Consider the following 143,827-nt stretch of genomic DNA (forward strand, 5'->3'; position numbering starts at 1 on the left):
AAGATAATAACCAAGCGTCCGATGCATGGAAACTTAAACAAATGGCTTCTATTTCTCAGAGGTAGCTCAGAGATCTAGAGCTAAAGTATTCAGTGTTGAGTTGTAAAGCTGGAGTTGTATTAAAAGATTTTCCTAAACTAAAAGTACTTGCACGAAGAATGAGATAGTGTCTAGAGTAAAGAATGAAAAGAAGTTTAAACTGGAGATCTTTGACTGTATTTCTAGATCCTATATATATAATATATTGTTTTTGCATGTTGCTTGGTTCATACCAAGCCCGAAATGCACTATGGGTAACCTGCGAAAGGTCAACGGTAACGATATGGAATGCATTTCCCAAAACTTTGTCTGCACAATCGACCCTTCAGAATGATTGAAAAAGAATCGAAAGCATTTCCAAGTGGTCCATATAAAAGAATAATTGTCTTTGGTAAGAAAGTTTGACACCGTCCAACAAACGTAACTTGGTTTTATTTTGTAATAAATTTCTATCAAGACTTCTAGCAATGAAATGCTATTTCTCTCATACTAAATTCGTTGCTGACCGGTTTAAATTGGTACGGAGTGAGGTAAACATAACAGGACCATGACTGCATTACCACGGCATTAAACGACTCGATCAACCTATAACGACAAATTCAAAAGAAATACAAACTGAACAAGCCCTAACAGCAACAACCACCCTCCTCCCCTCCCACCCCCCCCCCCAAGACATTTTTGAGAGAAATATAACCACAAATCTGAACAATCAAATAGGATTTAGCATTTAAGCATTTCCACAGTGCATGTGGCCCTTTATCCACTCAAATCTAAATGGAATTGTCAGAACTGTTAGACTGTTGGAAATTGCAGAGGAAGGAAAATCGGAGACGTGAATCGAACACGGAGAAAACCCCTCTAAACACAGGCAAGAAATAAGAAGCCAATCTACTCATGCATACTGACCACACCAAGTTTGAAATGCTATTTCTCTTGTCATAGCCTAGTGGAGCTAACTGCATACACTTACTTAATTCAAAAAACGTTGTCATCCGGCTCCAAAGGCGATAGGCGATAGGTCATTTCGAGACGGAAATGGTTTCGACTAATAATTATAAACATTGATTAGAATCAGTCTCAACACTAAGGTCCATGTTCTTGATGAGAATAAGGAGCAGAAACACAAGTCTTTCAAGCTATTCTTGGATCTTGTTGGAATGACCTACCTTCTATCACGTTTTGCCTATATCCTATTGCCTATATCGCCTGACGATGACAACGTTTATTGAAATAGAACATATATATACAACCATTTGGATGGAGAAGATTTGAAAGTTGTTTTCTTTTTCTCGAAGTAAAACCCTCAGAGAAAGTCAAACCGAGTTCCCTACAGGTACCAGTATTTACGCTCAAGATTACATCACAAATAAATACAAATTGACTAGACCAAATAAAAAGCTACACTCGCTTGGTTTGACGAGCCAATCAGACACGAGGTATCCCGGGAAACCTTGCTTGTATATTTGATGCTTGGATAAACATGTTGAGTTTCCCAGTGTGAGTGTCGACATAACATTGAAATCCAGAAAACTATGGAACGAAAACGACTTTGGAAGCATAAGGGACACTTTTTTATTTAATGTTTTGATTTTTCTTTAGGTTTAAAGGCGTGTGCACGACCATTTAAGTTCATGCTTGTAGCGGGTATCAATGTATTGAAGATACTCTGAGGGCACCGCGGATTTCAGTGAGCACCATCAACCAGTCAGTACAGTGTATACTCGTAGCAATATAGATAATTTATTCCTGTAGACGAAAACTTTCAGCTTGTTTTGATTTGGAATACTGATGAGAACGTTTAACCATTTAACTCCGATGCTGGTCAGGGGAAGAAGATTTCATGATGTCTATAGCTAATGTGCTTTACCTTGCTCAACTTGACTCAAACGAGAGAATTTTGATCAGATTCCTATTCATCTTCATTATTGAATCCTCGTCTTTCGGATTGGCATCAAGGATATCTTGTATTTTCTTGCTCGAGTTATTTTATTTGAACATGTCGAGTTCTAGTGCATCGAAGGACGCCGCCAAGAAGAAGGATGACGATGCTGAAGAAAGCGACAACGACGATGACATCGAGAATCAAACAGTCTTTCAAATGTGGCAAGATTTTCTACGCAGTTTAACTTTACATGGCTTTCGTTTTATTTTTGAATCAGATGGGCCAATATTTCGTCGCATTATATGGATCATTATTCTGTTATGTGCTATTGGCATGGTAACGTATCAAAGTAAGAAGAGCATCCAGAAGTACTTAGACCATCCCATCACCACAAGTGTCCAGGTAGAGTTCCTGGACGAGATTACGTTCCCTGCTGTCACTATCTGTAATTTTAACCTGTTTCCTTACTACTTGATAAATGGGACAATTGGAGAAAAGGCAAGTGACTTTGTAATAAAGTACCTTTTTTGATTCCTCTGTAATTTCTTGCACAAGTTATTCCTGCACAAGCCTGTGATAATTTTTTGGAAAAACGCTCTAACACCTGTTAGGTCACTGGAGAATGCTTTGTTTTAGAATTGACAAAAAAAAAAAAAAAAAAAAAAAGAAACAGAGTTTTAAAAAACATGTTTTGTTGTAGTATTGAAAAAAAAATCTCAATATAAGGCCACCAAATAGAAAAACGTTGCTAATAAGTGCTTGATAACAGCGACACAATATGTAATGATTTTGATATTTTGCAATGGCGGGCGTTTTTATTTCTTGCTGCTCAATATTTTTGCAGGCTTCAAGACACCACAGTTTCGCAGTAACGTCATTTATACTTCACTATCTCAGATTACCTGAATCTAACGAAACTATTTTCGATCTTACAGGTCATGTCAATTCTGGCACCACAAAAATACATTGACTACAAAGAAGAGGTTCTCTTTGCACGGTCACCGATCCCGAACTTTATGAACTACATTCGAAAACGACGAGAAAGCAAAAAGCCTGGTACTGTAGTGACTGACGACATGCTCGACAATCAAGCGGACTTTGATTTCGATGAGACGTTTGATTTTGCAGAGTTTGTTCGCACTCATGGTCATCGGATTGACCATATGATCAAGAGGGTGTCGGTGGAAATCCCAGCCATGTGGTCCAGAGAACTTTACTGCTGTTATCACTGAGTTTGGGCTGTGTTATACTTTTAATTCAGGTATTTTAGAGGTAGAAAGACGCTATGAAAATCGAGCCTTTAGTGACAAGGATCCAGAACAAGGCGGCTGTTAACGGAATGCATACCATATTTCCTTGAGAAATTTAACTAATGTACAAATTATAATGCAAAGTTTTGTAGGTCTACGGTCTACTGAACTAAGTTTTCCACGGATATTTAGTATGCACTCTACCTAGAACAGCACCACATAGTATCCTTTTTGGTTTCACCATTTCTTTTATTCTTATCATTTTCGACTCCAAACGGGGGTAACTATCCAACCACATCTCCCCCTAGATTCGGCCTTGTATTACACGAAGGTTAAACTTCTAGCGCATAAATTTTCGCACCAATGGGCGTTTTTCACGCGGCAGCCATGTTGGTTTGAACAATAGACGCCTTGCAGCACGTCGGAATGCAGCTCAATTTGCAATAGGTTTCGAATTTTCAGGAGATTGAAGTTTGTTTTTTTTCCGTCCTCCAAATTGAGCTGCTTTGACTTCAAATGCAAGGGGACTATAGATTCGAACCACGCGTGGCCTCGCATTAAAGACCTTGAAAATAAATTTATGCGGATTAAAGAAAGGTTTATATTCTCATGAGAATAACCATGCATGGCCGCCGTGTGATAAATGTCCATAGCAATAGCACCTATGCCATATATGCTAGTACTGACATATAGAGATACAGTAGCAACAAATATAGGTAACAGTGTCTTACAATAGTTAGTATGAAAAGTAGTGCCAGTTAGCTGGAAGTCCCATTTCAGACCACGTGTCATTCCCTAGAGAATACGAATCGTTTGAGCTGTATCAACATTCATGTGTCTTCTCATGCGCATTAAACAAAGAAATCATACTCTTGGGAATGAGACGTGGTCTTTAGTGGGATAACATTGCAGCACGAAGACGAACAAGGTATATTCCATACATCATTTTTTTACTATTCATGCACTTTCAGGAAGACATGGCCATCCTCTACTTCACGTTCGTCGTGCCGGAGTTGATTACGCTCTACGCCTACAACTGAGTGTGCAACAAGATCAATACTACGGGTCTCTTAGAGATTCGTCTGGTTTTAAAGTGATGGTACATGAACAGGAGGAACCACCTTTGATTAATGAACTTGGAATTGCCATTCAACCAGGGACGCATACGTTTTGTGGTCTTCGAAAAGAAGTGGTAAGAAAGATAGCCAAATGTTTGGCACACACTTGTTTCGAAAAAGGTTGTCAGAGAGAACGGCGATCGCCGAACGTAGATTGCACGTTCAAAAGGTCTTTTATATTCTTTTTAAATACTAATGTATTCAGATTGCGTCTGCTGATTTATCAAACAGATGCGCAACCTGCCTCGCCCGTTCAAAACAGCTTGCGAAGACAGGCACCTGGAAGGGTTTACAAAGTACACCAAATCTGCCTGTCTATTGAAGTGTCGAGCAGACTACGTTATAAACCAGTGCAAATGCCGCTCTTACGATCTAAAAGGTGGGTTACGAGGCAGAGAAAACGAAAGATGCGACAAAAATAGATCCATGTAAAGTAATGTAATGATTTGGGATTTATATAGCGTCACAGGGTGTTCCTGGGTAGAAAATGAGTTGTGCGGCATCCAGGGAGATGATTCAGTCCAGAGAAGATCAAATGCCAATAAGTTAACTTTGATTAGATCAGCCCGTTTTTCAAAATACCATCATAATTATATCTCCCTCTGCAGGAACAGCTCCACCTTGCCAGCCAAGACAAGTTAAGGACTGTGTTTGGCCAGCAATGGGTGAGTTGAAGAAAGATATATTACTCAAGAGAACAAAAAGTAAAATAAAATGTAAAAACATGCATATTACATCAGAAGTAAAATAATACATCTCTGCTCAATCATGCGGTGTCTCATCTGCCCGGTATTTGCAGGGGAGGATGTGTTTCTAAAATCGGTCACTCAAGAAATTTGCCATTCATTTGTTCTCCCATCCACTTTTCTTTTCCCAGAGGCGTTTCATAATGAGAGTAATAACTGTGAATGTCCTGTACCCTGTGAGATCACCAAGTACCAGCTTCAACTATCCTACGCACAGACACCTGCTAAACACTTTTCTGAAGTTTTGGCGCGACGGAAGCACGTGCGAAGAGATATTATGAGACACTACCTGAGGTAAAGATGTTTTAAGGCCACACTCTTGCACACTCACGGGTTCCTCAATGGCAAGACTTTGCTGAGCTGTAACTTTTTCAGTTCCTGCGTTTTTACTGTCGAATCTACAATTTTTTAACACTGGATACATGGTCAAGGAATCGGCCACTGAAAACGTTTTGCCATTCATTTGTTCTTAGATCCAATTTTCTTTTCCCAGAGGTGTTTCATTATAAGAGTAATAACTGTGAATGTTGTGTTTCATTTAACAATGGATAACTGGTCAAAAATCAGTCACTGGATAACTGGCTTCTCTGAGCGAAATTCCTATTTGAGATCTAAATTCAATGACATTTCTATTAAGAATAAAGCTCTTTGAGCAACATACACATTAATGAATCTTCCAAGCGTTCCCAGTCAGAAATAAAACTAAAGCGGATGGTCTGAAATGGGTATACATGTTGCAATATTAGCTGAATCATAGGAGTTAACCACTTTTAAAATGCAGGAAATAAACAGTCGACAATAGATACCTTTCGCACATCATAATTGTCCCTCTTTTACTCCAAAGGACGAGTAAGGTCCGAAACGTTAGTACAGTTATAACTTTTTTACACGGTGTTTAAGTTTCCTTCTTATTCACTCGTATTCAACACACCCGCGCAGTCCCAACTAGTAACCACTAGTTATTCTTATTCACTTGTATTCAACACACCCGCGCAGTCCCAACTAGTAACCACTTTTCATTATCAGAATTCTCCCTGTTAAGATATGCTCAATTCGTTGCTTTGCAGAGACAACTTTCTAGAGCTTGATGTTTACTTTGAAGAGATGCAGGTGACGCTTATCCAACAGAGACAAGCTTATGATCAGGAAAGTTTATTCGGTAAGTAAAGCTCAAATCAAGTTAAGCAAAGCAACTTGATTTATTACTACACGGGATGTGACACGTAACTGTGAGCACAACTGATAAACTTGTGGCCCTCTGTGAATGCGACTGGACCATTTTGTGTGGTCATCAGAGCCGAAGTTCTACCAAGAACAATGTGAAGAGGGTCAGTTTTAAAACAAAGGCAGCACATTCTACTCAGATACTTTAAGGCCACGGGCGAGGTAGCATTTATCATCCTTGCCGTTTATAACAATATACGCCATTACTACCGCCGCTGCCAATGCAATCATCGCTACTCCTGTTGATGTCAGTTATCATTCGCCCATCATTGTCATCTGATTTGTCTATGTACTTACAGTAAATCTACTGAATTATCCTTACAGGTGACATTGGTGGTCAAGTTGGACTGTTCCTCGGCGCGAGTATTCTGACAGTTCTAGAGTTTATCGATTTATTATGGAGAATCTTAGCTTTTAAGTTTAAAATGCGACGACGGAGAAGAACTCATACAGTTTGAATAATCAACTGCTTCAAAAATAATGCCAAAACATCATGGAAATTAACTTTCTAAGAAAGAGACAAACGTGTCGTTCGTACTTGAAAGGGAAATTATGAATGTTAGGTTTTAATGTAAACTGGACCTGCATGCACAGCTAGGTCTCGTCATCGTGCAAACTTCACAAGAAGGAAAACACTTTAACCCCTTTATCTTTCATATGAGCTAAATGAACCTAATACTGCTGTTATCTGGAAATACTGGATTATCTGGACACGTACTGGTTAGGTCTAACCACGCACTAAGGCCCCGTCCACACTATGCCGGATAATTTGAATCCGAATTTTTATTTATTCGGTTAGGCCTGCCGTCCACACAAGTCCGGGCGAATCCGGAACAATTCTTCAGCGAAAACGAATTTTCGAAATGGAACCGAATAAATAAAAATTCGGATTCAAATTTATCCGGCATATTGTGGACGGGGCCTAAGTATTGTATGGAGATCCGGAATTTGAGACCGAGAAGCACGCTGCAAATTGTAAAATATTCACAGCCTAACAACGTAGTTTCCTTTTAGTAGTTTGAGTTAAAAGTGTGATTTTTCGTATTTTAGCCAGAAAACATTACTGTGCAGTAAAGGACAAAAATTCTGTTTCGTCTCAGAGCCCATTTCAGATCTTAGACCGACTTTTTTGAAATAGGTGTACACCACTGTAAGGAAGCTTTCCTAGGTGCATGTGCATCCAAACTTGGCGGGCCCACCAAATCGAGTTTTAAAAATGACTTATCATTAGCAAATCATTTCATATTTTCAAAGAGGATATAAAAGTGTTTATGCATGTTTTTGATAGAAAATATCTAACAACTGTTTGAGGTTTCGTGGCCTCATATAAAGCTATTTCATAAAAGGTTGGTGAAAGTTTTGTTGCATCTTGCATACTAAGCATGAAGTGCATTATATTCATATGTAAATAAAATTATACCGGGAAAATGTGCAAACCAAGTTTGGAAAAATTCCATATTGCTGTGACCTATCGCTCATTTGATTAAATCGTTCATATAAGAACATGCGTAATAGGTAAATTACGAGCCTTGTATGAAACGACTGAAGAAGACGGCCAAGCTCACTAGATACATGCACCATGCTGACGAGGTCCAATACAGGCCGAAACAGCTATCCACGGTTTCTAGTTGCGCTGGCTCATTTTCTCCGCGACTTAAAGTTGTGAAAGGCCCATTGGCTCTCTTCTTCAGTCGTTTCATACATAACTTACCTATTACGCATGTTCTTATATGATTTCCGAGCCCATCCCACACGGCTTATCGCCTCATCTCTCATAAATCGTTCATAGTGCATTTCGGGATTGGTATGGAACATAAGCTTCACCAACCCATTTTAAATTGCTGTATAGTGCGCAGGCCCAGTAGACAGATTTATTCTACTGATTGCATTGTTATGAGAATAAAAAATTAGCAACCGAGTTGCGACACAAGAGTTTTAGTTTCGAGTAAAGATGTGCATTGATGCTCGTAGTCAACAGAATAAAGTACTCAGTGTTACACTTAGCAATTTTTCTTGAAACTTTCTAGTAATTTTGTTGTGCAATGAAATAAGAACAGTGAAACTTTATATTAGACAACATTTCCTGCAACTCGCCTCGCAACGATGACCGAACAAGACTGGTATGGCAACTATTTACGCGCACTTAGCAATTTTTCTTGAAACTTCATAGCAATTTTGTTGCGCAATGAAACAAGAACAGTGGAACGTTATATTAGGCAACGTTTCCTGCAACTCGCCTCGCAACGATGACCGAACATGACTGGCATGGCAATTTACGCGCTAAATATAAATTATTAAAAAAAGAAGTTATTATTACTTGTTAATCCGTTTTGAAATAGAAAAAAGAGCAGAAATTAGAATAACAAAACAAGCAGCTCCTGGTTTCGAGGCTAAGCCCGCACACTCAAGAAAATTTGGTATTTTTAAGAGTAGTGAATGATAAGTTGACGCTTTGACGCAACCAATTGTGTAACAAACTATAAGCGTATCTTCTTTCTTTATGAAACTTTTAATTATGATTTTATAGTATTTGATATAGTATAGTTAATTTTGTAGGAATAACCTTCGTTGTTACACATTCACGTGACTGTAATTATTTTATTTTATTTTTTAAGATTGTTAGGATCGATATTCGATACCCTCGATGGATGTTAATGGGTTGTCTATACTACGAAAACTAAAGCTCTGCTTGTTTGATTGGTGTGAAACAAGTCGTTCAATTCATTCGCGTCGTTTTTTTTAAAAGATAAATTTTTAAAACCTTATTAAGCGATAATTTAGTAATAAGTAATATATGCAATATGAGTGGCCGTGTTGTATCAGATATACAACCACGAGCCGAAGGCGAGTGACTGTATATCTGATACGACACGGACACGAATATTGTATATATTACTTATGAGACGTCTAGGTGTATACATTCATGTTCTACTATAATTTTAAGATAAAATAGAATTTGTCTAAGAAAATTGGAGTTAAAGTTTATGCAAATCAGGACGATTTTGTATCAGATATACAACCTCCTCCACAGACAATGATTTCTATTGTGTTTTCCTCATGAATTATTCATGAGTTTGATAATGTAAGTTATAGATTACTGTGGTTTTCGATATTCTGCGGCCTCGGTAGTTATGAGCTGCGCGCTGAAATATGTTTTTTTTCTCGCTACCGTCAATCAAAGATAAACAGCAGGTACCTTTTATATTTTATATTCTTGACTGGCGGCAGTAAAAAGCAATTTCACTACAGGCAGTCGAAACGTTTTGAGTTCGCAGATATCGAAACCCGCAGTAAAGAAGGCGCGCTTTTTACTGGGGGTCCTCTTGATATCACGTGAAAGGATCTCATTCTCCTACGGCCACGATTTTGGTCGAAAGGACTGGGCAAGACAAGGACGAATACATTCCCGGCGGTTCCGGGGGATGGATTGTCATGGTCATAGTACAGTGTTTAGTATAACCTTACAGGGACAACTGTCGTTACTACTGTATCTCTTCCTTGCTTTGTTTATTTTATTGGCAGCCTAGGAAAAAGAACAGTCTTTTGATTAAAACGTGCACGATAGATTGTCCTGGTGTTATGCATGGTCACTGATAAGTTTAACCTATTGGGCCACCCATTTGCCTGTTATTGAACAAGCACATGGATGATGTCATTAGCAAACAAGCCTGGTCTTGGTGTCTTTTGTCATGTCAACCAAAATGGCGGCAACGTCTTTTGTCCTTGTACATGTGACGTCATAGCCGCCATGTTGGTTGACTTTGACAAAAAAGTTGGTCTTGGTGTCTTTTGTCATGTCAACCAACATGGCGGTCACGTCTTTTGTCCATGGTTCTCATGGGAAAAGATGCACGCCACGAATAGAAGAGACGCATGGATGAATTGATCAGAAGAAACGTTCAACTTGTTGTGTGTGGGACGACTGGTCTAATTTGGACAGATCCATTGGTTGTTATAGAACAGACGCATGGATGACGTCATCAACAGACAAGTTAAACTCGTTTCGTAAGAGACGTCTGATTTGATTGCACCATCTTTGTGACGTTTTAGAACAGACACATAGACGACTTCATCAAAAGGACACGTTCACCTTATTACGTATGAGACGTCCAATCTAATTGGACCATGTTTGTGACGTTGTAGAACAGAAACATAGAGCTTATGAATAAAAAAAACAACAAAACGTTATTACCTTGGCTGCTAAGTGAAGAGAATCACATCGAACCAAAGGATTGTCTTTAGCATTAGGGGAGGGGAGGCACAGTCGCTGCATGCCATTAATTCGCATTATTAGTTCAAGGTAGTCCATGCCATCTGCGAAAAACCAAACAAATCACATTACAACAAAGGGGAAAAAGGATATACCGGCATCTATCCCCTATCCATAACACATTTCCTAATCACCCATACACGTCTAACACTACACTACACTATACTACACCACGCTACAACTACACCACACCGCATCACGCCACCTCCACCACATCCCACACTACACTACACTATAATATACTACATCACACTACACTGCAACTATACCACACTACAACTACACCACACCACACCACAACTACACCGCACCGCATCCACACCACACCACACCCCATCCACACCACACCACACCACACCGCACCACACCACACCACAACTACACCGCACCGATTCCACACCACACTACACAGCATCCACACCACACCACACCACACTACACCCCACCGCACCGCACCGCACCGCACTGCACCGCACCGCACCGCACCGCACCGCACCGCACCGCACCGCACCGCACCGCACCGCACCGCACCGCACCGCACCGCACCGCACCACACTACAACTGGTTCTTGTGGGTTCGATTCCCGCCAAGGGTATTTGATATTTTTCTCTTATTCTCTCTACCTTACATTACATTACTTTACCCGCCCTGCAGTACACTACACTTTTATCTATTGCTGCTAACATGTTACCAACACCTCTCCCTACCTCAATGCACACCAAATCTACGGCACCAACTACTATTTCATTACCTAATAGAACCCAACACTTTATCCCCATCCTACTATTGCACACGATATCACACCATATTACTCCGCATCTAATGTATAACACTCAAGCACACAAACTCACCACCCTACTACCTAAACCTTATAGCAATACACTATGAAAAGTTGATATCATTAACCTTACCATGATTCTTTTCCTGCGTCTTGTACAGTCTATTAAGATTCACCTCAAGGATGACATTGTCACGTGATGGTGATCCTACTTTCATGAAATACACTTTACAAGTTGTGAGTAATGCATTTAACTTGTCACTTGGATCCATATAGCGTAGCTTCAAGCAGCAGAGAAATCTGAAGGGAAAAATACATTAAAAAGTTGGCTCATCTTCTCACTTCAAACCTGAGCTAGGAGTCCAATTAAAAACATGTTGAGCGCTGGCAAAGTCAAGAGAATTAAAGCGCGTAAAGACAGACCAGCAAGCCATTTTTTTCTGGTAAACAAAACTACAACGAAAAAACTGGCATCATCTCAACCTTGGTTGCATTTTTTAGTCACAGAAGACACCTCTTTCAAAATTATCTTGAATGGGAAAACGAGAAAAAGATACAAATTCCATTGAGAATAATAGTCTCTCTTGTATTTTCATGTTAGCATTACATCAAATATAGAGGTCAACTTGTGAGTTTTCAAGGTAAATAAATGCGAACATGGTAGCTGCGAGCTGCACGTTAACTTATTTATTATTATTATTATTATTATTATTATTATTATTTGCTGCCGCCAGTCAATTATATGAAAAGTACCGACTGATTAGTTTTGATTGACGGCAGCAAAAAAAAAAAAAAAAAAAATCAGCGTGCAGCTTGCAGGTACCAAGTTCGCATTTTTATGAAAATAGCAGTAATGGTTAAAAAATGTATTACTTACTTCTCGTCTACATCTTCATCGTTGTTAATACCTCGTTTAAGTCTTCTCAAAAATTCTTGTCCTTTTAGCCTTTTCTGTATCTCCCGAGGCATCAACTCCCACCCTGTTGGAGTTGAAAAGCTAGACATGCTAGCCCATGTAGATTGGGTGTCATCTTCAACTACGCTACTGAAATCACGAGCAACATCGTGCACGTCTACGTAATTCGTTACGTCATGTTGTGATGTATCGTTTAATTGATTTACGTCACTTTGTGCGTTATGCTGTGGACTAATTAAAGGTTGCGTGACTGTTTGTTCGTCACGCTGACTTATATAGTCAACGTCATCCGATAGGTCACGCTTAGACTGAGCGTCATTCTGCTGGGTTGTAAAGGATACGTGTCTGTCAGTACGTTCGTCACGCTGGGATGTACTAATAGTAGAGTCGGCGTCACGTGGTACGTCACGCATTTGTGTACTGCGTGCGTCACGCTCAGGTGTACTACTTGATAAGGGTGACTGGATTTCCGCAGCAACAGATTCAGTTGAGGGTACTTCCTCCTGATCAACAGAAAATAAAATTTAAACCAAACGCAATACTTTCACTATCATTAACAACACACCAGATTATTGGCAGTGGTATTATTTTGACGTATCATTAGTTTTACGAGAAGCTTCGGGAAGCACGGTTGTCGTAGCGGTGAGAGCGCTCGCCAATAAACAAAAACAGGCTGGCACCTGTGCACCACCTGTGGCTAAAACACTAAAATGCTATTCAACTACGAAAAGTTATTTTAACTGCTCCAACTGAAGAATTGTTTTTAAATCAGATACATTTTTTTGTGTGGAGTATTTTTGGATGAGTGAGATGGTGAAGAAAAAGCATGAAAAAAAACACATGGCCTCTTGCATATGAGAAGTTGTCAAGATTATACCAACTATGTACTGGGCGGACACAACTATACACTCGTCTAAACTAAGCATTTTAAGACATATTTTCCTTTTTTTCTTTCTTTTTTTTTAAGAAATAATTTCCTTCTTTTAAAGAAATAATTTCCTTTTTTTTGAGAAAAGAAAAAAAAAAAAGAATAAAAGTAGAAAGATAATAAAAAAAAGAAAACAACAACGACAAAGTGGAGAGGAAAAACGCACAAGCCACATATTTGATATTATAAAAGACAAACACGTTTACATTTTTAGAAAGTACAAATAATTGGATATAGCATAATATAGCGGCTTTGAGCCACATAACTTCTCAGTAATCGTTACAGTTTCTCCCCGCTAATTTTCAAGAGAAAGTAGTCGGCTAGTTGTCATTCGGTTGTCATGGTTGGCTTGTCCTACCTGTAATAGGTCAATCGTTTCCTCTAATGGACAAAATATCCATCCTCCCAGACCACTAGTAATACCATAAAACAGACCAGCGTCAACATTGTCTTCTTGTGTTTGCTGTTCTATAGGCTTCTCTACAACAGGTTCGGGCAGGCTTTTCCTTGGTGATGGTCTCACATACGCAGACCATGAATCAGTGAGCTGTTTGAACAAGAACATACCCTTGTTTTAGCATCTCAGTTTCATTTTTTTTTAAAGTCCATTTGATAAAAAATCCTACTATCGGATGCCATATCTAAGGGTGTACGACAGGGTAAAATATTTCCTGTCATCTACTGCTATGAGCTGCTAATCCTTATTGAAAGCTGCAAACACAAGGATTGTACAACATAATCTTTCTCGTCAACTTATTTAGATGTGCCCACATAAAGATGACGTGCACGCTAAGACATGAGATGGAATAACAACAGACTAGAATTGAGAGAAAGATGTCCTCAGGTGAATTATATGGATCGCTTTAAACTCGATATTGATATCGAAAAGAAGTATATTGTCAGTTGTTAGATCGATAGTATTGGGGTAAGGTCAAGTGTGCGTGATTAACACGTGATAGATACAAAGTTTTGCCTAAAGTGACGTGTACATTGTAATTGTTTGCTGTGACTACTTTCTGTAACCGTAGTCTATTTATAACTAAATGTCGTACATGTCACTATGATATATATCGCATGGTATTTGTTTATTTGGTTGTACATTTCTGATATCAAGCGAATATCACGTGGTATTTGTATGTGCATTTCTCTTATACCACGTGATTATCACGTGGTATTCGTTTATATCCTTCTCTAAAATTACGCAAACATCACGTGGTATTTGTTTGTACCCTTCTCTGATATCACGTGAGCATCACGTGGTATTATTAAGTAAGCTTATTCATCAAGCAACTGTACCTTGTAGTACGAGTCAGTCAAACCACTTCTCACGTGCCTAGCGAATCCCATGTAGTCACCACTTTCTTTTAGTTCAGTCAGCCCTTCAGCGATATTATCTTTAAGACCCGTCACGTTTCCCAGAAGATGTAATGACCCAAGTATTTTTGCAGACTGACGTCCGATCTCCTGTTGAGTATAAACATTTACATTAGAGACCTTTAGCACGACGTTCTTGCTAGGTACGGCAAACCTTAAACGTCAGGCGTTTCCCGTTAAACTTTCAACATTTTAGCGAGGCGTCATAACGAAGTTGTTGATGGAAAAGACGCCATATAAAATTTCATTGATACTGAGTGTTTCGCGGTGTTGGTGGGCGTGTTTCTGGGGCTGAGTCCTAGCAGTTAGCGGTAAGTCTGATGCTTAAGGTCTTTATTAAACAGAAAGCTACCGCTGAGGTTTTTAGGGTACACGTCGATGGCATGCTCACCTTCAAATAGTGTCTCTTGATATCCCGAACCAGTCCATCAAATGATCTGTAGTAAATCCCAGTACGTAGAAATCGCTCTGAAAATGACAGGGAAAAAAAACGAAAAATGTTGGAGTACATTCTATTAGCCGGAAAAAACTTTATAAGAAATCGCACAAATTAGTAAGTTCAGTAGACCTCAGTAGACCGTAGACCTACAGAACTTTGCACTAAATTGTAAATTTTGTTAGTTAACTTTTTTCGCAGAAATATGGTATGCACTCTAATTGAAAACGAAATATCTCAGTTTTTCTATCGTCTCTCGACCCCTTACCCTTCGGGATTCAATGGCTCGGCCCTAACTCTACCTTGCTCAAAGAAAAAATATGAAGAAAATCTTTTAGAGACTGGCACGCAGTCTACTGGGAGAGAAAGGTGAAGCTTTAGTAAAAGTTAGTATAGAATACACTTATTTCAATAAAGTTAGTCACCAAAAACCTAGAAAGCTGAGATCACTGAGCATCATGGGAAACTTTTCATGTCAAAAAAGCATGTACATACAAATCTTTTTTAATACAAACTCCAGCTCGATGATGCTCAGAAGAGGTGAGACTGTAACCGGTAAAAGATTCGCAAGTCCATGAACAGTTATCAAGCGGTCAAACGTGTAAAATGAATCTACCCATAATCCTTGTCGGCCTCAGCTTTATAGCTTTTCAGGTGACTAACTTTATTGAAATAAGTGTATCTCTGTACATACCAAAGTCCAGCCTAGCATTCTCTACACAGGGCGGCAGACCATTCGGTACACCAAGCTGTTCTTTTAGTTTTAGAAGGTCTTCTGGAAGATCTTGATTTGGTGACACGGAGATGACAATGCCAACATCATTCGCTTCCAGTCTTTCAAAAAAGAATGACACTTCTTCCTCGTGAGGGGACTGGGATCCACTAGAAAGTGATTGCGTTGGAGTAGGTCTAGGGTAACGAAGATAATATAGATTTGTTTGATATAATAATGTTAAGTAGGAAAAGAAGGAGAAAAGCAAAGGGTTAGGGGTGTGAAAAGGAATGGGGGGGGGGGGCAGTTGAACTGAAGAGAAGAGAGTAGAAAGTAGAAAATTAAAAAAATTAGAAGAAAGAAAACGAAAGAGGGATGAGAGGGAGAGAACCATAAAAGTAACGAATACTGACTAAAGGGAGTAGCAGTGAGAAAAAACAAGAATTGGAAGACAGCGAAGGTAAATGAAAGGGAGAGAATTTTAAATAAGTCAACAACAAAGAAATAAAATATGTGGTTACAGGAAAAAGAGAGAGAAGAGGAACTAAGAATCATAAAGAGGTGTAAAGAAAATGATGAGGAAGAAGTAAATAAATATTCAGTACTGGAAGTCAGTATGGTATTGTAACTAAATTTAGTTTTCGGTATGTCTTCTTACTACACTTTAAGGGTCGATATCAAGGGCGTTTCCAGGGGGGGGGGGCTAATTGAGCTTCTTCTGTCAACACAACGGAAAAGATTAAAGAAAAGCATCTAATTCTTCAGTTTTGTCTTTTGTCTTTTTTTGCTGAAGGGGGGCTTCAGCTTCCCTTTGCCACCCCCCCTGGATATCAGTGGGATAAAGCCGTGAAAAAAAACCATATCAGTGAAGTGATACGATACCATTTCAAGGTGAACCGGAAATTGCAAAATTTGTCGTTTTATCGACCCTAAATGTGTAATAAACAAAGTGTTACATGTTAAGAGACTGATTTCATTCACTCGCTCGCAGACTCGCTCGCTTGCGATATGATATCAAACTCAAAAAGAAAAAAAAAAAAGAAAATATGAAAAAAAAAAGAAAAAAAAAAAAAGAAAAAAATGATATGGTAACTCGTGAATAAAATTGATATCAAGCACTTAACAAGTGATAGTCTCTATTTACTTTGTGCTTTCACTCTTTTCTTCACCCCATAACTGCTTCATTTCTGTGATCCCAAAAAACACTAAAAGCTTTAACAGGAATTCTTCCTCTAGGCTGATGTTCAGGTCAATGATCTCTCCATAGAGTTGCTAATGATTAAAGAGAAATAAAGACCATTTGAACAACAAATATTGTGTACACCTATTTCAATAAACGTTAACGAGAAAAATGACGTGATATTTTCGGCTAATTGCTGAATAGGACAATATATAGGCAGAATTAATAGGCAGATATTATGGATGCATATAAATGAAATGCAAATGAGACATCAAGCATTTTATCGACCCAATAGCCTCACTTGTACGATTCTTAAAATCAAAAGAATATCTCATTGTGGGCTCAATTGTTATAACAGCTATTACGCACACCATTAGTGGTCAGAAATCTGCAATTTGGGGCAGCTTTCCAGCATTAATAGGACGCTTGCATGGTAACGTCATTGCCCTCTACTACCCTCTACTCCCTTGCACACTTTCTTTTGTTTGGTTAATTAGCACCAATTGTCTTACTATTCTCATGAGAGAATACAAATTTTGAAAATAAGAAAGAAATTTCGCAAAGCATCTTGGTAGTGGGAGTCAAATGACGCCATCATGCAAACGTTCTATTCATAATGCTCTTTTAGGAAATGTTATTAGGTGTAACTGTCCTTTGTTGCTAGCAACGCTGGATACAACAACTGTACTGCGTATCCAAGACTTTTTACATACCTGGAATGACACACTTCGCCGCTCACTTGAAGCTTCTTGTATGATAGTAGCATGTAGTGACCGCTTGTGGATTCCATCTTTAGATAGTTTACTCACTGATAAAGTATTATTTATACGATCCTCCACCTGATATAACAAAAGAGAAGAAACAAAAGAGAAGTTGTAGAGGTTTTGTAAACAAAATGGCAATTTGGTAGGCAAATGACTGAAAAGAAGAAAACAAACAAAAATATGAAACAAGAAGGGGAGGAGCTTTCCAGCAAAAATATGAATGAATAAATGAATGAATGAATGGATGGATGGGTGGATGGATGGGTGTATGGATGGATGGATGGATGAATGGATGGATGGATGGATGGATGAATGGATAATAATAATAATAATAATAATAATCTTTATTTAAGCACGGTAACTCTATCAATATCAAGATAAAAAAACTTAATGTTGCTCTACCTAGAGGCCGTAAAAACTATATTAACAAATGATAATTATGTAAAATATACAAATGCTACACTGATACAATAAATATACAATTGAAATAAGATAATAGGTTAATTAGATATATTTCATAGAACTAAAACGATTAAATATTAGTTGTCATCAGTGCAAAACCTATAGCTTTTTATTTTCTTTTTAAATACTTTTAAGGATCGTTCTTCTTTTAATGACTGAGGCAGAGAATTCCAAAGCCAGGCTCCAGTAAAAGCAAAACTATTTCTGAAATAGTCAGTTCTGGCTTTTGGAATTTGTAAATTTTTAGAAGAACGCCTTAAGTTGTAAGATTGAGTACCAATCTGGCTGGAAAACATATCTTTTAAATAAGATGGGACGATATCATTGACGATTTTGAACATCATAATGGCCTTTTGTTGCAGTCTTTGTTCATTTAAAGGTATCCATTTGAGTTCATTAAAAATTTGACTCGTTCGTACGCTTAAATACGGTGCGCCAGTAATTATACGGGCTGCACGGTTTTGTAGTTTTTGTAACTTGCTAGTTAAAGTTTCGTCGATACTGTCCCAAACTAAACAGCAATAGTTAAAGTAAGGCTCAATTATGTTCTTATAGATTTTGATTAGATAGGGCCTACTTAAAATTGGCTTAATTTTCTTTAACGTGCTTAGGTTACATGCAATCTTCTTTTTAATGTGCTCAACATGAGAACGCCAAGTCAGATTTTCATCAATATAGACGCCGAGACATTTTGTTTCTTTAGATCGTTTTAACGCGGTACCGTCTATAGTCAGACATAAGTCTGTGTCATCTAAAGTAGAAATTCTTTGACGGGAGCCAATTAACATAAATTCTGACTTTACAGCATTCAAAGTGAGTTTGTTGGCACAGAGCCAAGAAGCTACATGTTCTAAGTCGATATCCATTTGATTATTCAGGTTATTAATTCCACAGTCAGAAAATGATAAAGTCGTATCATCAGCATAAAGCCTAGTTGTACTATAGTCGAGGCAACGCGGTAGATCATTAATGTAGATTAAAAAGAGAACTGGGCCCAAAATTGTCCCCTGAGGTATACCAAAAGAGATGGGACGGGCTTCGGAAAGTACTCCATTGATTGAACACTGTTGCGATCTGCCAGTCAAATATGACTGAAACCACTGTCGGACTGTGGCGTTAAACCCATAATATTCTAGTTTTGCTAACAATATACTATGATCAACGGTGTCAAATGCCTTCTTAAGGTCTAAAAATATCACACCATTGATCATTTTCCTGTCTATATTGAAGTACCATTCATTTGTTAGATCTAAAAGCGCAGTTAAAGTTGAGTGATAAGGTCTAAAGCCCGACTGATGGGTATCTAGTAAATTATGTTCGTCAAGATATGAAATCAGCTGCTCACAGATTAGTTTTTCAAAAAGGCGGGAGATAGCAGAAGTAACTGAAATAGGTCTATAGTTGCCTGGGTCATCTTGTTCACCAGATTTTAAAATGGGGGTGACTTTAGCCACTTTCCATTCCGACGGAAAAATATTTGTTTTAATCGAAAGGTTAAAAAGGGTAGTTAATGAATTACAGATATGAGGAGCTGCTGCTTTTAGAATAATATTTGGAATTTTATCAAGACCAGTTGCTTTAGCAGTATTAATACCTTGCAGAAGCTCAAGTACTCTAGAGGAATCGATCAAACGAAAAGTAAACACATGGTCTACTTTTTTAACATAATCAGCGAAATTTACATTACTGGCACGTTTAGAATTTATTTCTGAAGCTAATTTACCGGCAATTTCTGTGAAATAAGTGTTAAGGACATTTGCTACATCCTTTGGATTAGTAACAGTATTTTGCACAGTCTGCCTAATTTCGCTGATTTCAACATTTTGTGATCTCTTGCCCCTGAGATTATTTATTGTCTTCCAAGTTTTCTTGGTGTCACGAGAGTGTTTTTCAATTTGATCTTGATAAAATTTCCTTTTCGTCTTAGTAACTAATTGATTAACAAAATTCCTCATCTTTCTATACTTAGACCAGTCTTCTGGGTCATTAGACTTCGTGGCCTTTTTCTTTAGGAAGTCCCTGTTATGCATTTCCTGTTTAACATTAGCATTTATCCAGGGAGAGGGTTTGTTGCGCACTTTTATCAACCTAGTGGGAGCGTGCTTATCAATAGTTTTTAAGAAGATTTTTTTCCAGCTTGCCCATGCTTCGTCCACGTTTTTTAGTTGGTCGAAGAGTGGCCAAACAGTGTTTTTAAGGTCATTTTCAAAGTCTTCACAGTCAAAATTTTTAAAATTTCTCGTTTCAATAATTTTAGGTCTTCCTCTTGGGATACCAATTTTCCTGATGGCGAAAGCCAAATAATGGTCACTAATAGATAGTGCATAAACTCCAGACTGAATAATATTATTCTTACAATTTGATATTACATGGTCGATTAAGGACTCTGTCTTTTTCGTAACCCTAGTTGGCTCGTTGATTACAAGGATGGATGGATGGATGGATGGATGGATGGATGGATGGATGGATGGATGGATGAATGGATGGATGGATGGATGGATGGATGGATGGATGGATGGATGGATGGATGGATGGATGGATGGATGGATGGATGGATGCATGGATGGATGGGTGGATGGGTGGGTGGATAGATGGATGCATGGATGGATGGGTGGATGGATGGGTGGGTGGATGGATGCATGGATGCATGGATGCATGGATGAATAAATACATGAAATAATGAATGAATGAATGAGAGAAATTCAAGCAAGGCAACAAATAGGCAAACATGTTCACTCACTTCGATATCCTTCACAGTAAAATCACAACTGAAGTTTTCTGTATCTTGAGTACATTGAACCTAAAAGAAAAAACAAAGAAATCCAAATAACTATGATAAATCTATCTTAAAAACGATGGTTATTGGGCACATTTCGATGCAGTTCTATTTTCAAAGCCGAATCTGTAAACTTATTACTTTATTGAGGCAATGATTGTTTCATTTTGATTTCATTCTTTGTCAATAAGAGGTTATTATTGAGATATCTAGTGTTGTCGTGGTAGATGGAAAATTATTCATGTTTCAATGTATGCTAGGAACAGTTCCTTTCTGTCCTGCAATTACCTATCTACCAATCTCCACTCAATGTTTGCCCTTTAACTTGTTTTTGAAACAGCTGTTACAAATATCGTATTTCATTCATGCTCTATATTGGTATTTACCCTGATATCTTCAAGTGTGCAGGCAGCCAGCTGCTCAAACACATCCATCTCTAGACTCACATTCACTCCCTCCAGTGTTGATGATACCTGACAAGTAAAAAACACAGAGACATCTTATTCATCAATCCTGAGCACAGAAAGGATGGGCATGCTACAATGAAACCCAGGGCTTAAAATAATGGCCGATCAGTCACCAGTCATGATCACAGGCCACATTAGTTTTAGCTTAGTCATACGTACATGTACCTCATGGCTTAATGTTAATGGTCAAAATGACCAGCAAGGAAAAGATTTGCCTGGACAAGTGCCTGTTCTGGCTGGACATTATCCCATCAGATCAATGGCTGATCAGTCACCAGTCATGATCACAGGCCAAATTAACTTTAGCTTAGTCATACCTCATCTCTGGCTTAATGTAACTGGTCAAAAATAAGACCAGCAAGGCAAAGGTTTGACTGGACAAGTCCCAGTTCTGGCTGGACATTATCCGATGTCCGGTTGTTATTTTGAGCCCTGGAAACCCAATGAACGAAAGATAAAGGCCAGAACTAAAGGTTCATCCCTAAATTAATAACCCATGTGTTTGTACATAATAATTATATTATAAACAGGTATTTCCGTTTTTGGATTTGTAAACTGAACACGGCTGTTGTGTCAGTGTTGTTCTTTGTGTGCTAATAAAGACAATTATTATTACAACTTCAAGTTTCTAAAGGAACGGTGACCAATAAATAAATAAATAAATGGATAAACTACCGATAGTCTTTTTTTTTTACCTATTAACAAATGCAGCTAAAATAAATGAATACAGACAATATTAAAATTAGGTTGGAATCAAGAGAATATGAATGCTTAATATTCTCTTGGTTGAAATATATTCAGATTTGCATTCTTTTGGTTTCCAAAACCACTACTTTTTGCTATGGTCTATCACGAATAGACCAGTATTTGCTCAGCCAATCAGAGCACAGAAGTTTTAATAGACCATTCATACTATAGTACTGTAAATTTCTACTAATAACCAATAGTAATAGGGTGTTTAAGGGCCCTCAGTAATTGATGAAAGCTGTTGTGGTGTATGTCCCTGCTATCCAATTCTCTATTTTGCTGTTTTCATTTTTTCAATATTCAGTTACACTCCTACTAAAGTTATTTAAGATAAATAAAAATAAAAATATAATATGCTACATGCATATACATACCTGTGTTCGAGGGCAATGCTCTTTTATTATCAGTTTTACATTCTCACCAAATCTTGTGAGACTTGATGGCCCAGTGTTTTGGGTAAAGGATGAATAATCCTATATAGAACATTTAAGTGAAGAACATCATTGAACTGTAGGTACTGTAAGTTACATTTCAGAAATTGTAAGCTCAGGATTAGGACTGAACTATGTAATCCTGTAAAAAATGGGTAGCATGGGTGGTGTAATAATAGAGAGCGCTCCCCTCTGATCAATACGACCTGGGTTCAATACCCGTTGGCTTAGTGTCGTATGTGAGTATAGTTGTATGTTGGTTCTTTCTTGTGCTTTGAGGGTTTTTCTTCAGTTTCTCTGGTTTTCCTCCCTTCTCAGAAATCTTATATTAAATCCCAATAATTCGATCTTTGTGCTTTCACTTAGTATGTAGTTGTTGTGATTGTCCTACACAGTAATACAACAGCCAAAGCTTAATTGAGCAAAGACGACTACACAAGAGAATAAGTGTCTTTTGTGTAATGAATGTTCTGGTTGAGTGATAGATACTATTAGTCACTAAATAGTACTATTTGTTAGTTTTACTGAATGTGCTAGGCTATATTAAAGAAGTTAAACAGTTTGGTTGTCATTTGTATTAATACTACTGTACTCTTACCTGTTGAAGGTTGGCCAGAACACTTAAACAGTCTGGACGTAAAATCACTGACAAGATTTCATTTGACTCAGCATTCATAATCAGGCATCTCTTATATACATGGGTACTCTAAAAATGAATCATTGCTGTTATTTAAGTTGGGTCAAATTTTGATAGCCTGTGTTCAACTGTCTCTTGACTCGCCTCTCTAAGACTTAACCCACAGTTACGCTCTGCTTAACCTAGGCTACTCTCTCCTGCAGTGATAAGAAGATACTTATTAAGATACTCACTGTAAAGGAACATCTCCAAGATGCAGTTATGAGATCATTACCAAGGATGATGCAAGGATCAAGAGCATGGATATCACTGACAGACACACCCTGTATCCCTAGTGATCCACTACAATGAGACTAGAGTGACACAAACAAACCACATTAGAACAAGACCATGGATATCACTGACAGACACACCCTGTATCCCTAGTGATCCACTACAATGAGACTAGAGTGACACAAACAAACCACATTAGAACAAGACCATGGATATCACTGACAGACACACCCTGTATCCCTAGTGATCCACTACAATGAGACTACAGGGACACAAACAAACCACATTAGAACAACACCATGGATGGACAGTGCTCAAAAAAATGGCTCGTTATTTACAGCAACAATGCTTGGCCAAAATTGATACTTTTTTGACCAAATGCCTCTTACTGCCCTCTTCAAAGGTCACATTGACTGGTCACATGTTGATCAGTCTGATGGGCTGGTCATCATCATGCCATTAACCAGCCATTAATTTTAGCCCTGCTACTTGCTCTATAATGTATGGAGCTTGAAGGCCAGGCTTCAAAATGATGATAAAGACAATACCTTTCCAACCCAAGTGTCAGCTGTAATATCTAATGAAACTTTGATTGCAGCTATTTCAGGGATGCTGTGTGTTCCAATGGATATTACAAAGTCTTCTATGTTGACTTTGACCTATAAGAATTATAACTTAATTATTTTAGTTATCAAAAAATAAATAAATAAATAAATAAAAATAAAAAAAATAAAAGGGACTAGTCAGTGAAACTATAAAAATATGGTTACAGTACGTACTGTACATTACTGACAGTAGTTAACAGATACAATGATGGCTGGTCATCAGACAATTTTCTGCCAGAATTGGGACTTGTCCAGTTAAATCCTTCTTTTGCCGCTCACTTTGACCAGGAACATTGCCCAAGCCAGAAACAAGGTATGACAGAGCCAAAACTAATGTGGTCAGTCATTATGACTGGCAACCGACTGGACGTAATTTCAAGCCATACTAGGTTCATACTATTGCAATTGGTACATGTATACATCTATTTGAGATTTGTATCAGAATTACCTTGGATATTTGTTTATTATTATGAGATACCAAAGCTTTTGGTGATTCTGCTTGTTTTTCTCCACCTGAAAGCATAAGCATGCTTGAGCTTGAAAGTATAGAAGTGTATTTTAAAATACAGAGATGAGAGTATGTGGACTGCGTGGCACTAATGAAATAGTAGAAGATAATATAGGTAAGTTGTAGTGCTTGGGAACCTCGTTCCCAAGCACTACAACTTACCTATATTATCTTCTACTATTTTAAAATACAGTAGAGCTGTTCTAAACAAATCTTGATTCAGTATTATAAATAAACCAATAATTACACATAAGTAGCACTAAGGTAATAGAGCAGTTTTTGCATGACTGTGAAAAGCCCAGTGCAGTAAGCGTGCCGTGCGGTGACCATGATGTAATCTAGAATTTTGGCTGTTTTTTGTCTTGGCAATGTGATTGGTCTGACAGTGCCGTGACCTTGCCATGAACATGTCCACACCAGTTTAGTAGATAAGCAGAGTGGTAGAGCGGCTTGCATGTACTGTAGTTGGCAAACAGATGTTACTGTCAGTACTTAGGTGGCATAGGTGCATGTACCGCTATGGCACTTTTGTTCACCACTGTGTAGTTCAGACTAGTGTTACATGTTCAACTAAATAGCAGTATGTGAGTTGATTTTGTTTGATGTGTTGTTCTATCCCTTCCCACAAGAGTTTCTCTCAGGGTTCTCAAGTTTTCCTCTCTCCATAAAAATCAACATGTGAATTACAGCTGTAATAAGTAAGTGTTGCGTGTTGCATTGAATGTAGTGGAAGTGCATTTGGAGCGAAGCTCACGGATCCAAAAGAGCTTTTCTCCTACATGTGAAGTGATGGTTATATGCATGTGTTAAAAAAATTATATGAATTGTAATTAGTAAGTGTAATTATTAGTAAGTGTTGTGTGTTGCAGTGAATGTAATGGAAGTGCATTTGGAGCAAACCTCACCGATCAAGAAGAGCTCACCTCCTATGTGGAGTGATGGTTATATATATGCAATAAAAAATATTATATGAAGTTTTAGTTTATAAGTTTGACAGCATCAGCAGAGGCACTGTTTTTGATTAGAATGGAAAGAAAGCATAAGGTATTACAGGGGCCACAGAGCACCCTGGAAAGTGGGTGTTTGTGTGTGTGTGGGGGGGGGGGGGGGGGGGAGGAGGGGTTTGAGATTGGAAAATACTGACTATATGAGACTAGTATGGGAAAGAGTTGGGGGCTAAGATAGAAAAACATAAGAGACTAGTATGGCAGTGTTTACTTAAGTCACGTACCTTGCCCTATTTCTCTAATTGAATAATATTATTATGTTACTTTTTGTCACTAGCTTTTTTCATAAATTCTATTTTTAAGAACAGCCTCATATACATGTATGTAAGAATAGTATGGTAAAAGGGATAAAGTGTATGTGGGGGGGGGGGGGGGGGAGAGTGGAAGGGGGCTGCAGTAGCCCCCCTGCCCAACCCCTCTGCTTTGCCTATATTGTTTTTTAATGACAGTATTTTTCTTACCATCACTAGGGGTGGTGTCACTCAAAATGCTCTTAAATCCATCAGCCGACCAGAGTACATCCTTCAGGTTGCTTCTGGTAATTCGTATCCGCGTGCCGTGGAATCTGTGGGACAGCTGATAGGGAGAGTCTTTAGGAAAGACAAACTTTAGTCTTAGGCATGCCATATTGATCAACTGAAACAAGACAATAGAATGATAAAATGAATTACTGTCAGTATTGCAAGAAGATAATGATGAAAGTAAAAATGATCACTATGCTAGCTGTTGATGAAGATAAGGATGCAGATGATGATAATGATAATAAATACTCTTGCAGATGATCACTAGAATATTATTGTATGATGCAAATGATGGATATAAATATAATGATACATACATGGTCTTTTTTCTTGGAGCTATGATCATGAACCCTCCCTTTGAGAAAACAGGATAGCTTGTTAGCTCTTCCACTAATAACAAACACATTAACGCCTTTTATAAATACAGCTTCCGCAGCTTTCACCTGCAAGAATAATAAAACAAATCATAAAAAATGCTATGATTTCACAAGTACAGCATATGCATGACCAACAACACATTTCAAACATACATGTAGTGAAGTCAGGTTTTGTTACATGTAGGTGTAAATTAAGATGTGTAAGAAAATAACACCAATTTTGACTAATGTCCATGAAAATGTGACATCTTTCTAGTACATGTATGTTTGAACATTAAGTCTTGCTGTCACGTATATTATGTATTACAGTAATCGTGTACTTCATGACCAGCCGACACGAGTCAGTCGACTATCGCCCGACTGTTGGTCGACATGATTACCGTTAATTTTGGCTATTACACGATTACTGTGTATTACAGCCGAATAAGAGGCAAGAAAAAATACAGCTTCAAGAGTAAAAATTATCTGTTGTAAACAAGCAAACTTGAAAGTCATGAGCTCAAACCACTGACGTGAGTCGCACAAAGGAAAAGGAGAAGGTTTCCTTGTGCTGACATCAGCAAAATAAAAAACTTTCAAAACTGGTTCACTGACCGTGTATTACACAGGATTTTGAGTGTGTCATATAGTAAAATCTGTTAACAAGTACTGTATAAGAAGAAAAATCATCAAATATTATTGCACATAGTTATAAATCATAATATGCATTACCTTTAAAAGAATTTTTGGTGACGGTCTTGATGATACAGAATCTCTTGAAAGGCGCATGACAATTCTGCCATCAGTTGCATGAAGTCTTGTTAACTGTGGCTTTATCTAGTACATGCACAAACATACAATAAATAACATTATCTAAAGCCATGTACAAACAGTTCATCTCAGTTCATCTCAGTGCCAGCTAGGGACTGAGCCAATATAACCGCTGAACAGTAAAAGTCATGATGATGTCCAAAGGTGACACACACCACTCATACTACAGATAATACTGTATTGCTCTTTTTGATATTCTGCAAACTAACTTGGTACAGTAGTACCAAGCTGCATGCTGAAATTTGTTTTTTTGATGCCATCAAGCAAAAAATAATCAGTCAGTACCATATTTATTTTTAGCTGGCAAAAATAAAAATAAAAACAACTTTACAACAACCCGATTGAAATGTCTGTGTTTGCAGAATAAATATTGAGGTCAATATTTTTTATAAGTAAGAATACACAGGTGATTGTTGAAAATCTTGCATGCTGATTGGTCAAGAAACTCACACCATCACACGATAATCATCTCCAGCTCCAGCCATAATCCAAAATGGCGGCCAGCCGCTTTGTTGCTGTTACTGGAAAAAAATGCCTTTTATCTTCTTTTTTTTCTCTCTTTTTCTTTCTTTCTTTCTTTCTTTCTTTTTTTTTTTTTTTAAAGAATAGGCTGTGTTTTTATACTAAAGCAATTATTTGCCTCAGCCTCAGTAAATATCGAAGACTCGCGTCTCGAAGACTCGCGCCTCAGTAAATATTCCCTGATATTCACTTCGCCTTCAGCGAATAATATTGTTAAATGGTAAGTTCTGTCTTTTATTCTTGAGACAGAGGCTGCCAGTATACATTACAGAACTAACCTCGTCTTTTAATTCTTGGTTGTGTTCTAGACCAGTAGAGGTTGATGGTGATGGAAGAATTCTCCAGTACAAGTTGAATGTAAACATAAATTCAAGGCTATCTAATTTCTGAAAGGTTTAACAACAAATGACTACAGTATATGAATGAGACTTTAAAAAAATATCAATAATGAAATAGGGCCATTGTAATTGAAAGTAATGGCCGGGGCCCCAAGTAATTTCCCATGGGTGCCTATCAATATATTAGGATCCAGGTTTGATCTTTTTCCTGTTTTTAATAGTCATGCACTATCTTAATGATGTTAAACAATAGTAATTGTTGCTTCATTAAGACATCCTTTGTTTCCATTTATCTAAAGGAGGCTTTTTGGGAAAACTGTGTGATACATTACCTTAAACAGGTTTTTCACATGTAATCTGAAAGACACATTTCTAAAAAGAAAAACAAAAAATATTTTTTATATGAATTTGTATTCCAATCATTTGCAAAAGTCAAATGCTACAATCACTAGGTTGATCAGAACATCTTATTGATTATATGAAAGAAACTCTCACCAATGTTACTGAAGTTGCTCAAGTTCACTCTCGGTGTCAAAATGTGAGTAGAGTTTGTTTGATGTATTGTTTTCTCCAGGTTCTCTGGTTTTTCTCCCTCCATACGTAAAAATCAACATGTGAGTCAAGAGTGTCAAGAGTTGTATAGCTCAGGAGAGGTAGTGTGTGTGGGCCAAATTGGAAACCATTATATACATTCTGTACTAAATTGCTATTTCAAAAAGGTTGACTACTGAACACTGCATACTGAATACATAGTGCATTCCAAGACTGAAGTGCATTGTGGGTCATAGTGATATTGTCTAAAGTAGGTTTAATTAATAATGATGTATTCTATTTTTAGTGTATTCCATTTGAAACAATATACTAACTACATGTAGAGTTAATTGCTGTATATTTACTTTTTATTTCAAATTAATGAGACCCACAATGCCCTTTGGTCTTGGAATGCACTATTCAGTATGCAGTATTCAACCTATTGAAATAGCTGTAATTACTATAATAATTAAGTACCTCAAGTTTGTTAGCTTCCATTCCAAACTAACATGAAGTTCCTCAACACTCTAAAAATTAAGCAAGATCATGCTGTTACAGTACATCATTGATTTTTGGTCAATCAATTGGTCTATCACCAAAAGACCACTAGTAGCTCAGCCAATCAGAGGACAGGTTTTATGATAGACATTTGAAGGTTTATAGTATAATACTAAACATGTACAATAACTGTTCTATACACATTCTGATTGGTCAGGAACTGTGGTGTTCAGTACGTACTAATGGAGCACAGTTCTCTCACCTACAGCTTGTGCTTCTCTTCACATTTCTTTAAAGCACTCAGCACTTCCATGAATTCACCTTCATGCTCTATTACAAAATGGACCACAGAAAAAGCCCTTCTATTTTACATTAATTCCTTATGATCCATTTACGCATTTCATTTTGACTTTTTAAATATCTCTATTTTAATAATTCACAAAAGCATTGCAAAAATATAGATAAAGAGCTTTTTCATTCATGTGACAAGGCAGCAAAAAACAGAAACTTTCTGCACAGTTTTTCATAAAAAAAGAGCTCAATTCCCAGAGGGTAAAAAAATGTATTTTTCTGGTACACTGGCCAAAAGAGCCACTGTGATGTCATGTGAAAACATTCTATTGAGGTGCACTTCATGTACGTACTCTTCATGTACTGTAAATATAAACTCTTTATCGTTTCTAGATTAAATTATATTTCATTCATTTACAGCATTTAACTTACAAGAATGACTTCATCCTTCCATTTTACTTTCACATTATACACTCTAAATAAACCAATGTCATCCACAAATATTCTCAAATCAGGATTCAAATACATCCATCTTGTTATGATCAAAATTTGACAATTCAAAAACCTAAAAATAACAAACAAAAATACAATAAAATATTGTTAGTACATCTATAATGTATTCACTAGGGGTGGGGTTGGGGTGGCTTGGTGAAGGTATTCTTAATTCTAAAGCTTCGGAATATAGGTGGCATGGACTAGTTGCTACAGAGCTGTCTCTCACTGGGCCATGAGTTAGATTCTTGACTAAACCGCATATATATGAGTTGAGTTTGTTTGACGTGTAATGTTCTTCCCTAGTTATTCTGGTTATTTTTCAGTATTTCTAGTTTTTCTTTCCCCTTACAAATTAACATGTGATAAGAGTCAGTTGTGCCTCATAAAAAGTGAATAAAGTGGTCATGTGTGTGGGATTGGCCTGTGGATGGTTGTAAAATATATAATGTAAGGCATTTTGTGAGGAGATATCGAATAAAATTTCCATGGCAATTTGTCATCCCTTGGATTTTTTCCATGGATTACACTGGCGATTTTCAATCTTTGTCCTTGGACCTGCATGTCTGATGAAATCATTGGGTCTCAAGCATTTTCGTTGGTCTCGACATATCTGTAATAGCACTTGCCACATTGCAGGAAATGTGTCCAACGAAATGCACAATTTTATTCTGTAATCCTTGTATATACTTAAGGCCGGTTTAGACGGTACGATTTTCACCTACAACTATGGTATACAACATGCTCGCGTCTTTCGTAGGCGAATTGTAGGCTTGATTTACACATTGTTGCTGTTGTTGCTATTGTGGTGGGTGTTGCGTAGTGGTGGGTGTTGCGTAGTGGTGGGTGTTGCGTAGTGGGTGGTGTTGGTATTAGAGGGGGAAAGTACATAATGGTGTTTTATTCAAGGAATACAAATCTTGCACACATTTTTCTGTACTGTGATATAAACACGCTGGGAGCTGTTGAGCACAAGAGAAGCAAGTTTAGAACATAAGAAGTAGCTGAGTTTTTCTCTTTCAAGTTCTCTTCAGCTCCTAGAGTGTTTATATCACAGTAACGAGACATAAGCAGTCATTTTATATTGCTATTATAAAATATCTTTGAAGGACTTTGCATTAGCATGTCTCTCCTCTCCAATATAAACACACTTTATATATGTCAAATATTTTATGAAGAGATTTATTGATCATGTTACAGGCCTTATCATGTCTCAAGGACATGTATTTATTTAAACCATTTGGTTAAAACAGCAATAGATATCTGGTGGGGAGTGGTGTTAGCAACGAAATTTATGTTGCACAATTTTTTTGTTGTTGTTGTTTGTTTGCACAATTAGTTGAATCTTTTTGAAAGGAGAGGCTGAACAATACTTTTTTGGGGTGAAATGCTTGAGTGAAATGATTTTTTAGGGTATTTATACAGCCTCCTCGTCCCCTCCCCTCCCCCATCAATTATCTAATGGTCCGTCCTAGAGGTGACAAAGCAGGTTTTAAGTATCCATTGCTTGTCAAAGACACTACAACATTTATCACACCCAAATGAATTAAAATAAATCAATACACATTATTCACACGAGATATTTTGACATTAATGTCTCGAATTTCATACAGAATACAATGATTTTCTCGACAAAAATAAGCAAATGGGAGCAAATGTAATCTTATGAAATTTAGACTTTGATCAGCATGTGCACGCGACTGACTCATCATTATTTTCGACGAAATAAAGCTTCCCAATCCAACAAGAGCACATATTTGATATTTAATACTTACCATACTGATACTCTCTTCCACACTTCGTACAACCAAACACAAGCTTCTATCGTGATAAACAGCAACGAATACAAGACAGTTCTTCCATTAGTCGCTCCCAACTGCAAAGCCGTGCTGTAGGTCGACATTATTCTTGTTATTGCTCTTTTGTTCTCAAAAAATAAATTCTAAAACAATACTAAAAGCACCATGAAGTCCCTTAGTCGTTACTGAAACAACATTTCATAGCTCAAACTTCTGCACTACGTAAAGAAACGCGTAGAAGTCTTTTTAGACGAGAAATAATTTGTGTTTGTCGTACTGTAAGTAATTTTCCAAGTCTGAGCCAATCATAACAAACGTCAAGTCACGCCACTGTCTTTAGCTCAAAGGTCAGACAAAAAACATCACGTACGACCAAAGAATTGCCAGTAAACACTCAAATACTCTTCGTTAAAAGCCATTTATGAACTTTTACTTCGCAAGATGTCAAGATCAGAGAGAAAGAAACCATCTTCGTCTCATCCCACCGTGGGTTTCGATTTTCGAACTGCCACACCACAGGCAGCCCAAGTGTGTAGTTTTAAACAGAATATAAGACAATTTAGAAATTTAAAAAAATATATAAAGGTTTTTCTGTCTCATTACTTTAATAAAATTATGAAAATATTTTTCTGTCTCTTTACTTTAAAAACAATCGATGAAAACACTTTCATTGGAATCGATCGGAATATAATCGTAAATAGCCGTAAACCTATCGTGAGGCTTCGGAAATTTTCGGCAGATATCGGAAGAGTACAGTACTCGATGTTCGGAAATGTCAGCCCTAGAGATCGGTTTGTCAAATTATCCCCAATAGTTAGTAAGCGATGGTTTTACATTCACGTTCAATGAAATCAAGATCTTTTCATTTAGAAAGTGAAAACATCAGAGGTGAACTATTAATATTGAAATGCCGCTCCAGCAATAGTTTATCTTGTGAGATCGAGGTGTATCCTAGATCTACTCGGAAGAGTGTTTTTTTAGTTCCTTTGTCATTCTTGGTTGTGGTTGGAGCAACATTTGTCACTTGGTGGATTTCAGATGTGAGTTGGTACATTTACCTTAAATAATTTAAGTCATAGCATGGGTAGCTTGGGTACATCCAAGTGATAACTAAACTACTGCTTGCTCGCACTCCCTTCTGTAGCTACTGTACCCCCTCCCTTTGTGAGAGCAGTTGCTTATAAGATCACCCAGACTCCCCATGCACCAAACTGAAGTCTATGTGGGCATCCATGCATGCAGGGCTGCTGACTCTCAGTTTATGCCTCTAATTTCCCAGATAATGGTCATCTTTAATGTCGACATTTGTTCTTGGTTCGACTAACTTCAAACTTGAAAACCTTGAATCTTGCATGAATCTGCTCATGGTTATATTACACAGCACTAGCATATATAGGGGATAGGGGGCACGGGGCCAGTAACACATGCCCTCCCCCTTCCAAAAAAGTTTGCTTTTGTCACCAAAATCCAATTAAATTCATGTGGGATTCCTTTGGATTTGCCAGGAAATTGGTACATTGCCCCAGCCCCATGTGATTGGGGCCTTGCTATGCCCCTATTACAGAGCTAACCAGTGATGATGATAAAGTGCTTCCATATCCCTTCTCCAGAATACCAGAAATTAGAGTTACACTCTATTGCCTTCAAACAACTGTTTCAAGTCCAGGCATTTGGATCAATAATACGATAAAATGTATAGAAACATCCTGACCCAATTGCAACAATTATTCTTTGAAGACAATAGTACTTTGGGGGTTGGCAGTACTGTTCATGATCTCTTTCCTAATAATACTAAGGCATGGGTACTATAGGAGAGGATACAGGATTTTTAAATGTCAGTGACTGTTGTAAATATATAGCATATAAGGGACCTTGTGCAAATACCAAAACCCAATTACCACAGGAAACCCATAACAGGCAGAAAACTGTAAAAATGGCATCTTAAATTTACTTACTTATACTTACTTACTTATTAAGCTCATCATCCCCATAGGGGGCATAGGGCATTAATCACTCTTTCAAACAGCATAGTTTTGAACTGTTTGCAGCAATCAGTGGCCAAGTCATGTGACAACTGGCCATTTACTTCTACAAGCATTTGCAAATGTTTTCAGATATATAATTCTATTTTTAGATCAATCTCAAAACCGTTTTCATGATGAGTTAAACAACATTAACAGACAATCACTCTTTTGCCTAGGATTTTTCCTTCCTATTTTTTACGTTAGCCCCAGATACGTTGATGACAGTCTCCTATACTTGTACACTTGTGTGCTATCTTTCAGGTTCAATCCACAAGTAGTACTTGGCTGTTTGCTTCATGTTTACTTGGTCTAATAATCCTATGGATTAAATACAATTACTTTGATGTGATAAAAGGTAAAATGAGAAAAACAGATAAGTACATGCATACAGTTGGAAATCAAAGCTAGGTAGTGTATCTGCCTCTTACCTCTGAGGTTTCAGGTTCAATTGCTGGACTCAGCATCATCTGTTAGGTCTCCATTGATTCAAGGGTTTTGTGTCCTCCTGACCAGTTTTGATCTCTTTGCAAAACCTTATTTAACACTTCAAATTTTATTTCAACCTCAATATTCACTTTTGCCTTCAGCAAATAATTGTTAAATATGAGTCTTCTCAGACAAGGACTGCATGTCCCATCTGTCTTCTCAATATTACCCTGTATAAGGCAGATGTAAAAGTCCCACTGAAGACATGGCTTAAGGGACAACTATCTTCAGTGCCTGTGCTTACACTACAAGGCACCAGTAATTGGCAAAAGTTGTAAGTTCTGGTGTCCCTGCCTCTTGGGAAAAGCAATTGAAAATTAAATATAAAATAGAATAATAAATTCTTGTTTTCAATAATGGCTGTTTGGTTTGCATTGCAGAATCTGTGACAGTAGTAAAGAACATTGGTATTCAAATCAAAACAACATATAAATCAGGAAAACAGGCTCTAAAGTTTGTTGACCACAAGTCTGTTGCAGACATCATTATCAATGAGGCCATTACAATGGTAAGTCCAGCTGCAAACCCTTGTGATTTCCAAATCCCAACACCTCAAAAAACTTGTTTGCTGTGCTACATGGAGTTATAAAGCACTTGGGGATTGGGAGAACATTTGAGAAATGTCGAAAAGCTTCTCCTGACACTTCTCTCATGTTCTGCCAACCCCCACATGCTTTATAATTGCACACAGCATGCACACAAATTTTCTATTTCTTCATTGGATCCCTTGATTTGAAAATCAGTCAGTAAATCATTATTGTATTTTTATTGGTTTCAGCATAAGGTTATTTTCTATGTGGCTATCTTAACAAGAAATTCTGAAAACACAAAGAAAGATTTAAAACTTGTACCATTATTTACGGTAAGTAAAAAAAATCTAAATCCCACCATTCATTCATGCTTTCATTCATCCATGCACCCATCCATCTATCCTTCCGTCCATCCATCCATCCATCCATCCATCCATCCATCCATCCATCCATCCATCCATCCATCCATCCATCCATCCACCCACCCACACAGCACTCGTCCACTCATATTTCTTGACAATACACATCACACACACATATATTTTCTATTACAACATTAATGTATTTGAATATTAATTTATCTTTTAATTTTCAGTCATTTTATCCAAGGTTGGAAGGCCTAAAGCCTATCTATCATTCTATAAGAGATATCATCTTTAATGACCATGACCAAGAAGAATGGCCAGGTCATTCATTAATTGGACTAAAACATTCTGGCAAAGTTAGTTGACAAGACTAGGAGAAGTTTGGAAGAACAGGAGCCACATGAAAAATGTGATTTTCCCCATTTCTCTGGATTTTTTTCTACTATTGGTTGGGAGAGTCGTGTGCAAGAGAACAACCTTTTCTCTCACACCAAAATTGGCTTGTAGCGTCACTGGGATAACGAACATGGCATTGTAGTTATGTACAGTGCACCAGTTTCCTAAAGCTTCCTATATTTTAGACCATGTGTCATTCCCTAGAGCATAATGGTTGTGCATGAGAAGAAATGTGAATAGAGATGCATTTCAAACGAAGAATCCTATTCTTAAGAGAAATGACACGTTCTGAAATACCTGGCCCTGACAAACTGAGGTCTGTTAGCAAGTGATATCTTATCTACAGGGCTGGGGAAGTCCAGTAACCCATAATGATTTGGAGTCATTAAGTCAGCAACTGGAGCCTCCCCTTCCTACATTGTATATTTTGAACACCCAATCTGAAGAGGTCTCTTCAAACTGGTTTAAATTTATGTTGCAACATATTTGAATGTTGATGTAACCGTGTGCTTTGTGCCACTTTCTTTCATGCTCTTATGGGGAAGCTTTTTAGGATGCACAAATTGCAACAGGTTTGAGATCTTCTTTGGCACTATTACTTGCAATAAAATCTCGGTAGGCGCTCCTGTAACTTATATTTTATATTTTTTACAACCATCAATCCCTAGCTGTAAGAGACTATTTCATGAGGTTCACTCCACATGCATAAATACCATGACTATACATTCTATATTTCATTGGAAGCACAGGTGGGGTAGTGGTGAGAGTGCTCTCCTCTCACCAATGTGACCCAGGTTCAAGTCCTGCCATGCTCTAGCCTCCTCCGCAGGCTACTCCATATACATGTACAGTATTCTATATTCTCTGTTGGGATCCCTGTATTAAATTTTATGGCAGAGAAGAACTAGGAACAAGAGAGAGGAGGAGGAGTGGGAATGAGGGAGGGAGAGAAAAAGCGAGAGGAGTAGCATCTCTTCTTCTTTTTTCTCCCTCCCCTCCCCCTTCCCCCTTTGTCTTTTTGTCCTCGCCACAGGAAGCCTAAGGAGCAAAAGGAGATGTCTGCGGAGGAGGCTAGCCAGGCTCTATGTTGTATCTGTTGAGTATAATTGTTGCTTGGTTCTCTCCTGTGCTATGAATAATTTTTTTCTGGGTTCTCCTGTTTTCCTCACTCAGTAAGAGACAGGAAAACCATAGAACCTGGAGCTGGCATGGGAAAGTACAACACATCAAACAAACTCAAACTCGCATATACAGTTCAGTTGGGACTCAAACATGTGACCCCAGCCCTGAACTACTGTGGTGTTATTGGTAATGAGGTTACACCTTTTATGATTATAAACTTTCTAGTTACTGCGGTTTTCAATATTCTTTGAACTCAGATATTTCAATGGCTTGTTGTGAAATCGGTTTTTTACTCCTGCCAATTTAGAACATAAAAGGTACTGACTGATTATTTATGATCGATGGCAGTGAAGAAAAAAAATAATTTCAGCATGCAGCTTGCCAAGTTCTGAATTACCGAGTTCGCAGAACATCAAAACCCTAGTCAGTAATTTTCAGTATCCAAGACTAACACAGTCGACTGACTTTTCAAAATTTTTAATTTGATAACACAGCTAGTTCTATAATTATGTGCATTGCAATGATGAAATAATCAATTATTGAAGTAACCAGTGTGTGTCAAAATGATTTGAACATTATCAATACATTCATTCATTCCTAAGGTATAAGAAAGGGCACCCCATAATTTAAGAGTGGCTGTCCGTAACGGTCGAGAATGGCGGGACAGCGAAGGAATTTTCAAATTTCTCATATTTTGTCAGAAGACAACCTTTGGTAAGCTCTTTTAAGAAATCCAGTTTAAAACTTCGAGCGCTTTTTTATTTTGGCGAATTTTACGAAAATCTAAAACTCGACTTCCGGTTTGCTCTGGACCGGTGTGAACAGCCCAAAATATTACCCATATTTAAGAAGGCCTCACTCGTTCAAAAATACTCCTAACGATCTGATACTTTTTCAACATTTTAACTAACTATCAGACTCCAAAAGGGATAAATAATATTTTTGGGAAAATATTTTGTTCTCGCTTTTTGGGATTTTTTTTCGATGGCATTTCAAGCAGCTACGACGCGAAGCAAATTTTAGCCTAAGTTGAATGCCCTAAATCATCACCTGGTATATATTTTATTTTCACTAAAACTATATGATCTGAAAGCTTGTTTATTGTAATTCTTTTCCTGAAAGTATCAGCTTTGGAACGCAAATACGTCCTCGCGATTAATCGACTCTTCTATGTAGCATACGGCGGTCTAATTTCGGATTCAGAATCAAAGCGCCTGCTTTATAAATACTCAAAAACTTTCTTGGATCACCCAGAATGAACATTTTAATCGTAAACAACATTAGTTTGATGACTGTAAACTATACTCCAGCTATATATTATTGACTTATTCTTTTGTACTGGAATGTTTTAGAGAGTAAGGACTTAAGCGTACGAATTCTAAGTTAGAAAAAAAACCTTTAGACCCCATCAAACGCAGGGTTTTTTTATTTTTCTCTTTTCTTTGTTTTTGTTGAATATACTTGCTCAAAATCCTCCCAAATTTCAATTAGTTCCACGTTATTCGTAGAAAAAGCAAACTCATTTTCGTACTTTCTCAAAATTAATGGAATAAGTTAGAGGACATTATGATTGAATAAACAAACTGAATTAGTTGAGAAGCGTGGCACGTGAACGTCGATCACTTGTACCTTTCTTGAATTATATGAACTAAACAAACAACCTTTATGTTTTGTATTTTTTGTCTTTATCTCTTGTCAAAATTAATAATAACTAGTGACTAAAGTGCGTGCAGTTGCTTTCGTACTATTTCATTTAAGCCCCTTTTCCGATAACGTCACACATTTGATCCGCATCAACACTGCCTACTCTGCTTTTTTTCCCTTCTCTTTTGTTGCTGTTTTTGCTTGTTTTTATATGGGGTTTCAGAATTGATTGATTTAACTTGATTCTAAATGAAAAAGCCAAAAATCGTCCTTGTTTCATTAAGAGAAGTCAGTGGCTAACAAACCTGTTTCCTTTCCTATTCATTCGCCTAGAATAAACTGTTTGACAGGAACAACAAGTATCTTTTTACCAATAATAATAACATATTATATATATATATATATATATATACAGCCATTTGCAAAAACTATGGCCGCTTCCAATACATATACGAGTATATCGAAAGCATATCAAGTATTATGGGATATCTTCCACTATATATTTTTCAAGTTGTCTATCATTAGGGCTTTCTGGAAAAAAATATCAAGAATGATATCCCGCCCTGTCTGATATACTTTCGATATAGTTGTATTTATATTTGAAACGGCCATAATTTTTGCAAATGGCTGTATATATATATATATATATAACAAAGTATGTAATGTGGTCTATACTGGTGAAACAGTGCTCGATGCGTAGGGATGCAGAGCAACAGATATATAGTAAAGATTGGATTAAAGACGAGACATGTTCACTGTAACTCCGAGTTTCGTGCTTACGCACTCATCAGACAGACGTTTTTTTCAGAATGAGTGGCCGTGTTGTATCCGATATACAAACACGAGGCGTAGCCGAGTGATTGTATATCGAATACAACACGGCCACTCATACTGTAGATTGCTTATCAAACGTCTAGGTTAGTTCCTTTGTGTTTCACTAAAATTTTCAAAATTGAAGTGAATCTGGCCAAGAAAATCCAAGTTTAAGTTTATGCAAATGAAGACGAATCTATATCAGATATAAAACCTCCTTCATGGTCGTGATTTCTATTGTGTTTTCCTCATGAATTATTTATGAGTTTGATTAATATATATATATATATATATATATCAAATTATGCTTTACAACATTAATGTTTATAGCCAAGATTCAGGTAATAGCTGCTCAGTAGGCAAGCTAATCGTCGAGCTGAGCAGCCGGTTTTTTTTTTCTTTTTCTTATTCTTTTTTTTAACATTTTGACAGGAACAATTGTATGGTTTCTATCAATTACAGCCGCAATAGTAAACTACATTCTTAATTAAATGAAGGTATGGTGCTCTGGCGGCGGCTGCGTGCGAGTGCGAAGATTCTCTGTTCTTGAAAAGCATTTTTCTCTTGAGAGATGGTCGAAATCTCTTGAGAAACAATCGCTATTTGATCTTGCTAAGGCCGTCAAATACAAAGCTTGGAAGAGGGGGTTGGGGTTTCTACCGACCCTAAAATTCTCGTCTAGTAATATGAGGACCTCGGATTTATCTGCTGAAGAGGCTGGGCTCTCAAAGAAAATAAAAAGTCTGACCGCTTTATCAAAAAACAGAGAACCTACTTGGTCAACAAGCTCAACATTGAGTAAACCTTAGGAAGAAAGTTAAACCCAGAATTTGTAGAAAAGGTCATGAGACGTGCTCGAGGTCCCGACGGCTTGCGTCTTTTCAAGTACTCGGCCAGACCGTCCCTGAAGACCTTGCTATCTCCCCAAACGCAATAGAGGAAGATGATAATTTTCCCAGTACAATACTGTAGAAGCAGCTATCTCGACTTTCCAACCAGGGCCGTAACCAGAACTTTTACAGGGAGGGTGCACATCGAATAAAAAAATCGGCGGACCTTAAGCTTTTATGTGGGGGTGCACGTGCACCCTGTGCCCCCCCTGGTTACGGCCCTGCCAACTACAGCACCCTGTCACTTACGACCAATACGATATATGTTCCAATGGTGAAAAATGACAGACTTAAAAACTCTCTAGGTAACAATGCTGCAGATTTTCTGTGAGGCTCTAGAGTTACATGTTCCTGTTCCCCTAAAAGAGCAAAGCACCAAATACCTTGAATGTAGTTTACGATTGCGGCCGTAATTGATAGAAACCATACAATTGTTCCTGTCAAACAGTTCATTCTAGACGAATGAATAAGAAAGGAAACAGGTTTGTTAGCCACTGACTTCTCTTAAAACAAGGACGATTTATAAAAAACAGAGTAGGCAGTGTTGATGCGAATCAAATGTGTGACGTTATCGGGAAAGGGGCTTAAATGAAATAGTACGAAAGCAACTGCACGCACTTTAGTCACTAGTTATTATTAATTTTGACAAGAGATAAAGACAAAAAATACAAACCATAAAGGTTGTTTGTTTAGTTCATATAATTCAAGAAAGGTACAAGTGATCGACGTTCACGTGCCACGCTTCTCAACTAATTCAGTTTGTTTATTCAATCATAGTGTCCTCTAACTTATTCCATTAATTTTGAGAAAGTACAAAAATGAGTTTGTTTTTTCTACGAATAACGTGGAACTAATTGAAATTTGGGAGGATTTTGAGCAAGTATATTCAACAAAAACAAAGAAAAGAGAAAAATAAAAAAACCCTGCGTTTGATGGGGTCTAAAGGTTTTTTTTCTAACTTAGAATTCGTACGCTTAAGTCCTTACTCTCTAAAATATTCCAGTACAAAAGTATAAGTCAATAATATATAGCTGGAGTATAGTTTACAGTCATCAAACTAATGTTGTTTACGATTAAAATGTTCATTCTGGGTGATCCAAGAAAGTTTTTGAGTATTTATAAAGCAGGCGCTTTGATTCTGAATCCGAAATTAGACCGCCGTATGCTACATAGAAGAGTCGATTAATCGCGAGGAAGTATTTGCGTTCCAAGGCTAATACTTTCAGGAAAAGAAGTACAATAAACAAGCTTTCAGATCATATAGTATTAGTGAAAATAAAATATATACCAGGTGATAATTTAGGGCATTCAACTTAGGCTAAAATTTGCTTCGCGTCGTAGCTGCTTGAAATGCCATCGAAAAAAAATCCCAAAAAGCGAGAACAAAATATTTTCCCAAAAATATTATTTATCCCTTTTGGAGTCTGATAGTTAGTTAAAATGTTGAAAAAGTATCAGATCGTTAGGAGTATTTTTGAACGAGTGAGGCCTTCTTAAATATGGGTAATATTTTGGGCTGTTCACACCGGTCCAGAGCAAACCGGAAGTCGAGTTTTAGATTTTCGTAAAATTCGCCAACATAAAAAAGCGCTTGAAGTTTTAAACTGGATTTTTTAAAAGAGCTTACCAAAGGGTGTCTTCTGACAAAATATGAGAAATTTGAAAATTCCTTCGCTGTCCCGCCATTCTCGACCGTTACGGACAGCCACTCTTAAGTAGTACATGAATTTAAAACCCCTTAAAATCACTCCAAAGTCTGAGTGATATTTTTGCTTAGAAAAGCAAGATATGTATTCATCGGACTGTGCCAGCAAAAGAGAAATATGATTTGAAGTTTTTTTAAAAGGCCGTTTGCATGATGGCATCATTTTACAACCAGTTCCAAAATGCTTTGTGAATTTTTTTTCTTATTCAAATTTGTATTACCTCATGAAATTGGTTAGATAATTGGTGATAATTAACTGAACATAAGAGCGTTTGCAAGGGATTCTGGTAGGAGCAGTAAATGATGCTACAATGCAAGTAAATTATTTAAGGTTCTATCAAATCAGGGTGAAAATTAGGCAAGCTTTTATTTCTTTGTTTTAATATGATTCATGAAAATTCCCTCAGAAAATGGACTTGGAATTTCTAGATAAAATAATAATAGAGAGCACTATAATCAAGTTTGTTTTTTTTAAGTATGGGCAGTATTCCCGGGGGGGGGGGGGGTACTCTGCCAGGATTTGGGTAGGGGTGTTCCGCTGGGATTCTGAAAGGGGTACCTTGTTTATGACAAAAAACCTCAAAATTGTAGACCCTGTTGTTTCAATTATCATGTCAGCTCGCGTATTGTTTTTTTTGACGACCATAATAACCAGTTTTAGTCAATACGAAAGTAGAAACCCTGAATATGACAGGAAACTCAGGAAGAACTTGGAACTTGAGTGAAATTGCATACCCTGTTTATGACAAGAAGCTCGAAAAACCATACCCTGTTCAGCGGATCATCCCCATATAGTCCATATATGGAAGTACCCCCCCCCCCCCCCCCCGGGGCAGTATTTAATCCATTCCATGCAGTAGATTAGATATTTTCTGGATTGACTATCTTTTGACCCTCTTGGAAATGCTTGCAACCAATCAATGGGCCGAATTTATTTAGATCTAATGATTTTCCTATCCCAGATCATGGGTCATTCCTCTTGAGAATAAGATTTTTTGCTTCGGTTGTATCCATATTTTCTTTTCCCATGCATAGCCGTTAAACAAAGTAATGATACTCTAGGGAATGACGTGGTCTGAAATGGAAAAACGTTCGGACCTGGGAAAATATTATCTCTTGTTCAGTATCATATTTGGATAAAACATAAAAGACTCGAGAAGTCCATGCAACGCCAATCATATTACTTGCATTCTAGATGTGTAAGCTTCCATGCAATGCTACACTCTTTTAGAAGTGGTGAAGGTCGTGGGAGAAAAACCAAACAGGCCACTAGTGGAATTTACAGTAGCCAAACAAGCAATTGCCATTAAAGTATAAGTCAAACTAGTGAGATTGCTCTTTAAGCTCGGCACCAAACATTTCCATTCGTTAGATTGTAACCCAGCTTTTATTGAAATTCTCGAAAATCTTCACTTTCGTTTCCACAATCCTCACTACTGGGAACTGTAGTCCTCTTCTCAAATTGGAAAATAACTCAAAGCTACGAAAAATCTTGAACAACCTTGAACGATTTCAACCACCTTTCATCGCCATTATTATACTTGGAGACAATTTATACACATATTGTATAAATACACATATCTCAGTTGTACGATTTGAAGTCTTCTAATGGTCATCACACTTGGACACAATTTATAATACATATCTTGTAGGATTTCAAGTCTTCTAGTAGGGGGCCAGTTTTCAACGAATTGGTATAATCTGTACCCGGTTATTTCTAAAATCAGCCACGCAAATGTTTCCTTCAGGCGTAAGCGCAAGGCCATGTGGGTCATTCAGTTGACCCTCCCCATCTCCTTTGCTGCCAAATTTAGAAATGAAACGGCCGTCACTCGAGAAAATCTGTATGCGATGGTTGTCGCGATCTGCTACGATGATGTTGCCATTTTGAGTGACAGCCACACCCGTTGGTCGAAGAAGCTCGCCGTCTTGACTTCCTTTGCGACCGAAATTGAATAAAAACCGACCACGCGAGTCGAAAATCTGGGGGGGAAGTAGGAAGAAGAATTAGACGTATAGAGGTTTTGCACCACCTCGTGACGGCAGCCATGTTAGATGGCAGGAACAATACAATCGTTTTACATGAGAAAGAATTCAATCGCGCAGCGCACTGATTCTAAAAATAGCTTTAAGATTCGGACAAACATTGCATTCTGTTTAACCGCTACGAGAATTATACGAACCGATTTTAATATTTTTACTTAAAGTTACAATAATAACCCATGTAAACTAAGATCAACAGCGATCGGCTGTGAAAATTATCTGCTGAAAGTAAACTTGTAAGTTTGTTTGTCCGAATTTCGTCTTTGTCTTCGTTTTTATGACGTCACGGTTGCGCTGCGCTATTCCCGAGAGCAAAGGGAATTTCATCTAACCACAGGCAGTCCACGCTGAATTATGGCGCCGGCACGTGATGGTGCAAAACCTCTCATGTTGTTAATAACTTAGTAACATTGTTACTTGGGCAATGTTGCCATGCGCGTAGGCGCGCTTGGTTTGTTCTTGTCAGTGACGGCATGGCGCATTACAATAGTTCTTGTCATATGTTACTTTTTTGTTTCATCAGCTAATCGATCTCTGGTTGGCGTAGTAACGACAAGTAGGATAAAGAGTAGTAAGATAAAGATATTGTGCCAACAAGCACTTTATGGAGCAAATGTGTTTCATGTGATAGAAAAACTTGCGGTTTGAACACAGCTTGACCATGAGCGAGTGTTTATTTGTTTCGGTAAGCGCAATGAGATCTCGAGTATGGTGACTGGTTTAAAGAATATGTTCGCTTCCGTGCCGTGCATCAACTGTGCTGTGCCTCAACGTGCCATTTCACAGTAAACCCACTCTATGCTTGGGAACGAATACTTTAATTGCTCTTGGGTCTCTCCTGCGATCAACAAGCAGTTTGCGCTTTCTTTTCTTTCTTATTTCTCCTTCCTTTTTCTTTGTATCTGTTCCATAAGCGTCATGTTTGCTCTGTTTCCACTGCAGTTTTGCCATATAAACTGCACCGAAGACTGCTCTTGTACTTTTTGTTTTGGGCATTTGGAATAATTGTGAGGGGGGGGGGGGGGGGATCTTTCTAACCAACATGATAGCCGTGTAAGAAAGGACTATCACAAGGGAAGTAGAATATTGTACCTGAATACGATGGCTATGCATATCCGAGACGATAATGTGTCCTTGTGGATTAACAGCCACGTAACACGGGTAGCTTAGTTCTCCATTACTGTCACCAAACGAACCAAACTTGAACGACTGACCTGCAAGATATGATAATGATTTATGATTTTGGTAGCGTCTTTTAGACATATATTCAAAAAAACAGGGATTATAATTCTAAAAGGACTACTACATCAGAACTTTGGCTCTGTGTAGACTATATAGTCCCTGCTGATCAACTTATAGTTGGAAATAGCGGAATGACACTGATACTGATACTGAATGATGAAACGTTGTCAGGCACTGGGGATAGTTACTGCCAGGGTTTCGTTGCGTTTTTAGTGGTCAATTCTTTAGCGTCAGTCGCAAAGAAATTAGTATGTGTGGAGAGACGGGACAGCCATTTAAAGAAGTGGTGATCCAAGCCACATGAATGCCTAACCATTTGTAGCGTGATAGACACCAAGAACGTCTACGATCATCACAAAGGTAGCACCTTCTCCGTCAGTTAACTTCAAGTGGTCCTATATAGGTTTTGGGGTTCTCGCAACAACGCGACTTGAAGAATTTGTATTTTGATGACGTCGCGTGTATCTTTTTTCATTAATGACTCAAAAACTGTACGGTAAAAAGTTTTCATATTGTAAAGATATTTTATTGAATGGCAAAATATGTACATAATAAATTGTTTGGTAAATGTGTCATTTTGGAGCAAATAATTTAGATATATACCTGTATCAAGTGAGATAACGTGAATGCATCTATTTGCTGAATCGGCAACAACAATCCTCCTGTTCTCGTCCACTGCCAGAGTAGAAGCCTTCAGGTCAGGAACATGGAACTTGTGCTGGAACATTCCATCACGGTCGAATAACTAGAGAAAAACAACGTTTGTTTAAAGGTGGACAGCTTCATGTTCGCGCGGGGTCAGGTGGAGTTGTTATCAGAGACCTTTAGCACGACGTTCTTGGTTCTACCACAAACCTAAGAATGCAGTTCGATGCCATGCGTTTTCCGTTTCCAAATTTTCGACATTTAGCAAGACGTAATAGATGTTTCTGGAAGAGCCACGCCTCATTGAATTTCATTAATTGGTTAGGAAACTCTATTGTTCAGTATAGGTTATTGTTCACTTTTTTCAAGCGTGACCGTGCACAATCCTTTGTTTTACCATTGTTTTACCATTGTTGGCAATGGCTGAGTGAACAGACCAAAATCTTTCTTTTGGCTGCTAGTTCAAAATACTTAAAGATTTTAAAGACATATTTGAATAGTCCTTAAAACAATCCCATAGACAAAGTTTATGTTTACTTATTTTGCAATTTCGGATGAGCATAAATCAAACATATTGCACGGTCACCGGTTCAACATCAAAAGCGAACAAAGACCCATAACAATAGGATTCCTAACCATTCTATGTGCTGAGTGAGGGGAAGGGAATGAAACGGAGCTCTAAATGCGCTACGACGTACCTGTATTCTAGAACTCAATCGCTCGCAAACAACTATCCTTCCTTCTGGATCAATACCCACACCAGTTGGGCATTGAAACTGGCCATTCCCGTCTCCTTTACGACCGAACTGAAACATAAACCCGCCCTGGGCATTGAAGACCTGTACACGGTGATTATGGCAGTCGGTCACGATTATTCGACTCTCGTCGTCTACAGCCACACCAAATATGCCATTGAATTCGCCAATGTCGGAGCCTTTTCTGCCGAACTTCACGAACGTGTCTGGGCCACTGGTAACGTTGACTTTGAAGGGGCTTCCCTGGATGTGTTTGTCGCGCACGGTAACGGAGACCTGTGTTAGAAAAAAAAATGAAATAATTGTTAGAATCATATGGAGTACATACCATATATCCGTGAAAACCGTTATAAGAAATTGCACAAATTTGCACAAATTAGTAAGTTCAGTAGACCGTAGGTAGACCGTAGACCTACAGAACTTTGCACTAATTTGTACAATTTTGTTAGTTAATCTTTTCACGGATATATGGTATGCACTCTACTACGCAAACAGACATTTGTGTCTATTCCCTCAGTATCAACCCCGTAATGATGATGATGATGATGATGATGATAACGTGTAGCCATCATTAGAAAAGCGGGGGGATTCATCATTCACTGTACTTTCGCTGATTTTCCTCGGCTAGACATGTCTCCTTACAGGGTCAAGGAATAGCTATTAGATGCGCTTAAAAAGTATTTATTCTATAGTGTATCATGCACAATGCGACGCATCGTATTCTAAAGGCAATGGTGGCGTAGCAATGAAATCTTCGCCTTGTTAATGGTACATCGTATTCTCGTCCTGCTCGGTTTTCCCTTCCTCCGTAAAAATGAAAATGTAAGTTAAGAATCGAATTTAGAAATGCCGTAGTAGCATATCGATCTGCTCATGAAGGCTTCAGTCGCGAAGCCGAGACAACTCTTTTATTATTATCATTTGTTTAAGAATTGCATGCATAGAATATTGAATGTAGTGGAAGTGTGAGTAAAAGTGGGCCACATTGGACATGAGTACTAGGATGTTTTTACTTGGCTCATAAAATAAAGTTGTATAATTAGTGACTAACATTACCAGTCAAAGAAAAACAAAAGAAAACCATGTCTACTACTAAGTACAAGGCTTATAATTTTTTCACGAGCCAAGTAAAATCACTCTCATACCGAATTTGTTAACCCACTATAAAAAATAATTCTTATACAATACATCATTAACACACAAACACATATACAAATAAGATAATAGACAGGGCGTGGCGTGCAACACTCCCATATACCTCTCTATCCTTCACCTTGTGCATCCCACTGGACTGTGGCGTGTACGACACGCCGTACGAACCATTTCTGTGGTCATCAACCTGCATATATGGTGGCAGAAAATGGCAATTGCGTCAGTGAGAATTCATTCCCCGGCCTCTCATGGAAGCACATATTTTGTCACTCTACGACGTATGCAAAAGGTACGATAGGATAAAGGATAGCAGCGTGAATGATAATAATGATAGCAGCAGTGGTGGTGCGATAGTGATGGTGGTGATCGGTGATGATGATGATGATTTTGGTGTTCATGGTGGTGATGACTGATGATGGAGATGGTATAATGTTGATGTTGGTGATAATAGTCGTTATGACTGATTATGATGATGATGCTGATGGGGTTGGTGATGGTGATGATGATGATGATGATGAAGTTGGTGATGATGATGTTGGTGGTGATGATGGTAGTGGCTGTGTGATGATGATGCTGATGGTGATGATGAAGTTGGTGATGATGACGTTGGTGGTGATGATGGTAGTGGCTGTGTGATGATGATGATGATGATGATGATGATGATAATGAAGAGGGGTGTAATCATAACATAATGATGGTGGCGATAACCATGGCACAGATGGAAGGTAGATGTTTAACAAAAAATCAAGCAAGCATGAATCTTGCATCAAAATGAAAAATCAAAATCAAAATCAACTATAACTTAGAATAAGAACAGAAAATAAGAGCGTTGATCGAAGAAGACGCCCAGGGAAGGTACAGAATGCTAACATTTGTGGTTTGATGAATGAGACGCCTGGTGATGGAAGATTCATCTGAACCAATTGAACCAAGTCGTTTTTGAAGTCTTACTTCTGCGGGTACGGTCCTTCCGTCTGCCGCGTACACATCAACCATCACGTCTTCACCGCCGCCAGTGAGTGGGTTACCCATGTGATCACTGCAAGTAAAAACAAACAGTTCAGACCCCGGCCACACGTATACGTTTTCATTCGTAAACGCATACTTTTTGATGCATTTAGGGTGGAGGAGAAAATGAGGGGGGGGGGGGGGCTCAAATGTTTTCATTGGAACATGGGGGGCATTGAAAGGTCAAAAGGAGGATAAGCCACGAAGCAACACGTACCGTGTCTGTACAGTAAATTTCGAGTTTCTTCCTTTGATTGCGCGCGTCTGACCATCAGTAACAGAACACATGTTGGGAAAGGCTTGACTAGTTTTGATACTTCCTAGAGTCTCGATCGCTCTGATTACTTCATCCTGATTGGCTACGAAGTAAATCGTGTCGTTTTCTTCTGGGTCGCCTTGGAACTTTGTAGTGATGAGTTCGTTGAGTCTTTCGCATAACTGCTTTTTGACAACAAGAATTTCTACTGAGTTGCCGTGTCGGAGAACTTGCTCTGTTAAGAAAAAGTTTAAATGGGCTGCTATTCAAATAGACGAGAAAAGACAAAGAGAAAGGGATAGAGGAAGGGATAGATGGAAGAAGAAGGAAGGAGGAAGAAGGACGCTATGGAGGGAGGAATACCAGAGAACCCGGAGAAAAACTTTCAAATCAAGAGAGAACCAACAAACTCTACTCATGATCACGTTGTAATGTAGAGCCCAAAAGATTTGAATCAAAGAACATAGAGGCAAGAGGCGAGTAAGTGCACTACTGCTACGCCACCTTTGATTCCCTCAAAAAAGCTTTTGGCCGGTACGATTTTCTGGTTTTCTTATACAGTATGAATATAACTGCCTACTTCGACGATACGGCGGCCATCTTGGATCGCAAGGCATTATGGGGCCCCTGGCAAGATGGTCGTCGTATCTTCGGACTAGTCCAGTATTTCGTTACCAGTAAATGTACAGGTGATATTCAGTTTCTTCAGCTCGTTTTCTAGTCTCTCCTGCTGTAAGCTCAGTACGCTTGATTTCTTTCGTACGATAGTCTCCACTTCATTCATCATGCCTTTTTCTCGTTCTTGCAATATCTGAAACAACATTAGATCATTCTATTTCACCAACAGGCCCCTTGCATGTGACGTCAAAGCAGCTCAATATTTGTAGGAAAAAAACAAAAGGATTTCGAACTCCTGAAAATTGGGAACCTCTTGTTATGTCCCGCTACCCTACCCTTCATATGTACCTTGAGAATCCGTGGGAAGCATTTCTGGACCTCTGACTTAGCAACCTCAGCTCTAGCTTCTAGCCGACAAGTGACTTCCTCGACGTCTTTAGTAGACTGTTCAACCACAGGGATTTTTCTTCGTAGCTTGTCGACAAGCTGGGTGATGGATGAAGTCTGCTTGTCGATGGTATCTGTTAACTGGGTGTACTTGTGGTTGCCTGTGGAATGCGTTGTCATTGTACACTCTCTGCAGATGGCTTGCTCGCACGTCTCACAGTAATATCTAAGAAAAAATCCAAAAGATTTGATGATAAAAGACCAGACTTCCCAAAACCCCTCTTCGCCTCCTGCTCCAGGAGACTTTAAACCGAAAGTGTAAATAATGTCGAGGATCGAGGGGGTGCAGGGGGGGGGAGAGAGGCTGTAGTCTCCCCTTCAGGACATTGTTTATGTTCCTTGAAGTGGAAAAAAAAGCATATATTTTCCAAGTTCTGTAGTGTCATTCGCAAAATTTGGTCAAGCCCCCCTCCCTCCCCCCTATATTTTTGGCTGGATCCGTCCCTGGAAAACCCACAAATAACTATTCACATACGACAAACATGACACCCCAAGAATTAAGGTGATGGGTTACCTTAGTTTTTCTTGGCCGTGGTCTGAGCAACATATTGGACGATGAAGGAGGTCTTCAGGATGAGGATTAGAACGAAGTTCTTCTATGGAAATAACCTGAAAACATAACAAATATCAAGAAAATTTACGATGGTAGGTCGTGTCATGCTTTAGAACCACTACCAAGTGTCCAGACAAAACGATAGCAGGAGTTTTAGAAACGTTTTGACGGTTTTTCTTTCGATGTCGGCAAAGGAAAATCATGAAAAGTAAAGAGCACAAATGTCGAATGAACTAGAAAGAGAAAAGACAAGCGAGGGAACTCGCGATAGGCAAACGGAGTAACACTTAGGGCTACCTAGGAAGGAACGAAGAATGGCAGAAGGATACAAAGAAAGGTGAAAGGAAGAATAGAAATGCCACAAAAAATTAATAAAACGATGAAAGAAAGAACAAAAAGATAGGGACACTGAAATAGGAGTAATACTAGTACTTATGTAGGAATGAAGAATATCAGAAGGATAGAAAGGATAGAAAGAAGGAAAGAAATACAAGAGAAATAAAAAAGACTTGGATACTGAGATATAGAGACTTACCCTGTGGGATTTAGTAAGCCTTAGCCGCATGTGAGCATTCCGACAGTCGTAACACAAAAAATCCATGCATTCAATACACCTTGCTGCTGCTGGAAGCTTGTCCTCACAACTGCTACACAGGATTGGCTTTTGATCATGGTTACGTAAAGCGGCCACGTCAATCATGGTCGTAACGACGAAATTAGGTGGGAAACCGTTTGTCCCTCTTTCCTGTGTAAATATCGATAATTATAAAATAGAAACGTTATGAAATAAGGTGAATATGTAATAGATGGAAACGATAATTACTTCTATCGCGTGGCAATATTAATAGATGAACTAATTTATGAAACGGTGCGAAATTTAACAGACTGCTTTGAGGGTCAAGTGTGTGAGATTATTTGCGTCTTGTTTTCATCTACATGTTTGACCTACTATTTGGGTTTGGCTAAAACAATTAGTCCTCTCGCCCTCCTGGCCTATGAGTCAATATTCCATTGGGGCTCGAGGACTAGTGCTAAACAGATATGTACAGTGGTTGCACACAGTACCTACCCCAAGAGGGATGTCTGTCCGACACGAAGGACAAGTCAAGCTGTGAGATCGAGGTGGCACCATGTTGTCAAGACAACGTTTACAGAAGGTATGCAAACAAGGCAGCAGTCGCGGGTTCGCGTACATCTCGTGACACAGCGGGCAAAATAGATTAACATTACTGCCAGGCATCATGGGACTATCTGGGGTGGGACCAAGGTCAAGGTGGTCACGATCCTGTGATGACATCTTGTGCTCCTAATAAGATTAAACAAAACTCTTTAGATTATTATTCCCTTAATTTCAAATAGTGTAGAGTATTTCCTTCTTACTGTGGTTTTCGATATTCTGCGAACTCGCTAGGCTGCGAGCTGCACGCTGAAGTTTGGTTTTTCGCTGCTGTCAATCAAAAATAATCAGTCTGTACCTTTATGTTGTTGACTGGCGGAAGTGAAAAAAAGTTTGAACTGTCTGAGTTCGCAGAATATCGAAAACCGCAGTAACGTTATTGCCGCCATGTTGATGGTATGGAAGTGGCGGAATTCGGTCTCACTGGGTAACAGTGAACCTCATTTTTGCCCAGAACTGTTATAACTGTTATTGATCTTCGAGAAAGTAAATTTAGAGCGTCCTTCGTTTTCGGAGCGGGACCTTCCGACTCAAAATCCTAGGTTCAAATTCCTAGATTCCAACATGGTCGCAACTCTTTCAGTTTTCAGGTGTAGTGAATATAAAAAAGAATAAATTGAAACGAAAATAAAGCTGACTAAAGACAAAGCTACAAAGGATTGTCACTCCCGACACCAGATTCCTGCAATTCGTACTGCGCATGACTACGCATTCATGATGGTTTTGGGCGAGCATGCGCAGTAACAAGACAGCGCTTTGGTGTCAAGAGTCACCAATAAGAAGTGTTTTTATAAAATTCAGAGAACTGAAGCATAAGAAATTCAACCAAAAGTCAAGAACACTAAAGTAAATGTTAATCAATAATATTGTGTATTAAATTAAAAACTAATAAAGTTTAATATTAGATATCCTGATGTGCTACTACTAGTATAATTTAGGTGCGTTAATCCCAGTCCTGCCTTCTTGCCTTAAGTACACATATCTATCAATAAATCATGTGTACATATGATTGAGAGGGGGGAAAAAAAGAAAGAAAGAAAGAAAGAAAGAAAGAAAGAAGGAAGGAAGGAAAGGAAGGAAAGGAAAGGAAAGGAAAAGAAAAGAAAGGAAAGGAAAGAAGGTAGGAATGAAAGAAGTCCGAGGAATGTGGAACCCCGCAGAAAGCACAGGAAAGCAAAACCCTGGACAGCAGGAGGAATGATTCACTCCCTTCCCTAAACAGTGGAAGGAAGGCAAGGAAGAAAGGAAAGATAGCAAAGCAAAGCAAGTAAACAAGCCAAGCAAAGGAAAGCAAGCAAAAGCAAAGCAAAGCAAAGCAAAGAAAAGGAAAGGAAGGAAAGGAAAGGAAAGGAAGACAAGGAAAGGAAAGAAAAGGAAAGGAAAGAAATGGAAAGGAAAGGAAAGCAAAGGAAAGGAAAGCAAAGGAAAGGAAAGGAAAGACATTCAGTGGTAATTCAATTGGCAATTCAATTGGTAAGACAATTCAACCATTGAGACTGTATCAAATATCAAAAAGCATACGTGCACCTCTTAAACTAATCTGACCGATCTAAATAGAATAATTTTAAAATAAAAGCAATCTCAGACAGTTCAACTCGAGTTGTTTGCTATAGGAATCAAAAGTACTTATTATCGTATATGAATCAATGGGATACTAACATATCTCCATGAAGTAGAGTCCTGTCTCATGTCGGGCTGTTATCGAAAAGGAAAGAGAAAAACATATTTCAAAAAAGCATGAAACAATGGCGCCGAAAAATAATTAGTTAGTGACTATAGAATAAAGACAAGTGATAAACATACTTAGCATGGGCAAAGGATTTAAGGGGGGAGGGTTGGGGTCATAGCCCAATATCTTTTCAATTTTTCTTTTTAAATAAACCATTTCAAAAACAACAACAATTAGTGTGAATACAACTTGGGTGGTATTTTTGAGCCTGTCAGGGGAAAAAACGGTATACGTCAATTTTTTATTTATGTGAAATAAAATTGAGATCAAACACTCATTTCGGGTTGTCACGATCAACATGATTGATTTGAGTTCATATTTACTCAAATAACCGCTGATTATCAACTGCGGTCTCACAAGCAAGTACAAAAGAGTATCTGGTTGACTGTGTTTGTTTATCTATAATATGATATGGCGTCAACTTGTGGCTTAGTTCGACAATGATAATTGGACTTGAGGTTGTAAAATATTGCAGATACAAAATGGACAATTTCTATTTATCTTTTCGTAAGGCAAGAGAGAAGAGTAAAGAGAGAGGGAAGAAGGGAAAGAAAAGATAAAGGATATGAGAAGAAAGGAATAGATGAATGAATGGAGAATGAATGAGAGACGGATGGGTGGAAGAATGGATAGATAGAGATAACAAGCTAGGAGAAGAGAAGGGAGAACAAAAGAAATGAAAAGAAAAGAAAGAACAAATGAAAAGCAAGAACAAACGAACAAACGAACAAACGAACAAACGAACAAACGAACAAACGAACAAACGAACAAACGAACAAACGAACAAACGAACAAACGAACAAACGAACAAACGAACAAACGAACAAACGAACAAACGAACAAACGAACAAACGAACAAACGAACAAACGAACAAACGAACACACGAACAAATGAATAAAAGAATGAATGAATGAACGAATGAACATGGATGAACATGAATGGAAAGAGTACAATCCAGTAATCTAAACAATATTTTTTCTTAAAGAGATAAAAAATTTGTCATCATGTAACGTCTGTTAGTATGGAGTTTGAAATAAATAATTATCATAAACCAATCTACCACAAAAAACGTCAGTTAGGAATATCAAACACTTGATGCTGACACAATGAACAAGACAGGCTTTTACTAAAAACGAAAACTTAAAAAAAAAGAGAAATGATTAACATAAAATTCAGAATGCATCTTCCACTCGTTGAACAAAATTGAAGGATAAGTTATATGACATAAAAAGACTGAAATGAAACTACAGAGCGGGAAAAAAAAGAAGAAAAAAAAATTGAAATAACCTTAAATAATTCTCTAGTATATGATATGTGCCTCAATAAACTAAGTCTTTATTATTAAATTCGCTGACATTTCGTTTGACACTCAGGCACGATGAAGTGGCTAGCTTATATAGTTATTCTAATTCCCCGTAGATTTGTTCGCGATATAGGAATACTAAAGTACCAAAAACGACTTCAAAATCGATCAAAAATTGGCATAATTCAAAAAAATCTATATTTACATATTTACTGTATGAAGGTATTTAACAGCTTTCACAGACATATTCCTAAGGTATACTATTCCTTGTTTTTTAACTTGATATAGTCTTGAGAAATAATCATTCTTAGGCTTGAAACCTTTTTATAATATTTACCTCGCATTCTAATAATCGTTTTTCATAAAGTTACGAATTAAATGTCACAAGATAAATCTAAGGACTTCGATCTAATGAATGCTCAATAGAATTCGCTTTTAGAATTTTACATTCACATGCACAGCTGTCTAAATGCCTAAATCTAGTTTCGTATAGGCAAGACGCCATTAGTAAAAGCATTGTATTTTTTTCTCTATTTAAAGCCATATTTTAAAGATTACAATCCTTCTGTTTGAAACAAGCGTCATTCTCTTCCTACCTTCTAAGTTTCACCAGCCTAAACAAACCCAAGTGGCTTCCTTAGCAAAGTATTTCACTTCGAATACTACTACAGTCACTTAAATAAGGTTTCCTTTTCCTGTATCTATAATATGCACTCAGTACAATGTTTTTTAGCTTTACATTGTTACCCACGCCTTGCCAAACATAAACGTGTATCACCAATATTCTCACGCTAGCTCTTAATAACTCAGTCGATTTGAAGGCTTCCAAACTCGAACCTAAAAAATGACTATCTAGAGTACGAAGCAAAAATAGTTGGTGTAGTTCGTCGTGACCAATAATAATTTTAGTGTCGATGATTAAGTGCCGAAAAGACGGCTGTTCGAAGATAAAAATGCTATAAATATTAGCCTGCATTTCTACCAACTGATTGATCGATTTTCATATTTTAAATTTTAGAAAAGTCCAACCTTATCTTCCATGTTTAGTCCCTTAAGCTTCTGAGCCAACACTATGCCGAGGTCGGTTGAGGTAGCCATTGTATACATGAGACAGTGAACAGAATTTAAGCTCCTATTTGCATTTGTTGAGCAAAAATGACATGATTATCTTTGATCGCATTTTGTAAGTACTTGCAAAATTCATTAATGACAGGGCCTCACTTGCCTTGATTCGAATTATCGATGACATACTTAGGTCGTCGCAAACTTCTTCGCTCGGTCATTTGTGACGGATTTTTGCCTCATTATTGCCTCGTATCGGTAGTATGAATGTAAGGGAATCTTTTCAAGCATTCAAATAGAATCGAGGTATATCCCAGCTATATCACTTCGGCGGTGAATAACGAATAATTTTTGAAATGATTTTTGTTTTTTTATCAATACACCAGAAACCTTCCTAGAAGCTCTTAAATATTTTATAATGTGGCAAAGAATTGACCAATCAGAAGCCCTCGTTTATTTAAACTCAAAGCTGATGTTGTCTTACTAAAGAATTTATATACTTTATATACTGACGTGACAAAATCGAGAAAAAAAGCGTTATTAATATTCATATTTCAAAATAAAGATAGATTCCTACCGTGAATCTTGAATTAAAACATGAACGCACACCCGTGGTTAATGCATTAAAGCAGCTCGAACTCATAAACTTCCATTCAATATCTTATTTAAATCGATTTCTCGACTGATTTCATGTTCCACCCCCCCCCCCTCCCCCCCTTCAAATAAAAAGCCTTACTGACTCTTATTCTCTTAAAATATAGTGGCAATCTTGTGAACTTGAAATATGCGAGAAAATATTATCCTGAAGGGTCTGGGTACGAGAAAGGGATTTGAGGGCGGTTTGGACATTCTTGTAGCTATGATTGTCCTTGTCGAATAATACTTATACAGTCAATTCAAAAAATGTTGTCGTCGAGCAACTCAAGCCTACGCGACTGGACCGAAAGGAACTCTGGGTAGTAATCATTGAAGCCAAGTTGACTGCATAATTTTATCTGACTAGTTATGCCTGGTTTACAGCACGAACGTTCGTAGGCGAACGGGAAGTGTTGAAGGAGACGTTTTTTAAATGCCTTCATATATTCGAAATTGTGAACTGAATCATAAGTACTTTGGTTTTGTTTCCTTAAACCCAAAGACATGCATTTGATGGATTGTTTCTTGCCATTATTATCTTATTACTAGCGGGAACAATTTATTCAGAACGAATATTTAAACCGCTTCAGTGATTTTTACCCATATTTCTTTCGGTTCAGTCGCGTAGGCTTGAGCAGGACGACGACAACGTTTCTTGAATTGACTGTATATACTATCGTTACAAAGGAAGCGCGCTATTAGTGAAATAAAGAACCCTGTTTTGTATCAGAATTTGCGGGTCTTCTGTGGGTCTCTTGTGGCCGACTACTGAGATATTTTGTTATCATTCCCCATAGGTATTCATTTTCTATGGATATACAGTCAATTCAAAAAACGTTGTCGTCGACCGGCTCAAGCCTACGCGACTGGACCGAAAGGAATATGGGTAAAAATCACTGAAGCGGTTAAATATTCGTTCTGTATAAATTGTTCCTGCTAGTAATAAGATAATAATGGCGAGAAACAATCCATCAAATGCATGTCTTTGGGGTTAGGGAAAGAAAAACAAAGTAGTTATGATTCAGTTCACAATTCCGAAAATATGAAGACATTAAAAAAACGTCTCCTTCAACACTTTCCGCTCCTACGAAGGTTCGTGCTTTAAACCAGGCATAACTAGTCAGATAAAATTATGGAATCAACTCGACTTCAATGATTGCTACCCAGAGTTCCTTTCGGTCCAGTCGTGTAGACTTGAGTTGGTCGACGACAACATTTTTTGAATTGACTGTAAATTACTACACATGTCGAAATGGAGAAGCATGCTGATCACAAAGATTACTTTCCTCGATCTTTCCTCGATCCAGAGAAGCAGAAGTACCAATACTGAGTCCAATAAAACATCGTGTAGATAAAAGATTTACTACGCATGTCAAAATGGTGGCGCTCAACAATAAATATGGAAATTCCTAAAAAAGATCCAATAAACCTCGGTAGGTGAACTTAATAAGTTGACGCAAGAGAATATGAAGTACTTAATATTCTCTTGGTTGACGTGATTCCAGATTTACGATATGTATTATTCAAAATGATTTTTCTCTAATGAATAAACAAACAAGCTTGAGCCACGTTCAGTGCTCATCCTGGTCGGCGCTGACTGCCCAAGAGGAATACAGGCTCTCAGAAGCAGAATTGAGCTTCAATGTGTGAAGTCAATCGTAAGAAAAAACGAATTTCAGGTCCAAGATCAAACGGTGAGTTCAATTCAAAAGATTTTTCTTACTTTTTCTTGATGACAGAATCTATAAGTAATGCAATTGAAAAGGTAATTCTTAGTACGCATGACAAAAAGGCGGCCTAGAACCTGCGTTCCTTCTGCAGTCGTCTCTACCCGGAAACGAAATTTGATTGGCTGATACAACAGTTAAATATGGTATGTCAAAACAATTTGACCTTAGGCAACAAAAGCTTGTTCAAGGTTCCAAGATCATCTAGAGCCTTCGTTTCTCGGAAGAGGCAAGGAAAAACGCAGCCGCTATTAATGTCTTCACGCCACGCTTACTCCCCTAAGTGGCTAGTAAGGGAAGTGAGCGTGGCGTGAAAACACTAATAGCGGCTGCGTAAAGGTCTATTTACACGGCACGATTTGCCGCGCGCGACTTGACGTATACGGCAAAATCAGCTCAAAATCGGGTCGTGTAAATGGTCCTACGACAGACGTACGCGGCCTCAAGACTTGTCGTAGCATTTTAAACTTTGGCTTAAAACCCTACGACATGCCGTAGGAAAATGACGTAAAAATGACGTTTTTGACCGAGATTGGGACTGGAACTAGTTGATTCCAAAACAAAATGGCGGATTTCCATGAAAACGTCTTTACCGGTAATTAAACACGAAGTGCAAAAATTCTGAATGATCTAATCAAATAACAAGGTAGACATGATTATTTACTGCACTTCTCAACTGTGTATGGTGGCATTTTACAAGAAACATTTGCTGTAATGACGAGTAAATTGCTCGCGTTTTTTTCGTGCCGCGTGCGACAAGTTGTGCTTGTGTAAATGGTACCAAAATTTGCCGTATACGTCAAGTCGCGCGCGGGAAATCGTGCCGTGTAAATAGACTAAGAAAAACCGCGCTGTTAAAGATTACTTCATGCTATTTGAAAGCTATTTGATCTTCAAACATAAAAAATTAACTATTGTAGCTATTACATTTTGAACTGGTGTTTGATTGGTCGTGGAAAATCACTGACCAAAAACCAAGGCGGGCTCATGAAATATGCAAATGATTTGACTAATAGTATAAAGGGTTATCAAAGACTTGAAACACGAAATAAGAATTTTTTGCCCAAAACGTTATGACGTTATACATCCAAAATATAAAATCTCATACGGTTTTACCTTAAATACATGCAAACAAGTCACAACGAGTGGAGAATCCTTGATAAGATAGCAATCGAGTTCTTCACGATAGCGAAACATTGGATATCGGACAACTGATAAACAGAGTCTCCAACTCCTCACCCCCAAGGGGATCTCTCCGCTAATTTCTCGGCTATAAATTGAGCTCCAAGTTGTATTAAAAAATCCCTAACAATAAAAATACAGAAATTTTGAAGTCGTCTGGCAAGAAAAATGATTTCTTTTCCTCGTCGAAAAGCCGTTAAAGTGCTTGGTTGGAATAATTAAGATTAAAGGAGATGAAAACACGGAATTAATCAATACTTCTGCCAGTGGGTTCATTATGGTCTTTGTGGTTGAAGAGATCGGTCTAGGATGCACACAGACGTATTATTTGTTGGTTAATTGCTGGGTAAAACGTGTCACTGTCGATAATGGCTAACAAACAATACATAATCGATCCATAGTTAGTTTGCTTTCGATGCTGCGTAGTCTTTCAAGCTTCATTATAATTATTTCAGCTGCTTTGAGTTTTAATCAAATATTTCAATAAAAAATATAGATAATTATGTCAGATTACGCCCATTTAAAATAAGAGAACTCCTATTCTACCAAACTTCTTTATCGTTCTTTACATAAACCTATGATGTTTGACTTAGCACGTCCAAAAGAGTATCTCTCTTGGCAAAAATTATGGTTGAATATTATGAATCGTTATGGACTGGTTAACCACAGCGAGACAAGACTACAGAACTTTGTATTAGAATAATGCGCTGAGCTAAGTGGCAATTTATTGAAGGAATATAATTAGTAGGGCGCGCATGCGCAATACTAAGTACTTAATAAATAAATATAAATATGGGATTTAACAGAGGCATCTCTAAAGAGTAACTATTCATCCACTGAATTCCAGTTGGAATTTAGCAGTTGATTTTTGTGAAGAAAGGAAAACCAGCGAAGCAGGAGAAATGATACTTTCGAAGGACTGGAGCCGAACCAACTGACAACCCGACTCTATTCATATAAGTATACGCATTGAAGACTGAGTATGATACGACGACAAGTCCGGAAATCAAATTCAATTTTATCTTCAAAATTATAGTAGAACATGAATGTATACACCTAGACGTTTCATAAGTAATATACAATATTCGTGTCCGTGTTGTATCAGATATACAATCACTCGCCTTCGGCTCGTGGTTGTATATCTATACAACACGGCCACTCACATTGTATATATTACTTAATTCCGGAGGTGAGATCGGTGCCCATACAGCCACTTTTTTCGCTTGGAATTGTTGTTGTTCAGTGATGTTGTTGTTGTTTAGGCATGGATTAACAAGATTGTAAATTGCTTCAAAGTTGCATCTTCTAAATCTTGTGAGTCTCAGTAACAATCCTAGATTCCCTATAATGATAACATGATAACAGGGTTTCTAGATCTCATCGCTGGGAAAGACAATTTTTCAGGAACTTCTCTCTTTGCTGTTCAGCATGACGTTACGCATGTGCCTCTCAAACGTGTGCAATCTCGTAGCCAGCGCAAACGCAGGCTCTGGGTACGAGATTGAAACGTGTTGGCTCTGAAGCGTCCGCACACGGTCACGCTAAGGTCACGGTACTGCCAGACCAATAACATTGCAGGAGGGAAAAATCAGCCAATTAAAATTCACGGTCACCGCACGGCCACCAAAGTTTTCACAGTCAAGCGAAAACTGCTGTAGTTTCTTTACCGATGTAATAAGCACCACTGTAACTGCACCACCAAGCCAATAGATATATCCATCTGATATAAGTTATCATTTTCTTTAGCATATCCATCAAATGTTGAAAAACAGGACACTGGAATTTTCTTTCAAGCCAAAAATCTCAAGGAGCATCTTTTAGACATTCCTCATCATGAGAACACTATCTATATATTTTAAGATCGATGAAAATTCCCAAATCGTTAATTAAAACCGAGAGATTCAACAACTGGTTTATAAATAGACTCATTTTTAGTTCATTTTTGAACTGTCTGGCATCAAGAATAAGAAAATTAGATATGATGCTTAGATCATTTAAAAACCCTTCGTTATACTTATAGTCATGTCCCTAGGAAGATCAATAAGAACTTAGAACTGTAATGGCGGATAATGATCACGTGAATGACAGCACCTTTTATACATGCATCAAAGCGCATGCTCAAGGGGTCAAATAGTGGAATCATATCATGGGTTGTAAAAATTACTATATTTTCTTTTATATTTGATTTGGAATTAGCTTAAAGCTACTTGCTCTTGATTATTTAATGAAAATTGGGCTGGATAAGAAAAATACAATCAAAACATATTAATTTTTACAACCCATGTACTCGCTCTTTGATGGCCCCTTGAGCATGCGCTTAGAGCAGAAGTGCGGAACTCTTAATGCATGTATAGCAAGCCAGAGTGAAGTCGGTGTGGCAACGCGTCCCTTTGTCATTCCCTTCTTATGGAAGAAAACATCTCTTGGTAGTATTAACAAACAAAACGGCTAAAAAATTACAATTCATTCAAATATTTAGTGTCAGGAGTGCTTTGATCAGTTTGAGATCTAAGAAAAGACCTGTGGCGATCAAACTCGACTGCGCCATTTGCATACAAATGACACTGGATCTATACAACAGTTTATAACTGGATCAATACATTCATAGTAAAATATTTATTATTTTAATAGGATGAACACAAAGCGGATTTTTTAATGAATTAGCTTAGTTATAACATGTAACCAAGCCAGGAGAATATTCTATTGACCAAGCTTATGCAAAGAAAACTTAGTCGGAGCTCTCACGGGTTTTCCACTTTGCAGAAAAAAGAAATCGAAAATTATACATTTTGCCTCGTTGTACATTGTAGACGCTTCAAGTTATACACACCAAGAAGTGGAAGAAAAAACATATAAGAAAGAAACTTTAAATAAAGGAATATAGAGCAGCTGGAAAATACTTTGATATCAGACACTCGTATTAATATCTTCTAGAAAAACGCAAAAAAGTCATTGGAAAACTTAGCAGCATTAGACTGCTAATCGATATGCACAAAAGTGAAAGAGAATAACAACCATGCCAAATTGGAATATCTATACAATTCATTAAGTCAGTGAATCGACAGCCCTCTTCACTGATGCCAACCAAGTCAACAAATGATTAGATTTAACCTGTAGATATCAATTTATTCCCTCAGGATACGTCTATTTTAGTGAGTAAATGCATGCATGAGATGAAAAGTTCAAAATATCGAAGAATTCCTGAAACAGATTCTTTATAAAAATCTCCAAAAATAGTGTCTTCTGGATGCTATGTCTGAATATATGTGTGGAAAAAATCCTCTTGCCAAAGTTTAAATATTTTCATAGCTGAATATATCGTTATCATCTGTTCTGCACGAAGTATTTAGCATATAGACGCTCTGCTAATTACCACTGGAGTGTTGTCAACACCTTGCCCAAAATATTCTGCTTATGTTTCGCCAAAATTACTTGGACACCACGTATTATTGTATAGACTTTAGGCTGTCTTGAGATAAGACAAGACAGAAGGTCGATTAGCGACCATAAACAGAATGATCAAATAATGAATGAATGACTTACAAACTCAGCGAGTTTTCGACTTGTAGTGATTCGCCACATGTTCAGTCCGTCTTGTAAACTTGCTCTAACTTCTTGGCTTCTCGGTTCCACGCCGGTTTCAACGTAAGGTCGATTTATCAGGACATTAGAGCCCCATCTTTACCTTCAACCAGAAGCAACATTTCAGTTTGTAATCAGCTTTTTGCATTTATCATTAGCATTAGGCCACAATCAGAGTATTGTAAATTGGCTTTTAGAAGAAATAGTTGCAGGGCGGGGGGCCCCTTTTTTGACCCATCCCTACTGGTCAGTTTTAACTGAACCTAATAAAGCTGTTGATTGCGGTGGAGGCTGTAAATTATTGATAAAAATGGTGGCCAAAGTCAACGAGAATATTCTTTAACGAGAGCAGCGCTTGTTATTGAGTCTGGCTTGGCAAACGTAAAATAAACGAAAAAACATAAGTCTTCAGAGAAGCTAGTATATTTGTCCGAAGCTGTGTTGCACATGCAGTTCCCTGCTTTTTCGAAGTCTACATCCAAGATGTTCTGAGAATATTGTACAAAATTTAAGAAGGAAAAGCTACAAACAGAACCTCTAATTAAATTCCAGTACTGGATTCGTCTTGTAAACTTCGCTGAAGAGTCCAATGCAGGCTTTTTGATGCAGAAACGTTTCATAAAATATGTATTGAGCATGACAAAAGCTCAAATCAATTGAATCGCACTGACAGTTCGGAGTCTGGTTATATATGTTCAAGTTTTTTCCCCCAAGTTTGTTTATTGAATGTTGTTTTTTATATTTTTGTTTTTGCTATGATTTTTTTAGAATTTTGGTCATTCGTTTAAGATTTTTTAGGCAGCTTCATTAAATCACTCCATAATGTATTGACACGAGAACCGTCACTACACAGTATGCAGACACTAAAACAAAGTAAAGATGAATCCATTGTAATGTTTACTTTAAAAGAAACCCGAAGAGAATGCATAGAACTTAATAAAATAATAGAAGTAGGGAGGAATGAAAGTGTCTTAGATCGTTGGCAGTCATATTTAATTCATTCATTCATTCATAGCCGTGAATGTAAGTAGCCGAATGGAAGAAACGTTGAAGAGAGAGTTTGGTTCTTGATCACCTGGCGTTCATCCACTAATCGACGTCGCATATTAAGTTGTACGTAAGTTTGTAAGGATGCATGTTTTGGCGACACTTTAGTCCATTAACAAAAGACCAAACCAAGAAAACGAACTTACACTTTAAATATCAAGACTAAATCGACAGAACTATATTACAAAGTCGAGGAATACCGGACATAAGCTATGAGGAATTTCTATGACGATTTGTCTCAGGCTTCATGGTAATATTGGCAGCTGTTTCTTGAAGAGTAATAGTTTGAATTCATAACAGCCCAAAAATAATTATTGCCCAAATCTCCAACAAATATTATCATTTAAAAAAGCTTTAAGAAAATCTTGGTTGATATGAAAAAGCAAATGAATCGGAAAACTAGAAAAAAATCCCACTGTTTTGAGAATGCGAGACCTGCCTCAAGGACAGATGAGCCTCATTCGCCATCATTTTCAAAATATATACCTCACAAAAACATCCAAGCATCAATAATTGCCAGCCGAGACCAAAAATGATTTCCATAAAGCCGACAAACTCATATTAGCAATTTCACTGTGAAATAATGCTCGCATTGTTTTTATTCATATTTAGGAAAGTAGGGGAAAAAACGTTCAGATTTTTCAACAACGAATACATGAAAGAATACTCCGTCTCTATTTCGTTCCAACTTTTTGAATATCACATCAAAAAAACTAATACATAATAAGTTAAAACTTATCTTTTCATAAAAAATAATACCAATAGCGTTCGACGTATTTTAGAGAGCTGTTCGCGGTTTCTAAGAGACGCGATACGACCGTGACAGCGACAAAGCTCAAAAAGTTAACCATTTTTTATTTGATTTAGTTCGCACAGCAATTCCAAACGACGGTTCTTATAGACTCCGTGAATATAATATACCCTTCTATGATTGTATCCGCTCTAGTTCTAGGTTTTTCCACTCATCGTTTGGGCGGCGCAGAGGAATTATTATTAAAAACTAAATTTTAAATTCTGAGTTAAAGCGCCGATGAAAAAGATTCGTCAGAAAAGTGGCCTTCTAAATATGATTTAGGGCAAGAAAACATGATGTATATTGAGCTAAATAGAAAAAATTTAAGCATATATTGGATGATTTACCTTGGCTTGTGGTGTAGCGGGGGAGTTCTTGGCGATGGCTGTCAAATCCAAGAGAATTTTTTCGACTTGAATCGGAAAATAAAGCAGGATTGCCACCTCCAAGAAAATTCCCAAATCCGATATCTCCGAATTCACAGCATTTTGTAAAACAAGAAAGCTTACTTCATTTGATGATTAGTGTTTATAATATTCTTTAGTTTTACTGCCAGCGCACCAGTGGGGATGTTTTGTCGTTTAAACCACACAACAGCCTTGAAATATGCATAACAATAGGAGAGTTTCTCTTGACGCCTCAGTTCGAGACAAGATATGCATGTTAATTGATCGGGACTTCGGTACAGTTATGTACTCCCTTGTGTTGTGTCAAGACTGTCGAGCTTCGAGATGAATAACGTTCAGTTCAGTAGAACAAAGTGATTCAATTGCTTTAGAAATTATCGAGTTTGTCTTTTCTTCATGAAGCTATCATGTGGTTGGGGAAAATATTCATGATATTCCAGTGCTGGCAGAGAAGATATAGGAAAGACTGGGCCTCGAAGTGCTAGCTTCCAGGGGAGATCGCTCGACTTAAATCACGTTAATCTGGTTGAGCTTTGAAAGAACGTGGTTTAAATAAACTGCTTATAAAACAGGCACTGAGCAGTGAGACGTTTCACTATCAAGAAGACTGAATGAAATGAAGATGACGGCGTTGAATAGTTTTCGAGAGTTTTTTTTTTCTCGGAAATTTCTTAGTCAAAATAAACCTCACCCGAAAATATCCAAAATGCGAAGGAAAAATTACAATTGCATTTCAAACTTAAGAAACCCAATTGCTATTATATTTTGACAATAAAAAATAAATAAAATTCTGAATATGAAAATATTTTTTAGATGCCTGGAACGGCACCGAAGCTAAGCTAAGGTATTCGAATCTATCCTGATAAATACTGCGGTTTTTACAATCTCAGGATCCCAATCTTAATAAATTTGATGATAAAAGCTAGAAAAATCATATGAGGAGGTAAAAGTGGTCAAAATGGGTAATGTGGTTACATATTGTACACGATTAAAGCAGGAATCTTTCACAAGCAAATTCTCCGTACGACAAAACAAAATTCTCCAAACACTATTAAGCCAGTCTATAAGTGTATATATCCGTGTATCATATATTAGTACAATTGGTATCAGATTTATCGTAGTCATTCTAGTGCAGCTCCGGTTATTAATAAGTTTTGTTCTTTTAAATAAGAAACTTTTTATCTCAACATCATTAAGTATTATATTTTTGAAACTGGGATGTTTTGCGAAAACCATATCAATAATTGGAAGTAAAATTGGTTGTCAAAAATAATAACAATGAAAAAATGACGATGTCAAAATAACTGAGCCGTCACTGCGGCAACAAAGATGATGTGTGATACGATAACGACAACAACGAACCGAGCAACAACAACGAACCGAGCAACAACAACGAACCGAGCAACAACAACGAACCGAGCAACAACAACGAACCGAGCAACAACAACGAACCGAGCAACAACAACGAACCGAGCAACAACAACGAACCGAGCAACAACAACGAAGATGATAATGTAAAGGAAATGTTTTAGGAAAAACGAAAAGACATCAGAGGGACATTGAGCAGAAGCTGACATTAAAGCAGTACGTTCGAAAGTCAGAAGTCCGTTCAGCGAGAAAGTTACTTCAAGTCGTGGCCACTCGCAGGGCTGGTTACGGAATTCAAGCTAAGCGAGTGTCACTTTTGGTTAGTATACCTCATACAAACAAGCAAGTCTTGATAACTCACAGGGTTGTGTGATTAACGTAACAATAACATCATAAACAGCTATTGCAACAACGGCAATAACAGCAACCCGCACACGAACTTCAAACAATACAAGAAGAAACAGCCGCTGCAAGAGCGGCATCATCGATAATGCATCAGCAACAACAAACAGCAACAATATAACAAAAGCATTAACTGCAACACAATGGAGCAACAAATAAAGCAAAATAGCAAAAACGACACTAATAAATATTTATAGTATAAATACACAGGTGATTATTGAAAATCTCGCTTGCTGATTGGTCGAGTAACTCAGATTATCACACGATAATCACCTCCAGCGATAATCCAAAATGGCGGGCAGCCGCTTTGTTACTGTTACTGGAAAAAAAAAAGTCTTTCATCTTCTTTTTTTTCCTTTTTTTGAAAGAATCACCTGTGTATTTATACTAAAACAATTATTCACCTCAGGCTCAGTGAATATCGGGAATAATAACCTCAACTTCGTTTCGGTTATTATGCCCGATATTCACTTTGTCTTCGGCGAATAATTGTTAAATATTATGAAAATAATACAACAAAACATAAAAATGACAAAATAACTGCAGCGATAGTAACGTAAACATAAATAATAATATTCAATGATGAAATAACACTACAATCAAACAAAACTAAAAATGAACTGCAACAAAACAGATTAAACATTACAGCAATCAAAAATCTCTTGAAAACAAGTAGAAAACACTCAAATTCTTAAGTCTATCTGTCTATGGACATCGTATCGGTTACTAAATGCAAAATGGTGGTAATAAATACAAGTACGAATGCCGAAGCTAAATACATGTTTCATGTTTTCATTTGACTCTTTTAGTGACCATTATAAACCACTCTTATTTTGTTTCTATGAGTATCTTACATGGTGTATAATGCATTATGGCTCTGTCACTTAATAAAAACGACACTCGTATCTTTCTTAATGCAAGATGGTAATAAATACGAGTACGAATGCTAGAAGTTAAATACATGTTTTCTCATGTTTGTCATTCACGACTATTTTAGTGACCATTGTTTCTGAAGAGTATCTAACTAACACGATGCATAATGCATTATGACTTTGTCACTTCATAAAAACAGATAATTAAAAGAATCATTAAGATATTACCATGAAAAGATACGGATATTTAGCACCAGTGATAAGGACTTTTGTCCATGGCCATGGTAACGTTGATACGACTTTCTATTTACAAAGGAATACTCTTTAGTTACTTTGAACGTAAGGTTTTCCAACCTCTTGAGAATGAGTTCGTTTGAGTTATGTCAAAGTTATATATTCCCAAACTTTACTGGAAAATGAACGAATTATTGTCAAGGGAATGCTACGTGGCCTGAAAAATGAAAATATTAAGGAAGTATTTTTATTTTATTTGAACTCAGTGTTGTGCATGTGAGACCGTGTGAGAGCTATCTGCGAGCTTTAAAAAGAGAGAAAGATAAGTCTAACACACAATGAAAAGATAATAAAGTACGAAGATGGCACATCACAGAAGATAAGTGAAGCTTTTGTTGTGTCACTGTTATTAAGTGCTCGTCAGTTATCTTCAATGTCATTACTTCACAGCAACCATAACGTCTGACATACTGAACGGCATCATCATCTTCATAGCCATGGCATATTTTGCTAATTTTCAGACTGTGTGTATTATTCCACATTAGATCAGACTCGATCAGTTTTCTGTATTCTACTTTTTATGTGGTAATGCTGTCAAGTAATCAAGTCGGTATCAGTTAATTCATTGAACAATACGAAATGGCTCTAAGCGTAAGACAATTACCATTTTTAATAGTTCGACGTACCTTCAATTTTTTTTCGCAATCATGAAACGGACGAACGGACGAACGGACGAACGGACGAACGGACGAACGGACGAACGGACGAACGGACGAACGGACGAACGGACGAACGGACGAACGTTTATCGAAAAAAGGAACGCTTCCACGTGAATACGAGGCTGTTAAGTTCAAAAAAGTAGTTATTCGAATTGATCGCCAACAGTAGTTAGTCGAAAAAGCAAGAAATTAAGTGGATTACCTTAATCGGAACGAAGATCGAGTTTTTAGGAATTTTACGATCTGGATCGGATAACACAAACGTTAACCGTTTGTTTTCAAACCGGGTTTTCCGGGTAAATGGTAAGCACCCATGATCTTAACTCTGAGATAATGTTTCTATCAACAGATAGTAGACAGTGGAAATGCTAAGTAGACTATTTGGAAATACTTGTATTGTCTGAGGGCAGAAAGCACTGACACCATCTGTAAGATAATGCCGTCTATCTCTTAACGCTCTAATCGTTATCGTAAAGCAGATCTAGACGTTAGATGACCGATAGTTACAGATAACAATTCCGATGTAAAAAGTCACGCTTTTCTAAAAATCATTTCTTGTGTGGCCATGATGATTAAAATAGAGCTTTTAAAGAAAGTGGAAGGAAGGAAGGAAGGAAGAATCTTTAGGAAAGGAGAAGAGAAGAGAAAGGAAAAAGAAAAGGAAAACGAGAAAGTAATAATTACCATACATAATTAAAGTACCTACCTTTCATATTGCGTCCCAGTCTCCGTCCTTCCAAAATTTGCAGAGATTACATAATCTCGTGCCCAGAGGCCTTCAGCGCCTTCCTGCTTTGTCATCAACTCCAGGAAAGTCCGCTGCCCTAAAAGGCGGAGGACTCTGGGCTCGAGATTGGACATTACATTGAAGAACCTTGTCTTACCTTAGTTATTGGAGGCTTAGTACGATGGTTCCTCAATAAGTGTTTCAGAGCATGGGATAGAGAAACGGCTGTAGCGTTAGCCTTGTTACCTTGACACTCCTAAAAGTTAGAAAACGTAATAAGATTATTTGTTTAAGTTGTATCTATATTCATTCGGTCTTCTCATGCGCAACCGTTAAAGAAAGAAATGATATTTTAGGGAATGACGCATGGTCTCAAATGGAAAACATTACGCCCACCAAGGTAAAGAGGTCTATTGCTAAACGTTTCAACATTACACAGCGCGCGTTTTTAGCCGATAAAGGATCTCGGTAAGTGTCACTTATTTGTCTCTAACCTTTCTTTGATATTTTTTGTGATGCGGTGATTGCTTGGTTTCCTTGCTTTGTCGTTTCGCCTCGACACATGATTCAGTATTTTTAGATTGGTTTTCATGAATAATGCAGGAAGCCACAAATTCTTTTGATCTTCGCGCTTCATGGTAAGATGGAAGTTTTCCCTGTAGAAAAAAATAACAACAACAACAACAACTTTATTGTGTCCAAATAAAGTAAACAAGACGCCCTATAGGCATTCACTGGGTTGCCTGTATCACACAAGTGGCCTATAGTACAGCTGAAGAAATTTGAATGTTAGCCAAAAGATAATTGAATGTTTCACAGAAAAGAATCATTTCGTTTAACTCGTGTATATGTTGTCAGTCAGAACAATTAAACAATTTTATTATCTTTTCATCATCCTAGCTTTATTGGAGTTATATTATTTACTGGGGTGACTGGGGTGGCTGTTTATTTTCCTTGTTAGAAAATGCAGGAATTGGTTTTTTAAAAAAATGAATTAAAAAAAAAGAAAAAAAAGAAAAGAAAAAGAAAAATCTCATATGGATAAGCTGTGATTCGAACCCACCAAAATAAATTCAAAAAAAGCGATTCAACTTTGCCATACCCCCGAGACATCCGCAGAGCTGAGGCGGCGTATGGACTTCGGACCTGACGGCGATTAAATCCTTCTGCCCTTGGGTGTATGAATTACGCAAGAAAATGTTCTAGCCGAAGCATCAGGGGAGAGACCAGCCGGCCCCCAGACCATATCGGCTAATCCCTTGCATCTCTGCCACGCACGGAATCGGTTGAAAATATAATGTTAAAAAGTCTAGTCTATTCGGTGCATTGTTTTCACGGCTATTGTTATGCTGATTCACCTGGAACCGTGGTCCAGTGGATAAATCGTTGTCGTTCAAGATACTGAGTCAAGCTCGTCTGAGGAGAGTTAGCACTTAGATGGGTGACCTAAAAATTAAACCTACTCACGCTTTTGCTCCTTTTTTCCGGTTTTTTTTCTTCATATTTTTAAAATTATAGAATATAAAATAGTGAAACTTTTTTATTTTTGAGTAACCTATTCCTGTCTACCCAAATCCGTCAAATTGAAATCTAGCTAGCAGAGGAAAATCCCTCAAAAAAAAAAAAAAAAAGAAACTGCCGGCTATTTAGTATTTTCATATACGAGTGCCTAAGAGAATTCCAAAATACTAAATGGCTAGCAGTTCCATTTATTTTCATACGATAATCCATACTACGATAACCAAACCAAACTTAAAATTCGACCAAACCTTTTTATGCTCGGGTTTGCACTGAAATTCAAGACCTCGGGACGCAAACCCTTGCCCTAGCGTTTTCACCTTTATACAACAAAATATATTTAACAGTAATAAGGAGACAACTATTTAACAAATCGCACTGTACGTATATACATGGTATACCATTCTTTTTATCTAGTTTTCTAATTTTTTGTTTCCTTTTATTGTAATTTTTTTAAAAAATAGTAAAATTGAGGTTTTGAGAATTTAACCCATAAAATTTAACATCAAATTTTGAATCTTGAACGAAAAGGGATTTTTTTCTATTTTTTCTCCAAAAGTGGTCGCAATTTCGTTTTTATCAAACGACCACGTTACTGTCGCTCTACTCTAACCATGAACTCTCGAGTTTGTCAACCAACCAGATTATTGAATCACTAGAATTCGAGTTACATGTATTGAAAGGTTATAAAAGCTATTAAAGGAGATGAAATGATGAAAGAGGAAGAAGAAATAAAAGTATATTTACACACAAAAATAAATTTTAAATTTTAAAAAATGGAGTGTTCACGGTTAGAGTACGACAGTAAAAATCCCCACTGACCTTTTTCGGTGTATAATTCAGGGGCTTTTCTTGTTGTTTGTGATTTCCAGACCGTTTTTCTTGTGGTAGCGGGTGGTTTAAGCTGACCGTGTGAGCAGTTTTTCCATTACCTGTACCTGCTATGGCCGATCTCTGGATTCGTTGGAAAATTTTACTTCGCAGTTTTTCCTTGATGTCACTTTCTTCCTTGCTCTGAGTTTTCTTGATCTTAAACTTAAGCGGAGAAATTTGTTTTTCTTTTGGATGTTTTTCGTTTTTATGCATAGTCAGCCTGTAAGTGGGGCAGGTTGGCTGGCCTGTATGGGTGAATGATCGCGACAGTTCGTACTTCAAGTCGCGTGTCATCTTGCTGGTCACGCAATGACTATTTTTAGAAATCTTTTTAGGGCGGAGTTCAGTATTTTTAGAAGTTGAACTAGAGACCTAAAAGTAAATCTGTAAGAGTAATTATCAGTCATCAACCGGCCTTCAAGTGATAAAGATGGGATAAAAAAAAGTAGTCCATCAGCTTAATTATAGAACTTTTAAACATATCAACAAAAATGAAATGAAAAAATACCTTGAAATGAAAATGAAATGAAATGAAAAAACTTATTTGCCAATAAGTATCTAGTCCACTAACGCATACGATCTTAGGGTCTGTCACGCAACGTTTCCATTCCAACGAACGTCTCCTTAATTACTTGAGCAGAATATTTCTTCCCAAAAATTTAAGTGAGGTTAGCATATGCCACCTACATCTGGTGGCCGGCATCTTGTGGCCCCACACGAATCTGGTGGCCCCTTGGCCATAACTCCGGAGCGAAGCATGCCATGGTTACGAAACTTGCTAGCATTGGTGAGACTTGTGTTGTTATCATCTGAATACGTAACATATGGCGTGACGTCACATATCACGTGACTTAAGAACCGAACATTATCGCCGATATTCGCCATAAATGCTATGGTAACGAAACTTGGAACAATGGGCGAACCTTGTCAGTGTGAGTCATCTGACCACGTGATATGACGTGACGTCATACCCCTTCTCCAAAAATTGACAAATTTAAAAATCGAGAAGGTTTATGCTGATTGGTCAATCCAGACTATCGCAACAACAAAAAAAGGCGCTTATAAAGCGCATGTGCCTACTACTTTTTGGATAGTAAAAAACTCTAACTCCATTTTTTCTGGTTTGTTTGTACGGCCATTACATAGTGAGTACTAGTAGTGTCTACTACTTTGTAGTAGGCACTAAAAACGGCGTCTCTCGTATGGAATCTTTTCAAAATTATGGCCTAAGTTCTTAGCTTATCAGAAACGAGCGATTGAAGTTTAAATTATGAATCAGAAACGATATATTTTCGTAAACCTTCCTTCAAAAGTTGCGTGACAGACCCTAAGAACGTCATCCAAATCACCAAATCTCGTACCCCGATGATGTCCATTTTTACTCGGGCTACCTGCAAGGTAGACCGAGTCTAGGTTTCGGTTTTCTATTTATCTATCTATCTATCGACGTTGTCGAAAGTAAGCCTGCGATGCTCGGCGGTCTGCGGTGTTCCCCTGCAAGTATGAAAACGAGGCGGGTTACCACAAGTCATGTGGCTTGCTTTGCTTTTCGAAGGTTCTGTAGGTCTTTTTCCTTTTGCTTATCTTGCTAGCTGCTTCTCGTGCTTTATCTTGAAAACTTATTGGAAAGTAATGGCGACTTGCTGTTCTGCTGAGGCGCTCAAAATACATACAAAAGCACACGCCGTTCGCGGTAGACCCACTCTAAGGCCGCGGTCACACTGGAGCTTAAATGCTGGCTAAATAAATAACACTTGTTTGTTTAACCTGTTCTATACAGAAATGCATGTGTGACCGACCTTTACCTCGATTATGAGATTTCATGTAATCCGAGTCGAAAACAAATAAAACTACAAAAGTTCCGAAGCTTAAGTTAAGACTAGTTCTTAGGAGGTTAGAAACGAGCTAAGTAAACGCTTTAATGAAGGAATAACATCTTGGCCAATGAGCGAAGAGTAGTTTGTTCATCTGATCATTACTCACTTCGGCACTTTCCCGCGTTTTTTACCTGAAGCTTAAAAGTTATCATGGCTACACGCTTGCTAACCGGTACAGCTTGTCTGAATCGTGTATTCTCTCGCTCTAGCTCGGGACCGACTAGAGCAACAAGCTCTTCGAAAGTATTTTTTGTCATACGGAAATGTTCTTTCCAGTACATGGTTTGGGAGGCGTTGTTAAGCTGTACTTCGAACCAGCCAATCTGTGGCCGAGGTAAAGTCCAAAATCGCCTCTCATGGCGTCTAGTTAAATTTTGATAACACAGTTGCAGAAATACGAATGCTGCTGTGTTCTGCAATAAACGCTGCCTACGATAAGCAAAATGTTGCTGTAGTACTTGAAATATTCGCCTTCTTGTTTGACGTCTACGCAAACTTTGGTTTTCACGTGAAGTTACAATCGTACGCCAGATAAACAACAAAAGATAAATGTTCATGTCGGGAGCATGAACTGAAATAACCTTAGGTGATTCGCAAAGGTTTATGTTTATTTAACCTATAATAAGACAAGCCATTTATCTAATGTGACCACTTTGTTCTTAATACCGTCTTAAGATTGTTAAGATCATAATCAAAAGAAACCCATCTCAAGCCTATTCAGTGGCCCCAGTGTGACCGCGGCCTAAAAGATGTCGAGCGTCAGTTTCGAAACGGGTCGTTCCGCGAACTCAAAACCCAAAAGAATACCAGAAAGAATAATACTCAAAGCAATGCCAAATATACTCAAAGCAATACCAAAGAAACTCAAACGAATACAAAGTCAAATGTACTCAAAGTTACTCAAAGACACTCGAACGAAAGAACAAATACTAACTCTTTAGTAAGCAGGAACTTCATTGACAAAGAAGATGAGAAAGACAGGAAACTGAATATCCCAAACAACATGGACGCCATATTGAAATCTTCCAAGATAACATTTAATGCGTTTCCAGAATCAAGAAGCCTTGGACATATATCATTGACAGTGAGGATAAGTCTTTTATTTATTGTATTTCGTTTACGATTTTGAATATATTTTTCAATACTCTATCGTTCTTTGAACTATCAGTAGCGAGTGTGTTGATCGCTGCCCTGTGCATGGTTCTTGTTGTACATTTCATAAATACCTCGACCAAGACTTTCGTAGATTCTTTACAAAATGACTGCGATGTGTTTGAAAAAGCTGTACAATTATCTGTATTTGTTTATCCCAATAAAGAGTCACATTTATTAGAGGAATGCAGGTCTCGTTATGCTAAATTTCATATTCATCAGTATGTTGAGCACAAGCCTCGTGTTGTTTCGCGTGATCGAGAACCAAGTAGAGTCCCAGTTAATCGACTCACCCAACTTTTGCACAAAAGCAGAAAAATACGGAAAAAGGTTCGTAAGTATGTGGTCAATAATGTACCCATGTCATCTAGAATTCATTGTTTTCTTAATAAATGTAATTTCAATCCCGAAGAAGTAAAATCATATGTCAAAAGTTGTCATCGAAAGTTTAAGAAAAACACTGGCCATGGTAGTGCTTTACCCAGACGGAGGAAATTATGTTCTAGAAAATCACTTTTTTACTTACACAAAAGAGCAATAAATGCAAGTTATAAGCTTATTTATTACTTGCCACTCTTGACAAATCCAGGTTCACAAAAATATGCTGGTTTATCCCATGTTTACAAAAGTGTCAATCACAGAATCAATCACAGTAAGTTTACCCTGAGCAGAGACGTAGAAAAAAATCCTGGCCCATGCACAGTAACTGATCCCAACAAAACAGTTTCTGCTCCATATTCTCAAGGTAACATTGCATTATTTGGGTCAAATGCTGGTCGTCAATGTGTAGCGATGTCATTGTGTGCATTGATATATAAACATAGGAGTTCATTAAGATCTTCAGGAGACCTAGTAAACATTATGAATATTGGGAATGAGTTATATTGTCTTTTATCAAGGTTGTACAACCAAGACTTTTTGCTTTTGACAGAATTACCTTGTATGGTAACAGTATTAGAAACTAATTACCAGCTGGAATACAGTCCAAGCTATACTGGTAATGTACATGATGTGTCATCTACTGTTGATTACATTTATTGTATGCCCTTGGACAATGCTTTGCAAATTTTAGTTAGAGAAAATTATCAGTCATTTCTTTTAACTATTCAATGTAGTACAGTAGCTATTTATTGTCATGATGATGGCAGATTTAAGATATTTGACTCTCATGCTCGTAATTCATATGGCCTCCCTCATCCTCAAGGTACTTGTGTACTCCTAGATGTTGATGACTTGAATGCTTTAATAAATTACTTTCAAAGTTTGTATGATAATTCAACAGGTTTATTTGAACTCAGAGGAGTCCATATCACAGAAATGTGTATACAAAGCAATGCTACTGAAAATTCATATAAAAATCCAGAAATCCACACAGCTGAACAGCTGAGTGAAGTGATTTGCAAAGCTACAGGTAATGATCGGCAAAGCAACAAGAGTGGAAAAACAAATTTAAATACCAATAATACCAGTAGTATTCTTTTGAGGCATTGCTGTGCTCTATCATTTTATTGTATTTGTTTTTCTGTCATTAAAGCCTGTAGCTATTGGAATTCAGACACCCTGGACTGCATTTCTGATCATGACAACATGTTTTATAATCAAAGCTTGAACAAACACTACCTTACAATCAATGATTTACCAGCAAGCCTCCAGATATATGATGTAGATATCAGGGTGACTTATAATTTACAAAAACAAATCAAATTGAACTACACACATGAGACAAGTAAATTAGAACTCCAGAAAATAATAATAAATAATATACATTGTAATACAGGATTTTTAGCATGGCTGTCGACTTCTTGTGTTTGTCGCATCTTTCAACATAAATCCAGGACCACTGACTTCAATCTCATGATGTTAAATGATAATGGAGACTTCAATGTATTCGAAAAAGTGAAAAATGTATCCAGCTTAGTACAGAAAATGATGGATATTACAACAAAAACAGTTCAATCCGATGAGCAAGATTTCTCTATTTTATTTCTATCATGCTCAAGTCAGTTGTCAAACACTACAAGACAAAGTATTCTAAGGAAACACAAATTAAATGCACAAAAAAACAAGACTGCTGAGAAATGCAAGCTAAGCTATGCAAACATGGAACCTGCTCTTAAGAAACAACATTTGTCTCAAAAAGCAGAACAGTATAGGTCTATGAATTCTGGAAAAAGAGAAAATAACCTTTCACGTTTGCGATCTAACAGTCGAGCATGGTACAACTCCATGGACACTAATAAAAAACAAAACCGTTTATCAGACATGTGCACTAACAGTCAGACATGGTACAATTCCATGAGTACTACAGAAAAACAAAACCGTTTATCAGACATGTGCATTAACAGTCAAACATGGTACAATTCCATGGACACTACAGAAAAACAAAACCGATTATCAGACATGCAATCTAATTCTCAATTCCAGTACCATTTCCATTAACTAGTGCTCTCTGTTTTCCCTTTAAAGTTCTACATTCTATTATACGCAGGTAGCCCGAGTATACGCCTTTATGGCGTCTAGTTCTTATTATTTCTTACTGTGCATGCTCGAAATATGACGCTGAAGTTAGCCGGACATTCAGCCGGACATTCGCAGAGGTCAAGTTAGATATTAATAAGTGCTGCCAAAATTCTCCTGATTTATGTATTGATTTTAAAATACTCCATTTCGGTGAGGAATCCAACATGCTTTCTTTCTAAAAAAATATAATAGCATAATTTTTAATGGTTTTGGCTCCGCATAATAGCAGCCCGCGACACTTAGAAACATTTTAGCATCTCACTCGAATAACCAACTATCTAAATTTTAATAACTTCTGTACGATTCAACCGAATTCCTAGAAAATCATGCAACGGACTATCACTACACCACTTAGCCCAGTGCAAAGGTCTTTAGAATTTTTTTGAGATTTTTTCTTATGTTTTTGATGCCCTCAATTCAAAAGGTTTTTCACTTAACGCCGAATTCAAACTTGAATAACTCTTCGCCGGATATTTTTCGGGTGTTTTAGTTGAACCGTAGAGAAGTTATTAAACTTGGAATTCGGCGAGCGTGTCTGAAGTGGACTTCGCGTGAGTTGAAGTGTCGGATGTCATTTGCGGAACGGACCAAGTTCGGAGTCTTTTTTCGAGCATTTTCGACATGTTTATAGGCTGCAAATATCTTGCACTGGGGTCTTTTTTCGCTGTAGCGTGTAGTGAAGGAAAAACAAGTGAAAATGGAACATCCGGCGAAGAGTTATTCAAGTTTGAATTCGGCGTTAAGTGAAAAACCTTTTGAATTGAGGGCGTCGAAAAAATAAGAAAAAATCTCGGAAAAATTCTAAAGACCTTTGCACTGGGCTAAGTGGTGAAGTGAGCGTTTGGTTATTGATTTTCGGGTGTTTAAGTTGAACCGTAGAGAAGTTATTAAACTTGGAATTAGGCGAGCGTGTCTGAAGTGGACTTCGCGTGAGTTGAAGTGTCGATGTCATTTGCGGAACGGACCAAGTTCGGAGTCTTTTTTCGAGCATTTTCGACATGTTTATAGGCTGCAAATATCTTGCACTGGGGTCTTTTTTCGCTGTAGCGTGTAGTGAAGGAAAAACAAGTGAAAATGGAACATCCGGCGAAGAGTTATTCAAGTTTGAATTCGGCGTTAAGTGAAAAACCTTTTGAATTGAGGGCATCAAAAACATAAGAAAAAATCTCAAAAAAATTCTAAAGACCTTTGCACTGGGCTAAGTGGTGTAGTGATAGTCCGTTGCATGATTTTCTAGGAATTCGGTTGAATCGTACAGAAGTTATTGAAATTTAGATAGTTGGTTATTCGAGTGAGATGCTAAAATGTTTCTAAGTGTCGCGGGCTGCTATTATGCGGAGCCAAAACCATTAAAAATTATGCTATTATATTTTTTTAGAAAGAAAGCATGTTGGATTCCTCACCGAAATGGAGTATTTTAAAATCAATACATAAATCAGGAGAATTTTGGCAGCACTTATTAATATCTAACTTGACCTCTGCGAATGTCCGGCTGAATGTCCGGCTAACTTCAGCGTCATGCTCGAAATGAGGGCTCTAGATATGCCCTTCCGTGACACGGCTAAAAAACCGCTGCGCATGCGCCAAAATACCTAAAAACAAGATGGCGGACGCTGAGTGTTTCACGTGCTTCAAAATGTTTATATTTCCAATGACTCCCAGCGTTTCAGTTTGACTTTGATTGGAGATCGAGAGCAAGCAGATAAATCTGTAGACCCTATTGAACATGTCCATGGTCTTTGAAAGAATATTGACTCATTGATCATTATGGTAAACGATGCTGTTTTGGGGCAACAATATTGTTAGTCCTGGCAAAAATCGTTGCAAACCACCTTTGTATTTTGAGCTGACTTAAGGTCAGAACAACATACTTAAGCTCAAGACTGTGATATTTTGTTCATTATTTGTCATTCTACAACATATCAAATGAGCTCCTGAATCCAAAGATGAGCACCGAAACAGTTTGCATTTTTCCTTTCTTGTACACGAAGCCTTCAACGAGATACCTGGGCATTCGAGGGAAAATTCTTCGTACGATCAATAGTCCATCATTGCCATTCTAACCTTTCAAATGTGACAAGATTTGCTATACTTTAAATCAGATTTATGATACAAATGGAATTATTTCAATAAAGATGTTTCCAATAGTAATAAGTTGTAATGTTATTGGCTCCGAATATTTCCGCCATAAATTGTTTATGTAAGCTAATTATAGATCAACAAATTTAAGCTTCTAGCCTTGTGAAAATGTTCGTTATTGTTTCTTCTACTAAATATTGAAACTGACAGTTGCTTTTTGTCGATACTTTTACATTTTTAAGTTTCAAGTGTTTAATTTTTGATATACAAAATTATTAGTCAACACAGCTAGATTTCACTTCAGAAAGTAAATAAAAAAAATCTCTGGGTGCTTCCAAAATGACCTATTCAATAAATATATATTTTCGAGTTTACCTATTTTCATAACATGAATACAAAACAAGTGGATCACTTAATAAGTTTAGCCTTTTTTATATAAAATTATCTTGAATATTTATCATGCAACAAAGGTGGTTACTGGATATTTCTACTTTAGCATTAATCTATTCTGCATTATTGGTAAGACAGAAGATGATGCTATGAAATCAGAACAAGCATGAAATTAAAGCCTATAAATAATTTATACACATACAATGGGATGAACCCCAGAATTCCTTTTTATATTTTTATAATATTTCAACAAAATTTTCAGTTCATACTACAAAGAGGACTCATGCTCACTCTCATCACTCATTAGGAGCATTTCAGATTTAGGTCTAGTACTAGTTAAAGCTTTATTTTATCTTATTTATTTTTGTTTGTTTTGTTTTGAAAGTAAACCTTTTTTAAAAAAGAAAGTCTCCTTTTTTAGCCTCTTGTAAACTGTAATTATGCAATCAAAACTGATTAATGCATTGTGAAAGGTGACTGTAACTCTTTTTTCTATTTATTTCAAATGATATCATCATTCTGACAAATATAATAAATGAAACACAATTATATCTCACTTCTGTAGTTAACCAATGATCTATTCCAAAAGAGCTTAATATATAGTCAATATATGAGCTGTTTCAAGAAATAAAACTTGGAACTGAAAAGAAATAACCTTTGACTTAGAGCCACACTGAATGTATACTTCCATTTTAAAGTGTGACATAAAGTGTGACATAGGATATAACCACACTCCCAACAACCTGATCTCATATCTACTGATCTTCTGTACCAAAGCAATGAACTTTTAAAATTAAAACATAAGGTATACTTATGAAGCATTGTAAAGACTAATATCTGCTACCATGAATAAATATAATGAATTGTTGTGAATAAATATTTTCATGAAAAACCTCAGAATTGCCTTACTGAATTCAGGAATTGTTCTACATTTTTTTTTTTTTTTTTTTTTTTTCAGTCTATTTTCTATATGGTCTTCTCAAAAGTATATTTGTATGACTGGTAAATGAAAAATCTATCTTCTTTGGTTCTTTACTTTTTATAAATCAAACACTGAAGACACAGCACATGGCAAGGCTTCTGCTGTCAAAATAATGAAGGCTTTACACATAATGACTAAAGACAAAAATAATTCAGAAAGACTTTTCTATTTACAGTGCTGCAAAGTACTTATACAGAGAAATACATTATTATGTATATATAGCAGGTTTGGGATATCACTGGAAAAACCTTAAAAAGCTAGAAATTGAGGGGAAAAATCATTTTTGACATTGACTATAAATGCCACATTAACTTTGGAAGCACTTTTAAAACACAACCTTTGGTTTTGGTATTCACCTGTGAGGTTTAAAAGAGAACAAGACCTTAGCCATACTATACAATTCAACAGCTCACTGTTATACACAACCTTACTTCCACTTTACAGCTATAGCACTTGAAAAAATATTTTCTCTTTTTAATCAAAGGAGTGTACTTCCACACTAGACATAATCAGTATTATTATGATATTATGATTTTTTTCATTCATAATAATATGATGAATTATTGAACTGAAATGAAAGTAATATGAATAGAGAGAATCTAATATACACTCTAATTTGCATTTAATTCCTTTAAATAGTGATGAAAATATTTAACTGTAAACCAGGAGGTGATTAAATTAGCCTTTTAAAGCAACTTCAGTCTGTATTCAAAATCGTCTTGAAACTTATGAAACTGTTTGAATAATTTATTGTTATTGTTGTTGTTGCTTTTTTTTTTGCTTTTCGTTGTGCTTTTTGTTTGGGAAATCCCCAAGCGAAGGCATATCTATGATTTTACCTCACGTTATTGAAATTTGTCGAAAATTTGCGAGTACCAGAATTTATAAGGTATTTTACATCATAATCAGGGTAAAAGCATGTTCACCTATAACTTTTATTACGAATTTCAAAATTTACAGTATCCATGACTATGTTTACTTGATTATCTTGACAATCGATGAGCTTTTCAAGTTCAGAATCTTGAAATAGACTTGGAACAAGAAAACAATAATTGTATTCCTTCTCTGTCTTTTTATCCAAGTAAGCTTACTCGATGACTTGTTTTTGTCCGAATCAGACTGAAAACTTGACAATTTACCATCTACTGGGCATCGTGTTACTCGTCTGTATCGTTTTCTTGATAAACTACGGCATATGATCAAGGTGTTCGAGATAAAAACTGCGATTTTCGGAAGGAAAAATACTCGACAGGAATCCTTTCCCCGTCCGCCATTTTGTCAGGGCGCCTGCGATAAATTCAGCGGTAAACCATATTGCGCACTCTCAGTTGAAATTTAAATTAGCCAATCAGCGGTTTTTTAGCCGTGTCCCCTTCCGTAGGGCTAGAACCATGTAAAGAAATAGAAGCAGCAGTAAGGGGGACTCGCGATCGATGCCAAAGATTTAGGGGTTTAACCCGCGGAATTGCGAAGATGGGTACAGCAGATTTACGGGTATTTTACCAAGACCTAAAGTTATTTTGGTATCGCAAACGGAGGTAAAAAATATCTTATAAATATACGATGCACGAATGTAAGAAGTTCGTTAACGACTTTTGCATAATTTGTCTAAGACCTAAAGTTATCGTACCTAAGCCAGAACCCTTTTGGTGTTGTGGTAAGAAAATGCAAATAGAAGACGACACGTCAGCGCAGTGTTACGAATGTGGTAAGAATATTCGTAATGCCGTACCAAATGCTACCAGAGAGCAGTATTACGCCAATGGAGGTCGTAAGAAAACGCCATATAAGAGAATAAAATACTTCAGGGACTGGATGAGTCATATCCAAGGTTTACATCCGATATATTTAAGCGACGAAGTAAGGAAGAAAATCATAGACCATTTAGAAGAGCCAACCCCACAAAGTCTACGGAAAACGTTGAAAAAATTAAAGCTAGGGAAATATTACAAAGCTATTCCCTATCTTTTGTCTGAAATTACCGGTAAGTCTATTCCTGAGGTTTCTGATATGACAAAAGCCGAGTGGATGTTTTGTCGGCTGAATAAGGATATTCCTTATTATCCTGACGTAATTTACGAAATATTTTACAAAATAGACCCCAACCACCCCCTGTTAGGATGGATTCCGAGGCGACAATAACATATTACGCGTAATAATTCGCCAAATAATTCATATTACGCGTAATAATTCGCCAAATAATTCATATTACGCGTAATAATTCGCCAAATAATTCATATTACGCGTAATAATTCACTGAATTTATATTACGCGTAATAATTCACTGAATTTATATTACGCGTAATTTCTAGACTGACGTTCGATATGTAAATAGAATCCCGTCACGATATTTACTGAGCAAGCTTTCTTTGAAGCTCTTCTTTTGCCTCCTGGTAGATCTTTTTGCGAGATTCCTCGGAAAGATCTTTTACGACTGTTTTTTTGTTCCTTATGTCCGACTTTAATTTCTCGTATTTGTCTTCTTCGGCCAGAATAAGCGAGAATTCTACGTCGTCTATTTTTCTGTCACGCAAAGCCTTTGAGACAAGATCGGTAATAGTATTTACTTTAGCCCTAGACAGAGCTATTGTCGTGTCATGCTTGGATATTTTGCTTGACAACTGTTTCATAATACCCGTAGCAACAGCAGAAATAATACCACAAGCTGCCCCAACGCCGGCCAAAGGAACTCCAACGATTATTCCCGGCCCAGTAAGCGAAGTAGCAACGCCAGAGCCCGTTAACACAACAGATATGGATCCTGAAGTTATCGCAATCTTATGTAGCGTACTCCGGGCTCTGACGTACTTTTTTCGGACTTTTTCGTAGTGTTTTGTTTGCCCTTCCAAGTAAGCCAGGATTAAATTTGCTTTATTCAGGCGAAAGTTTTCGGCGTTTAGTTCGTTAGGTGTAGTATAGGGAACATCTGGGTACAACTTAGGTGCTGAAGGTATAACATCCATTATATATACTAATGTACGACGCTTTTGGGAATGATATTGAGGACCAGCCACATCATGACAACCGGGATTACTGGAATTGGAGAGCATTTAGGAAGATGTTTCCACATGCAGACCCTAGTAAGTTCGAAAGAAGACCCGATGGGATTTACTTTAACGGCTCCAGAATGTACAGCAATGAGGATTTGAAACCTACGCTGGTCGATCAGATAGACTCTCAACTGAAGAATTCTGGTTATATCGAACATAAGCCCGTGCAAGGTTGGTCAAAGGAATTATTGCTGGGTACCAGTACTTATCCGATACCCGCAGTTTCATTTGATAAACACCCAAGTTTGGATTTGACATTGAACATGCGGATCTCTAACAACCATTCCTTTCCGTTAAAGGTGCGAGATATCTTCAAAGACGTACCCATTAATCATACCACTGCTAAGGAATCTCATGAATGGTTAAGTGGTCCTAACATGCGTTATTGGCCGCAGCAACTAAACTTTGCGGTTTGGTGTGCCACCAGCGGTTGTGGGGTAAGCGCAAACTTGATGAAGAATTCAATATTCATGTTTCACTTCCACTTCACGGTTAGAAGAATACTACATGAAATGGGTGTTATTGCGCTGCCGGGAGATGCTGCGTTTTATCCTAGAGATAACAAATACGACGTTCCAGCTTACGACAGGCTTTGTAAGGAGTTCGGTGTTGTAGGGAAGGATTTCAGGTGTACCGCGGGTGCTAACAATGGTTTGGGGCACATTTGGGCTTATTGGGGGATTGGTGGACATGTGCTAAGTGATAAGGAAGTTCATGCATTGAATCTACGATGGAACACTGGGTATCATAAAGAAACTCACGACAGTAGCACCTTCTTTGAACCAAATGCCAAGACCACTAAGGAAGTCAGAGACGGACCTCTGTTCAAAGACGAGGGCGGTAAGTATGCAGGGGCTAACCCGCTGATTATTAAGATTACCAACGACGAGCAAACGAAGCAATATCTTAACTTTATACCCCCAGAAGGTAAAGGACTAACTAGAGCCGGCCTTGCCCGTTTGAACCGCAGCATAGAAGCTTACGTGTATTCCATTTTGGGAGCTCAGGTAAACACCCGATCCAGCATAATCGGAAATACGGGCGCCGCAGAAGAAACGCGAGCCGAAGCTTTGATTCTATTCGAAAGTTCAATCTTGGAGGGTGACATTAGCAAGGGCGTACAGCGTTACCAACTAGCCATACAAAATTCTAAGGCGAGGTTGGACTATGCAGTAGCCCCGGGTTGTTGGTTAATGCCTAGTAATTTATCTATAAATACTGGTTCTGTAGTAGGATACAACAACAAACTTCAACGAGCTACTAAGGATATGAAGTTTGGGGTGAACGACGTGAACTCTGACACTCTTAGGAACATTCCTCACTTCGTAGAGAAGCCAAAAAAGTCACACGAAATGAAGCTACCCGTAGTTAAGAAACCATCGAAGAAGGTCCTGCCTGCGATACGTGAGGAATATGACCATGACTTACTAAAAGCCGGCTTAGCAGCTGCAAGCATTGGTCTGAGCTATTATATATGGCGATGAATAACCCCTACGTAGCTGGAGTAGATTGTGTCTATACGACTTACACAGGCGAGAAAAAATACAACCAGGCATCTTGGGTTGATGTCACGGGCATGTCCGTGAATTTGAACTACTCAGGAAAGAAGTTAATCCTTTGCAGTATTTGCATTGGCACGACCGGCCATGCCAACGTGGGCTTTAGGTTCCTGGATGAGAATGGCATACTGCAGCCTATGCGCGCGAAGACGAACAACAGGGAGCCTGCGCATTTCTCCGTAGAGCCGCCATCGAATAGCCCTGAGAATCTTACGACTTGGACTTTTCATATGGTCACTAACTGTCATGGGAAGGTAAAGCTACAAATAAGAGTAGACGACTCAGGGAGCGTTTGCGTGAATAGCATAGAAAATCAAAGAGATACGGCTTATAACCATTTAACCATTAGCACTTTGACAGTGCTTAGTCTTTAAATATATGAATCCACATCAGAGGGAAACCCACCATGTTTATTACTTAACAGATAAGACTCTTGAGCATCGCGGCTGGCGTGATATTGGAATGTGGGTTGAAGTTGGAGGTCTTGCACTGATCATTTGTAGTATTAACTTTTCCCCAGCGTATCAATCTAATATAGGACTTAGATTAATAGATGAGAATAATGAGCCTTTGGCGCCCTTTAGGATATCGGCTAATAATCGAGAGCCTTCTCATTTCTCGGCGCAACCATATCGATATAGTTCCGAGGCGTTTTACGTGTTGACGTTTCAAATGGTGGTTAATTGTGAGTACGCTAAGCTACAACTTTTCCCAGATAGTAGGCTTAGCACCCGCACGGTTTTCATAAATAAATTACCTAACAACCCCAATGAAACTTGGAATCATAAAACCATTTCTACTATAACAGCCATACCACTAGTTCCGCATTACCAAGGCGGTGCGAATACTATCTTTACTTATCCCCAGTCGAGGACGCCTCGGACACCCGACGACGATAAGCCCGACATAACATACAAGGATAAGATCATCCCCGAATCTTCTTCAGGAATACCACGCCGATAGCGACGACTAATATCCAAATGTTATTCCCCACAAACTTTAGCAGTTCTCCGCCGGCCCTAAGCGCCAAGGAAACAACCGAACCCAGCAGCCCAGGAAGACCGGCTGCCATCTTTTTTCCCAAGTCCGTCAGCCCATTGCCTAATTTCTTTACGCCCGCGCCTGTAGCCTTAAGCGTGGATAGGATAACTCCTACTACGCTCGAAATAGCAACCGCAAATGCCAGCGGAATACCATACTTCACCAGAGCTCTTTTTATTTTTTCCTTGGTGGTAAGCCCCAGCTCTTTTTCCAGGTTGTCCTTTTGCGCCTGTAATTCCGCGACTCTTTCCTGAAGGGTTTCTACTTCCCTTTGAGCTGCTTCCCTTTCTTCCTCGGTACGAGTTTGGTCCTCGATTACTTCTTGCTGCCGCTCTATTTGGCCCTCCAGGTCTTCGATGGCCTGATCTCTTTGCCGGATTTGTTCCTCCTTAGTATTGATTTCAGCCATTAACCGCCGCCTTTCCACTAAAGAGCCGGCTATGGTGGTTTGTAGGTTATCGGTATCGTCTTTAATTAGATCCAACTCTTGCAGGGCGAGGTTAAGAGCCCTTTGAGTTTGATTTCTTTCGCGTCGAATTTGGGTTCTTTGGTCTACCAGCTCCCTTATTTCTTGATTTTTAAATTCGACCTCCCTCCTATGCGCGTCGGCAAGCCGCTGGTTTTGCTTCATGTATTCCTCCTCCCTTTCTTCCAACGTTTCCCGCAGTGCTTCCACTGAGGCGCCAGAGCTTTGGGCTTCTCCTAAGTCCTCCCGTGCTTTGTCTAATTCGCGCAGGGCCTGATCCACCTGATTTCCTATTTCTTTTATTCTTTCATCTTGATGGGCGGACTTCTTTTCAGCATCGGCAAGTAGCTGACCTTGCTTTGCATATTCTACATCTTTTTCTCTTAACTCCCTTTGCAGATCCGCGGCACGTTTTTCCGCGTTGGTCCTTTCGGTTAAGTTGTGCAGCCTTTCTAACAGGCTTCTAGTAGCACGCTGAAAGCCTCTTAATCTCAAGACGTCACCCCTAACGTTGCCCTCCTCATCAAAGAGGTTTTGCGGTTTTGTCCAGCGGTCTTTGTCGGGAAATCTTAAGTCTTGGACGCTTATGAGGACTTTGTTTCCCTTTTCCGTGAGCTTTACGTCGTCAGCATCAAAGTTGTTGTAGCGCAGCTCTAGCTCCTGCTTTGCCCACTCTACGGTTTCCCGCGCGGCTGCTTCCGGCTCGCCCATGTTTTGAAGCTCTATGTGCTCACGCGGAAACGTGTACTTGCGTGCTTTGGGATGTCTTAGGGCCTTTGCAATCCTATCCCTTAGGGAATCGTCGACTTGTTGGGTGGGAAGCAGCGGTTCTTCATCACCGTCGTTAATGTCAGCCTGACCTTCCTCAGTGGTGGGATCGAAGTCGGGGTCTGTTCCTTCTACTTCCATTATATATGATAAGCTCAAAGTTAAATCCCAACGTATTACCTAAGCAGGTTGGCGGACTGAAAGCAGAACGCACCTTTCACCGGGTCACATTCACGCCATCCAGCGCAAAGCCTGGAGAAACCCTGTACGTAGGCGTGCCCCGCCTAACGGATAACCTAGTCTTAGTTCCTGGCACCTTGGCTTTAAGGTTCGACCTAGCGGTACAGTCAAGCCCCACAGATGAAAGGATTATCGTTAACAACGTGGGTCGCAACATTGTTTCTAAGATGCGCGTAAAGTTCGCCGGGGAATCCTTGCTGGACTTAAATAGGTACGATCTGTATACCACGTACAAAGACTTATGGTTGACAGCCTTTGACCGCGCGCAAAGGATAGAACAAGGAATTGGTAGTGTCATTCTACGTAAGGTCCGCACACCTACGAAAACGCAACCTACTGACGGCAGCGGAGAAACCGCAGTGGCAGACGCAAAGCGAATAAAGACCGCCTATGGTAGTAAGTATGTCATACCACTGGACTTTGAAGTGATTACGAATCACGGTGTGTATTACCCAAGACAGTTATCCGAACTGCAGTTTGAAGTAACTTTAGCAGATGCTAATAACATCATTGGTGGGCTAAGCACTGCACTTACCACGACAACCCCATACTCTATTACCAACTTAGAGCTACAGTACGAAACGGTATACAGCGAAGAGCTGGCCCGTAGCGCTGGCATGGAATACAGCTCCGGGAAGGCATTCTTATACGACCACGTAGTAATGTATAAGACGTTTAGCTTCTTGGATAAGACGGATGAGGTTATCAACCAAAGCATTAACCTCCCGCGAAGAAGTCTCACGGGGTTAATGCTGGTGTTTGCTAAACCCTACGAGGCCGGTAAGCGCAACTCCGAAGCCTTTCACAACCCCAACATTACTAACGTAGGGGTCAACATAAACGGAGTCCCAAACAAGGTCTACTCGCAGGGAATAAAGCCCGCAGACGTGTACAGGGAGGCAATGCGTAAGTTTGGTGACCAAATTAGCCCCGAGGAATTCTTTAATGATAAGTACGCGCTGTGGATCGACATGCGCACCATTAACGACGAAGACCTACATGGTCAGGGTTTACGTCTAGTAAACACCCAGGATGGCATAACATTGGAGATCAAGCGCACCAAGAACGCCAGTGCAGGCGACGGCGATAGGATAAACTGCTACGTCTTCGTCGTGTCTGACGCGCAACTGAGCGTAGAAATGAATCAGCTAAAGAGCGTCGCCTATTGATAAAAAAATATCGTTGGTATATAATGCTTCGCGTATTCGAAAACAACGAAACCAAACTGCAATGCATAGTGCAAGGCGAAACTTTGTACTTCAAAGCAAAGGAGGTGGCCTTGGCGTTGGGTTATGAGCGCCCTAGAGATGCAATTAGAGCACACGTATCTGAGAAATACCAGAAAAAATGGGTTGATCTACGAGGGGCTGCGAATCACCGCTCCTTTACTACGCAACCAAATGCCGTGTTTATATCCGAACCTGGTTTGTACGAACTGATATTTAGCTCCAAACTACTCAAAGCTGTGGAGTTTCGTGATTGGGTCTTTGAGGAAGTCCTACCCGCGCTAAGGAAAACGGGTAAATATGCAATAGAAAGGCGGTTTGGCGGCCCAAACAAGTTAGTATTCAAGATCGAAAATGAAGCCGACCTACACGCGAAGGTCGTCGACTACACACGTAGGTTTTACCCCGATTTCATCATAGCGCCGGGTCTTGGCGAACTTCAAGATTCAGACAGCAAGCGAATAACCTGCTGGCGAAAAGGCTACCAAGCCGGTCAACCCGACCTTTTAATCCTAAATGCGCATAAGAAATACCGCGGGTTGTGTATTGAGTTGAAAACCCCAAAAGGAAACGGCGTCTTATCCGCGAAGCAATCTAAGAAAATCTCACAGCTTGACGTAAATGGTTACCTAACGATGGTTAGCAACGATTACGACATTATCTGCCGTGCCCTGATGGATTACGCGGATGGCATTCGTATTCCCTGTAAGGGCTGCGTAAAGCGGTTTAAGTCCTACGCCACTTTGAAAACGCACCTAAAGATATTCCATAGGTATAATGAAGCTCAGCTTGACTCACTGGCGTGATCTTGTCCACGGTAAAGCATACGAAATAAAAAATTACGTCGTCTTCGAAGACATCGACCGTTTACGGTTAGTCCTCAAAGACTTAGAAGGCGAGGAATATTCCCTTTGGGCGCCGGATTGTGTGCGGTACGTAATTCAGGGTGAGGAATTCACCCACTTACGCAGCTATGGTAAGGTAAATGGCCGATGGAAGTTTGACATTGAAAGAAGAGTCACTCCATCTCCTCTTTGTAGTTAAGCGCGTCTGCTAAAGTCCGCTGCGCTTTAGGATCCGCGGAGCACCAATGCCCCACAAAGGATCCTTCGGAGAATACCCTGTCGCAATGAAGGCAGGTGTATTTTTTACGCGGCTTACGAGGGGTAATGCAGTCGGCAGGTAGTTCGCAAGTAATACAGTCCATATATTGAAAGGGCGATTAGGAATCCTCCAAAGAATGCGGCTGCGTAGGCTAGCATATACCTTTTAAAAGGGGTCCTTATATTTATTAATGTATCTTCTTTTCTTATTGAGTTCTGCATACCTTCTCCAAAAGGGGTCCTTATATTTATTAATGTATCTTCTTTTCTTCTTAATAAAGAATCAAAGAATATTAATAAATATAAGAGTGCATTTTGAGACTCTTTGCGCAAACTAAGGACGCCTTTTTCTTACCTCCACGTTTTGGGCATGCCAATCATCAAAGCGATCCAAGTACTCCTTAAAACCGCGGGGACGATGTTGCGGGCACAAACACTGCCAGATATGATCATCTCCTTTCCTTAAGCCGCCACACGCGTCACAAGGCGCACTCCAATACTCTGCGTTCTCCCAGCGCGTACCTTCGGCGCGGTCGAACTCCGTAAAGCGTTGGTCTATTTCTTTCTTACGAAGAGTTAACTTCCTTATGGTTTCCGCTGGGCAACATCTCGCAGCGATATCACCATGCTCCTCGCATACGACGTCCAAATCATAATTACCACGACATCTATGTTGATGCCATGCGTCGGTTAAGAGCTCCCCACAGCGCGCACACACATCCTTTAAACACACCCTATTTTCTTGGTGGTATTGCAACATTTGGGGCGTGCTAAAGAGCCGATTGCAATCAGCACAGCGTCTTTCCTTAGACTTCAAACACACCCTTCCTTCCACGTGATATCGCAGCGCCTGTTTACTGCTAAACTGCCGGCTGCAAGTGCCACAGGTGGTGACGTTATCCACCTCTTTAAAACATACCTTCTTTTTTTGGTGATACTGCAAAGCCTGTTTGCTACTGAACTCCCTGTCGCAATCCTTACACTTCATTATATAATAAGAATTTATTAACCCTTATAAGGGATACTTAATAAAGTCCTGCACGCTTTCTTTTGCCCAACCGGCCATCGTCAAAAGCGCACCAAACCTTTCCGCGCGCTTCAGACCGCACATTTCATCATACAATTCCTGCACGCGCTCCCGCAGCCGATCGATCTCCTCCCTTTGCATTTCTATGGTGTCTCTTTTATCTTTTGCGTCGGTGGCAATCCTTCTTACTGCGTCCACTGGGTCCATCGTATATATAATGGATCCGAACCATATTCCTTGTAACGCTCTGATAGTAGGACCCACCGGCTGCGGAAAGACCCAGTTCGTGGTAGAGCAGCTATTAGGACCCTTTAGATACCGCTTTGACTACATAGTGCTGCTTTGCCCCACCTACGTGAATAACCGTACCTGGGAAGGCATAGGAGTGAAAGATGACGACTTCTTCGTAGATATCTTAGACCCTAATGAGTTATCCAGCCATTTGAAGTTTTGGCACAAACAATTCCCCAAGGACACGCAGACACTCCTCATATTGGACGACATTGCCTGCGGGGACGACGTAAAAAGACGCACTTCGGAGTTGGTGAAGCTTGCCTTTAGCGGCAGACACGACAATATCAGCGTTTGGTTGCTCTCGCAGCAGCTTACCAGCGTCTCTAAACCCTTTAGGGAAAACATAGGCTCCCTGGTCGTATTTTATACTCCGAGCCGTAGTGATCTGGAAACCATTCTCTCTGACTACGGCGGTGAGATAAGCAAGGAACAGTTACACGAATACATGCGGCATTTAAAGACGCACCAACATTCCAAGATGATCTTCTCTTTGAGGTTTCCGTATTCCATAAAGATCTCCGATCTTTAACTCCTAATGTATATGGACATTGAGCAGCTCTTAGATGAAGTCCCCGCGCAGTTAGACGAAAGTAACCTTAAGGAACAACTTAACATCCTTGTGTCTTCGGGGAAGTGTAAAGAAATGATAGGCAAGGAACTTACCCATGAGCAAGTTAATAAGTTGTCAGAAGAGGAAGTTAAGAAGTTCCATAAGAGATACGAGGCCGCCCTTGCAAGTAAGACCACGGACACCGTAGCAGACTCAGCCATTAAGCTGGCCACCAAGCTCCTCGGACTTGCACTGCCCATAGACGACGTGGAGCAACTACGGAAGGACATTAGCGAGGACTATGTCATATCCCAAGAACTTAAGATAACCTGCGGGTGGTTGTCTTTGAAGTGCGGTAAGTTAATGGCAGTCGCCTCTGCGGCACTTCACGTAGCTCAGCACGTCGACTTGAAGGAGGTACTGGTGTCTTGGAAGGACTTCAAGAAGGACAGAGACGTTGAAAAGGTCTTCCAGGCGGCACTTGCTGAGGTACCTGATCAAGTCGCCTCAAGTACTTAGTCAAGTCGTTGTCAAGTCACCTCAAGTACTTAGTCAAGTCGTTGTCAAGTCACCTCAAGTACTTAGTCAAGTCGTTGTCAAGTCATTGCCAAGTCATTGTCAAGTCGTCATCAAGTTACTTGTCAAGTCCTTCAAGTCCCTTAATATAAGATGAGTGGCACCGAAGAACAACCACCCGTAGAAGATACCAAGATTACCAAGGCTAAATCTCCGGGCAGAGTCGCTGCCGGAAAGAAGCTCGCGGAGATGAATAAGAAGAACAAAGCCAAAAAAGAAGAAAAGGTGGAGGAAAAAGAAGAGGAATCCTTTATTAATCCGGGATACGTCATTGGCGCGTTAGGAGTCGCTATAGCAGCAGGCAGCCTCTACTTACAATGGCGGGCTACGAAGCCAAAAGTAAAGTGGGAGGCCGCAACATATCACGCACCTGTGGAACCGGCTGTTAGAAAAAGTAAGATCCCTGAAATGGAATAACCTTCTCGCTTTGTAATATAATGTCAACCGCGTTGTTAAAAACTGTTGAAGAAGCAGCTATTATTACTTCCATCGTTGCGGGTATTGGTTGGGTTGGTAAGAAAGTGCTCAAAGAAGACTTTACTGAAGACCCAAGCAAGAGCTTCGCTAATTTTGCTAAAATGACCGCTGCCGTTGGCGGGGCTATCATGGTAAAGGATTACCTACGGAAGGAAAAGTACCTGCCTACGGTGTGATTTTCTAATATATATGGCTAGCGTGGTCGTAGGTGGAGTTATTACAGCTTTAGCATTCACTGGAGCTAATTATGGTGGTCAGTATTTAGATAGATTAGTTAGAGGCGACAAAAGCGGAGATTTGGCCGCCGAAAGGAAAAGGCATGATTTAGCGCTGGAGAAATATCAAAGGGACGTGGCAGCTTGGAATGAAAAAAGACAAGCTTACAGGGATTGGTTGGACAAGAACTACCAAGACAAAATGCAGGCGGATAAGAACTTTGAAAATACAGACTACGCCTTTAAGCTCTATGCGCAGGCGCACCCTGCGGCATTAACGGGGTTAAGAAAGCCTCAGTTCAAGAATTACTACCAGCCTTCTAAGAAACAAAAAGACAATGAATTGGTCTTTGTAGGAGTCGCAGGGCTGGCGGGGGGCGTGGCTTTGGCGTATCTGCTCTAACGAAGGGAACTGTGTTTCCTGAAATATATGATCGTCTTTTTGGAAAGCGACAAGAATAACTTTACTACTTATCTGAATCCTCCCATCAAAGCCCATAAGGTTAGGCTGGTTAGTTGCTCTTTGTACAATTCTTGGTATAATTTAGTCAATGGTATGGTCACCGTGCATAAGGGATCTAACAATTATCAAAGCGTAATGCTACCCGATGGACATTACACGCCAATCACCCTTGCCAAGGAATTAGCAAAACACGGTTATACTCTCACCACGGGGTTGCCGCACGAAATGACCTTCAAACATAATCTTCCTAACAATTTCTCGGTAACCCTAGGAAAAGCTGATGCATTAGGATCTTTACTAGGTGTCTCAGGCAAGGAAATTACCAACACAGCCATACCTGTGAAATGGAAAGTCGCATCCTCCTACGAAGTCTATTGCGACTTGGTTCATAGTTACAACAATGGAGAAAAGTCTTCTCTTATGTCCAAGTTTCTGCCCAAAGGTAATCCATTTGACTCAGAAGAATACACTCCCATTTCTTTAAGCTATGATTTGTCTAATTTGGTAGAAAGCATAAACATCACCATCAAAGTGGACGGAAAGACGGTGGATTTTAACGGACGCAAGATCAATCTTGTCCTATCCTTCGCTTGAATCAAGCGAAGCGCGATTCTATTCATATAATGGGCCGCGTAGAGGACAAACTCAAAAGGATTTACTATGGGCCTGAGGGCTATTGGAAAGGAGCGTCGGCTATTAAAAAACTCGCGACCGCGGCCAGGGTATCAGATGAAACGGCTAAGAACTGGCTAAGAAAACAAACCCTCTGGCAGGTTTATCTTCCCGTGCCCAAGTACATTCCCAGGCCCAGCTTTACCGTAAATACCCCTAATGAAGTTCATCAGGCGGATTTGCTTTTCTTGCCGCACGACAAGGTGAGAAAAAAGACCTATAGGTACGCTTTGACCGTAGTCGATATCGCAAGCAGATACAAAGACGCCGAACCCATAACCAGCAAGGATTCTGGGGAAGTCGCAGAAGCCCTGAGTAGGATTTATAAGCGCGTCTTGAAATGGCCTAAGCTGCTGCAAGTGGATGCGGGGACAGAGTTCATGGGCGTGGTTACCAAGACCCTGAAAGACCACGACACTAAGATTAGGAGAGCCGAAGCTGAGTACCACAGGGGTCAGAGCATCGTCGAAAGATTCAATAAGACCTTGGCCGAGCGTCTCTTTGGGTACCAGTATTGGAAAGAGCTGGAAGATCCCTCCAAACGCAACAGGGAATGGACTCAGAGGCTCCCCCAGGTCGTCGCGGCTTTGAACAACGAGGCGGCCAGGGCTACGGGAATGAAACCCAAGGATGCTATGAAGAAGAAACACGTGGAACACAAGTCCTACGTCAGAAGTTCAAGGGCGGTCGGACTGAAGGAAAAAAAGCTCCCCCGCAACATAGTGGTCAGATACCTCTATCAGCCGGGGGAACTCGAAGGTGGCAGTAAGAGAGCCACGGATCCTAACTGGTCCCTGGAAACGTATGAGATTTCAAAGTCCGTCACCAAGGAAGGGCAACCCGTGTTGTATTACCTAGATGGCCCAAGTCGTGGATTTGTCAAGGAAGAGCTGCTCATAGTTCCCAAAGACTCAGAGTAGTGCTGCTCCACGCGCCCGATTACACTCTAGGCATGTCAGTCTTACGTTGCCTCTGCAATGGCCGCGCTTGTTGTTGATACGATCCACGGAGAACTGCTGATCGTCATTTGGGTCAAACCTCCATAGTAGAGGTATGTTACACTTTGCGCAGCGGGCGCCTTTCTTATAGACGTCGTCCACGCATAGGTCGAATTTGACCCCCGCATAGCGGGGATCCGTACTCTTTTCTTCGTCGTGTCTTTTGTAGCGAAGGAGTTTCTTGGCGATATTCTCCTTAGCTACGTCTTCTGGGGTGCGGTCGTAACGCAATTGCGGACCCCAGGCTCTTTTTAACTGTTTGGCATACTCCACACGGCTTACGGCGGTGTAGATAAGGTTGCTCCAACACAGCCGCTGGTCTATGATCCATAAGGTTTCTTTTATGGTAAGCCCCTGCGCGCTGTGGACTGTCATGCAGTAACCTAAGCGCCAATCTGGGTGGGAGGTAATTCTTTCCACCTTTTCTATGGGTACCCAGGCTTTATCATGTGTTACAGCATTTTGTAGTTGGATGTCGGTACCAGGTACCCAGACATCTCTTTTTTGCATTCGGGTATCGTGGGGTTTGTAAGAAACAGGTACGGGATGTGTAGGGAAGCGCTCTCGGTGTATATTTAGCAAGTCTTTCTGTATGCGAGACTGTGATGCGCGTTTGCTGCTTAGCACCAAATCCTTTGGATGCCATGTGTGAAGGAAGTCCTCGTATTTCTTCGCTCGTACCCTCTTGCGTAGTATCTTGTTTTGTTCCGCGTCACTAAGGCCCCGAAGTTCTGCTTTCAGGTTTCTTATTTGATCCTTACTGCGGTAGTCGGTGTTAATTTCTTCGGAGTGGTCTACCATTTCTTTTAACCATTTATGGGGCATCTCTCCGGTTATTGGAGGAGGCTGGCAAGGATCTCCGGCGAATATCACTTGACACTTTCCACGGAGGAATTCTACAAATTCCTGCAGGATTTCTAAAGGAACGGTGCAAATCTCATCCCAAAGTATCACCGGGGGTATGTCGTGGATGGCTTCTGGTACCCACTTTTGACCATTCCAGCGGAAGAAGCTGTGGTAGGTCTGCGCGTCGTAACCCATCTCCGTTAATTCTCTTTCCAGACGGTGCGTTGGCGTTAACACCTTTATCTTTGGAAAGAGTTCCAAAACCCTGGTAGTTTTACCACTGCCTCCCGTTCCGTAAAGGTAAGAGAAGCGTTGGTAAGAGATTGGGTCCGCAACCGACGGTAGAGGCTCCCCGGTTGGTTCCACGCTACCGTAAAGATGTTCTCCGTGATATTCTACACGGCCTCTCCATGCTTTTATCTCCTCATCTTTGACGCGCCATTGACCACTTTCTGCGAGTTCGTCGGCAGTGTAGAACTCCTGCATCTTCTCTAACACTTCTGGCTTTACATACAAGGAATCCGTGGCTACGCGTGGGATGTCCTCTTTGTCAAACCGTAGCAGCATCGCAAGTAGGTTAATGTGCGCATAGGCTAACATACTGGCACGCAGATGGTAATACTGCGGTCTGTGGTCTTGGTAATAACACAGCGCATTCCATTTCTGTTCTTTTTGGCCTTCTATGAAGTAGTCCCATTTCTCTACGGATACCATCGTTCCTTGGTCATGCGCGCGTTTGATGAGGAAGTTTAACTCACCGACGTCTGTTATTAGGCGCCGTTGCATGTGTTTTTCTCCTTCTTTTGCGCCCTGGGTAAATTTGCCTATGACAATTCGGGCGGTTGGGTTGTGCTCTGGGAGCCACTTCGTGTAGGCGCTATGGCAAAGTATGGCTTCATGCGCTGTGTATTTCAGGAGTTTACGCTCTTCAAAGAACTTTAACAATGGCACTGGTATCCATTCTTTCTCTTGTAGATGCTTCCCGTACCACGCGTAAATTATGGGATGTAAGTCTTTTGCTAACTCCCAGGTGGTCAGTCTGACGAATCCTGTTGCTGGGGCGTCGTAGTGGCCGTCTAACGCAACGCGAAAGAATTGGGAGTCTGGATGTCCGTAACGGTCATAATACTCCTTACAATCCCCAAGGCCTTTGAAACTGGCGGGGTAACAGTGTTTCATATCTAAGGAGACGTATTGGTCTTCGTTGTACTCCATATTCCAAAGACCACCGTGACCATGCTCTACACAGGCTTTGGAGATATCTTTGAACTCCTTTGGGGTAGGTTTCCAGCCATTTCTCTTTTTGGCAGCTAAGAAGTCCAAGCTGCGGGAGCTGAGCACTTCGTCTGAAAAGTCTTCCCCTAAAGTCTCACATGCACTTTTAATGCGTTGATGTTCCACTTCTGGTCGGTATAAAGTACCATCTTGAGTCATGAACTGACACCCCTCCGCGTCCATTAACCAAATAGAATTCTCATAAACTAATCCTGTTAATGGCGACTCCTTATAGACCTTTGTCTCCATCTTCCTTGGGAACCTTAACTCCCTCCATGCGTGTGCGTTGTGTTGGTAAATTACGATAGGAGCACCTCTGCCTCCATACTTCTTCGTTCCTGGGTAAATAAAACCGTCGGTTATGCCTTTCACATGTATGCGCCTTTCTAACGCGGTTTCTAACTTTTTGATGTTTTCGATGGTTCCTCCAGTCTTACGAGTAGAATGCTCCCATTTCCTGATGGCTTCTCTTCTCTTTGGCGTAAGCTTACCACCCCGAGAGGAATCCTCGAAGAACTCCCTAACCAGCTTCCCAACGCAGTTACCAGGATGGCGCATTGGTCTTAACTTTTTAACATCCGGCTTCTTGATTTCATATGCGCCATAGATGACCACGGTAACCGGGTAAGCGACCTCATAGAACAACATGTCTATTCCCTCCAATGCTCCCGGTCGCGTGTGCTTGTTTAAAACGAACAGGTTCTGCTTACCAGACGCTCTGATAGGATTACGACCCTTTTCTATTATCCATTCGCCGTCTAAGTACTTTACGAATGTCAACTCCAAACGGTAATCGCCGGCTGGCATTCTGTTGATTATCTTTTCAGCCATTTTGTAATTCATGGTTTTGTCTGTTTTTCCCTCCATAAATGTAGCGAAGACAAAGTCAGCGTCTGAGTTATCCATCACCTGATTTCCGAGCTTGCGCACAGTCTTGTTTTGAATGTCGTTGATGGTGGCCATGTATATCTAAGGAATATTTTAACCTCCGTTTGCGATACCAAAATAACTTTAGGTCTTGGTAAAATACCCGTAAATCTGCTGTACCCATCTTCGCAATTCCACGGGTTAAACCCCTAAATCTTTGGCATCGATCGCGAGTCCCCCTTACTGCTGCTATAGAGGCCATATTTATTTACCCAAGGGCGCCAGGACAGACGGATTGGGTTTTAAATATGTGTGATTGTTTCAGTTATTCGTAGATTTCTAATTGAATTGATATAGGTTTGTTTCTAAATGGATACTAAATAGAGTTCACTTATCTTTAAAAATAAACGTCCTTTCCAACCAACGGTCTTTCTGGTTCGAATCAGCCGTACGATATGAATATTAAATGTACCACGTCCACTAACGGTCTTTCCGGTTTGAATCAGCTGTACGCTCTGAGTATTTACCGCTGCACTATCCATGCCAAGCAGCGCCGTCGTCGCTTCGTTAGCGATTACTCTCCTTTACAGCCATTCTCAATCACAACCGCCCCCTAGCGATTGTTTTTGTCGAAGGTTTTGGTGGACGTCAATCACAAGGCGTTTCCATAACATTGTTGGAAAACACAAAGCTATAAGGGCACGTGCCTACAGAATGTCATGGAAACGCCTTGATTGACGTCCACCAAAACCTTCTTCGTCGTGACAAAAATAATCGCTAGAGCGGCGCGACGCCGGCGCTGCTTGGCACGGATAGTGCAGCGGTCAAAACTCAGTAGAGCGTACAACTGATTCAAACCGGAAAGACCGTTTGGTGGACGTGGTAAATATATTCATATCGCACGGCTGATTCGAATCTACGAATAACTGAAACAATCACACATATTTAAGGCCCCGTCCACACTATGCCGGATAAATTTGAATCTGCAACTTTCACACCGAAACCGAAAAAAAAGTTTTCCGTCCACACATAAAAACGTATATAATGTTTCGCGTCCACACTAGTCCGATCAGAGGCGGCATAAACGCTTCATTGCACATCTGAGCATGTACATCGAAACTGAAATTGAGCCTGCGGTGAATTTTTAGCCTTCCCGCCATGTTCCCAGAAATTGAAGTTATTACCGTTTGCGTCAAAAGTTATTACATTGTGCGTTGTTATTACATTTTGTGCGAGTTATTACATTTTGTGCGAGTTATTACATTTTGTGCGAGTTATTACATTTTGTGGCGTAACAGGGCCTAAAACCCAATCCGTCTGTCCTGGCGCCCTTGATTTACTGGGCCGGAAAAACTGTAAAACACTGAAAAACTGTGCCCGATCCGAACGTTTTTACAGAAATTTTCCAAGAAATTTCCAAGAAATGTTTTTACAGAAAATTTCCAAGAAATTTCCATGAAATTTCTCAGAAAATCTATCAGACTTTTCGGTACCTGCTGATATGCTAATAAGATAAATCACCACATTCCTAAATAATAAAACAGCCAATCAGAACTGAGTATTATCACATGGGCTTGAAACGGAAGAAACATAATTGCGTAGGACAGCGCAGAGACGGCTTGAAAAGTTCAGGCGAAAATGGCAAAACTTCATCTTTTTGTTCTTCTGGTCCTTTTTGCTCTGGTTCAAGTCGGATCTAGCTGTAACTTTGATAGTGACTGCGATTTTGACAGCCGTTGTTGTGAGGACAATCTTTGCTACAGTGATGGCGTGAGCTGCCCTATAGTTGGCAAGCTTGCCGGAGGAGTTGTGGTAGCCATTATCATCTCTGTGATCGTCGTTGTCGGGATCATCGTGGCCATCATTGCTTGTTGTTGCTGTGCTTGCTGTCCCGGCTATCGTGGATCCCCAGGACGAGTAGTAGTCACTCAGATCCCTTATCAGAATTTTGGCGCCAACGTTGTTGTACAGAGTTCCACGAACACCGTTCAACAGACGCCACAGCCACCGCCACAATATCATCCACAAGGACCTCCAGCTTGTCCTCAACAAGGCTATCCTCAACAAGGTTATCCTCCTAATTACAACCAACAACCTCCCAAGTATTGAGCCAAGCTTACTTTAAGGCAACAAGCCTCGACATGTACTAAGTAGACATTTCTAGAAGGACTGCTGAAGGACTGTAGAAGAAGAGTCCGTCATAACTTTGTTTTATTTGACAATATAGTCCCCTGAGGGGGAGGGATAGGTAATGTTTTATAAGGTTCATGCAAAGCCCTTCTAGTTTTATAATAATAGATCGAATGATCCATAAAAATCGTCCAAGCAAAGTAAACTTAAACTTATGTTTGTTTTTTTGGCCCTTATTTAATCCCTCTTGTTATAGATTCTGATTATATTCAACGAATTTTCTTAGTAAAAATATGTTTTTACTGTAAAGAAAAGATATACCACTAGTTTTTTCCCTCAAAAAGTCTTACTTAGCATACAGTAATGTTTGTTCATTTATTTTGCACGAACCTTGGTTTTTTATATGCTTTTATATGCTTTAGCTTCCATTTGGTTTTGTAATTAGTTAGCGTGATAACTTATGTATAGTTCCTGCTGACAATAAAATGTAGATGTAGATTTCTAGCTAAGCTTTGGATTAAATGTTATTACTTCTTTACTAGCACGTCATAATCTTTCATGTTACAGTTTCGTAAATGGAAAAAAAAAATTCTTGCAAATAAAAACATAAAAATGTCAGTTTGGTCTTGAATTCATAAATGTTCCAAATTTTGAGAATCTCAAACCTACTTTCTTTAAAATTTTGTATCCATTTATGTATTTATTTATTATTTTAAATTTTTCTTATTTATTTTTTCTTGTTTTGTAAATATAAATGATTTGAATTTACAGGGTTCATGATACTCCTTAAAAACAGCTTGAATTCAATTCATGTTTTCGAGGGCACTTGAAAAAATCTTGAATTTTACGATTTTAGCAAAACTCCTTGAATTTATGCTTTCATCATTAATTAGATGGTTTTCAAATAGATCAGACATCCTAAATTTTTCGATATGTTTCCATATCAACTATATATATAGTATATAGGTTGTACAGACCATTGACTCTTAGTACTATGGGCTATACAAGAATTAAAATTATTATTATTATTATTATTATCATTAGAGTACAAACACTAAAAGTGTGCAACACTTTGCACTATCTAGTAGTAAATAGTGCTAATTAAACAATAGAAAACAATAGGATTAGCATAATTTAGCAGTATTTAGTGGTAATTTTGTTACACACTTATAGTGTTTGTACTCTATTATTTTTTTCTTTAATATAAATATTATTATAAATTATTATTATCATTATTATTATTATTATTGTTATTATTATTATTATTATTATTATTATTATTATTATATGAATGTCGACCCAGCATTACTTCCCTTTTATGAGGGGTACTAGAAACAGAAGACTCGGAAAGTTGGCCATGTGCAAATGCAGTGCAAAACCATTGCTTATAGTTAGGTAAACATACTTGAAAAATCATTTTTGGGTGCTTGAATACTTGATAATGATTCTTAATATAATTCATATTTTATAATTCATAATGTCCAAAACATCAGTATAGTTACAAACCAAAATACACAATTACCTTCTAATAATTATGCTCACAGGGCTGTCAAACCCAGAGATATTCAAATCTGGAGAATTGATAGGGAAGGGAGATGATGTCACAGGGGAAAAAAGTGGGCAAAAAGACGTCATTAGCTTTGTAACATTTGATGTGATCGGTTTATTTCTGACCAATCAGATTAATATCGCTTATAGTTACAATGGCCTGCTTGCAAGAACAGTTTATGAGAAACGTTTTGATTTGATTTTTTGTGATGTAAAATAACACAAACAACATAAAATAATTGGAATTTTATGGTTGTGAAAGTCAAGTCTCACAAGAAATGGTCAGCTTCAGTGATTATCCGGGAGATTTGAGCCTCTAATCTGGAGACCGGGAGATACGGTCCAAAATCTGGAGACTCCCAGTTTATCCGGGAGAGTTGACAGCCCTGTCTCTAGTTGTTGATCATTGCAAACCTCCAGTACTAGTATATTCAAAATGGTCTTTCATTCAAAGTTTACTGATTAAGAATGGGGAGAATGGTTATCAAGTTAATTGGGGCTAAAATGAAAGACTGCATATTCGTTGTGAATGTGGAGCAGGGTTATATTAGGGAAGCCATTTTCCCCTAAACCTTCCCCTACATCACCTCTACTATATATACTCGTGCTATGCTATACACTACTTGTGTTATATGCTACTTATGCCTTGTCTGACTTCACAATGCCTTTTAAATGACTATAAGGCTACCTGGTTCGATTAATGATACGTTATTCCAGGTATCCTGTACCTATTTTTCAGGCTAACATAAACTAAATTGAAATATATATAAATAAGTACACAAATTGTACATATACTTATATATTTATATATATATATATACAAATTACAATAATTATTACATTTTCATTAATTTAAATATATGTAAACCTTGCTCCTGTAAATATAAGCTTGTATAATATGCTTATATATATATATAACCTTTCAATCAAGTAACTTTCTATTTATACATTATCAGCTTATTTATAATTAACATATAATAAGTATTTTAATATATTTTTATATATATCTCTACACTTAAAGGTGCAAATAAAATCTGTCTGTCTGTCTGTCTGTGAAAAAGTCAGAATTCTGATCTTGTCGCCCTTGCATAAATTGCCCTGGGTCCCAGGGGGGGATACTCCCATATATGAACTATACGGGGATGATCCACTGAACAGGGTATGGTTTTTTGAGCTTCTTGTCATAAACAGGGTATGCAATTTCACTCAAGGTCCAAATTCTTCCTGAGTTTCTTGTCATATTCAGGATTTCTACTTTCATATTGACTGAAACTGGTTACCATGGTCGTAAGAAAATGATACGTGAGATGACATGATAATTGAAACAGGAACTCAGTGCAATTAATTATATCTTTTGTCATAAACAGGGTCTACAAATACGATTTTTTTTGTCATAAACAGGGTACCCCTTTCAGAATCCCAGCGGAATACCCCTACCCAAATTCTGGCGGAGTACCCCCCCCCGGGCCTGGGTCAAATCAACGCAAATTCACCGAAAATTGTTCTATAACCAATCATCAATTGATCAATATAATCCATCAATCCACAAAGAGAAGTAGAGTAGTCAGCAAACGCTCAGAATTTTTTTTAGTACATATTAACACATATTATAACTGAAAACCAGGCCATTTTAGATTAAACTGTTTCGCTAGGAGCAAATTTTGTTGGATTTTCTATTGGATTTGGCGATCACCCACACAAACAACCAGTGAAGTCATAGTGAAATAGGGCAATTATCCAGTGTGAATTCCACGCTCATTGGTGTGGTTTGTTGTTTCTTAATCAGTTCCCGTGAATTTAACACCAGTTTGAATAGTGTTCAGTGAAGTGTGTTTGCACTCTTTTGATCAAACTCGACGCGGGCTTCCTGTGTTTTTATCATGCACAAGTGCACATATGGTGAGCTGGACTTGACCAACGTCTCTATAAGATGAATGTAGACGAAATACTAACTCAAATCGGTGGTTTTGGATACTTTCAAAAGCGTCTAGCCATTATATTAGGTATAGTAATCTTTATACTTACTTTTCAGCCTCTTGTGGTGGTATTCATTGGGGCTGATCCATCTTGGAAGTGTAAAGACGAGGCAGCTTCATGTGAGCTGAATGGAACTTTCAGCTTCGGAGATAAGAATTATAACGACCGATGTACGATGAATAGGACTGACTGGAAGTATACTGACGAGTTTACCTCCATTGTGAATGAGGTATGTATTGATAATGTTTTCAAATTACCGCTTGACAACCTGTTTTAGATTATTCTTTACCTAGCTAGCTGTATGTGTTTTCACACGGGTATTTTCACACGTGTGCAGGTTATGCTATAACATACGTACCGTAGCTAGAGTGTTATCACGTGCTAAGTGTGTATGCATAAATACTTATTAAATGCAAGTTGTTTGGGCTTTGATAAAGCGCATCATGATAAAGATCAATGAAACAAATATTTATTTTTCTCAATAAATGAAGCAAAGGATTAAAGAAAAAAATTCCGTTTCAAAAACAAACCGAATCTCAAAACCAATGTTTGGGTTACCTGTGGTCAACAGCAGTACAGGGCTAGCTATACTGTATAAATACTGTATGCTTTACTTGTTTTATTTATACCCAGTGGGATCTTGTCTGCGGAAGGGAAGCACTTGCCAGCTTAGCTCAATCCATTCTCTTCATTGGATGGATTCCTGGAGCATTTTTGATTGGTCGACTGTCTGATAAATTTGGTCGTACAAGGGTGCTGTTTCCAGCAGTCAGTGCTGTAGCTATAGCAGCATTTATTAGCTCATTTGTTCATGATTTATGGTGAGTTGTTAAATTATATTATCCTGTACATTGTTTCAAGGCATCTATGCACTATATTATATACAATATAGAATTATATATACATGTAATATTTATATATTACAATATTAAATTATATATACTTATTTCAATAAAGTTAGTCACCTGAAAAGCTATAAAGCTAAGGCCGACAAGGATTTTGGGTAGATACATTTTACATGTTTCAACCGATTTGATAACTGTTGATGGACTTGCACATCTTACCAGTAACAGTCTCACCTCTCCTGAGCATCCTCAAGCTGCAGTTTGTATCAAAAAAGCTTTACTTGTTTGAAATGAATTGTCTTCCATGATCCTCAGTGATCTCAGCTTTCTAGGTTTTTGGTGACTAACTTTATTGAAATAAGTATATCTAAATACATGTAATATTTATACAGGATATAAGGAAAGGGAGGAGGGGAATGCTGGGGCTTCAGAGATAAAGGCTCGTCAGTATAAATTTGAATTTTCGTGGGTAAACCTTTTCATTTTGACAATAGCTGTCAATACCATTTTAAAAATGTTTACTGCCCTCCCTCTTCTAACTCCTACTTTTTCCAAATTTTTATATGTGTGTATTTATGTGTGTGTATGCTGCATCTGTTACCTTGATCCTTTTTCAAGTCTACATTGCACCTATATATATCTAACAGAGGATAAATACATTACTCAGAGCTGTCAACCCCTGAGATATTCAAATCTGGAGAATTGATAGGGAAGAGACAATATGTCACAGCGTGTCAAAAAGCGGCGAAAAGATGTCTTTCGCTTTGTAACATTTGATGTGATTGGTTTATTTCTGACCAATCAGATTATCGCTTATAGTTACAATGGCCTGCTTGCAATAACAGTTTATGAGGAACGTTTTGATTTTGTTAGCGATGTTAAATAACATAAAGAACACAAAAATTTAATAATTGGAATTTTATAGTTGTGAAAGTTGAGTCTCACAAGATCTAGAAATGGTCAGCTTTGGCGATTATCCGGGAGATATGGTCCAAAATCTGGAGACTCCCAGTTTATCCAGGAGAGTTGACAGCCCTGAATTTACTTTTCATCACTATTTTCCACTCACAGGCTATTCTTATTGTTGCGAGCAATAATTGGATTTTTCCAAGGTGGAGTCTTTATAGTGCTCTTTGTACTCAGTACAGAATTTGTTGGTCCAGACCACAGAAGTCTTGCTGGGACATTAAACTGGCTCTTTTTTGCACTTTCTCTGATGGTTCTTGATGGAATGGCTTATGGCATAAGGAACTGGAGACATCTTTCTATAGCTGTTTCAGCTCCTGCACTTCCATTAATCATTTTGTGGTGGTAAATATAAATTGAATAGTTATAGTAGCACATAATTATGTGGACTCCCATGTCAGTCTTCAAATATTGAAACTACAGTACGTGATTGTACAATAAGAAAGAAAAGAGGAGTTCTACTCAGCCATCCTCAGGCAAATGAAAAACGTTATTTATTTTTTATTCATTTATTTATTTTTTAATTTTTAATTAATTAATTATTTTGTTTTGTTTCAAAATTGACAAATATACGACTTTGTAAAACGAATGAACAAAAAATTATTTTGACATCTTTAGTTCCAAAATCAAATCAAAATAGTTTTTATGGTCCATGGAGATGTCCACACTGTGGATCACACTGAAATCTTGACATATTTATAACAAGCAACGTATTTTGAGGCGCCGAATTGCATGTGATTTTCTTCTAGAATTCAGTTTGAAGCTTATTTGCAACTCATCAAATGAAATTTATAACTTGAAGTGCTAGATAAACTTAATAGTGACCCCCACTTTTTTTTTCGCTTTTTTGAATAAGCAACTAAAGATCTTTAAATGACTAGATTTTTTTAAAAATTCTGTCCAATACTACCTTAAGCAATATTGCAATTGGTTTGAATCATAAATACAGTAAGTCCCAGTTAGAGTATCTTTATTAACAGTGATTGCCAACACAATCCATCTTTCTTTATCTCAGGTGGGTTCCTGAGTCCTGTAGGTGGAATCTTCTACACAATAATGAAATAAAAGCAAAGAACACCTTCAAAATGATTGCAGAATTGAATGGCAAGCAACTAAACGCATACGAACTGAACATTGGTTCAGAAGAGAAGGCCCATGATGAACCAGGAGAGATCCTCGACCTTTTTCGTCCAAAACGACAGCTTTTAAAGACTTTGATTATGTGGTTTGCTTGGTAAGGTACTAACTTATGTTTGTAAATATATATATATACTTAACTTAAATGTAACTTGTGATTGTGTAGTTCCAGAAATTATCCATACCCCAGCCACAGAAGAATTTGGAATTTTCCAAGGGGTAGGGGGGATCAGAGAAAAAACAAAATTACAGAGTTTGTATGGAAGAAAATTGGAATTTCCAGAGGTAGAGAGATTTTAGAAAAAAATTCTTCCGTTGGGGAGGTATGGATAATTTCTGGAACTACACTGATTATATATCGGATTATATATAGTGGGGGCAATGGGGCTGTGATGTGATCCCCCTTTGAGTTTGAGATTATTATTTTAAACTTTTTTTGTCCAAAATATGAAAAGCCTGACCTCTATTAAAGGACACCCCTATTTTACTGACACTTTTTTCTCTCCCTTTGATGTCCATGTTAGGAATTTGTAAAAGGTCCCCCTGTCCCCAGGAACTTCCAATTTTCTTTTATGCAAACTCTGTTATTTTGTTCTTTCTCTGACTCCCCTACCCCCAAAATTTCCAATAGTTTAGTTTCAAGTTCCAAATTACTGCTGTGTTTCTTGATTACAGACTCATTTACTCAGGCTTAGCCTCAAATCAGTGTCCAAATATTCACAAATACCAACGGTAAAGTAAAGAATGCACAACTTCAACAATACGAACACTTTGAAACTTGACAGACCTTGATTGCAGAACATGTGAAAATTCTTCACAAAATCGAGGCCTGAGGAAATGAGTCTGTAATCAAGAAACACAAGGGTCTATAGGTTGCTATCAATAGACGTCACTTCTGGTAAAAGCTCTTTTCTGATGGCTTGTAGAATCTTGGAGGTTGTTTTGATCTCTTGTTTTTTGGTTTGATGTCGTGAAAATAGTCAAATACAATAGTTTGAGGACTTATTTTGATATGTTTTGACTTAGCATCCGCTAGTTGCCCCCCAGTCAACCGCTTGTTTGCCCCCCAGTCAACTCCAAAAAGTCACGTGATTGATAGTAAGCAATTCCCTCCATGGTTGGGGTATGGATATTTTATGGAACTACACAATGTATTTACTGTACTATCTATATTAGGTTCACCAACTCAATGGTTTACTATGGTGTTACTCTAAGCGCTGGTGCACTTGGTGGCAGTCTCTATCTTAACTTCTTCTTGACCACTCTTGTGGAATTTCCTGCTAACATCTTTGCCATTTGGTTCATGAATTTGTGAGTTGAATAGAAAATAAATGGTGTACAACTTACGAGGGGCACCTTGGTTTACACCGTTCTACTAGAGTGCATACCATATATCTGTGAAAAAATTAACTAACAAAATTGTACAAAATAGTGCAAAGTTTTGTAGGTATAAACTCTACTGAGGAATACTTACATGTAATTTACTAATTTGAGCAAATTTGTGGAATTTCTTACCAAGTTTTTCATTAGATATTTATATTGTATGCACACTACTGTACTACTGTGACACAAGACACAAGATATTTCTTGCAGCTTCTTACAATTTTGTAACAAGACAAGTTGCATTAGAAATACGTAACATAATGGCCAGTTATCGGACAGTGTAGGGCAGAATGATTGGGACCTGTCCAGTCTTTTCCTTGCCAGTCATTTTGACTAGTATAGGTTGAGCCAAAAATGAGGCACAGTTTGACAGTGCTAAAACTAATTTGGCCTGTCATCATGACCAACAACTAACCAGCCATTATTTTAAGCCATATAAAGTGTGTCTTGCAAGTTTTCTGCAAGCAATAATTTCTCCTAGTGTAATCCATGTACCCCTCCTGTATTTTGTCTCTCAATGATTTTGTTATGAAAGTCAATAATATTTCATCATCAATAATATTTTACATATTAAATTACCTGCCTGGGTACAGTATTTATCATCTAAATCCATTACAACCTATCACATTGTTCCTATAGACCTTCCTTTTTCATACCCTGGTGACAGAGCCTCCGCCTTTAAATTAATTTCTCTGTTCGTGCATGGAGGAGTTAATTGATGGGTTGCAAGCAATCCCAAGAGAGTTAAAAGACAAAAACATGGTGGCCTTTGTGGTACCGTTAACAGTGGATGCTAATGAGAAATCTTTTGTTAAATGGTACCAACATGCATGGCCACGATGACGTAACGTGCAAACAAAGAATGGAGGTTCTGCCAGTAAAGTACCTTTTTCAATTCAATGCAATACAATTCAAGCTTTTTATTGTTTACTTTTTATTTTACAGACATGCAAAGAGTTGTGGCTTGTTTGGTAGGAAAAGAGCACTATCCTTTGGACTGGTGTTAGCTTCATTGTTTTGTGTACTTGTTTCAGCAATTCCTCAATCGGAGGACACAGGTGAGAAGGTTATTTATTGAGCAGGCCATTATATCCTTAAATTGATTTTTTTTTCTGCACATGCAGTGTAATTTACATGTACATGCTATATGGTAAATACAGTACAGCTCACAGGGATGTTAACATGTACACACGCGCTACTTCCGCTGGCAGTCACCACGGTGAATACACTCAAGTGCGTGTAGTGCACACAATAAATCAACGCATGTAGTCAACACGTATTCATGCATTTTCTTATTGTTATACAGTCTTTTGTCCTAAGTAATCTTCTTTGTCGTTAATAAAGGAAGCCCATTTTACGTTTTACTGCTGAATGAAAGTTTTCCAAGACATGAAAGTCTGTTTTTGTTGATCACGAAAGTTCGAACTGCACTCGGTCTCTTGATTATTACAGTGTGTACATTCAAAGTGTTGTTACTCTGTTGTTTAGGACACCAGGCCATTAGGATCACTGGAGCTGTGCTTGGCAAATTCTGTATATCCATTTCATTTTGCACTATTTATGTTGCATCAGCTGAAATTCTTCCTACAGTAATAAGGTATTTTAATCCCAACAAAATTAAGCAACAGATTCAAACATTACCATCTACTTATCATTTATTTCAATATTATCATCATATCTGACCATCATCTTTTCTATTTGCTTAATTTTATTGTGATTGTTGATGATGATTATATGTTACAGCACTTCCCAATCACATGTGGGAAATCATGCAATTTTGGTTAGATGTCAATCATAGTGATTCCATGACATTTTACCGCCATTTGCATTGCTACGCAGCCACCCCAGACAAAATCAGGGACATGTGTGTGATTCAAAAGGCGCCAAAACTTGTCGATTGTTTACAAGTATTATGAGCCACACTCACCAGGCCTATCCGGCCTGATCCAAATGCGTGTAAATGACGTCAACGTGTTTGATTGACGGCAGTCTATTGCAAAGTGCATGTCACGAATTTTGTCTGGGCTGGCCTCGTAGCAATGCAAATGGCGGTAACATTAAAATGACAATGATATTGCATACAACTGTTGAACTCTCATACATGTACTGATTTAATTGAAATGGAAAAACTGAAAAATTGGAAAATAAAAGAAGATTCGATAAATAGCAAAAATGAGATTTCTGTTTTCCTTTCATTTTCTAAATCCCTTACTACAGGAAGCCCAACCATATTGTATTTTCTCCCACTGTGTGCTTGTGTTTTCAGGAATGTTGGCATGGGTAGTATGGCTGTATTTGACCAGTTTGGTGCATCAATGGCTCCCTTTGTTATTCTTTTGGTAAGTATTTGAGGAATCTCTAAATTTTCTCACTTTATTTTCCAGTCTCACTGGTACTTTCTGTAATTCAAGGCATGGTAAAGTCACAGATCAAATTAGAATTAAGTGTGAGGTTTTGACCTATGTTTAATTTCACATTATACACCTAATTAAAAAAACGTTGTTGGGTTCAAAAAAAGGTTACATCATCAAAGCTAAGACCGAAGGGGAGCATGGGAAGACAAACAATAATTATGCTAATTTCATGCGTATTGCAGTTTTCCCTTGCTGTGCACATTTTATGCATCATGGCTTTGGCATGTTCTTAATCCAGGTCGACTGACTTTGCTACTGTGCATTTTTAAATGTCTATACGCAAATATAATACTATCTATATGCAAATATAATACTATCTATATGCAAATATAATACTATCTATATGCAAATATAATACTATCTATATGCAAATATAATACTTATTTCAGAGTACCCAAAATCCTTTTCGGTCTTAGCTTCGATGATATGAACTTCTCGAACCCGACTACGTTTTTTCAATAAGGTGTATATTTATGTTAGTACTACATTCCTTTTTCCGTCAGAACACGACACATCCTGTACTACCATTTGGTCTGATGGGTCTCTGTGCTTTAATAGCTGGGCTGTTGAGTTTGACTTTACTACCAGAGACTCTTGGACAACAAACTCTAGAGACTCTAGCTGACAGAGATAAGAAAGATGAGCAACTTTATGACCATAGTGTAGTCATTAATCAGAATATAGAGGAAAGTAAGCTATAGACATTTCCTCCTGAGGGTCCCCTCCCATCATCTCTACCCCTACCTTGTGTAGGAGTTGAGTAAAACCCTTGTTAAAGTGCCACTCACTCGTAACTCGATATTTTCAGTATCGATTCTACATGAAGTGGATAGTTGAATGGTGAAATATTCTTATATGATTTGAGTGATGCATCTTGGAGATATCAAGGTTTATACTTCCAATTGATGGTTTTGGCGGCGGTCATGTTGGAGGAATTCAACAAAAGAATTGTCAATGAATTTTTTTGTTATATCCTCCAACATGGCCGCCGTGTCTTTTGTTATTTTACTATCTTGGGAATGGTTGAAAACCATCAATATGAGTCCAAAATTCGAAATTTAGGAAAGGCGAATCGACCAACGAACCAAAGTTACAGTTTTTGTACTTCTTTAATGTTAAAGTGCTACTCTGACGAAAATCGCTCAAACTTGGATTCAGCTGAAACTTCCTAAGAATACTCTTTAAAGGTCCAATAATCACTGTATGAAGTGTTTTCTCGATATTCAGGACGAAAGTATGATATTTTTACGTTTATTTTTTGGAGTCTGTGACGTCATACACTCAACATCAAACATTGCTACATACATTTCTTTGTATATAAATCCTTAATTTATTTTATTCCTAAAGCCCAAAGGGTGGCTAATGTGCTTATTTCACATTACTTGTGACTATAATTTATATTTTGAGGTGTTTGGGTATTTCTTTCTCCCTTTACTACTGATATTTTGATCATAAACTACAAAGAAATGCATGGAGCGAGGTTCGAAGTTGAGTGTATGACGTCACAGACTCCAAAAAATAATCGTAAAAATATCACACTTTCGTCCTGAATATCGAGAAAACACTTCATACAGTGATTATTGGACCTTTAAAGAGTATTCTTAGGAAGTTTCAGCTGAATCCAAGTTTGAGCGATTTCCTTTACCTTAGTTAATGAAATGGTCTAATTCTTTGTGTTTTAAAAATTACGAAATCAAAGTCTTTCGTGTATTCTATCATTGATCGAGTCTCGTAAAGCCGTTGTATGTCCCTAGAGTATAAAACTCTTTTATTAAACCCAAAACAATTTTGATATTTTGGAATAAATTATTTTCATTTTATAAACTTATATATCGTTTGTAAAGCAAATAAGTTATTGTAATAAATTATAAAACACGTGAGAATTTTCCCTTATAATGTTTACTTAACTGATTTTCAAGGTGTTAAAGCCAGGAAATAAAATGGCTGCCACTTCTGTTTTCTCTTGAACCCGTCAGCTTGTGGTACGGATTAATTCTTTGTCATGCAGATGAAGGAAACAAGAGGGCCTCGAACGTCACTCTCGACAATGTTTTTCAATATTTACCAAAGGATTGTGATGAAGTCGTGAACAGCATTTTAATATGAAACTACGAGATTTGTTTTTTTAGCGGTCGAAGATAACCCTTTCACGGAACCCAATCATTGTGACCAAGCTCACAGGAAACTGCAGATTAAGCCTCGCTGTCTTTGAGCTTTTTCCCAACGACAACAGAAGCTAGAAAACCCCTGAATTAAGGAACAGTAGAGTGGAGCTAAGATGGGAAAATATCTGAGTTGGCTGTTGGTTGTTAGTGGTGTTTTTGTGTCGGCATCGACTACAATTATCTACCCTCATCTTCAATGGGATCCTAGGAATCTTTTGTAAGTAAACACGAGGATTTGTAACAAGTTTATAGTTCACTATAAAACCACGAAAAAGCACAACACTTTTGCTTTCTATTCAGAGAAACGCTCTTTGCAAACAATTTTGGTCTTGTTTGAATTGCGTTTTCACAAATTTTAAGAAAGTAGAAGCGCAAAACTGTTGTGCAAAGCCTGTTTTTGAGTCGAGAGAAAAGTTTGTAAAAGATGTCCCTTTATAAGAGATCAAATGTAGAGTTTCCTATACAATGAATGTTCAATCTTTTGTCAGTTTGAGGAAAAGTTTTGTCTCGCAGCTGTAAAGTTTCAATAAGAACTCGGAATTATTAACCCAAACAAGTAAATCTGCTAGTATTAAGGCTTCTCCCTAAATCTCATAATTGACACAAGGAAAATATGTCGGTTCTTTAAATTTGTACATTTTAAAATACTTTAACCGAATGAATTTACATTACAGCATTTTTACCACGATTTCAAGAATAAACTCTCAGTGTCCATCAAAATAAGTGACTTTTATGAAGAACATTCCCGAACAGGAGTTTTTCTGCAAACTACTAAGAGGGTAGAGAAACCATTTAGCTGTCATAGCGAAGACCCATTTATATAATACGGTCTTATAAGTTGAAAGAATTTATTAATTTTTAAAAAAATTTTTTTTAGCGAATCAGTAAATATTTCGTCTTTATACCAAACTCAAAACAAACTGAATAGGCTTATGAAAAATCCAAACAAATGAATTTCAATGTGTCAACTTTGAAAAAAAAATTCAAAGTGCTTGTGACGGATAAAGTGGCTGTTTTCGTAAGTTGCAACCTTACGACCTAAAGACGTTGAATTGAATTCAGCTGATTTCAAAGGAACAAATCAATATTTCCTACACAGCTTGTTTGTTTGCTCAGCTTGCTACTTGAACAAAGTTAAACTTGAGTATCATCCTGCCCTATTGCAAACAGTTGTTAATGGAACATGGATATTAATGGTCCAAGATATTGAATCATACTTATGGTATTAAATTAATTTTTCTTTGCCTCTCATTTTTTTCCCTCCCATTTTTTTCCCTCCATATTTACTCTATCTTTTATTTCTCTAAAGTTCTCTTTCGCCTTTTTATTTTATTTCCGTTTTTTTTCCGTTCATTCTTCAACCTTTTCATTCCTTTCTTTCTTCCTTCCTTCCTTCCTTCCTTCCTTCCTTCCTTCCTTCCTTCCTTTCTTTCTTTCTTTTTTTGTTTGTTTGTTTGTTTCTTTCTTTCTTTCTTTCTTTCTTTCTTTCTTTCTTTCTTTCTTTCTTTCTTTCTTTCTTTCTTTCTTTCTTTCTTTCTTTCTTTCTTTCTTTCTTTCTGCCTTTCTGCCTTTCTGCCTTTCTGCCTCGACCCTCACGCCCTCCTGGTTAATTAAAAAATTCCTTCCTTTCATTCATTCATTCTTTTTTCTCTTTCTTTCTTCCTTCCTTCCTTCCTTCCTTTTTGTCTCGATCCTCGCGCCTTTCCTGATTTTTTTACTGACCACTACATCTATTTTTATTGACATCATCTTCCAACTCGACCATCAGTTTCCAAGATAACCACTCCATGAATGTCCAACCAATGTCCCGAATCAACATCGTCTGCCCGAATCCCGCTCTTGTTCCCGCCAAAATCCAAAACACCATCCCCAAAGAACAACTATTTGAAAATATCTGGATAGTGGACAAGGCCTCATATGATGGATGTATCGTGGACACAAGTAAAAGTACCAATAGGCTGGTCATGAAGTGTGATGATCCGTTGAGTCTAAACTATTACACCATGGTGTTCCAGCAATTCAGTGCTACTCCGGATGGATTGGAATTCCAACCAGGGCAGAGCTATTATTTCATTGGTGGGTTTTAGTCTCAGGGTAACTTCCCGCCAAAAATGCGTGCGCATGGCCTACGGTATTGCTAGCCAATGGGGATTGAGAAGTGGTACCCTTGTAGAACAAGGACGATTTATTTATGTACTTTTACACTTCAGAAAATAATGCAATGGCAGCAATGATGGAATAATACAATCGAGTGGCTTTTCAGGCTACATATTAACGTAATTCAATTTATTCTGATTAATATTCCTTTACTATTATATATAGGTACTTCCGATGGAACCCAGACCTCCCTTGGCCGGATTTCCGGTGGACACTGCGCAAGTCACAACATGAAGATGGCTATTTATGTTTGCTTTGACTCAAGTGGTATGTTTTAGAATAGCGCGATAATCGTACGGTACAAACTAACGACAAAAGGTGTGCACTGATATCATGAAAGTTTGTTGGAGGACACACAAGTCTTCCAACATGGCGGCTATGACGTCTACTCCACTCTAATACTAATATGGAAATTTAACTTCTTTCCCTCCAATTCATTTTTCTTCTCCAGATCCAAAGTGTCAGCTAGCAGCACCAACCACAGCAAGCCCAGTCACGTGCCCGACCCAGCCCACAACAATTCCTCAATACACAGGTGCAGGATATGCCTCAGGGCCCCGTTGTACGAAGGATGTATGGTGCTATCCAAGATAAATCCTTATCCAGTGAATAAGGGGATGCTTTTGTCTAATACATTTATTCACTTGATGAATTTTATCTTCTGATAGCGCTATCCGACCTTCCATACGTGCGACGATGCATGTTCAGGAGGAATGACCCACTCTTGCTTATGTTATTACATATTCTTTTTCCTGGAATTTCAAGACATTTTTCTGCATAAGCAGTTGTCATCTTACGGGACCCGATTTAGAGGAATTAGAGGAGAGGGGTGGGGTTAACTGGCCACCTTTATGGATGTGAAATCCTGGATCATTAGTTTTGTCCTCGATTAATTAATTACCTCCTAACCTAAAAGTTAAATCGCTCTGTCTCTATTATATGCTAAACAAAATTAAGCATTTGAAATATTTCAAGAACACCAAATATCAATCATCAATTGGACCACTCTCTTAACCTTGGCACTATGGGGTTGTATAGAAGATAGGCGAACCTCCCTAGTAGGTTAGAAAATGCCTCCAAATAACATATTTCCGCTAAACAAATGAAAGTATTGATGGGCTGCAAGCATTACCAAAAAGAGTCAAAAAACAAAAACGTGGCGGCCATTTTGTTGCCTTTAATAATGGATGCTACTAAGGCTGGTCTTTCCTTAGATGGCACCAACGCTCCCCCGAGAGGCCGCGATGACGTAACGTGCAATCAAAGAATTTCTGTTTTATTCCAGGTTCAAACAATATGATGTCAATCTCCAACAATACAGACCTGCTTCCACTGATCGCAAACCAAACCAACCTTATCCCTGAAATATTGAACGCTTTACAAAACATGACCACCAAACTGGACGCCGTCAAGGAGAAGCTAGATAACTGTTCATTGGCATCTTCTGGGAACACTGGGAATCAAGGTATGAAGCTCGGCTATACCACAGGTAGCCCAAGTTTTGTTCTTCGCTGTATTGCTAGTTTTCGACGTAACAAACAGTTGATGTTATGTATTCATAAGAAAACGATGAATCATCACACCTAATACAATAGATAGAACGACAATAGAATGCAATAGATTTTTTTGAATACCTACATCAAATGAGTACGTGCTATGTAGGTTCTACCTAGTTTTTAATCATTTCCAATAAAATTACAAAAGACATCGGCAGCCAATAGTAATACTCGTTAGAATACGCTCAATGACCAATCAGCGTCGCACTCCAGGTTCTTGATCATAATATAAGCTGTTCTGTGATTCGCTCAACTTAAAAAAAAAAAAAACAGAACAAGCTTCTCTCAAGACGCCAAAAACTACGAATGAGAGGCACTGGCACTTGAAACACTGAGTTGATCCCCTGGGCCAACCAGCCTCAATTTCATGTTTACCACCACCACCTCCCACGTGATCTTTAAGAGATATGAATAAATGTTTGACGTAATGGCATTTTGTTATCCTAGTGATTCCAGTACGCTCAACCTGTGCGGCTCACTACATGGCAGGGGTAGCAAAGACTGGTATATACCCCATCAATCCCGATGGCCTTGGACAATTCGACATACTGTGTGACCAAACGACATCCGGTGGGGGGTGGGCAGTGATTCAAAAACGCTACGATGGCTCGGTGAACTTCACGAGAGGATGGAATGAATATCGTGATGGTTTTGGGTCTCTGAACGGTGAATTCTGGCTAGGACTAGAGAAGATTCATCGGTTGGCATCCACGCCTGTGCAGTTGAGAGTAGAACTAGGAGCTCCAGACGGCGAATCGAAGTTTGCATTGTACTCGGGATTCAAAATTGGAAATTCCACAAGCAAGTACACGCTCACCGCAGGAACATACATAGGTCAGAATCTTGAAGGAAAAATATTAGGGAATCCGGATTTTTTTGTCCGTGTTTGATACTGTCTTCCTTTCGGGACCATGGTACTAGTACATAGATCTCTTTGCCTTTAGAGTATAAATATTTTCCCAATATGAAGAAGAAGAATTGAATGTATCGATTCATGTGTCTTCTCTTCCCTGCTAGCAGACTCTCCCTCGTTCGCAATTTTTGGTAGAGAAAATCTATAAGAGATTCTGCCGGTCTAGGCCGTTTTCTTTGATATATATACCTTCCATTTTCTCTGCCAAGATCGCCAGCAAGGAAACTATACTAGTAAGACTCTTCTCGTGCGCAACAGTTAAAACAAAGGAATACTCTTGAGAACGACACGTGGCCTGAAATGGGAAGACATTGCGGCTAGGGTAATAGTAGTCTCCTTTGCAGCCGTTCCATGTGTCGAAGCGTTTGGACCGACGCTAAGAACGGCTGCAAGGGAGACTAGGGCAATAGACCGTATCAGTAAAAAGATCTATTCAAAATCAGTTTTCATTTGATCAACAGCTGGAGATGCAGGCGATGCAATGACTTTCTCAGACGGCATGAAATTCTCCACAATTGATCAAGACAACGACAGCTGGGATCAACACTGTGCTAGATACTTCAATGGGGCGTGGTGGCACCAGATCTGTCACAAAGCCAGTCTAAATGGGATTTATAGAAACGGGTCCCATCCTGGCTACTTTGGAGATGGAGTGATATGGGAAACATGGAGAGGGTACCAATACTCGTTGACCAAGACAGAAATGAAAATAAAACCTTGAGGAAGAATTCTACGTTAATGGATACTTGGTTCTGGTGATGCGCGGGAAAGCCCAGGGAAAAGGGCGGGAAAGTCGCGCCCGCGTATCGTCAAAATCTTTTCTTGATTTGCAAATCAATAAAAAATATTTTAGGGACTACTAATGTGGTGCTAACTTAGGTGGTGCTTACTATATTGCAGAAATTTTAAAATTAAGAGCAAATTTTAAAATTAAGAGTCAATCAATCGTTTTCTTTGGAAAGCCAAGTGTCTTTTTGTTTTTTTATTTATTACAGTAAATCTTCAGTCAAAAGCAAAACCAGAGGAAAATTAGTAATTTTCGCATGAAAAGGCGTGTGTTCCTTATTTTCCATACCACAATATTACCAAGGTGGCTGCGATACTGGACACGGCAGCAAGTAGAGTTCCAGCAGCGTAAAGACGTCTTGGTCATGGGGATGGGGGAGGGGGCGGCGGATGTACCGTTTTCCCGCCAATGGACCATCACCTTTAGAGTTTCCTTTCATATCCACAGCTTTAGTAACTAGTAACAGGTATTGGGGTCGCCCCCTCGCTATGTATATAATAAAAAAGACATAAGAGTATGGAATTCGGAATGATGTTTTATAGCAACGAAAACAGCTCAAAAATTCAGTGATAGTTGTAGCATTGATATTCGAGATACATGATAAATCTGTTATCTTTCTCTTATATTCATGACACATTTCTAGTCATCAAATTGCTTACAAAATACCAGGATAGATAGATCACACATGACTGCAGCCATGTACAGCATTACTCTCATCATTTTGTTCAATTCAGCGATCACAAACGACGTGCTTGGAATCCTGAATTCAAGATACATGCCATGCAGGTCAACAGACTTCCTGAGAGAAAGGTTACATGGATAAGTCTTTGCCTGTGAGAATGTACAGAGTTCTACGCTGTTATCAGGATATTTCCTTGAAGAGGTGTCTGGCTTCTTAGAGAGTATGTCGGCTTGGACACCCATACAGTCACTACACGGATGCCCTGGAAAGGTGTCCGTCTGGGTGAATGCCTCTTTTTCGCCAACACCAAATATGTCACTACGACTACTTCTTCGCATAGAGTCTGTTTGAGTAAGAGCGTCTTTGCTTTTGGCACCCTTGTCCTTAGCTGAAGTTGCAAGTTGAAAATCCTTGGCAGTTTTTGTTTTGTCAGACGTACTTTTACTGTATCCAGTATATGCAACGTCTTTCATCCTTTCAGGCCCATTCACTGGTACATCCTTTGAAACCATTTTACAAATCTGTTGTAATTTCATAGATGTGGAACGATGCACACTGCTATTCACATCCAACAGATTCTTGTCTGCATAGTAAGGAATCACTGACGCATCCCTTTGCTGTTCTTCTCCGGGGTCGGGTAACTCTTCATCATAATCTTCCTTCAAAGACTCAAACAACTTACTACAATGAATTTTGCTTCGCTCTCTTGACCGTTCACAAGCGACTCCAATACCTGAAGATGTCAGCTGATGTTCCGCAAAGGAAAAGCAAGATTCATTTGCGGAAGGTAATTCATTGGCTGGCTTATCAGTACTATGGCTGGACTTGGCTCTTTTAGAAGAGGCGGTTTGGTTATCAAGAAAAGGACCATTTTCTTCTACCTTTTCGTCTTTTTTGGATTCACCACTTTTTAAGGCATCAAACAGGAGGCTGCATTTTCTTTTGCTTTGGTCTTTTTGTCGTTTAACCTTCGCCTCCAATCTAGCGTTTCCCTCATCATTTTCCGCCGAGTTAGTATGAGAGTTAGCTGATTTTGTACCACGGCTTCGTTGTTTATATTTCTTTTTAATGGCTTTAGTATCTGTTTCATTAGCTTGTACACCGATAGTTGAAGGGCTCTTCTGCTTGTCAACAGCAGAATCTGTAAAACTACCCCGTCGGCCAACAGAATTTGCATTCCAGGGAGGACCACCGTGCCTGGCATCAGAGCCTTTATCAGGAGCAGCTTGCCTACTATTTACCTTCAAATCGGTATTCGAGGAATATGTAGTTTCATTGTCTTTAGGGTTGAATAAAGTTGACTGTGTTAGCCGTTTTCTCTTCACAACCAACTGAGTTGGAGTTGACCTCGGAGTTGGACTTGCTAACAAACATTCCTCATCTGTGGCTTCTTCAATCAAGAACGGCAAAGAAAACTCGTTTTGTGAAGGGGAGTCGGAACAAAGTTCAGAAGCCTTCCTAAATCCTCTTTTAACAGAAGAAGTACAAAAAGGTGAAGACGGACTTTCCATTTGAGAACTTGATAAAGAACTTTGTGACGAGTAAGACATCTCATGTTTCGCATTTGAGTCGTAAGAATCTAGTGGTGAAGTACCGGCACCACTTGGTCGAAAGCGTTTCTTTGCAAAATTATCAGAGTTTTCTTCAGACCTTCTTCTTTTAGAAGGCGTAGTCCAGGGCGTAGTTATGGCATCTTTGTGACAAGTGGTTTGTCCGGTGGAGGAGGAAGTACTTGTTTCATGAGATGGTTCAGGAGCAAGTTGTCCTGGTGCCTTTTGAATCTTTTCCCTGTAAAATCTGAAACGCAGTTACATGTAAAAACAAATAAGTAGAGAAAATCTCGAGATAACTGTAAATATTTTCGAAGAAGACTGGGTAATCACACAGGAATAAAGTCTTACTTGATGACAGCATCGCTGGTCGTGAATTTGGTCTCATCAAACGTCAGTACTTGCAGTCCTTCGATTGTTCTTTGTCGCAAAAAAAGAAAAGAAAAGAAATAAGCCAAGAGCTCTTAAAAGAAGGTAGGATGACCCTGGTGCTAGGGACAAGTCTTTTGTTCCTCTTTCCCCAGGAGACACTAAGAACAAAAGAGTTAGCCCTAGCAGTAGGGTCACCCTACCTTATGTGAGACCATTCATATGAAGTAATGGTGACCCTGGAGCTAGGAACAAGTCTTTTTATCTCATTTCCCCAAATGAATCCAAGAACAAACGAGCTAGCCCTAGAGTAGGGACACCCTACCTTATGAGAAACCATTTTCATGAAGATAGGATGACCCTAGTGGTAGGGACAAGTCTTTTGTTCCCAAGGTGACACCAAGAACAAAACAGTTTGAATACAGGAACCACTGTATTGATGTCTTACCTTGCTCTTGACAAAGCAACATATGCCTGGCCTTGACTGAAGACATGTTTGAGATCAACCTGTGAACGAAAAGATGATCCTTGATGACACGACCAGACTTGAAACGACGAGAAATATAAAACAGGTTTCCGTGTTTGATACTCTGATCTAAATACCCTGGATGCTGAGAGAATACGAGAGAAGCGTAGGAAACCATGACATGTAATATCTCATAAAATAACAAGCACACAATTTTGAAAGTTCACATTCATGGGTATTATAGGAATGTGAAAATGAAGAAATAGAAAACGCGCACGCATGCTGTGTGCAGTTATAAAGCATGGGGTGCGTGGGTTGGCAGAACACGAGAGAAGCGTTAGGAGAAGAACGACGCATAGTGGAGTGCTTCTCGATACTTCTCGAGTGTTCTGCCAATCCCCAAGTGCTTTATGACTCCACACAGCACAGCAAGCAAGTTTTTTATTTCTTTTATGAAATACAAATTACATGAATGACGAAACTGAAAGTACAAAGTGCTCTTCTCATAAAGCACGTGCTCCCAACCAATCAGAACGCGAGATTTAGAACAGTTATTTTATAATGATGAATAGAATGAACATGATTGTTATATGGGAAAGGTTTATGACTCTTTATTGTAAGTGCATCCTTACCTGTAACAGGTCAATACTCATTCCCTGGCTTTTATGGATGGTTATAGCCCAGGCAAGTTTGAGAGGAACCTGGGTTCGACGTGCAAGAACAATTCCACTACTGTTCTCTAGGTTCCAGTCTACCACAGAAATGGTCTTTACTTTTCCATCTGTGAACTTGACTCGTGGCCACTACAATATGTGGGACATTTTTGAATATCCATTATCATTTTTGTTACTCTTGTCATTCAAAATTCATCATTATCATCATCCTACTCCACCTCCTCCTCCACTTCCTCCTCCTCTTCATCATCATCATTATCATCATTCTACTCCTCCTCCTCCACCTCCTCTTCATCATCATCATCCTACTCCTCCACCTCCCCCTCCACTTCCTCCTCCTGTTCATCATCATCATCATCATCATCATCATCATTGTAAAATCCCACATAAATGCCCTTGGCTAATACAGTATACTCATTTGTAAGGGATTTTTTAATCAACTTATAACCAGGGGGGCTTATATTTGGGGGAGGCAAATAATTGAGAAAAATAAAGACTCTACAGTAGAATGAAAAGGAAACTCTTATTCATTTTTGTTATATTCCCAGTCAATCTTTTATGTAATATATACAGTATGAGTGGCCGTGTTGTATCCGATATAAAAACTCTCGGCTACGCCTCGAGTTCGTATATCGGATACAACACAGACACGAATACTGTAGATTACTTATCAAACGTCTAGGTTAGTTCCTTTGTGTTTCACTAAAAGTTTCAAAATTAAAGTGAATCTGGCCAAGAAAATCCAACTTAAAGTTTATGCAAATGAACAGGATTCTGTATCAGATTTACAACACTCTTCACAATCGTGATTTCTGTTGTGTTTTCTTCTTGAATTATTAATGAGTTTGATAAGTGCATCAACGAAATACACATAAGATACCATAGGTGCACTTAGCAGACTAGTGGGCTTATAACTGGAAGGGTTTATAACCGGAGGGCTTATAACCAGGATTTTAGGTATATTATTCAATTCCTTTTGAATGATTCAACCTACCCCTTCCTCATCAAACTCTTCTACCACTCCTCTAGATCCATTTATCAGTTCTTCAGTAAGGTTCTTCAACAGCATAACCTGTGCACCTTTCTTCAATACCAATTTTTCCATAGCTATGACATATTTGCTCAAGTTTTCCTTGTACGGTGATTGGCCACTATCACTGGCATAGTATGTCTTCTCTTCACCTTCAAGAGAATCTAGCTTTCTGTTATTGATGTCGTTTACACTTTTATTGTGAGAATACAGCTGTAAGAATATAATTCAAGGTAATGTTAACTATTAGCACCCCAAACATCTGTTGACTGACTGTTGGTCAGCTGTTGGTCGACAGATTATTGGCAGTTGGTTGACAGTTAGTCAACAGGTCATCACTACATACCACAAACGGGCAACAAACAGGCTGACAAACGGGCAACAAAAAGGTGATAAATGGACAACAAACAGGCAATGAACAGCCAATGAATGTGCAACAAATGGTTGACAAACAGTAAGAGCTGGTTTGGGCTGTCAATACAGTGTAGTTACTATTACCGAATTCGACGTAGTCACGAACCTAGTCAATTACAAAATCATTGTTGGGTTCAAAACATAGAAAACATATTCTGGAAAATAACATAATTATCCTCTGGTGTATACATTTTAGATACAGTACACAATCAACGGATATTAAACAAGTGTTTAAAGCCCCCATTATTTCTATCAGTGCAACAATTTATGAACATATACATACATAACTAGATACATATGTACATACTTCCCATGTATAATTTGAGTCTCATGCAGCTTCTATGTTCTATGCTTTTTTAAAAACTGCACTCTGCTTTCCCAACTATAGAGGTTTACTTTGATAATTATCCCTTTGTTTTTAGGTATTTATAATGACAAGTACTAACCTTTGTGGGTTCAATGTCACTACATTTTAGTGGTCTGTTGAGATAATTGAGCAACTCCAGGGATTCTGGTGATACATGCTGATATCTGACTTCGTTTAGAAGCCTAAGAGTACCAATTGAAAAGAAAATGAAACAGTCACCAAGAGAAAGAAAGGGATTTGCTAGAAGTCTAGGGTATAAACTAGAGACTTACTTGATTAACTTTGGGTCTGACTGTCTGTATATCTGGGTCAGCTCCAAGCTATAATCAAGAACCTTGCCCCAGGAGCTACTCTGGAAACAGTAGCTGAAAAATCAAATATCATGCAATTTAAAAATGATTTTTTAACAGACTGAGATAAATTATTGCTATACTGTACTGCACATGTAGTTTGGTTTTGTATGCTTTCCAAAAACTCTCCAATCTATTTTTCTACACAGATTTCCTTAGGGTGGTTATTCAATGCTTCTCTCTCTACAAGGGAGTTAATTATGGGGACTAAATGAGACTTCTGGAGATGAGAATCCCCACACTTTACAGACAGAAGTGGCTGGAAATGCACCTAAAGGAAAAACAAGAAAGGAAATCCAACTGCAGGTGAATTAATTTAAGGACGCAATTCACAGCTTTTTATACATTGGGATGCAGATTTAAAGGATTACTAGAATTCAAATTTGGAACTTGCAGCCTGGAGTAAACAATAGTCTCTTTCACAGTTCCCTGTGCCACTTTCAAAGGTAGCTGTGCCTTTGCATCCAAGCAAGACATACATCTGTACAGTGAGCTTGCCATGATAGAGACATGTGAATAATTGTCCAAGCTGTTTTAAAAAGTCGCTATCATTGCAAGCTCACTGTTCGTCTCGCTTCGATCAAAGGCACAGCTACCTTTCAAGATGGTGCAGAGAAAAGCAGTGAAAGGGACTTTTGTAATTTTATCAATCAAATTATAATTTTTAATTACTTGACTGAAGTTTCTCCAACTTTCTGTATTGGGGGGAGCTGAAAAAAATCTCCACAAAGAACCAGTTGTATTCCTCCAAAGGGTTTTTCAGACTGCCTAATTTTACGAGCTACAAAAAGAACACAGAAACAAGCAGTTTTATGCTTTATGACAGTGACATGTACAATGCAAAAGAACTCTTTACCTTTGTATGCAAATTGCCCATTTCAGACCATGTGACATTCCCCTGAGAATTGTTCTTTTATGACAAACAATGATGTTTTAATAATTCATATTTGAAAGAATCGATTCTCAAGTGTGGCATCTCTTTGTCTGAAACGTGCATAACAAACAACGAAGGTAAAGAGGTGAATTTCAATAGAGAAAATGTTTTTATTTTTTGCTGGTCAGTTTTTGCAGGCATCATGACACCCCAGTTTTGGAGTGACGTCATTTCTACAGTACGTCACTATTTCAGATCAGCTGGATACGTACAAGGTAGTACAGTACGACACACTGTAGAGCGGTTTTGGTATGAGTGGGAAATATACGGTACTGACTTAAAGAACATACATGTTACAATATGCTGTAACAGTGAAATGGTTTCCTATTGCTTTCCAGCAATTCATTCAATCACAACCTTTAGTAACAGTAAAAGTAATAGTCCCTTTCACAGTTCCCTGCGCCATCTTGAAAGGTAGCCGTGCCTTTGCATCGAAGCGAGATGAACGGTGAGCTTGCAATGATAGAGAACTGTTTTTAACACCTTTGACAATCATTCACATGTCTCTATCATTGCAAACTCACTTTTCGTCTAGCTTTGATGCAAAGGCACGCCTACCTTAATTTCAAGATGCTGCAGGGAACTGTGAAGGAGAGTATTGTGCAATAGCTGTGGATTTGCCATACTGTTTCCAAATAATACAAAAATTGCTATCAATGTTATGGCCAAACTTGCCTTAATGTTCCAAAATGCAAACACAAGACAAGTATGCTTACCAATATAATCAAGTTTGTCAAAAAGCTTTCCATCTAACATGGACACCTCATCAATGATAAGTACATTTGCGCTTCTCCTGTTTTAAAGACATTTAGAAAACTCATTAATAATTCATGAAGAAAACACAATAGAAATCATGACCATGAAGGTGATTTTATATCTGATAAAGATTCGTCTTCATTTGCATAAACTTTAACTTGGATTTTCTCTATCAAACTTGGTTCATTTCGTAAAAAAATCGGTACATAATGAGAACAAACATCATAAGTTTTCTAAGCCGTTCAATAATCTCGCAGATCGTGGTTTATCGGGTCTAAAACCACTCGGCTGCGCCTCGTGTTTCATACCCGATAGAACACTCCTGCTCGTTTATTAAACATTACTTAGAACATGTATAAAAATACACAACATAAACTTAGTCTGAAAATGACATGGAAATTTTTTGTATCTGGGCATACCAGTTTTTGGCCTTTTGTCCTCTTAACACTATGCTATAAAGATTTTCCTTTGTCCCATTTCCAAGACCAATTCCAGCAAAGGAATGTAATGTTGTACCTCCTGCTTGAACTGCCGCTACACCAGTCTAGAAAAGAAAAGAAAAGTCATGAAAAGTCAGCTTTGCCACTCATCTAGATTTTTCAAATGTACTGTAAGTTAAACTATAGCCATCTTTGTGACACTATCAGGGGCAGATCCAGGAACTTTAGAAGGGGGGTGACTATTACAAAAGTTTTACCAGGAATTCGAGAAAAAAGGGGGTGACTGTTACTAATGATATACTGAGAAATTTGAGCAAAAGGGGGGTGACTAGTCACCTATTTTGCCACCCCTGGTTTCGCCCTTGCATTTTATTAACAAGACCGGAAATGACGTTTAACCGGAAATGACGTACAGCCCAGCTTAGCAGGAGATAGCAGCTATCAAAATATAAATTTCAACAAAAACGCCATACCAAAGCCGTGACAAATGTTCCTTCAGGCGCACATTTCTGTATCTCTCTCAACAATGTAGTCTTCCCAGTACCTGCATTACCAGTATAAAACACATTCTTTCCTTCACGAATCAAATTCAGAACGTATTCTTGTTGCGCAGAAAGTTTGACAGCACCTTCGCCATCACGAACAGGCTCTTTCCATTGAACTGGCGTAGAACCAACTTTGAATTTATCTTTACTATTGCCAACAGCAATATATTGAGACTCTGAAAAACCGAATTTTTTGTCCATGGCTTTTCGACGCTTTTCCCACCATGGAAACGGGGAACCTTTTCCTTTGGATTTATTCATCTTTTGGAGTTAAAGCACTGCTAATCCATGTTCTTCTCGCATAGTTGTGAAACAAAGAAAAGCCTCATGCTCGCATTTTGACAAAAATATTATTATATTAGGAGTATTTAAAATCTCTCCGATTCGTTTTCTAACCACGCTTAGTGTCGTTACGCCATCTTGTCTACACAAAAACAGAACCAGTCTTCCAACGACAACAGGGAGCCCAATACGTTTCAAATTACCCTCTTCCCCTCCTCTTCCCCAAACAATGAAACGGAAAAAATAAGGCAATGCAGACGACTACACACAAGTTCAAGGACTTCAACCTAAACACGTGCACGATAGATATACAAAACTTTATACAAAGTCAAAAACAAAAATGTGTGATACTGAGAGCCAAAGATCTGCATGAGAGGCCAGGGAAGGCAATGTACATTTTCCATTTTTGAAGGGGAACACAAAATGATAAAAATCTTCTGTACTTTGGATTTTATTTTAAGCTACACAGGTCTACATGAAACAGAATATAGTGTCTCTCACATTTTTGACTTTGAGTTTGTGCATCAAAATAATAAAATTGAAATAAAGGATTGCAAAGAGCAAGGTAGGGTTTCCCCATTTTTGGGCCAATATTGTTCTGCTTTATTAAAGTCTCAGATCCCAGTCACAAACTACAGTATTTTAGCAGCCATAGGCAAACAAATCCACCAACAATAGTCTTCTTGATTTTTTTAACCATCCATTTGCAGCCTTTCCTGCTCTGAATTTTTTTTAAAATAAAACCCTGATATGTTTCTTTTTATTTTTGTTATGTTGGTCAAGATTATGAAAGACATTGTTCTAATTCAGGATTTTATTAGGTCACATATATCATGGATATCATGAAATACAATTATATTGGTCACTTTTATATCCAACTTTGCTAAAGTCTTCCAACTAATGCTTTGCATACACATGCCAAAAGGGATGGGAGGAAATGGGATGAGAAGGGATTTGATGATTGAGCAGAGATGCAAGATGCACAAATTAAATGGTATGTTCCAAAACATTTATTCCATTCAATGTGTTATTGGGAGAAGGGCTGAGGGGATTCACAGTAAACTTCAATTGAAAGTGTATATATTGACTGCATGCACAGGGAATATAGATCCAGCCTTTTTTTCTGCTTCCCTCTATACAGTACTCCAACAGAGGATTAATGTCTGTAAGTACCACACTCTCTTTTCCTGCAAGTTGGCTAGTCAGCAGATTTTGATATGGAAGACACCACTAAGTGAAGCAAGTGTTTCTGTTCATTGTCCAGGAACTTCCACAAGTCTTTTTCCAGATCTGCCAATTCCTGGAAATCTCTTGCCTGGCAGCTCATCACTAAAGACTGCATCAAAATGAACAATTCCTCGCTGATCCAGGGAACTGGACTGCCTTCTGTTTCATTATCCCAAAGGTATTTTTCTAAAGTCTGAGCATGCTCTGGCTGTATCTTTTGAGGGCTCGGTTGAAGAAGCATTAGTAGAAGCACTCTGTTGATTTCACACTTAGTGATTATGTCCTTGTATGAACTGTATATTGAATGACCAGCATCACCTTCAAAGGATCCTCTCTCTGTAGCATAGTAAGCCATTTCAGTAAAAATGGACAGTGCACCATCAAAGTCACCTAAATAGTTCAAAATAAATTTAAGTAATGGATTTTAGACTTTTTGAAAAGGGTGGATTATTGCTTATAGGGGTGTGGTAAGGTGGGGGAATTGGTGACAGATCCTAATCGTTTTTTTGAGTCCACCAATGTACCCTTGAGTATTATTTCTTTGTCTACTGGCGACACTTGCAAGGATGTAAGCTCATTTAGATGTAATCCAAATAAAGATTTTTATTCTCAGGATGACGTTAAACTGGGGAAAGCATTATGCATCCTTATTTTGATTGACGGAAACAAATAATAATGATAATAATAATAACTTTATTAATGTCTCAAAATTCTTCTAGCCGGACACAAGCGCCCTACTAATCGGGGAGACAAAGAGTATGAAAAGCTGTTACATGTGGGAAATCATCGTTGCAAGTACTTGTAGGTTTTGGTGGGCATCAATCAAGGAGTTTCCATGACATTCCAAAGGCCCATGCCCTTGACAACTTTGTTTTCCAATAATGTCATGGCAACATTTTGATTGACGTCAAACAAAACCCAATTTGCCAGTTGCAATGCATGTGCGATTCTGAAGCGCTTTAACAGTTTTATTACCTAAATCAATCTTACAAGATGCAGCATGTCCCATGGAGTACAAAGCATCCAGAGGTGTCTGATGCTGTAGCTCAGCTGCATGATGATACTGCACCATCGCCTCAGTAGGTCTGTTCATACGCCTCAACATATCTGCCAACTCGAGACACAAACAAGCCCCAAGAGCTGAATTTCCCTGAGAACAATGTACTTTGATAGCTTGGTTATAAACATGGATTGCCTCAGTCAAATGTTCCTCAAATGCAGGACATCCAAGTTCTAAGTTTTCCTGCTCTGCTTGTAGAAACAATCTAGCCGCTTCTGTAAGGGCTTCTACCTCACCAACTGAATTTGAAAGCGTGTTTTCACATCTTGCTTTGGCAAGACAGCAGAAGCCAGCATATTGAGGGCAGTCTTCTCGTTTGAGTTCCTTGGATAAAGTCCCAAACTGTCCACTTGCTTCAGAAACATTGGGTTTCTTTAAGAATCTACGTTTTAGTTTAGCAGTAACTGAACGATACTGACCAAGGACGTCGAAATTACGATCCATTTGATAATAGGGATCAAATCATGATCTATATAGAGTAATTTAGATTTTCGTTTGTTAGATTTGATTCAGAAAAGACTTCCGTTTGCTCCCGCGTTTCTAGTATCCAGCGTAATCTTTTAGTGGGGAGGGGTAGAGATGAGTTTATACTTGGACCAGATACTTCCCTTTTAAAAAAGAAACTAATTACATGTATTATTTATTGTCAAAAATTGTAATATAAAGAAAATATATTGAGAGTTGTGAGAAATGAAAAACTTAAATGAAAGAGGAAATTAGTCGAAATAATGGTAATCCTTACCCCTCCCTTCTTGATTCAATTTCGGTTGCAAGACCCCCGCGAACATAACACACAATATACAAGATGGCGGACCAGTGGAGTGGTTTTTGGGGTGGCCATTTACCACATCATCCACAGCCCAACGAACAATACAATCGATGGCAAAACCAGCCTGTAGCTTCTACAGTTCCACCACCATTAATGGGTCATCGACAACACCACAATTTCCCACCTAGAAACCAAGTAAATTACCCGAGTTATAATCGCCCTTCTGGCTCCGCTAGTAGGCCTCCATCTTACAACAACAATTACTACGCTGCTCCACCAGTAGACCAGACGAGACTCGCTGGCTTTGAAGCAGAAAAGAGGTTCCCAAACGCAAAGGAAAGGATTCATAACATTTTACAAAACGCCACTAAGACTCATCATAAACTCACTTACAAATTTCAAAGGATAAATAAGAGAGTAGGCAAAGCTACACTGGGAATTCCTTGGCCAAATTTTTATTTTGAAGTAACTGGCGAAGGTCTTGATAAAAAGCAGGCTGAGAGGAGAGCTGCTGCTCTAGCCTTACTTAAACTGGAGGTAACACATTGTTATTGTCATAAGGACTTGCATACCGAGTCAGGGGGGAGGGGGAAGGGGGGAGGGGCAAGGACTAAATGTTTAGGAGGTTGGGCTGAAAAAATTAAAAAATGTATGAACATCTAAAGTCTAACCTTGACTGGAGGCAGTATTTCATGATAACTCAAAGGAATTATTGGAGAAAGATCTATACAGTAGGTGTATTGTTTATAAACATTTCCTTTGTGATGTTCATGTACCTACTATTTTAACAATAGGTTTTAACACTTGCTTTATTGGATCGTCCAATCCGTTTCTGGTTCATAGTAATTGTGAATTTAAATTATTTAAATAGCAATCAATCAATACAAATTCCGTCATTTCAATCAATCCAAATTTTGTATGCCCATTTATCGATAATGATGATGATACGCTGATATATAATGATGGTGATTGATGAATGATATATTTTGATTGATTTTTACAGGAAATGGGATGTTCAATTGGAGGAGCTGGAACTTCAATCACATCAAAAAAGGAAGAAATACAAAAAGAAGAGGAACCACAATTGTTATCAATCCCAGATAGCATGCTACATAGAATAGAAACAATATTATCAAGACAATATACATCAAAGAAGATACATGTATCAACAGACCCTATTCCTAAACATATCCCATCTTCATCATCGTCATCATCATTGCCGACAACAAGTAACACATCTCATGACAAGACACAATCTAAAATTGACAGCAAATGCACTCAATCTCCAAGCAATTCCGATTCCATAGGTGTAGACACTGTTCTTTTCTCTATGGAGATTAGGGATGTTTTCACAGGGTTGGAGTACAAACCTCTTAAAAAAGATGAAGAAACTATCATGAATAAGGCTTTATTAACAGAGTTACAAGAGCTAGACAAGACAGAGAATTCTTTAGTGAGAGAGTTAAGGGATATGACAGATAATTTACCTGTTGCAAAATTGAGGTATTTATACAGTAGGCTATGAATATATTTATTTATTTACCTTACAACTTGTACAACACGCTTAACAATTGCTACCATTACAATTAATAATTAATATACTCTATGCACACAACTCACTTCTCATAATGTGTAGATCTTCTTGGAGAGAGGAGATCCACAGTTCCTGGAGAAAAGTTTCTACTTGTGATCAGCGGGGCTTGCGATAATGGCCGGTCATCAGACTTGTAATGTCTGGATCCAGAATTTGACTTCTTATCTGTCAAATCTATGCCTTGTCAGTCATTTGGACCAGTAACATCAAGCCAGAATTGAAGCATATTAATATATGACCAAGCTAAGACTTAGTATTTGGCTGGTCATTGTGACCAGCAATTGACCAGTCATTACACGTATACTAAGGCCCGCTTAGCTATATTCTGTATTATAGCACCTATTCTTTTGTGTTCCTGCCTACCCACGTGATACGATGTGGTTGTTTTCAGAAATGAGGTGACAAGCCTGATCAACAAAAGCCAAGTGGTTTTGATATCTGGTGAAACAGGGTGTGGTAAGACAACTCAGGTAAGATCCATATAATGATAACCTGTATATAGACCACTTGTGCAGAGTCCCAAGAGGAATTGTTCTAGGGGACGAAACGACAGATTGTTTGCCGCATGCAGGCGGCAGAGTGCGATTGATAGGAAAAGAAAGTGTGTTTAAAATAATAGCTCTTCTTAATTCAGCACATTCTTCTTGAGAGTTGGGTTTGAGCCCCTTTGTTTACTGTTAAGTCACCTCCAGGAGACGTAAAATGATGGGGACATTGTCTAATTGCTACTGTAATTAATTCCAATTCAGGGCTAATTTTGAATTGAGTTTCCAACCAATTTTTCGACCTTCTGACATCAGTGTCATTTTACTGTACTTGGAATGCACCTTTTCCTATGATTGTATTAAGTATTACATTAATCTACAATGTTTGGACTAATTCACTGTTTATTGATGGTACAGATCCCTCAGTATATTTTAAATGATGCCATTGAAAGAGAGCAAGGATCCTTGTGCAATATTATTGTTACTCAGGTAATTATACTCCTTTTATATCAATATATTTTTAGTCTTACTTGTTTCCTGAGGTTTTTTCATTCCTATTTCATGTTTCAAATTTAAACCAGTTGCTACCTACAGTTGTATAAGCTTTAGCTGTCATGAGTGCATATTGCTGATATTTTAGACAAAATTAATGTAACCCCCACAAGCTTGCAGAAAACAAATTGTATGCCCAAAAATATAGTGCCCTGTTTATTTAAATATTTATTATTATCATCATCATCATCATCATCATCATCATCATCATCATCATCATCATCATCATCATCATCATCATCATCATTATTATTCTTATTCTTATTCTTATTGTGTCTACCTATAGATCAATGTACCGGTACTTTCTTGAGCTCAATATCATGCTTTTATCTTCTCAGCCTCGTCGTATTGTAGCCATGTCCATTGCAGAAAGAGTAGCAAGAGAAAGAGGAGAAAGCTTAGGCAAGAGTGTTGGATACCAGGTATGTTTTGTTATAGCCTGTGTTAGAAGGAGGAGTAGGGTGGCAGAGAAGGAAGTGACTGGAAGGTGTGGGGTGGCTTTGTGGTTAGTAAAGAAAGTGAGATGAAGATAGATCTCTTTTAACTATAGTATAATCATGAGAATATGTGGACCGCGTAGCACTGATGAAATACATGAATTTTATCAGTGCTACGCGGTCCACATATTCTCATCTTTGCATCATAATTACCGCGACCTAACATCTATTTCACCCCGGCCTGCTCTCAGTCTGACCTCTAGCTCAGCTGATAGAGCATCGGTAGTACAATTCTGAAGGTCGTGGGTTCGATTCCCAGCGAGTTTGGAAATTAATATTTCCGAATTTAATTCCAAGGGCTTTCGCCCGGAATAACCTCGTTCCCAAGCACTATAACTTATCTATATTTTCTATATCTTCATATAGTATAATCATGTTAGCTCGTACTGTAGGGCTAAAAAGAATGACTGGTGTTATGTCCTACCAAAATTATTGGTACTTGTCTGGCCCAACCCTTCTTAGGCAAGTCCTCTTGAATGGTCATACACTGTATGTTGATCTGTTAAACTGTGGCTGATCATCATATCCAGTCATTGAGGAGCTGTGGTTCTTAGCTCTGTAAAAAGAGGGGGATGAGAATCATCCACCACCTGGGAGGGCACTTTTACTTTCAATGATAAATACCTTTATCCATCTTATCTTGGGAGAGCCTAGGTACAGTAGCAAGCAGTTCATGTGATGTATTCATAAAAATACAATGAATCACACCTAATACAATAGAGAGAAAGATAATAGAATACAGTAGATTTTCTTCCATCTCATCTTACCTTCTCCATTTTCACACTCAAAACATTTACAGTTCCCCAAGACAGAGATTGATAATTGCTTATCTTTTAACTGAATATAGGTAAGACTAGAAAGCAAAATTCCTACCAGACCTGGAAGAATACTGTTCTGTACCACAGGTGTCTTACTAAGAAAGCTGCAGACTAATCCTAAACTTCAGGGTGAGGAAAATGCTTCCTGTAGTTTATTGAAATACTGCAATAAGGAAATTACAGAAGATATGTTTCATTGTCTTTTATTTTGGTTGTTGAGGAGGGGGAGGGGGAGGGGGAGGGTGGACATCCTATGAATACATTTATCTCATGGAGACACAAGCATTTTGCTAGATGAAGAAATACATATATCTTTTGGCCTTTTGAATATGTAACCCACCCCTCCCCTCTAAATCATACCCAATAAGATGACATGTTACATATGTATGTTGTTTGATTCATTGTTCTCTCATTCCATAAGGGTTTTTGTCTGAGTTCTCTGGTTATCCTCCCTCTGTGAAACTCAACTTGAAAGTTCAGTGTTGCTTGTTTTAAAAAATTGAATGTAGTAGGTAACCGGTCTCTTTGATCCAGGTCTTTTTGATTTTTATTGATGAGTCCTAGCACCCTTGTTGTCACACAGCAGTTATTTGTTCGCGTCTAAAGTTTTAAACTCATTCACAATGTTTCCCTTACACTATTATTATAGATTTATATAGAGATTTATATTCATGAAGAGAGAGAAAAAATTTTTTTGGCTAAAGACTTTCAGTTGGAAGCGAATATAGGGGCTAAAGAACATAATATGAAACCGAAAACGAAAATACTTTGTAAGCGATAAAACATCAGTCACACATCAGCTGTACACGATCACACATGATACGTACTTGGTTCATTCGACATTGGAACTTCTTCTGAGATATTTCCGAAAGGAAACACTCTCAAGAGATGCCTAAGTGTCTAACAAATATTCTAAAACTGCGTTGGATCAAATGTGCACATGTATATATGTGGATCAAATGTGTATATAGGTGGATTGAAAAGACCTGGATCAACAAGAATGTGGATCGAAAAGACCGGTTTTAATGTAGTAGTAGTGTGTGTAGAAGGAACCTCATGGAAAAGCCCCTCACAGGGAGCAATGGTTGGGTTGTAAGATATAAATTTTATAGAATAATCATTTTGGTTTTGACGTTATCCCCTAATTTCCTAATTTTAGGAGTGAGTCACATTGTTGTGGATGAGGTACATGAGAGAGACATAAACACTGACTTCCTGCTAATATTGCTCAAGGATATGATGGTCACCTGTCCGTCAATCAAGATAGTGATCATGAGTGCCACAGTTGATGCTCAAAGGTTTTGTGAATACTTTGGAAAGTAAGTATTATAAATTATGTTAATAATACAGGGCAAAAAATAATGGTTGCTCGTGGCTGGACAAGATGACCTGCCACACTGAACTGATCAATGTCCACACAAGACTGACCAACAACCAGCTGAACTGATATACTGTATAGTGAGCTATAGAAATAATGTCACTGCAAAACTAAGGTGTCAGGAAGACTGCAAAATTACACAAAAAATAAATACATGCCTGCCATTGCAATAAAAATCTTAAAATCATTAAATTTTGTGTCACTGTTATGAAGCACTTATTACAATTCTTTTCAATTTATTTAGTATCCAGGAAAAGCCACACCTCAGTTTTGCAAATTTTCTGGATTTTGATTGGCTAACACGTTTTCTCAGATGAGCTGGATGTGACCGGCTGGATGCATGCAATTCCATGCACAACTATTATCTCGCAACAAAATCATAAGATAGGTTGCAGAGTGTAACACCACCTTAAAGTCTGTGTGCTGTATTCCAATCCTATCATTTCTTTTTAGCTGTCACAAGATAAACATCCCTGGCTTCACTCATCCAGTCACTGAATTTTTCCTGGATGACATCAAACAAATGCTCCCCTTGAAACCTGGAACAGTACAAGAATGGTTGCCAGGCAACCAGGATAGCAAGAGATTCAAACTTGCTAATGATGTTGGTTCAGAAGTATGTACAATCATTGTAATGTCTCTGCTTTTTTTCTCAGTTTGCATTTTCTCTCTTCTTTCATTTCTCTTCTTGAATATTCTCCTTGATACAGGGCTTAAAATAATGGTCAATCAGTTGGCAGTCATGATCACAGGTCAAATTCAACTTTTCGGCGATAGCCGTCATGTCATAAGCACTTTGTTGAATTGTGTTACGGTCACCAAAAAGTTCGGACATCATTCTTGGATTCCCATTGAAATTCACCAAGTTTGAAGAGAAAATTTAGATAGATTTCTTTAGTTAGCTTTCTTAACAGCAATAAGAAAAGCTTCAATCAAGTTAGAAAAATGATATTTTACTTGTATTTAGAGAAGTAACTATGCAATCCAAGTAAATAGTTTATTTAAAGTCAGTACATTTGTATGGAAATCCGAGAACAATGTCCGAACTTCTTGGTGACCGTAACACAATCCAACACAATTTATACCACGTGACGGCTAGCGCTAAAAGGGGAATTAGTCTTAGCTTGGTCATAGGTGTATCTTATTTCTGGCTAATGAATGTTACTGGTCAAAATGATTGACAAGGTAAAGACTTGACTGGACCAGTCCGAGACAATATTGTCTGATGTCAGGCCATTATTTTAAGCCCTGTGCTAGCATCTTGGCTTCAGCACCTGAAATCATTAAGGCATAATTCATATATAGAATGCATCAATGCATCTTGGACATTCTGAGACCTAGTAAAAATCCAAATTGTTCTTCTGTTGATGATTACCCATAGCTTTACTACAGGTTGAACATGTCAATTTGTAGCATTGAGTTAATTAGTTTGAAAAGGAAAGAGGCATTCTGAATACTTAGGTTATGTACTTTGATCTACTGCTGTCCACAACATAACAAAACCAGTTTTAAATTGTTTTACAGTGTAACTGGAAATACGTTTTACATGTAAATGCCATACTGTGCTAAATAAGAAGACAAACATGTTAATCCACTAAAAAATTTGTTAAGGTTATCTTCAATTGGTATCTTTATATGGGGAGGGGAGGGGGATTAGATATATGCTATAGCTAGCAGGGAACTTGAATTCTGTCTTTCTTTGTATTTATTCTATGTATGATTTTATTTCTACAACACTAAACAATGTTTCATTGATTTATTTATCTTCACTATTAATTTCTATATTACAGTGCAAAAGTAATTTTAAATATGCCATTTGACAAAAAGTCATTGGTGTAATATGTTTAGAACAATGAAATGAGCCGTGAAGGCTTAATTGTAACAGTTTTTAAACTTTTTGTTTCAGGATACTGAGATTCCTAACGTTCACTTATCACAAACCCTACCCCACCCTCCTACCCCACCTTCCTACCCCCCCCCCCCCACCCCCCACAAGAACAGAGTCCTACCCTACTTCCTTCTTTGGGTTACCAGATTGAAATGCCTTATACTCTGTACCTGTATGCAGTTCTTTATCCTGACAATACATAAATAAATAAGCAACAAGAGGGTTGATAATCCCTTGCCTCATAACCCTCATTTCTCCAATTTAATAATAACTTAATACTATCTTTTAGTTTAATCTCAACACCCCAGATACATGTGGATTATAATAATATTGTTGTATATGTGCACTCATTTGTTACATGTTATTGTGACATTTATATACTCCAGCTATATCCTTCTTTTATTGGTTGATCCAAAGGTACTAAGATGTTCAAGTTGATTGTTCAGGTATTTGATCTACTGACAATAATTTCAAGGTATTTGTAATACTTAATACCAACCTGATTGGATGGTGAAGCAAATCCCTTGATATGATTGTCAATATTGAAGTTGGAGGGGGTTGAAGAGCATGATATCTGAGGGATATTACATTATTAGTAATGTAAAACCTCCATTTTCTTCCAGGTTCTACTGTTGTCCTCCTTCCTCAAAACCCAATACACTGTTAGCTAACCATGCCCTTGGGTATAATCAGTCAGCCCAGAGATTGTTTCAGGGTATCCACTCAGGGTACCACTGAGTCCCAATAGGGGAAGCACCCAGTCTGTATATTATAACCGAGGAAACACCATTGAATAGCATTATTACTGAAAATTATCATTCTTTCCCCTAAATATGATTTTACTAATTTGGCCAAAAGAGTCTTACACAGGATTTCACAATGATATCGATATGGGAGAACATGATACATTCCAAAAAAAAAATTAATAATTAAAAAAATTAATAGTCTTTTTCATGGATTTATCCTGTAGCTTTTGTCCCATGTCTTCCTACCCCTTCCCCCTCTTTTACAGGACCCCCTCCAACTTTAATACAATAATGCCTGGCCCTTGTTAGTTTTTATATACTGCGTCAGGGCGGTGACATCACACCTCCCTGGCCAAATACCATTAATAATTTTCTCATATTTTCTCATATTAAGTTTTTTCAATAGAAACTATTTTCTCCTTACATAGTTTGTTCGTCCCAATTGTACTGGGGTGTTGAGAAGGCGAAATATAATGTAACTATGACTATGCATCAAGTATGTCATGGACCTGTTATTGATAATCAGCAGTGATGAATACCACCCCTCCCCCTCAGCAATAATTGGTATCCTGAGACAGATCCAGGATGAGAGTGCATGGACATAAGAGGGAAGTATCTGTGGAAGGCAGTGATGGAATAGTGGGATGGGTGCTGCGTAATAATTGGGGGCAAATGGTTAACAAACAAATCATAAATGCCATAAACCCCATTCCTAACTCAAGCCCTGGGCATGTACCTTTTCAATGTGCTTAAAAAACGTTTGGTGATATGATCCTTTAGTAAATTTTGAAATGCAAGCTCTTCATCATCATTCTGATGAAGTCTCGTTTTACTAAATCTATGCATTTTATCAGTAATTTTACATTGAATATCATGTCTACTCTTAGAATTTACTACTCTTAGAATTCATTCTGGGGTCCAAGCATTAAGTATCCCAGTGTTTCTCCTGCATTTTACTCCTAGATCTGTCACTAAATTGTCACTTCTCTACAGTTTAAAGAAACCAAAACTACAGTATGAGGCTATTTTAACTGCTGGATATTGATAACAAGTTCTTTTGTAAAAATGATGAATTGGAATGTACACTCATTATTTTCTTACTTCTTTACATGACCAAAAGGTGAAAGTCATACCTGATGCTGATCCAGAACTAGTTACTGAGGTCATTCTTTACATTGCAAAGTCATACCCTGAGGTAAGAAATGTAATCTTGTTTAACATCAAGAGAAAATGAACTAAAAGAAGGAATTTCTGGCATCTGTGCTTGTAACAATCATAGGAAAAGTTTGATGCTAGAGTGCAAACAATTAATCCGTGAAACACTAATTACTAAATAGTACAAAATAGTGCTAATTAAACAATAGAAAACAATGGAATTTGCATGAAATTGTGCCATTTAGTATTACTTACGTTTCACTGTTATATTGTTTGCACTCTAACATTTGCCATCGTTTATTTTTTATTGTTTTTATTTATTTTTAAGTTTGATGCTAACATTTGCCATTTTATTTTTATGCATGTGCATGTATACTGCGTGCTCTCTACAATGTTTATTCACGTATTTTTTTTGAAAAATACATAAATACATGAGCAAACAGCGTAGAGCACTCGCAGTATGCATGTGCAGAAAAACAAGAAATTAAATAATTGATTCTAAAAATAGCATCAATAATTCTAAAAATAGCATCAAAGATTGCTCATGATGGGGTGCAGGGATTTCTTCTCTTGGTTCCTTTTCTCTTGGTAACATGTATTTATTGGTCAGTAATCAAGTTTGGAGCAGTGGTTGTGCACTTGCTTCTCACCACTGGGGTCTTGGGCTCATTGTCTGAACATTTTCTGCATAGACTCAGCATAACATGAGAGTACAGTTTGTTAGGTCTATTCCTTCATTAGAGGTGTTGTGGAAGAGTTTTCTGGTTTTCCTCCATCTGCAAAAGCTAACATACTCAGTGGTAATAATTCCTTCTGGGCAGCCCAGAAGTTGTTTTAGGGTTTGAAGAAATTTGAAGGGTTTTTTGGTATTTTAGTTGATTTGCAAGAGAGTATAAACAAAAGAATTGGCATTCATCGACTTTCACCTCACCGTGAATAACATCCTTTCTCATACAATTAAAATGGAGACTCCAAAGTTTCTTTATTCAAAAATATGGCACAAAAAGCCTGCGTCAATTCTTTTTTCAATGTAATGAAATTTGCTGACTATTTTTGAGATGTATGACATTTTTTAAATTTTGCATTTAGGGTGCTATTTTGTGTTTTCTTTCTGGATGGGATGAAATCATGGCCGTTCTTGATTTACTGATGGAGAAAATCCCTGATGAACAGGTAAAACCAGAACAATAATGGTGTAGAATCTTTCAGTAATATTGTTGATAACGCTGAAAGGGTTTCTTACTGAATACTTTTGATGACGCTGAAAGGGTTTTCATGTGTTGCACTTAAAGGGTTTCCTACTGGTTTCCCTACTACCTGAATGGTTTCCTATTATTTTTTTCTGGTTACTCTGGAAGGGTTTCTTACTAAATAGCTTGGTGGCGCTGAAAGGATTTTGATATGTTGCACTTGAAGGATTTCTTTTTAGTTTTTCTACCGGCCTGAATGATTTCAATGGATTCTTTTTCTGGTAACACTGAAAGGGTTTCTTATTGAATACTTTGATCAGTGATGACACTGAAAGCATTTTGATGCCTTGCACTTAAAGAGCTTCTTATTCGGCTTTGTCTACCACAATCCAATCCACCCAATCCATTTTTGGTGACATTGGAAAGGTTTCTAAAGAAATATTTTGATGATACAAAAAGGGGTTCTGTATGAGATTTTTGTAACATTGTAATAGTAGCTCTTTAAAACAATAAATTTATACATCTCAGGTCAGCACACATAACACTCCAGTTTCAAGTTCTGTTTTGCTCAGCCTTAGTCTCGGTTGTGCGTTAAAATATTCAGCTATTCAACCAACACCCGTGGCATTTTAATCAACTCTATGGTTCCGTAGTACGTACATTCCTTACTATACAATGGGCCTTAATAAAAGAAAAGAACACATTTGTACACAATCAAGACTGAGCAAAGGCGAACTCGAAATGGGAGTATTAAGCCTTTGTACATCCACAAGTTGATACGACACCTCAAGCTAGATGTCTAATTTGTCTATCTATTTTGTCCACAGAAATCTACCTTGACAGTTCTCCCCTTGCATTCCATGCTGGCATTAGCTAATCAGCAACAAGTATTTGACAGGTAAGTGCTTTTCAAGACCATCATCTGAACAGTATTCACCATTTTCCATACATTGGTTCACTGGTCAAACACAAAGCGCTCAAGCGAGGCGCCAAGGTACTTTCAAAGGATTATTCAAATTTGAACCTTGCAACCTCGACTGAATGCTTTGAGCTTGACCAGTGAACCGATGTATGGAAAATGGGGAATCTAGGTGTGAGCTGTAATAGCTATGTTCACTAACTTGATCGTGATCTCCCAAACAGACCCGCTTCAGGTATGCGTAAGGTAATCTTGTCTACCAACATTTCGGAGACGTCCATTACAATCGATGATATTGTGTATGTAGTCAATGCTGGGAATCTCAAAGAAAAGACGTATGATCCCACGAAAAAGGTACGGAACTAACTTACAGGGTGCTCGCTACTCCTTAAACTCCTTGAATTTAAATCACGTTTTCAAGGGCACTTGAAAAGCTCTTGAATTCTACGATTTTAGCGAAACTCCTTGAATTTTTGTTTTGATCATTACTTGCATGGTTCTGAAATAGATCTAGTCAGAAAGATTGGAAAACCTGAAAGTCGACCATATCCAACCACCTTGTAAAACCTTGGCATAGTTAGCAACATACTCCTTGAAAATTCATTTTTGGATCTTTGTATACTCCTTGAATAGTCCTTGAATTTTAAGTGGTTACCTCAGCACGAACCCTGTAACTAACTATTTAATAGATATTACTGAAGCACGCAGCATTCGTAGATATAATGCAGTCATTATACCCACGAATGCTGCGTGCCGAAGTGATTATCTAGTATAATTATTGTTCTTATCAAAATCCAATTGTTTTCTTTCTAGCTTGTTTATCATAGAAACAAAGCCAATAATGAATGAACTAAATATTTCTGATTTTCCTCTATGCATTCGTTGGGATAATGCAGACTGAAAACAATGGATTTTGATAAGATCAGTAATTATACTGTTAATAAAAGTCAGGGCACGGCTAACTCATAGTGGAACTTAGCGTATTAGGTTTTGAAGAGGGAGGAAAACCGGAGAACCCAGAGAAAAACACTCGAATCAAAGGAGAAACCTAAGAAACTCTACTCACGTGATGGCAATTCCTGGATTCGAACATGAGACCCCAGAGAGGAGATACTCGTGCACTACCTCCCTACACTTAATTCACCCTACTTGTACTTGGGATGCAATCTGGCGAGGACAGTTATTTATTATTTGCTTGCAGTCAGTATTGCTAACTATAAGAGTTGAATCTCTCCAAACATGTTCAAATAAAACGGTATGAAGTATAGCTTGAATTGATGGTTTTCAACCATTCCAAAGAGAATTAAATAATAAAGGACACGGCGGCCATGTTGGAGGATATAACAAAAGAATTCATTGACAATTCTTTTGTTAAGTTCCTCCAGCATGGCCGCCGTGAAAACCATCAATTGCTTACTATCAATCACGTGACTTTTTGGAGTTGACTGGGGGGCAAACAAGCGGTTGATTGAGGATGTTAAGTCAAAACATGTCAAAGTAAGTCCTCAAACTATTGTATTTGACTATTTCTACGACATGAAACCATAAAACAAGAGATCAAAACAACTTCCAAGATTCTACAAGACATTAATAACGCAGCTATTACCGGATGTGACGTCTATTGATAGCGACCTATAGCGTCGTCTCGTTAAGACATTGCACGTATATCTTGGCTCTAGGTGTACTGTCTCAAAACCCACTGGTGCTCTAAAATAGCGTCGTCTTGTCTGTTAAACAATTCTTTATGTATTATTTATATTAAGACATTACATGTATATATTGGCTCTAGGTGTCCTGCCTCGAAACCCACTGGTGCTCTAAAGCTAGTGCCACCCAAAGACGAGGACGAGCTGGCAGATGTAGGCCTGGACACTGCTTTAACCTTTTCTCCAGGAAACAGTTTGAAGAAATGGGTTCGTATGCCTTGAATTGATCAGTACCCGGTTTTTAAAATAGAAGTAGGGATAGGAATATAAGAAGTTATTTTTTATCCATTAATGACGTCACCGAGAGAACAACCCATAATTTTACAAAGAAAAACGACAAAAATTAGCAGATAATGAAAATTTCAATCATTTATGATTTTAGATTTTACAAGGTACATCACACATTCTAACTTAGAATTTCATTTCAAAAAGCGAGAGAATAATATCATTTGTCAAAATTTCGTTTAAATTTAGTAATTCTGTCCACTAAAGATCCTGTTTACGCTCTTTAGACGTCTTCCTCTTTCTTTT

General features: G+C 38.4%; 10 protein-coding genes across 17 annotated transcripts in view; 6 read left to right on the forward strand and 4 right to left on the reverse strand.

The window, feature by feature from the left end:
- The first annotated feature begins 1,675 nt into the window (after positions 1–1,675).
- Positions 1,676–8,177, forward strand: LOC116301182 (acid-sensing ion channel 2). The gene is given in 9 exon segments (XM_031710200.2): positions 1,676–2,419; positions 2,857–3,096; positions 3,098–3,182; positions 4,143–4,363; positions 4,521–4,668; positions 4,898–4,954; positions 5,167–5,329; positions 6,103–6,194; positions 6,584–8,177. Coding segments are annotated over 9 exon segments (1,680 nt in total). The 5' UTR covers positions 1,676–1,879; the 3' UTR covers positions 6,718–8,177.
- Positions 8,178–8,843: 666 nt separating this feature from the next.
- On the reverse strand, positions 8,844–32,197 carry LOC116301181 (uncharacterized). 2 transcript variants are annotated; one of them, XM_089027306.1, is made up of 26 exons: positions 31,686–32,197; positions 29,851–29,983; positions 29,107–29,156; positions 28,431–28,470; positions 28,039–28,146; positions 27,140–27,244; positions 26,369–26,494; positions 25,992–26,166; positions 25,429–25,449; positions 24,464–24,528; positions 23,959–24,069; positions 23,371–23,490; positions 23,099–23,206; positions 22,444–22,542; positions 21,242–21,328; positions 20,820–20,879; positions 17,567–17,692; positions 16,818–16,945; positions 15,656–15,870; positions 14,917–14,993; positions 14,448–14,615; positions 13,510–13,698; positions 12,185–12,726; positions 11,441–11,607; positions 10,452–10,573; positions 8,844–9,782 (listed from the first exon to the last, which is right to left on the reverse strand). In XM_089027306.1, exons 1-26 carry the CDS (start codon positions 31,811–31,813, stop codon positions 9,696–9,698), a joined length of 3,357 nt encoding a protein of 1,118 aa, XP_088883432.1. In that variant the 5' UTR covers positions 31,814–32,197; the 3' UTR covers positions 8,844–9,695. The 2 variants fall into 2 exon arrangements, with proteins under 2 accessions (XP_088883432.1, XP_088883433.1); XM_089027307.1 differs by lacking the exon at positions 25,429–25,449.
- A 268-nt stretch (positions 32,198–32,465) lies between these two features.
- Positions 32,466–37,180, forward strand: LOC116294521 (uncharacterized). 2 transcript variants are annotated; one of them, XM_031702144.2, is made up of 5 exons: positions 32,466–32,749; positions 33,995–34,088; positions 34,600–34,727; positions 34,998–35,081; positions 35,345–37,180. In XM_031702144.2, exons 1-5 carry the CDS (start codon positions 32,534–32,536, stop codon positions 35,477–35,479), a joined length of 657 nt encoding a protein of 218 aa, XP_031558004.1. In that variant the 5' UTR covers positions 32,466–32,533; the 3' UTR covers positions 35,480–37,180. The 2 variants fall into 2 exon arrangements, with proteins under 2 accessions (XP_031558004.1, XP_031558006.1); XM_031702146.2 differs by having other exon boundaries at positions 35,359–37,180.
- A 3,541-nt stretch (positions 37,181–40,721) lies between these two features.
- LOC116294516 (E3 ubiquitin-protein ligase TRIM45) lies at positions 40,722–65,446 on the reverse strand. Of its 6 annotated transcripts, XM_031702136.2 has the most exons (15): positions 64,990–65,445; positions 62,764–62,905; positions 53,240–53,275; positions 51,473–51,709; positions 50,939–51,148; positions 50,365–50,459; positions 49,752–50,016; positions 49,461–49,596; positions 48,747–49,020; positions 48,392–48,560; positions 47,628–47,708; positions 46,313–46,645; positions 45,573–45,714; positions 44,820–44,941; positions 40,722–43,667 (listed from the first exon to the last, which is right to left on the reverse strand). In XM_031702136.2, exons 2-15 carry the CDS (start codon positions 62,800–62,802, stop codon positions 43,368–43,370), a joined length of 2,439 nt encoding a protein of 812 aa, XP_031557996.1. In that variant the 5' UTR covers positions 62,803–62,905; positions 64,990–65,445; the 3' UTR covers positions 40,722–43,367. The 6 variants fall into 6 exon arrangements, with proteins under 6 accessions (XP_031557996.1, XP_031557998.1, XP_031558001.2 ...); XM_031702138.2 differs by lacking the exon at positions 53,240–53,275 and having other exon boundaries at positions 64,990–65,446; XM_031702141.2 differs by lacking the exons at positions 62,764–62,905; positions 64,990–65,445 and adding an exon at positions 55,643–55,740 and having other exon boundaries at positions 47,643–47,708; positions 48,473–48,560.
- Positions 65,447–100,048: 34,602 nt separating this feature from the next.
- Positions 100,049–101,223, forward strand: LOC116294518 (uncharacterized). The gene has a single exon (XM_031702142.2). The coding sequence runs from the start codon at positions 100,114–100,116 to the stop codon at positions 100,582–100,584; it is 471 nt and encodes a 156-aa protein (XP_031558002.2). The 5' UTR covers positions 100,049–100,113; the 3' UTR covers positions 100,585–101,223.
- A 2,807-nt stretch (positions 101,224–104,030) lies between these two features.
- On the forward strand, positions 104,031–112,758 carry LOC116294523 (solute carrier family 22 member 15). The gene is made up of 9 exons (XM_089027623.1): positions 104,031–104,359; positions 104,764–104,951; positions 106,047–106,286; positions 106,957–107,175; positions 108,255–108,389; positions 109,407–109,519; positions 109,950–110,058; positions 110,728–110,800; positions 111,379–112,758. Exons 1-9 carry the CDS (start codon positions 104,084–104,086, stop codon positions 111,574–111,576), a joined length of 1,551 nt encoding a protein of 516 aa, XP_088883749.1. The 5' UTR covers positions 104,031–104,083; the 3' UTR covers positions 111,577–112,758.
- A 79-nt stretch (positions 112,759–112,837) lies between these two features.
- Positions 112,838–118,522, forward strand: LOC116294512 (angiopoietin-related protein 7). The gene is made up of 7 exons (XM_031702131.2): positions 112,838–113,257; positions 114,809–115,116; positions 115,363–115,464; positions 115,649–115,732; positions 116,483–116,662; positions 117,201–117,587; positions 118,128–118,522. Exons 1-7 carry the CDS (start codon positions 113,154–113,156, stop codon positions 118,385–118,387), a joined length of 1,425 nt encoding a protein of 474 aa, XP_031557991.2. The 5' UTR covers positions 112,838–113,153; the 3' UTR covers positions 118,388–118,522.
- Positions 118,523–118,972: 450 nt separating this feature from the next.
- Positions 118,973–127,450, reverse strand: LOC148912355 (uncharacterized). The gene is made up of 11 exons (XM_089027468.1): positions 126,959–127,450; positions 126,465–126,589; positions 126,006–126,082; positions 125,028–125,136; positions 124,278–124,370; positions 124,085–124,187; positions 123,189–123,437; positions 122,153–122,323; positions 121,503–121,561; positions 121,037–121,105; positions 118,973–120,932 (listed from the first exon to the last, which is right to left on the reverse strand). The coding sequence occupies exons 1-11, from the start codon at positions 127,289–127,291 to the stop codon at positions 119,093–119,095; spliced, it is 3,228 nt and encodes a 1,075-aa protein (XP_088883594.1). The 5' UTR covers positions 127,292–127,450; the 3' UTR covers positions 118,973–119,092.
- Positions 127,451–128,108: 658 nt separating this feature from the next.
- On the reverse strand, positions 128,109–130,128 carry LOC116294522 (40-kDa huntingtin-associated protein). The gene is made up of 2 exons (XM_031702147.2): positions 129,515–130,128; positions 128,109–128,929 (listed from the first exon to the last, which is right to left on the reverse strand). The coding sequence occupies exons 1-2, from the start codon at positions 130,041–130,043 to the stop codon at positions 128,511–128,513; spliced, it is 948 nt and encodes a 315-aa protein (XP_031558007.2). The 5' UTR covers positions 130,044–130,128; the 3' UTR covers positions 128,109–128,510.
- Positions 130,129–130,404: 276 nt separating this feature from the next.
- The window catches only part of LOC116294508 (uncharacterized), a 21,555-nt gene continuing 8,132 nt past the window's right edge, over positions 130,405–143,827 (forward strand). Inside the window, exons 1-13 of the mRNA XM_089027645.1 lie at positions 130,405–130,905; positions 131,372–131,871; positions 132,354–132,432; positions 132,865–132,936; positions 133,338–133,421; positions 134,344–134,443; positions 135,474–135,633; positions 136,146–136,308; positions 139,447–139,521; positions 140,571–140,654; positions 141,499–141,569; positions 141,815–141,944; positions 143,380–143,503. Coding sequence (XP_088883771.1) covers positions 130,405–130,905; positions 131,372–131,871; positions 132,354–132,432; positions 132,865–132,936; positions 133,338–133,421; positions 134,344–134,443; positions 135,474–135,633; positions 136,146–136,308; positions 139,447–139,521; positions 140,571–140,654; positions 141,499–141,569; positions 141,815–141,944; positions 143,380–143,503 — 2,143 coding nt within the window. The remainder of the gene's footprint in view (positions 130,906–131,371; positions 131,872–132,353; positions 132,433–132,864; positions 132,937–133,337; positions 133,422–134,343; positions 134,444–135,473; positions 135,634–136,145; positions 136,309–139,446; positions 139,522–140,570; positions 140,655–141,498; positions 141,570–141,814; positions 141,945–143,379; positions 143,504–143,827) is intronic.

Source organism: Actinia tenebrosa, unplaced genomic scaffold (assembly GCF_029948245.1).
Source record: "Actinia tenebrosa isolate PJP-AT-01 unplaced genomic scaffold, QUT_ActTen_1.0 PGA_scaffold11__36_contigs__length_13525064, whole genome shotgun sequence".
Taxonomy (NCBI): Eukaryota; Metazoa; Cnidaria; class Anthozoa; order Actiniaria; family Actiniidae; genus Actinia; species Actinia tenebrosa.

What these genes read in the sequence shown, in the direction of transcription:
- LOC116301181 (XM_089027306.1), bottom strand. Translation starts at nt 31,813, where the DNA reads ATGTCGACCTACAGCACGGCTTTGCAGTTGGGAGCGACTAATGGAAGA. An exon ending in GCTCCAAGAAAAAAGACCAT is followed by an intron (nt 26,167 to 26,368) that starts GTATGTATCATT and finishes GTCTTGTTTCAG; the next exon opens with TTGATCAATATGGCATGCCT. An exon ending in TTCTGGCCAACCTTCAACAG is followed by an intron (nt 22,543 to 23,098) that starts GTAAGAGTACAG and finishes TGTTCTATATAG; the next exon opens with GATTATTCATCCTTTACCCA.
- LOC116294521 (XM_031702144.2), top strand. Translation starts at nt 32,534, where the DNA reads ATGGTTTTACATTCACGTTCAATGAAATCAAGATCTTTTCATTTAGAA. An exon ending in TCACTTGGTGGATTTCAGAT is followed by an intron (nt 32,750 to 33,994) that starts GTGAGTTGGTAC and finishes GCTATCTTTCAG; the next exon opens with GTTCAATCCACAAGTAGTAC. An exon ending in AACTTGTACCATTATTTACG is followed by an intron (nt 35,082 to 35,344) that starts GTAAGTAAAAAA and finishes TTTAATTTTCAG; the next exon opens with TCATTTTATCCAAGGTTGGA.
- LOC116294516 (XM_031702134.2), bottom strand. Translation starts at nt 55,720, where the DNA reads ATGTATACAATGGCTACCTCAACCGACCTCGGCATAGTGTTGGCTCAG. An exon ending in GACTAAACATGGAAGATAAG is followed by an intron (nt 53,276 to 55,642) that starts GTTGGACTTTTC and finishes TTTCGATAACAG; the next exon opens with CCCGACATGAGACAGGACTC. An exon ending in GGCTTACTAAATCCCACAGG is followed by an intron (nt 50,460 to 50,938) that starts GTAAGTCTCTAT and finishes TTATGTTTTCAG; the next exon opens with GTTATTTCCATAGAAGAACT.
- LOC116294518 (XM_031702142.2), top strand. Translation starts at nt 100,114, where the DNA reads ATGGCAAAACTTCATCTTTTTGTTCTTCTGGTCCTTTTTGCTCTGGTT.
- LOC116294523 (XM_089027623.1), top strand. Translation starts at nt 104,084, where the DNA reads ATGAATGTAGACGAAATACTAACTCAAATCGGTGGTTTTGGATACTTT. An exon ending in CCATTAATCATTTTGTGGTG is followed by an intron (nt 106,287 to 106,956) that starts GTAAATATAAAT and finishes TCTTTATCTCAG; the next exon opens with GTGGGTTCCTGAGTCCTGTA. An exon ending in TTGATTATGTGGTTTGCTTG is followed by an intron (nt 107,176 to 108,254) that starts GTAAGGTACTAA and finishes TATCTATATTAG; the next exon opens with GTTCACCAACTCAATGGTTT.
- LOC116294512 (XM_031702131.2), top strand. Translation starts at nt 113,154, where the DNA reads ATGGGAAAATATCTGAGTTGGCTGTTGGTTGTTAGTGGTGTTTTTGTG. An exon ending in AACAATTCCTCAATACACAG is followed by an intron (nt 115,733 to 116,482) that starts GTGCAGGATATG and finishes GTTTTATTCCAG; the next exon opens with GTTCAAACAATATGATGTCA. An exon ending in CACCGCAGGAACATACATAG is followed by an intron (nt 117,588 to 118,127) that starts GTCAGAATCTTG and finishes TTTGATCAACAG; the next exon opens with CTGGAGATGCAGGCGATGCA.
- LOC148912355 (XM_089027468.1), bottom strand. Translation starts at nt 127,291, where the DNA reads ATGAATAAATCCAAAGGAAAAGGTTCCCCGTTTCCATGGTGGGAAAAG. An exon ending in GGACAAAAGGCCAAAAACTG is followed by an intron (nt 126,083 to 126,464) that starts GTATGCCCAGAT and finishes TCTTTAAAACAG; the next exon opens with GAGAAGCGCAAATGTACTTA. An exon ending in TGACAAACTTGATTATATTG is followed by an intron (nt 125,137 to 126,005) that starts GTAAGCATACTT and finishes TTCTTTTTGTAG; the next exon opens with CTCGTAAAATTAGGCAGTCT.
- LOC116294522 (XM_031702147.2), bottom strand. Translation starts at nt 130,043, where the DNA reads ATGGATCGTAATTTCGACGTCCTTGGTCAGTATCGTTCAGTTACTGCT. An exon ending in ATCTTGTAAGATTGATTTAG is followed by an intron (nt 128,930 to 129,514) that starts GTAATAAAACTG and finishes TGAACTATTTAG; the next exon opens with GTGACTTTGATGGTGCACTG.